The sequence below is a fragment of the Phyllobates terribilis genome, unplaced genomic scaffold, assembly GCF_046119375.1.
Source record: "Phyllobates terribilis strain yellow unplaced genomic scaffold, ASM4611937v1 Scaffold_1__5_contigs__length_1240528914, whole genome shotgun sequence".
NCBI classification, from domain to species: domain Eukaryota; kingdom Metazoa; phylum Chordata; class Amphibia; order Anura; family Dendrobatidae; genus Phyllobates; species Phyllobates terribilis.
In genome coordinates this window covers 699,808,292-699,952,470 of record NW_027362761.1, presented here as the reverse complement: position 1 = coordinate 699,952,470, position 144,179 = coordinate 699,808,292, and the positions used below count along the sequence as shown (strand labels likewise).

At 44.3% G+C, this 144,179-nt stretch overlaps 1 protein-coding gene across 1 annotated transcript; it reads right to left on the bottom strand.

The window, feature by feature from the left end:
* Positions 1 to 37,972: 37,972 nt before the first annotated feature.
* On the bottom strand, positions 37,973 to 112,229 carry R3HDM4 (R3H domain containing 4). Its single transcript, XM_073685550.1, has 8 exons — positions 112,040 to 112,229; positions 76,178 to 76,332; positions 67,197 to 67,315; positions 66,466 to 66,583; positions 58,000 to 58,085; positions 49,641 to 49,726; positions 44,082 to 44,137; positions 37,973 to 38,910 (listed from the first exon to the last, which is right to left on the bottom strand). The coding sequence occupies exons 1-8, from the start codon at positions 112,165 to 112,167 to the stop codon at positions 38,807 to 38,809; spliced, it is 852 nt and encodes a 283-aa protein (XP_073541651.1). The 5' UTR covers positions 112,168 to 112,229; the 3' UTR covers positions 37,973 to 38,806.
* Positions 112,230 to 144,179: the final 31,950 nt, after the last annotated feature.

The window sequence follows — 144,179 nt, the reverse complement described above, 5'->3', positions numbered from 1 at the left end:
CTGTATTTTATACTAAAGAAAGATCCTATTGTTTTGGGTTTTTTTACGTTATTTTTTAAGACAAATGCATTCACCGGGAAATGTCATTTTAACATTTTACAACCTTATCTGGCAATGTGGTGTGTGACACATCAGACACATCCTGTTTTATTTATGATGGAGGAACTCTGAAAGTCATAAAGCCTATTTTTATAGGGACATCAGACGGCTCTTACTATTCTTAAAAGCCCAGCAGTCGGCCCTCGCTATTGTTAGAGAGCCACCAGCCGGCTATGCTTTGTTATTCCCATTATTAACAAGTGGGTCTCCTATACTGTTATTGCGTATCCAGTGACTGCAAGGGCTGCCAAAAATTTGGACGCAACCCAATACATCTTTGAAGAGTCATAGAGGAGGGTCTCAGTAAAAAAAATGTTCCCATTATAAAAGAGCAGGTCTCCTATAGTGGTAATGCCCATGCTGTGACTGCAAGGGCTGCCAAAATTTGGGAAAAACCCCACTAAGAATTTAAAGACACATAGAGCAGGGCCACAGTAGCGACAAATTCCCATTAGAAAGGAGAGAGTCTGCTATACAGTTATAGAGTATGAAAAACCAAAGACAAGCAAAATACCCAAGTAACTGGAAGTAAATGGGTAAATCACACAGTGCAAAAATAATGATAAATAATAAAGGGTATTTAGTTAACATAATTTTGATCAAAATAATGTAAAGCTATCCCGCCACATCACGGCAACCCTTATGGGACAGTCCTAACTTTAATGTTAAAACCTTACCATTTGTCAAGTGACGTACATATGGATAAGGGCAGAGAGACTGACCCCCTAATAGAAGCATAGACCTGAGGCAGAATGAACCTTTCAGCTCAGACAAAGGGCGGCCACACCCATATATACTACCGTTCAAAAGTTTGGGGTCATTTAGAAATTTCATTATTTTTGAAAGAAAAGCACATTTTTTTTCAATGACGCTAACATTAAATGAATCAGAAATACACTCTATACATTGTTAATGTGGTAAATGACTATTCTAGCTGCAAACGTCTTGTTTTTATTGCAATATCTACATAGGTGTGTAGAGGCCCATTTCCAACAACCACCACTCCAGTGTTTTAATGGTACATTGTGTTTGCTAACTGTGTAAGAAGGCTAATGGATGTTTAGAAAACCCTTGCACATGTATGTTAGCCCAGCTGAAAATGGTTTGGCTGATTTGAGAAGCTATAAAATTGACCCTCCTTTGAGCTAGTTGAGAATCTGGAGCATTACATTTGTTTGTTCTATGAAACTCTCAAAATGGCCAGAAAAAAAGAACTTTCATGTGAAACTCGACAGTCTATTCTTGTTCTTAGAAATGAAGGCTATTCCATGCGAGAAATTGCCAAGAAACTGAAGATTTCCTACAACGGTGTGTACTACTCCCTTCTGAGGAGAGCACAAACGGGCTCTAATCAGAGTAGAAAGAGAAGTGGGAGGCCCCGCTGCACAACTGAGCAACAAGGCAAGTACATTAGAGTCTCTAGTTTGAGAAATCAACGCCTCACAGCTCCTCAACTGGCAGCTTCATTAAATAGTACACGCAAAATGCCAGTGTCAACGTCTACTGTGAAGAGGCGACTCCTGGATGATGGCCTTCAGGGCAAAGTGGCAAAGAAAAAGCTATATCTGAGAGTGGCTAATAAAAGGAAAAGATTAATATGGGCAAAAGAACACAGACATTGGACAGAGGAAGATTGGAAACATTTTTTATGGACAGGTGAATCAAAGTTTGAGGTGTTTGGATCACACTGAAGAACATTTGTGAGACACAGAACAACTGAAAAGATGCTGGAAGAGTGCCTGACGCCATCTGTCAAGCATGGTGGAGGTAATGTGATGGTCTGGGGTTGCTTTGGTGCTGGTAAAGTGGGAGATTTGTACAAGGTAAATGGGATTTTGAATAAGGAAGGCTATCACTCCATTTTTCAACGCCATGCCATACCCTGTGGACAGCGCTTAATTGGAGCCAATTTCATCCTACAACATGACAATGACCTAAAGCACACCTCCAAATTATGCATGAACTATTTAGGGAAGAAGCAGGCAGCTGGTATTCTATCTGTAATGGAGTGGCCAGTGCAGTCACCAGATCTCAAACCCATTGAGCTGTTGTGGGAGCATCTTGACCGTATGGTAAGCAAAAAGTGCCCATCAAGCCAATCCAACTTGTGGGAGGGGCTTCAGGAAGCATGGGGGGAAATTTCTCAAGATTACCTCAGCAAATTAACAGCTAGAATGCCAAAGGTCTGCAATGCTATAATTGCTGCAAAGGGAGCATTCTTTGACGAAAGCAAAGTTTGGAGAAAATTATTCTTTCAAATAAAAATCATTATTTCTAATCTTGTCAATGTCTGCACTATATTTTCTATTCATTTTGCAACTCATTTGATAAATAAAAGTAGGAGTTTTCATGGAAAACACAAAATTGTCTGGGTGACCCCAAACTTTTGAACAATTGTGTCTGTACTAAAGCACACTGAACTACAAAGAAAAAACCTAGAAGTCTGAACTGAATCATAAATTGATGTGCATGCAAAATGTAAATGCATGTTCACACAAGGCCACTAGACAAAAACCAAAGACAAGCAAAATACCCGAATAACTGGAAATAAATGGGTAAATCGCACAGTGCAAAAATAATGATAAATAATAAAGGGTATTTAGTTAACATAATTTTGATCAAAATAATGTAAAAGCTATCCCGCCACGTCACGGCAACCGTTATAGGGTATGCAGTGAGTCCAAAGGCTGACCAATTTTAGGAAAAAACCCACTAAGAATTTAAAGACACATAGAGCAGGGCCACAGTAACAAGATACGACAAATTCCCATTAGAAAGGAGAGAGTCTCCCATAGTGTTGGCCTATGCAGTGAATGCAAGGGCTGCCAAAAATTTGGAGGCACTTCAGTGCCCCTTGGAAGAGACGTGGAGGAAGGACTCATAAAAAAATGTTCCCATTAGAAAGGAGCGGGCCTACTATACTTGTAATGCCCATGCACAAGTGTATGGGCTGACAAACATTTACCCCTGGGGGGTATACATGAACATACTGTATCAAAATTTTTTTTTACGGACATCATAAACACCCTTTAAAAAAATTATGTGGGTGTTGCATCATGGACCACGGTCACCCTGGTGATATGGTGGTGGAGAATGAGGAGAAGGAGGAGGACAAGAGCAAATAGCCAAAATCGGGAAGCGTATACCCATGTGTGGGTGTGAAAAGGGGCATGGGAATACACCTCCGAAGAAAAGACACTGGATTTGAGTTTGTTACGCTGCTATCATTCTGTGGTGTTGAGAAGTCTGGCCTTATCCAGCCCTTGTTCATTTTTATAAGAGTCAGCCTGTCTGCATTTTCAGTTGACAGGCGGATGTGCTTATCAGTTATAATTCCACCAGCGGCACTAAAAACCCGCTCTGATAAAATGCTGGCGGCAGGGCAGGCCAGGACCTCCAAGGCATAGAGAGCCAGTTCATTCCATGTATCCAGCTTGAATACCCAATAATTATAAGGCACAGAGGAATCACGGAGGATGTTGGTGCGGTCGGCAAGGTACTCCCTCAGCATCTTCCCAAACTTTGCACTCCTTGTGAGAGTGCCCCGCGCCTCAGGGCCTATGCGATGGGAGGGTCTGAGAAAACTCTCCCAGAACTTTGACAGTGTTCCCCTGCCTCTGCTGGATTGAAGTTGTGTCTCTCTCGCCTGTGCTCCTTGGTTGTCCAACGAAGTGTGCCCTCTGCCGCCAGCGTTTTCAGATGGGAATTTTTTTTTAATAGTTCCGCAACAAGGGCCTTCTGGTACAGCCCCATTTTTGTAGACCTGTCCGCCTCAGGAATAAGAGATATAAAGTTCTTCTTGTAGCGTGGCTCTAGAAGTGTCACCAATCAGTAATGACTGTCACCCAAAATTTTGAGAATGCGAGGGTCATGGGAAAGGCAGCGTAACAAACTCAGCCATGCGTGCCAGACTACTAACAGGCAAGACTTGTGAGTCCTCACCAAGCGGATGACTGACCATGCTCTCCTCCTCCTCCTCCTCTCAGTCCTCTGGCCATCCACGCTGAACAGACGGTATGACAACTGTGCAGGTAGTACCGTCTGTAGTGCAAGAAACTAGCTCCTGTCCCTCCTCCTCTTCCTCATTGTCACCCAATTCACGTTGGGATGAGGTGAGGCTTGGCTGTGTGTAATCACCCTGTATGGTTCCTTGCTCCATCTCATCGTGCTCCGCCTGCAATGCATCCTCTTTGATTGTGAGCAGAGAGCCTTACAGAAGACAGAGAAGCGGGATGGTGACGCTAAATATGGCGTCATCGCCGCTCACCATCTTGGTGGAGTCCTCAAAGTTTTGGAGGATGGTACAGATGTCTGACATCCATGTCCACTCCTGAGGTCTTTTGTGTGGAGTCTGAACTGAATACCGACGGCCTTGTTGATGCTGGTACTCAACAACTGCCCTCTTCTGCTCATAAACCCTTCCCAACATCTGCAGTGTAGAGTTCCAACGCATGGGGACATCACACACCAGTCTGTGATCCGGAAGCTGCAAACGCTGCTAAAACACGGCAAGGGCGGCGGAGGCTGTAGCAGACTTTCTAAAATGAGCACACAGGCGGCATACTTTAACAAGCCGATCCGGCAGCTCCGGTTAGGATTTGAGAAACCGCTGAACCACGAGGTTAAGCACATGGGCCAGTCGTGTGTGAGCTTGCCTCGCCTCAGAGCCACCACCAGGTTCCGGCCATTGTCACACACGACCATGCCTGGCTGTAGGTTCAGCGGTGTGAGCCACAGATCTGCCTGCTCTTTCAGAGCTCTCCACAACTCTTCAGCGTTGTGTGGTTTGTCACCTAAGCATATTAGCTTCAGCACAGCCTGTTGCCACTTGGCCAAAGCAGTGCTGCAGCGCTTCCAGCTTGTGACTGATGTGGTCATTTCGGGGATGGAGGCTGAAGAGGAGGAGGAGGCTGAGGAGGATGAGATGCAGGAGCTGTAGACCGTGGGGGCAACCCTGATTGACCTAGGGCCCGCAATCCTTGGCTTCGGGAGGACGTGTACCATCCCTGCCCACAAGCACTTGTCCACGTGTCCGTGGTTAGGCGGACTTTCCCGGTAACTACGGCTAATGTTTTCGGACATGTGCTTGTGTAATGCGGGGACGGCACACCGGGAGAAACAGTGGCGGCTGGGGACCGAGTACCGAGGGACGGCCGCCACCATCAGGTTGCGGAATGCTTGCGTCTCCACAAGCTTAAAAGGCAATATTTTGAGCGCAAGCAGTCGTGAAATGTGAGAATTTAGTAGTGTGGCCTGTGGGGCGTTGGCTGCATATTTGCGCTTGCGTTCCAAGGACTGGGGTATGGACAACTGAACGCTGCGCTGAGACAAGGATATGGACGTGCTTCCTGATGCTGCTACTTGAGAGTGCGCAATGACAGGTGCAGGGCAGAAGGCATTTTCGCATGCACCATGAACAGGGGATTGGCTTGCATGCACAACAGCGGAAGAAGCAATGGTGCCACCTGCAGACACTGTTCCTGGACCCTGGGGTTAGGCCCACAAACAAAGTCGGGTGCTTTGCTGCCATGCGCCTGATCATGCTGGTGGTGGTCAGGCTGGTCGTTTTGCCACCCCTGCTGATGCTGGCCTGGCAGGTGGTGCAAATGGCCTTTTTGGGGTTATCGGCAGAGTCTTTAAAAAACAACCAGACTCGGGAAGACCTAGCAGTTGTACTGGCAACTTCCTTCGTGTTGGTGTTACGGGGAACGGTTGCCTGCCTTCTGTCTGCGGCCACCACACTGCTTCTTCCTGCCTGTTGGGGTGCTCTGCCTCCCTCCCCCTGTGTCCTCCTGCCAGGTTGGGTCAGTTACTATATCATTGACCACCTCATCTTCCACTTCCGCACCCTGGTCCTCCTCCTGACTTTCTGGCAATTGTGTCTCATCATCGTCCACCTCTTGTGACACTTTCCCACCGTCGCCTTCATGTGACCGTGGCTGCTCAAATATTTGGTCATCGCTACATGCGATCTCCTCTTGCCCTGCTTCAAGTGGACAGGGCGAGAGGCCCGAATCTATAAATGGAAAAGTGAACAGCTCTTCAGAGTGTCCAAGTGTGGGATCAGTTGTCTCTGCGTACTCGGCATGGTGGGAGGAAGGAGGATCAGGGTGAGGAATATGCGGTCCAGACTCACGGCTACTGAGACTTGACCGTGTGGAAGACAGGGTGGTGGTGATGGCTAAGTGACTGGAAGCATTATCTAGTATCCAACCAACAACCTTTTGACATTGCTCTGGGTTCAATAGTGGTGTGCTCTGGTCCCCTAGGAATTGGGCAGGAAGGTCAGGCGAGAAGATGTGGGTGTTTGTTGTGACACAATTTCAGCTTGCCCACAGCCTTGGCCTTGTCCTCGGCCTCTGCATGCACCATCACCATCACGTCCAGTTCCCCGTCCCTTGCCCATTTTAAATGGAGAACAGTATCTTCCACGCTCACTACAAATGACTGAGTTTGGAGCGAACTTATACGTGATCCGTGTGACGGAGAAAACAGAGTTTTAAATACCTGGCCTGTAGGTAAGTAGTTTGAACTGCAAACTTGTGTGAATTGCTTCACTGACACACTAAAGGAAATTTTTAATGGAGGCCAGAAATGGCAGTATTTTCTGACAACATATAAGTGATACGTTTGACGGAGAAAACACATTTTAAATAGCTGGATTTCTAGCTCTGTAATATGGAAAGGACGTGGCTGTATTCTGCAGTGCCAACAAGCAAATTGCGCAGATAAACGGTGTTCTCTGGATTGCTTTTTAAGCTAATAATGAGGATTTTGATCCAAAAAATGTATTCCTGGCCCCTGAGACCTGGACCTTCGTATAGAAATATCTAACAGTAGCAGAAGGCAGAATTGGAATGGAGCCTCTTGTGCTCTATGCACTGCAGTCTGCGATATACCCTGTCTGCCTGCCTGCATACACTTCCTGCCTGATATCTCTGCACATGGATTAGTTAGTCCTCAAAAGGACTGTTTGTTAAGATGAATATGTGTAATGTACGGTTTTTCTCCTTACACTACCTAATACGCAAGCAAATCTCTCCCTGACGCAGTAGCACCGCTACCTACTCTGCCTGATTCCGGAGTGACTGTGACGAGCACAGCGGCGCCAGGTCTGATATAGACCTGATGACGCTGTTGGGCCATCCAATCATTGTAATGCCACAACCACCATGGCTACGGCATTACAGTGAGTGGCAGGCAATCCATGCATGTTGATTGGCGCTCTAAAGAGCGCAAAACATGCAAGGAGGGGACCGAGCTCCCGCCGAGCAACCCCGGAAATACTCGGCTAGCACCGAGCATCTCGAGCAGCGAGATGCTCGGGCGAGCACCGAGCAGTAGCGAGCATGCTCGCTCATCACTATTCCACATCCATCACATATACAGATAAAGTAGTGTTCAGAAACATGAGAGTTCAGCACAAATTCTTTATAATAGTTTTTATTTCCATGCATTGGGAACATTGCACACTGTTTTCCAATTCAAAACATGAAGTGAAATGTATAGAATTTTTAACTACTTTACAGAAAAGAAAAAATGAACATTGGGCTGTTCTAAAAAATAGCAGTGTCTACATTTGTCTTTACAAACTCACAATATGTACTCTTCTTTTTGAGGATTTAACATTCCTGCGAATCACTAACCTAATATTTAGTTGTATACCCACAGTTTTTTAGAACTGCTTCACATCTATGTTGTATAGAGTCAATCAACTTCTGACACCTGTCAACTGTTATTCCAGCCCAGGATGCTTTGACTACATCCCACAATTTTTTGGCATTTGTTGGCTTTGCCTCAAATGGCATTTTTGAGGTCACCCCACAAGTGTTCTATTGGATTAAGGTCCGGGGATTGGGCTGGCCACTCCATAACCTCAATTTTGTTGGACTGGAACCAAGACTTTGCTCGTTTACTGGTGTGTTTAGAGTTGTTGTCTTGTTGAAAAGCCCATTTCAAGGGCATATCCTCTTCAGCGTAAGGCAACATGACCTCTTCAAGTATTTTAACCCCTTTACAACCCAAGGTGGTTTGCCAGGTAATGACCAGGCCAATTTTTACAATTCTGACCACTGTCACTTTATGAGGTAATTACTCTGGAATGCTTCAACGGATCCCCCTGATTCTGAGACTGTTTTTTCGTGACATATTGTACTTCATGATTGTGGTAAAATTTCTTCGATATCACTTGCGTTTATTTGTGAAAAAAATGGAAACTTGGCAAAAATTATGAAAATTTTGCAATTTTCAAAATTTGAATTTTTATGCCTATAAATCAGAGAGATATGTCACACAAAAGAGTTAATAAATAACATTTCCCACATGTCTACTTTACATCAGCACAATTTTGGAACCAAAATTTTTTTTTATTGGGGAGCTATAAGGGTTAAAAGTTGACCAGCGATTTCTCATTTTTCCAATAAAATTTACAAAACCATTTTTTAGGGACCACATCATATTTAAAGTCACTTTGAGGGGTCTTTATGACAGAAAATACCCAAAAGCGACATCATTCTAAAAACTGCACCCCTCAAGGTGCTCAAAACCACATTCAAGAACTTTATTAACCCTTTAGGTGCTTCACAGGAATTTTTGGAATGTGGAAGAAAAAAATGAACATTTAACTTTTTTCACAAAAGTTACTTAAGACCCAATTTTTTTATTTTCGCAGGGGTAACAGGAAAAAATTGACCCCAAAATTTGTTGTGCAATTTCTCCTGAGTAAGCTGATACCCCATATGTGGGGGAAAACCACCGTTTGGGCGCACGGCAGGGCTCGGAAGGGAAGGAGCGCCATTTGACTTTTTGAATGTAAAATTTGCTTGAATAATTAGCGGATGCCATGTTGCATTTGGGGAGCCCCTGATGTGCCTAAACAGTGGAAACCGCCCACAAGTGACACCATTTTGGAAACTAGACCCCTCAGGGAACTTAACTAGATGTGTGGTGAGCACCTTGAACCCCCAGAAGATTCACAGAAGTTTATAACATTGAGCCGTAAAAATAAAATTTTCACATTTTTCCCACAAAAATGTTTTTCAGCCCCCACTTTTGCATTTTCATAAGGGTAACAGGAGAAATTGCACCATGCAGTTTGTTGTGCAATTGCCCCTGAGCAAGCACATACCCCATATGTGGGGGAAAACCACTGTTTGGGCACATGGCAGGGTTCGGAAGGGAAGGAGCGCCATTTGACTTTTTATTGTAAAATTTGCTTGAATAATTAGCGGACGCCATGTTGCATTTGGGGAGCCCCTGATGTGCCTAAACAGTGGAAACCCCCCACAAATGACACCATTTTGGAAACTAGACCCCTCAGGGAACTTATCTAGATGTGTGGTGAGCACCTTGAAACCCAGGTGCTTCACAGAAGTTTATAACATTGAGCCGTGAAAATAAAAAACATTATTACAACCCTAACCCCAACTCCAGCCCTACCGTTTATTTTTTACGTCGTTCCTAGTGCAGTATAAGTGATTAGACGACCTTATTCTTCGGGTCGGTGGGACTACAGAGATACCAGAATGATATCGGGTTTTTATGATTGACAGCAGTCACACACTAAAAGACACATTTTATAAAATCTAGTTTTTGCATCGCCATATTTTGAGAGCTATAATTTTTCCATATTTTGGCCGACAGAGTCATGTGGCGGCTTGTTTTTTGCGGGATGAGTTTACGTTTTTATTGGTGCCATTTTCAGGCACGTGACATTTTTTGATCGCTTTCTATTCCAGCTTTTGGGAGGCAGAATAAACAAAAACCAACAATTCAGGAATTGTTTTTTTTATTTTTTTTATTTTTTTATTCTACTCCGCGTGTGGTAAAATTGATAAGGTAGCTTTATTCTTCGGGTCAGTACGTTTACAGCGGTACCACATTTATATCGTTTTTCTATGTTTTGGCGCTTTTACACAATAAAAGCTATTTTATAGAAAAAAATATTTTTTTGCATCGCTTTATTCTGAGAGCTATAACTTTTTGATTTTTCGGATGATGGGGCTGTATGGTGGCTTGTTTTTTGCAGGACAAGATGACGTTTTCAGTGGTACCATTTTTATTTATATTCGTCTTTTTGATCGCGTGTTATTCCATTTTTTGTTTGGTGGTATGATGATAAAGCATTGCTTTTTGCTTTCTTTTTTTTTTTTTTTTTTTTTTTACCGTGTAAACTGAAGGGGTTAACTAGTGGGACAATTTTATAGGTCAGGTCGTTCTGGACGCGGCGATACCAAATATGTGTACTTTTATTTATTTTTTATTTTTTTCCTAATAATATTTATTGATGGGTACATTATATTTTTATTTTTGGTGGATTATTTTTTTTTTCATATTTTAACAATTTTTTTTTTTCACTTTGAGAGGTTTTTTTTACTTTGTCCCACTATTCTGATTGCCTGCATAGCATAGAGATGGAGCACCATACCTGTGCCATGCAGGCAGTCAGCGCTGCACAGTGAGAAGATAGTTTGGTCAAGCACTACGCATGACCAAAAAATCTTCCTGCTGTCTGGTGACCCGGATGTTGTCATGATGACATCGGGTCGTCATGGCAACACCCGGGAAGCCACGGCAGACAGCGCTGGAGGCCAGAAGAGGAGGCGAGTATACCGATCACCTCCCCTTAGCCACCGCAACGCTGCGATCGACTTCGATCGCAGCATTGCGGAGGTTAATGTGACGTGAGCTGTGCGGGACCACTCCCTGCACATAGTACCGGGTGTCAGCTGTGACAATCAGCTGACACCCGGCGGCGATCGCGCCCGCACAGCCTGTGTGCACGCGCGATCGCGATGACGAACTAATACGGGTCAGGCTCTTAAGTCCCAGGGCACAGACGCGTATTAGTACGTCATGGTCTTTAAAGGGGTTAATATATACAAACTGGTCCATGATCCCTGGTATGCGGTAAATAGGTCTGGCACAATAGTAAGAGAAACATGCCCATATCCATTCAAATGGTAATCTTCTGTTTTCTTCCACGTCTCTCTGGTTTTGCTTTCCATTTTAAAGCATTGGAGATCATTTTAGCTGAACAGCGTTATCATTGTCTGCACTTCTTTATAAGTTTTACCCTCTCCAATCAACTTTTTAATCAAAGTGCACTGTTCTTCTGAACAATGTCTCGAACGACCCATATTTCTCAGGCTTTCAAGGAGAAATGCTTGTACAACATGTGCTGGCTTCACCCTTAAATAAGGGCCACATAATTCACACCTGTTTCTTCACAGAATGATTGACCTCACTAATTGAACTCCACACTGCTATTATTTTGAACACATCCCCTTAAAATTATTCAAATACACAGACTCAAAACCATGCAGATCATGAATGTGGAGTGTTGGTTTTCTTAGAATCTACTGCACCAACTGGTAAATTGTTTGACATGTGGTAATATAATTTATACCAAAAACAGTGATTAATCTGGTTAGTCATATTGGACTGCTATTATTTTGAACAGTACTGTATCTGTGGCTGGCGTAGGCAAGTGACAGGTATTTGGAAGTGAATGAATTGGGATTACCCATTTAAAGCCTCTTTACACTAGCTACTGATGGGGAAACCAAATCATCAAATTAGAAAAAGGCACAAAACAGGCACCTCTCTAGCACCTGTTGCCAGTAATTGTCAGTTACAAGGGATCATAATAGATACCTAGCCCCATAGGTACTGGGTGCTTATCATAGTGAAAAACAATGCAAATAGTTCATGTAAAGAGGAAGAAAGATAGCATGCATCGGTCCTTAAGATCAACGCTTTATTCATTCACATTAAAAAGTGGATGCAGGGGAGTATGTGTAGCACATGTTGGACGACGGACGTTTCACGCTAATTGCGCTTCTACGGGTCCTAAGATGTGGGGGAAGTGATGAGGGTGCAATTTAAATCATGAAACCACCCTCCAGTCAACATTATTACCATTTACAGACTTAACCAGACATTGCAAACAAAGAAATATTGCCAACAAAAATTCCATTGCAACACCTGTTAAAAATCAAACACATTACAAACATGATTATAAAAAGACTGACCTTTCTAATTTGTTGTTAAAACTGGTTAAACCTTGTGCCCGAGTGCGCATAATCCACCTGGCTTCTCTCCTGAGTAGGAGCCTATGAAGATCTCCTCCCTGCGTAGGTAAGTGGACTTTTTCCAAACCCACAAATCGTAATACCTGTGGGTCACACTCATGGGCATCCCAAATATGTTGCATTAATCTTTGTGGTCCTTTTTTAGTCTCAATAGATTTAAAGTGTTCGCAAAAAAGGACAAAGAGCAGCCGGATGGTTTTACCTATGTAATAAAAGCCTCACGGACAAAAGATTATATACACCACGTTATACGTACGGCAGGTAATGAAATCTTGGCTACATGTGTCATATCACCTATCTTTAAAGATGTAGCAGTTAGGTCAAAAGTACAGAAATTGCATTTACCACATTTGGCACTCGGGCACAAGGTTTAACCGGTTTTAACGACAAATTAGACAGGTCAGTCTTTTTATAATCATGTCAGTAATGTGTTTGATTGCTTTTTAACATGTGTTGCAATGGAATTTTTGTTGGCAATGTTTCTTGCAATGTCGGGTGAAGTCTGTAAATGGTAATGACATTGACTGGAGGGCGGTTTCAGGATTTAAATTGCACCCTTAACACTTCCCCCACATCTTAGGAACCGTAGAAGCACAATTAGCGCAAAACGGCCGTCGTCCGACATGTGCCACTCCCCTGCATCCACTTTTTAATGTGAAGGAATAAAGCGTTGATCTTAAGGACCGGTGACTGCCATCTTTCTTCCTATTTACATGAACCAAATGATCAAATTAACGGTCTTTGTGCGCGATCACATCTTTTGTATAGGGGGGAGAAAATGCCAGCTGCACAACTTGTGTAAATGAGCTGCTGAAAAGAATGTGGTGACCAGGATCACTGATTGTCATATCTATTGCCTGTCCCCATTACATTGCCTTCTGGAAAGAAGCAATGGTTGACATCCCGTATTGTTGAAAGGTGCTCAAGAAGCAAGAAGTTTATCAATCCTTCATTTCCTGCGTTCTAAACTATGCCACTTCCTGGCAATTACACCAATCCAGCTCTGACTGAGTAACAGTATACTGACCAGAGAAAGGCAAGGCCACAAGGTCAGTGGAACGCAGGAGACCAATAGAGAAGGATACAGGAGCTTTCACTTTAATACAAGAACTTTGGTGGGATAACACCTATTACTACTATTGCCATTTATTTTCTGCATCTGACCATGTTGTGTGAGTGGCGCTGTATCTTTACTATGTTTTATTTTGTGCATTTTAGACTCGTAAATGCCACATAGTAATGTTGCGCAGAAGGGATTTGTTGATATTGTACAGGTTTTTAACCATTTTGCTGCAGGAATAGGTGGCTGGGTGGGTGTCAATGGGATTGCTTGTCTACCACCCATGTAGTTCAGTGCCTACTAATCTAACACACTAGTTTATTGGCAATGCAGCTTGAAAGGAATCGGCTGGAACACTTCTTGTGTAAATAGATACACTGGAACTTAATTGATAATCTGCCAACCATGAACGAGAAATCTATACTTTTTCTTCTGTACTGTAGCTTTCTTAATAAAAAGAAAAGACCCTTCTACCATTTAAAATACCATTTCTTCTTTACATGCCACAAAACAGCCATCTGTCGTATACAAGAGCAGCCCCCCAACTGCATGTCTACGGAGTGTTGAATATGTCATTTATGAATGCAGTTTTCCGGCAATAGATGTCTTCAGTAGGACAGAGCTGAGAGTCACATATTCTGAGGCTGAAGGCAGGCAGCAAAGACACAAAGAAAGATCGCATCTAAATTACAGCTTCACATTTATCACACACCACATTAAATATATCATTCAGGTTCTTTAACCTGGTTTTCCAAATGCTAAGCGACTTAAAACTAAATTTGATAGCGCAATAAAGTGTGATGAATATCCAATAAAATGCACCAGATACTGTACACAGTGCAATTCACGCTTTTTCAGCTTTTCTCCGGGAGTGCACAGGTTTTGGTTCCCAGCTTCTTGCTTTGCAGGGGGGCAGTGAGTTCCTAAAGATTGACAGTTCGGGGAGACTGTAGTCACGCAGCAGGTCTGAGCGGACTACTCTCACATGCACCTGCTAGCAGAGGTAGCTTTGCCTTTGCAGCATTGGAGAAGCGCAGAGGCTGCTGGGTCCAGGCGCTAAAGCCTAGAGCGTGTGATCGGCGTGTGTTCCTTACCTAGGTAACCAGCCACTCAATGCAGAGCACTCAGTAACCTAGGCAACCAGCTGTACTTTATAGAATTTAGAATTCCCTTTGTCCTTGAGACCTACTGGAAGAACAACGGTGTGGTGAAAGCTCTTTAGCTAAAGAAGTCAGAAGAAGGGAAAGACAAGGAGCTGGAAGCTGGATTGATTGCGTGTGTGGACAGGCGTCTTTTATACAGATAAGGAGTTCTAACAGGTGCAGGTAATACAGGTAATGAGTGCAGAGTAGGAGGACTTCTTAAAGAAAAACCTAAGGTTTGTGAGAGCCAGAGTTCTTGCTGGTTAGTAGGTGATAAAATAATTAAATTACATTTTATTGCATTAAACAAGTATGTAAAAATCATACAATGTGATTTTTTTTTTTTTTTTTTAGATTCTGTCTCGCACACATACATACACACACAGGTGCATCACACTAAATTAGATCATCAAAAAGTGAAACGCTTATTATATAGTCATTACAAACAGAGTGATCTATTTTAAGTGTTTATTTCTGTTAATGTTGATGATTATGGCTTACAGCCAATGTAAACACAAAAGTCATTATCTCAGTAAATTAGAATACTTTTTAACAACAGCTTTAAAAAATTTTTAACTTCCGAAATGTTGGCCTACTGAAATGTATGTTCAGTAAATGCACTCAATACTTGGTCGGGGCTCCTTTTGCATCAATGCTGCATGGCATGGAGGCGATCAGCCTGTAGCACTGCTGAGGTGTTATGGAAGCCCAGGTTGCTTTGATAGCAGCCTTCAGCTCATCTGCATTGTTGGGTCTGGTGTCTCATCTTCCACTTGACAATACCCCATAGATTCTCTATGGGGTTAAGGTCAGGTGAGTTTGCTGGCCAATCAAGCACAGTGATAACATAGTAACATAGTTTGTAAAGCCGAATAAAGACTTGCGTCCATCAAGTTCGACCTGTTAGTTCTGTAATTGCTAAAGTTGATCCAGAGGAGGGCAAAAACCCCAAATGATTTAGCCAATCTTCACCTGAGGAAAAATTCCCTCCCGACTCTGAAACCAGCAGTCAGAATAAATCCCTGTATCAACCTACTATTTTATTTTATTTTTAATTATACGCTGAAATCTGCCTAGCATCTAGAAATGCATCCAGTCCCCGCTTGAACTGGTGTAGTGAATCCGACATTACCGTCTCCTCACTCAGTGAATTCCATATTCTCACTGCTCTTACCGTAAAGAACCCCTTCCTATGCTGGTGCTGAAACCTTTTCTCTTCCAGTCTTAGTGAGTGCCCTCTTGTTACCGTAATATCCCTCCTTTTGAACAAATCCCGGGCAAGATCTCTATACTGTCCCCTAACATATTTGTACACATTTATTATGTCCCCCCTCAACCTTCTCTTTTCCAGGCTGAATAGTCCTAGTTTTGCCAACCTCTCTGGGTATTGCAGTCCCTCCATTCCCCTTATTAATTTTGTTGCCCTCCTTTGTACCTTTTCAAGCTCATTTATATCCTTTCTATATATTGGGGCCCATAACTGAGCACAGTATTCCAAGTGTGGTCTGACCAGTGCTTTGTACAGTGGAAGAACAATGTTCTCATCCTTTGCAGCTATACCTCTTCTGATACATCCCATTACCCTGTTTGCCCTTACAGCAGCGGCCTGACTTTGGGCACTCCAATTTAGTTTGCTATCAATCAAGATGCCCAAGTCCTTCTCCATCTCTGAATTCCCCAATGATTTCCCATTCAGTGAGTACTGGTGACTTCCATTTTTCCTTCCCATATGTATGACCTTACATTTCTCCTCGTTAAACCTCATTTGCCATTTAATGCTCCACCTACCCAGCTTATCCAAATCCCTCTGTAGGTCTGCACTGTCCTCTTTTGTATCAATTGTTTTACATAACTTTGTGTCATCTGCAAATATTGATATTTTACTATTTATCCCGTTGACTGTCGTTAATAAAGATATTAAATAACATTGGGCCTAGTACAGACCCCTGTGGTACCCCACTAGTGACGCTTACCCAATCTGAGTATATTCCATTTATAACCACCCTCTGCCTTCTATCCTTTAGCCAGTTAGCTACCCACTTGCAGACATTTTCCCCCAGCCCCATCATTCTCATTTTGTATACCAACCTATTATGCGGCACGCTATCGAACGCTTTTGAGAAGTCGAGATACACGACATCCACTGGTTCCCCCTGATCTACTCGAGAGCTAACCTCCTCGTAGAAGTCAATCAGGTTTGTTTGGCAGGAGCGATTCCTCATGAATCCATGTTGGTTTGGGATTAAAAGATTATTAGCATCAAGATGCTCCGTAATTGCCTCTTTAATGAAGCTTTCAAAAATTTTGCCCACAACGGACGTCAGACTCACCGGCCGATAGTTTCCGGCGTCACTTTTCGCTCCCTTTTTGAATATTGGCACTACATTCGCCTGTCGCCAATCAAGTGGTACAGACCCAGTCTCAACAGAGTCCTTAAATATAAGATATAACGGTCTGTCTATCACATTACTTAGTTCCCTTAGTACCCGTGGGTGTATGCCATCAGGTCCTGGTGATTTGTTTATTTTAATGTTACTGAGGCGTTTCTGTACCTCAACTTGGGTTAGATTTGTCATACTTAGTGGAGGATTAAGCTTGTCACTTCTCATTTCTCCTGTTAGTTCTATTTCCTTTGTGAAAGTTGTCGAAAAAAAATTATTTAATAGATTAGCTTTATCCTCATCTTTCTCTATGATTTTGCCTTCCTCACTTTTTATCGGTCCAATATTATCCGATTTAATCCTTTTACTATTTATATACGTAAAGAACAGTTTGGGATTTGATCTACTTTCCCTAGCAATACGTTTCTCTGTTTCCTCCTTCGCTATTTTTATTTGTTTTTTGCAGGTTCTCGTTTTTTCCTTGTAACACATTAGTGCCTCCTTACTGTTTTCCTGTTTTAATCTCTTGAATGCCTCTTTTTTGCTATTTAACGCCCCTTTTACGTTCTTGTTCAACCATATTGGTTTCCTCTTATTTCTGGCCCTTTTATTCCCATATGGTATATATCTCTCGCACTGAGTATTCAGAATTCTTTTGAAGGTTTCCCATTTACTATTCGTATTCCTTTGATTAAGAACTTTGTCCCAGTCAATAAGTTGAAGGCTTTCTTTCAGCTGATCAAACTTCGCCCTCCTAAAGTTTAATGTTTTTGTTGTTCCCTTATTGATAACCCTACTGAAGGGCATTTTGAAGTCGATAATATTATGGTCGCTATTACCTAGGTGCCCCCCTATCTGTACCTCAGTTATTCTATCAGGCCTATTAGTCAATATTAAGTCCAACACGGCCTTCCCTCTCGTTGGTTCCTGCACTAGTTGGGAGAGATAACTATCCTTAATATTTGTCAAGAACCTTTTTCCTTTCTGAGATCTACAGGTTTCTGTTTCCCAGTCAATATCCGGGTAGTTGAAATCCCCCATTACAATCACTTCATTATGTTTTGCTACTTTGTCTATTTGTCCTAATAGCAGATTCTCATTCTCCTCTGTTATATTTGGTGGCTTATAGCAGACCCCCAGTAATATTTTATTATTATTTTTAGTTCCCTCTATCTCTACCCACATGGACTCGACCCCCTCTTCTCCCTCTCCTATATCTTCCCTTAGTCTGGGTTTTAGACATGACTTTACATATAAGCAGACTCCTCCGCCTTTCCCCTGTTTCCGGTCCCTTCTAAATAAACTATAATCTAATAAATTTACCGCCCAGTCGTAGCCATCGTCTAGCCAAGTCTCTGTTATACCTACGATGTCATACCTCTCCTCCGATATAAGCGCCTGCAGCTCATCCGCCTTATTGGTCAGGCTTCTTGCGTTGGTCAGCATGCAAGATAAAACTTTGGGGTTATTTAGCATCCTATTCTTCTCTAACGATCTAACTGTACTATCCCCACCCTCATTATATTCACTTCTCACCTTCCCCCTTGCTTGCCTCACATCCCACCTATTTCCTTGGTTCCCCCCCCCCCCCCCGTCTCTAGTTTAAAAACTCCTCCAACCTATTAGCCATCTTCTTCCCCAGCACCACTGCACCCTCCCCATTGAGGTGCAGCCCGTCCCTACGGTAGAGCCTGTAGCCGACCGCGAAGTCGGCCCAGTTCTCCATGAACCCAAACCCTTCTGCCTTGCACCAACTCTTTAGCCACTTATTCACCTCCCTAACTTCCCGTTGGCGCTCCTGTGTGGCTCGCGGGATTGGTAGTATTTCTGAGAAAACTACCTTGGAGGTCCTTGCCCTAAGCTTCCTACCTAGGTCCCTGAAATCATTTTTAAGGACCCTCCATCTACCACTCACTTTGTCATTGGTGCCGATGTGGACCATGACACCTGGGTCTTCGCCAGCCCCACCCAGTAACCTGTCAACCCGATCCGCGATGTGCCGGACTCGAGCGCCAGGGAGGCAGCACACCGTTCGGCGATCCCGGTCTTTGTGACAGATTGCCCTGTCTGTCCCCCTAATAATAGAGTCACCCACTACCAGAACCTGTCTTGCCTGCCCTACACTTCCCCCCTCCCCCTCATTACTGGAGCATACACTCCCCCGGCGGTCAGAGGATCTGTCGTGCTCCAATAATGCCGGTTCTGAACCAGCCTTCCTATACTTCTTCCCTCTATCCCTCCTAACTGTTATCCAGCTCCCTGCCTGTTCAGCCTGCACTTCCCCTCTATGCTCCACCCCCAGTATTGACCCATTGAGTGTCTGCTCGGTGAGCAGCAAACTCCGTTCCATGTTGTCGATGCTCCTCAGTATCGCTATCTGAGCACTTAGATCCAGAATTTGGGCTTCCAAGTGCAAGATATGCTCACATCTCTCGCAGCAGTATGGATCCTCGAGCGGTTGCTCACGGAATGCATACATTGCGCAAGATGTACACTGCACGGCTCCGGCCAAAATGGAAGTCATTCTAAATATGGGGATACAGTCAGTATATATATACACAAGCACAAAACACAATTATTTATATATAGGTGTATGGACGGGGATCAATTAGGGATGTGCAAGTGTATCAATTAGATATCGGCGGGGGATCAGTTAAGTATCAAGTATGGACAGGGGAATCAGATAAGTAGGTCAGGTGGATTAATTAAGCAAAAAGTAAAGAAAGAATGAAATACAGTCAGCAATTCAGTCCTAAGTCCTCCCTTCCAAACTCCCTGAATCCAAAGTCACTGAAAAACAAGTCACACACTTACTTTCGTTCGCACTTATGCTCCGGACACACGCAGCTCGTTCACACTCGCAAATTTCGTTCGCACTTACGCTCCGGACACACGCAGCTCGTTCACACTCGCAAACTAAGAGATTTAAAGAGGTTTTTTTTTTTTTTCTTCCTTTTCCAGCAATGTACCCTTCACCTCAATGCACTTCCAATGCACCTATTTTTAAACCAGGTATTGGTACTTTTGGCAGTGTGGACAGGTGCCAAGTCCTGCTGGAGAATGAAATTTCCATCTCCAAAAAGCTTGACGGCAGAGGGAAGCATGAAGTGCTCTAAAATTTCCTGGTAGATGGCTGCGCTGACATTGGTCTTGATAAAACACAGTGGACCTACACCAGCAGATGACATGGCTCCCCAAACCATCACTGATTGTGGAAACTTCCCACTAGACCTCAAGCAGCTTGGATTGTGGCCTCTCCACTCTTCCTCCAGATTCTGGGACCTTGATTTCCAAATGAAAATTGGAACTCTGGGACCTTGTGGAGTGTGCCAATGACTGCCTTCTGGACATCTGTCAGCAGTCTTCCCCATGATTGTGGAGCCTACTGAAACAGACTAAGGGACCTTTTTAATTGCTTAGGAAGCCTTTTCAGATTTAATTATTTTAATTTACTGAGATAATGACCTTTGTGTTTTCATTGGCTGTAAGCCATAATCATCAACATTAACAGAAATATACACTTGAAATAGATCACTCTGTTTGTAATGACTCTATAATATGAGTTTCACTTTTTGTATTGAAGAACTGAAATTAACTTTTTGATATTCTAAATTTGTAATATATATATATTTTAGTAAGCTAGCGGTGTTTCTGACAGTGAATTAGTGAGACAGTGACCCAGGCAAATTAAATAAAACGTCCTTTATTATCTAAATGCTGCACACAGTAAATTGCTCACCTCCGATTTGCAGCCGAGAATACTGAAAAGTTCAGTGCCACTGGCACTTGCACCCCCGTAAAGTTCTTGGGTGCTGTCATGGTTGCCCACGTCAATGGCTCTGGTCTGTTAGCTTCACACAGCCAGACATACAGTATGTCCACAGTACTTTCAGCTCAGGTGAAATCCAACACACCCAAATCTTAACTGCAGGTTTAAATGAAAAGTATGGCCATGGGCCACTTGTAAGACCCAGACTGGAGGGAGAGATCCATGCCATTACCATTCTACAAATGAAATACTTATTTTCCCCACTGTACATTCAGACGCATGCATATACATCTAATATACACACACTTAGCAGTCCCCTCTACTTCAGTTCTTCTAAACTCCCAAACGTTACAGGACATCACGGTCACATGACTGATGTCATGGAAGGTGCTTAAGCTGTCTCAGCATCAGAAATTAGGTAGATATTAATCTAATTTTTGCTGTAAACGCTGAGGGCCCCTGGGGAGTGAGGGCCCTAGGCAAATGCATGAAGTTTCCTGCCCCCAACGCTGGCCCTGCAAGCAAAGCAATACCTTGAGCCTCTGGACAATCAAAATAACTAGGAAGCAGAAGTCCTAAACCTGAGCCGAGATAGGGAGTCATAGCTCGAGCCGAAGGCCACGAATACGCGTTCATACATGCAGAGAAAATGTACAATATAAATTGACTGCCAAGGGTAAAATCGGCAGCATAAAAATTGATGTTGTGGAAACCGCACAGTGATGAAATCTGTAGAATTTTTTGTTGGTTTGGGTTCTCCATATCAGGCACAGCATACAGGAATGTACCATAATAGACCACAAACAACCCAGATTTAATCCCTTTATACACCCCCATCCCCGAGCCTGTTTGCACCTTAAAGACCAGGCCAAATTTTACAATTCTGACCAGTGTCACTTCATGAGGTAATAACTCAGGAACGCTTCAATGGATCCCACTGATTCTGAGATGGATCCCACTGTTTCTGAGATTGTTTTTTCAAGACATATTGTACTTCATCATAGTGGTAGAATTTGTTTGATAATGACTTGCATTTATTTGTGAAAAAAGCGGAAATTTGGCAGAAATTTAGAATTTTACAATTTTTCAAACTTAATTTTTATGCCCTTAAACCAGAGAGATGTGTCACACAAAATAGTTCATATATTTTCCACAAGTCTATTTTACATCAGCACAATGAGATATTTTTTGCTTTGAAGTTAGAATGGTTAAAAGTTGACCAGCAATTCCTCATGTTTCCAACAAAATTTACATAACCATTTTTTTTTTTTTTAGAGACATTATATTTGAAGTTACTTTAAGGGGCCTAGATGACAGATAATACCCCAAATCGACACCATTCTAAAGACTACACCCCTCAAAGTGCTCAAAACCACATTAAAGAAGTTCATTAACCCTTGAGGTGCTTCACAGGAATTTTTGCAATATAGAAGGAAAAAAAAAATGAACATTTAGTTTTTTTTTCACAAAAAGTATAGCATCGACAAAATTTCTTTATTTTTACAAGTGTACCAGGAGAAAATAGACCCCAAAATTTGTTGTGCAATTTCTCCTGAGCACACATATACCCCATATGTGGGAGAAAAGTACTGTTTGGGCGCACAGCAGAGCACAGAAAGGAAGGCGTGCGATTTGGCTTTTTGAATTTTTTTCCAAAATTTGCTGGAAGCAATAGTGGACGCCAAGTCCCGTTTGGAGAGCCCCTGATGTGCCCAAACAGTGCAACTCACCCACAAGTGACCCCATTTTGGAAACTAGACCAGTCAAGGAATTTATCTAGACGACATGTGGTGGACCCCCAGGTGCTTCACAGAATTTTACAATGTTTAACTGTGAAAATTAAAAAAAAAAGATATTTTCCCACAAAAATGTTGTTTTAGCCTGTTTTTTTCATTTTCACAAGGATAGCAGAAGAGAATGGACCCCAAAATTTGTTGTGAAATTTCTCCTGAGTACACAGATAGCCCATATGTGGTCGAAAACCACTTTTGAGGCACAGTGCAAAAGCTCAGAAAGGGAAGAAGCGCCATAGTGGAGTTCAAATTTTGCTGGAATGGCTTGTGGGTGCCATGTAAATTGGCAGAACCCCTGAGGTGCCAGAACATCAGAAACCCACCATATGTGACCTCATTTTACAAACTTTTCCCCCAATGAATTCATCTAGGGGTGCAGTGACCATATTGACACATGTTCCTTGCAGAATTTTATACCATTGGGCGGTGAAGAAAATGATGATTACTTACCGGTAATGAGATTTTCCAGAATCCACGACAGCAGCCAAGGAGAGAGGGATCCACCTCAAGGACAGAAAACCCTACAGGTTTAAAAGGCGGAGCCCTCTATCATGCCTCAGTGGTTTGCCAAGCATCAGAGGAACCCAGTTTGGTTAGTTTAGACAGTACATACATACATGGAATCTTCAACATTATGAACTCAAGGCGGTGCCTAGCATCGTCAAAATGTGGCTACCCGAGACGAGAAGGTATAAATATATATATATATATATATGTATATACATCACATGTATGCCTTTTTATTTTTTTTTTATATGCGATACCCTGTGATTCACATGTGCATTATCCACCATAAGGAGGGTGAGAAGGGAAGGAATAAGGGAGGGAATAAGTGAGGGTGCTGTCATGGGTTCTGGAAAATCCGATTACCGGTAAGTAATCATCATTTTTCCCAATCCCCATGACAGCACCCAAGGAGAGATTGCAAAGAAATCCCCCAGGGAGGGACCACCGCTTGTAAGACTTTCCTTCCGAAACACAGATCTCCAACAAGCAGATCCACACTGTAGTGCTTGAAAAAAGTGGAGGGTGAAGACCACGTGGCAGCCCTACAAATCTGCTCCAGGGAAGCATTTGCCCTTTCCGCCCAGGAAGCAGCGACAGCTCTCGTGGAGTGTGCTTTAATCTTACGAGAACCCCCCTGAAGTGTAAGCTAGAGCAATCCCAGTCCTGACCCATCTTGCTATGGATCCTTTGGACGCTGCCTGGCCTTTACTGGGACCCTGGAAGAGAATAAACAAGCAGGTAGATTTCCTAATCCCCCTGGTTGACTCCAAATATTGCAATAGACATATCTTGACATCTAAAGTGTGGAACTCCCTTTCCCCTTCAATTGTAGGGTTCTCGCAGAAAGATGGTAACACTATATCCTGGGATCTATGGAAAGTGGACACTACTTTTGGAAGAAAGGCAGGGTCAGGGGTAGGAATAACTATCTGACAGGAACCGAGTAAAAGGGCTGACTTATTGACAGAGCCTGAATCTCCCACACCCATCTAGCTGATGTAAGGGCCATCAGGAGGGCCGTTTTCAAGGTTACGTTTTTTAATGAACAATCTGATATGTGCTCAAAAAGGAGGTTTAGTAAGAGCTTTAAGGACCAAGTTTAAGTCCCAAGGAGCAGCTCTAGTTTGTGAAACAGATTCCGAGCGGCTGACTGCTCTAAAAAAGTTGACTATCAAGGGGTGGACTGCGACCTTTCCTCCAAAGAGGGCTCCTAAGGCCGCCGAGTGAACCTTAAGGGTGTTCTTTTTCAACCCCATTTCCAACCCTTTTGTAGAAATTCCAGGATCCAGACATACGGGACCCTAAGTCTTTTTTTTTAAAGGATTTATCCGAGAACTCCAGGAATTTTCTCCATATTATATAATATATGACAGATTTTGGTTTCTCTCGATTTAATAAGGGTGGATATTACATTTTCTGAACACCCCTTAGTTTTCAATAGCTGCCGCTCAAGCGCCAAGCCGTTAAATGAAGCTTCCTTATGTCAGGGTGATGTATGGGACCCTGGGATAGGAGGTTTGGAATTTCTGGAAGTACCCACGGTGTTGCTACTGTTAGGCGACGTAGCCAGGTGAACCACGACCTTCTGGGCCAGAAGGGTGCTATTAGAATCATCTCGGCCTCCTCTGTACACACTTTCCTGAGAACTGCTGGAATCGGTTGTAGAGGGAGAAAAGGATAGAGTAGACCTCCTGGCCATTTGTGGAGAAGGGGGTCTACCCCCAAGGGGAGGTCTTTTCAAAAATTCTTTTCAATGAATCAAACTTTCCTGTTCAATTTGTTCGCGAATAGGTCTATTTTTGGAACCCCCCAAAGATCTGCTATTTTCCAGAAGATTTCTGTGTTCAAGGACCATTCGTCCTGATCTCTTCTGTGACCGCTCAGGTAATCTGCTCTTAAGTTTTCTAACCCCTTTAAATAGTCTGCTGATATGGATTTTAGATTTCCTTCGGCTATCAATCGTCTGTGTCTCTGCCATAAGATGTCCTGACCTTGTTCCCCCCTGCTTGTTTATGTAGGCTACCTCTGTTTTTTTGTCTGAGAGTTTTCTTAGGTGTCAATCTTTGACAACTGGCAGGATTTCCCTTAAGGCAAAACCTACGGCTGCTAATTCTTTTCTGTTAGAGGCCGCATCCATCAGATCTTGTGGCCATCTCCCTTGCAGAATGCTTCTGTAGCGTCGGCGTCCCTGCCTCCTGCTAGGCAGGGACGCTGTTCCCCTCACCTCTCCGCTCCGTGCCCGGCGTCTTCCTCCCGCTCTGCTGGCAGCGCGCGCTGCTTCCCGGCCACTGTGCTTAGGGGGCGCGCGCGCTCCCCCTCTCTTAAAGGGGCCGCGCGCGCTGTCCTAAGGAGTCCCCGGCCAATGGCCGGAGGACCTCACCATATATAAGGCACCTCCTCCAAAATGGAGGTGCCCGAGCAATGTTGTTGCATAGCCTATCACTCTGCTTCAGCCCTCAGGTCCCGTTACCAGATACCTGCCAGATTCCTGCCTGATACTTATCTGCTTACATTCCTGCGGTCCGACAGTCTGCCTACCAGCCCTGCCAGTCTGTCTATGGATCTGTTTGCCCGCTCACCTGCTACCTGCCTGCTAGCCTACCTGGAGGCTCTGCCGTCACGTGCTGTGACCACCTGCCTGTCCAGAGACTCTTACCCGCTCACCTGGGAGCGTCCACCTGCTACCTGCCTGCTAGCCTACCTGGAGGCTCAGCCGTCACTTGCTGTGACCACCTGCCTGTCCAGAGTCTCTTGCCCGCTCACCTGGGAGAGTCCACCTGCTACCTGCCTGCTAGCCTACCTGGAGGCTTAGCCGTGACCACCCGCCTGTCAAGAGACTGTCCCCGTCACTTGCCGTGACCTCCTGCCCTTCTACCCAGAGACTGTCCCCGTCACTAGCCGTGACTACCTGCCCGCCTACCCTGGGAGCCACCCGCTTCCTTACAAGGACTGCCCCTTTGTATAGTTGCTCAGAGGTTCCACCTCCCAGACCCGTTACAGCTTCCTTCTGAATGGCCCCCCAACCCCAGGGACTTGACTTTTTTAAGTTTAATTAGCCACCCTAAGGAGGCCAAGATTCTTGAAACCTGTGTTACTGCCAGATTGCATTCGGGCTCCGATTTTCCATTCGAACTCAGATTTTCCCACCCTTGGATAGTCCAATAGGGAGGACCTGGAATTGCAGGTGTGTTAAATGGCCTGGGATAACGACGCCCTGGTGTCTGTCTTTTAGGAGGGTCTGTCCGGCCGTATTAAAGATGAACTCGCCGGTCGGGACATTCCTACCACTCTCGACGACTTAATAACTCTTGCCACCCGGATTGACATCCGGTTCCAGGAGCGCCCCAAAGAGGTCACCCGTGAGAGGAGGTTTCCACGTCTAGCCCCTACCTTCCAGAAACCCGTCACTTCTCCCGTTACTCCCCAGGCGCACTCACCCGAGCCTATGCAGGTCGACCAGACCAAGATGGTCAAAACCCGTCAAGAGTTACGCCGAGCCGAGGGGAGCTGCTTCTACTGTGGCAGTAAGGAGCACCGGATCCGTTCCTGCCCGGAGAGGTCGGGAAACGCCTGTGTCTAGGATCGCTCAGAGAGGTCGTCCTAGACTAGTGTAAACCCTCTCCATCTCTGTTGCCGTCGGTCTCATCTGCGGGGAGAACCGTTATTTTGAACTAGCCCAACTTGACTCTGGAGCTGCCGGAAATCTCATTTCTCAGTCCCTGGTAGAGAAATACCGCATTCCCACCAAACCTGTAGCTGTACCCTTATCTGTCGCTGCCGTGGATGGGGGCCTCTTACCACATCCCATCCAACTCATCACCGAATCCATAACCCTGCAGGTGGGAATGCTGCACTCTGAGAGCATCTTCTTTCATGTTCTGCCTGGACTCTCTCACGCCCTCTTGCTATGCCTACCTTGGCTTCAGAAACATGCACCCGTGCTTGATTGGCAGACCGGAGAAGTCCTTCACTGGGGACAGGACTGCCATAAGACTTGTTTAGTTCCCGTCCATCCTGTCCGTCCTTCTCCTACCCCAGCCAATCTACCTGGTCTTCCGGTTCCCTATTGGTCTTATGCGGACGTCTTTAATAAAAAGGAGGCAGAGACATTACCCCCTCATAGACCATACGACTGCCCAATCGACCTGATACCCGGCGCTACTCCTCCCCGTGGGCGCATTTACCCTTTGTCCGCTGCTGAGACCCGGTCCATGTCTGAATATATTGAGGAGAATCTGGCCCGGGGATTTATCCGGAAATCTACCTCCCCGGCGGGAGCAGGCTTCTTCTTCGTTAAGAAGGACGGCTCACTCCGTCCCTGTATAGACTATAGAGGCCTTAACCAGATCACGGTGAAGAATAAATACCCCCTTCCGCTCATTCCGGAATTATTTGACCGTCTGAGGGGGGCTAGAATCTTCACCAAGCTGGACCTCCGTGGGGCGTATAACCTGGTCCATATCCGTCAGGGGAATGAATGGAAGACGGCATTCAACACCCGGGACGGCCACTATGAATACCTGGTAATGCCCTTTGGTCTCTGTAACGCTCCCGCCGTCTTTCAAGAGTTGGTCAATGACATCTTCCGGGACCTTCTCTACTCCTGCGTAGTGGTGTACCTGGACGACATCTTGGTCTTCTCTCCGGATCTTGTCACTCACCGGAGGGATGTTCGTCAGGTCCTGCTCAGGCTCAGGCAGAACCACCTTTACGCTAAATATGAGAAGTGCCTCTTTGAGCAGACCTTGCTTCCGTTTTTGGGCTACATAATCTCAGACCGGCCTACGAATGGATCCTGAGAAACTGTCTGCCATCCAGAAGTGGCCCCGACCAGAGGGGTTGAAGGCTATTCAGCGGTTCCTGGGCTTCGCCAACTACTACCGCCTCTTCATACCGCACTTCTCTTCCCGGACTGCCCCAATCTCTGCGCTCACCCGTAAGGGCACTAATCCCAGAGAATGGCCGTCCGAAGCAGAGGAAGCCTTTCTTTCCTTAAAACAGGCTCTCTCTTCCGCCCCGGTGCTGCATCGTCCGGACGGCAACAAACAATTCTTCCTGGAAGTTGACGCCGCCTCCTCCTCTGGAGCCGGAGCGGTACTTACCCAAAAGTAGCCTTCCGGAAGAATGGTAACTTGCGGCTTCTTCTCCAAACTCTTCTCCTCTTCTGAGCGCAATTATTCTATAGGAGACCGAGAGTTATTGGCCATTAAGCTGGCACTGGAGGAGTGGCGTTACCTGCTCGAGGGGGCTCTTCACCCGGTAATAATTTACACGGACCACAAGAACTTGGCTTACCTCCAGAGCGCCCAGAGACTTAACCCGCGCCAAGCCCGGTGGTCCTTGTTTTTTGCCCGCTTTGATTTCGTCCTTCATTTTCGCCCGGCAGACAAAAACATCAAAGCTGACGCCTTGTCCCGATCCTTCCTGGTGTCTGATCTAGAGGAGGAACCTAAGCACATCATTGATCCCGCCAAAGTAATGCAGGTGGCCCCCGTGAATCTAAATAGTCTCCCTCCCGGTAAGACGTTCGTAACAGTACCTGATCGGAAGAAGGTCCTACACTGGGGTCACTCGTCTAAGCTAGCTGGCCACGCCGGTCAGAAAAAGACCCTCCAGCTTATTACCCGGCATTACTGGTGGCCTACCCTGCACAAGGACGTAATAGACTTTGTTTCAGCCTGTGTGTCCTGCGCCCGCAACAAGGTTTCGAGACACCTGCCAGCCGGTCGCCTCCTTCCTCTTCCAGTACCTGCTGCCCCTTGGCAGCATATAGCTATGGACTTTATAACAGATCTCCCTGTCTCTGCCGGTTGTACGGTCATTTGGGTGGTCGCTGACCGCTTTTCCAAGATGGCTCACTTCATTCCCCTGCAGGGCCTCCCGTCTGCACCCGAGCTGGCTAAAGACTTTATCCGCCACATCTTCCGTCTCCATGGCCTGCCCCTCCACATCGTGTCGGATCGTGGGGTTCAGTTCACCTCACGCTTCTGGAGAGCCACATGTAAGCTGCTTGACGTCACCCTGGACTTCTCCTCCGCTTACCACCCACAGTCCAATGGTCAAGTGGAGCGGATCAATCAGATCCTGACCAGTTACCTCCGGCACTTCGTTAATGCCCACCATTCAGACTGGGTGGATCTCCTACCATGGGCCGAATTCTCTTACAATAACCACGAGAGCGAATCTTCCTCCAAATCCCCGTTTTTTGTAGTCTTCGGTCAGCATCCTCGGATCCCATTTCCCGTCTCCACCTCGGTGGACAATCCGGCTGCGGAATCTCTCGTTAGCGAATTCTCCTCCATTTGGGAGAGTACCCGATCCGCACTCCTTCAGTCGTCCGAGCGGATGAAAAAACACGCTGACAAAAAACGCCTGGATCCTCCACAATTCCGTCCTGGAGATAAAGTCTGGCTCTCGTCCAAGTATGTCCGGCTCAAGATTCCTTCCTACAAGTTAGGGCTTCGGTTCATCGGCCCACTGGAAGTTATCAAGCAAATCAACCCGGTGGCCTATAAATTGCAACTCCCGGCCAATTTGCGGATTCCTAACTCCTTCCATGTATCTCTCCTCAAACCCGTGGTACTTAACTCTTTTTCCAAGTCTACAGGTACGCCTCCTGCTCCGGTTTCCGCTGAAAACGAGTTTGAGGTAGAGAACATTCTGGCCACCAAAAGGGTAAGAGGAAAGACCTTTTTTCTAGTAGATTGGAAGGGGTTTGGTCCTGAGGAGAGAACGTGGGAGCCCCGGGAGAACATCCATGCCCCTCTCATCCTTGATAAATTTCTGTCTGGCCTAAAAAAGGGGGGGGCCTAAAGGGGGGGGGGTACTGTAGCGTCGGCGTCCCTGCCTCCTGCTAGGCAAGGACGCTGTTCCCCTCACCTCTCCGCTCCGTGCCCGGCGTCTTCCTCCCGCTCTGCTGGCAGCGCGCGCTGCTTCCCGGCCACTGTGCTTAGGGGGCGCGCGCGCTGTCCTAAGGAGTCCCCGGCCAATGGCCAGAGGACCTCACCATATATAAGGCACCTCCTCCAAAATGGAGGTGCCCGAGCAATGTTGTTGCATAGCCTATCACTCTGCTTCAGCCCTCAGGTCCCGTTACCAGATACCTGCCAGATTCCTGCTTGATACTTGTCTATCTGCTTACATTCCTGCGGTCCGACAGTCTGCCTACCAGCCCTGCCAGTCTGTCTATGGATCTGTTTGCCCGCTCACCTGGGAGCGCTCACCTGCTACCTGCCTGCTAGCCTACCTGGAGGCTCTGCAGTCACGTGCTGTGACCACCTGCCTGTCCAGAGACTTTTGCCCGCTCACCTGGGAGCGTCCACCTGCTACCTGCCTGCTAGCCTACCTGGAGGCTCAGCCGTCACTTGCTGTGACCACCTGCCTGTCCAGAGTCTCTTGCCCGCTCACCTGGGAGAGTCCACCTGCTAGCCTATCTGGAGGCTTAGCCGTCACTTGCCGTGACCACCCGCCTGTCAAGAGACTGTCCCCGTCACTTGCCGTGACCTCCTGCCCTTCTACCCAGAGACTGTCCCCGTCACTAGCCGTGACTACCTGCCCGCCTACCCTGGGAGCCACCCGCTTCCTTACAAGGACTGCCCTTTTGTATAGTTGCTCAGAGGTTCCACCTCCCAGACCCGTTACAGCTTCCTTCTGAATGGCCCCCCAACCCCAGGGACTTGACTTTTTTAAGTTTAATTAGCCACCCTAAGGAGGCCAAGATTCTTGAAACCTGTGTTACTGCCAGATTGCATTCGGGCTCCGATTTTCCATTCGAACTCAGATTTTCCCACCCTTGGATAGTCCAATAGGGAGGACCTGGAATTGCAGGTGTGTTAAATGCCCCTTGAAGTTGACCGCCACTCTTAGGTATCTTTGATGACCTTCAAAGATGGGAACATGGTATCTTTGAGATCTATAGTGGCCATAAAACATTTTGGAAACAGGAGTTTTATTGCTGATTCAATGTTTTCCATCTTGAACCATTTTAGTACCAGAAACTTGTTGAGGTTTTTAGGTTTATGATGGTCCTGTATGATTGATCCATTTTTTTTCCTTAGGAATAGGGGGCTGTAAAACCGTTTTCCCCTCTTCCCCTTTTGGGACATAGGCTAGTGCTCCCTTTTGAATTAGAGGCGTAACCTCTTGTTCTAAGGTATTCTGAACTAACCCAGAAGGTTGGTTTTTGGTGATGATATAGGTGTCTGGAGGAGGGGAAAGGAATTCTAATTTCAACCCTTCCAGTACTGCGTCTAAAATCCAGGGACATAGGGAAATATTCGCCCAGGCAGGGAGGAAGTGCTTTAATCTTCCACCTACCTGGGACCTGGCATAGTCTCCCTGATCTATTTGGAAACCCGGACAAAAAACGATCCCCCTGGGAGGTTTTTCCTTTGCTCCTAGGTTCTTTCCATTTTGAATCTTTCTGCTTCACCCCTTCTTTTCTGAACGGGCGGAAAGGCCTCTTGAATTTTGATGTGTTTAACTGGGGGAACCCTTATCCAGGATCTTGTCGAGAGAGGAGCCGAAGAGATAATTTCCCTCGAAGGGAATACCACAAAGCCTGGACTTTGAATTGAAATCACCTATCCAGGTCTTTAGCCAGAGGCCTCTTCTGGCCCGAATTAGACAGGGCACAGGTTTGGGCTGTCAGACGAATGGCATCCACTGAGGCGTAGGCGAGAAAGTCTGCTACTTTGGCTATATTGGGTAGGCATGCTAGCAGCTCATCTATAGGGCAGTTGTTTCTGATCTGGTCTTGTAATTGAGTCAGCCATACACTTAAGGATCTCGCCGTGCACCTTGCTGCTATGTTCGGTTTGAATGCTGCGGCCCCTGTCTCCTAAGCTCTTTTCAGAAAAACTCTATTTTCCTATCAAGAGAGTCTTTCAGGAGTTCTGCATCAACAAATGGGAGGGAGGAGTTCCTGGAGACTTTGCATACCGCCACATCTATCTTGGGTGCCTTGTCCCAAATTTCTGAGTCCTCTGATCCGAAGGGGTATTTACTCTTGATCAGTTCGGGGATGTAAGCTTTTCTGTCCGTTTTTTCCCATTCCCTTTTGATTAACTGGGTAATGGTTTTATGTACTGGAAAACACTTATGTTTCTTGCTGTCTAGACCCCCAAACATTTGATCCTATACGGACCTACGCCCCTTTACGTCTTCCACTTTCATGGTGGCTCTAACTGCTTTCATTAGCCTGCTAGTATCTTCGGGCGAGAAACATGAGGGGTCCTCGTAGCTATCTGAAGACGACGATAACGATGAGGATCCTGTGTCAAAACTTTCTAGTTGGCTTTCCTCCCCTTCGTCCTCTGAAATAGCGTTCCCACTAGCTTCTCTTGCTGATGTGCCAGCCTTTAACCCTTTAAAACGATTTTTTGATTTCACTTTTAATCATGGATTGCATACTATCCATTAACCAGGGGGACTCTTCCGATGAGGTTTTGTCAATGCAATCCTTGTATAATCGTTTAGTGTAGGCGCATGTAGCCTACATTTGCATAGTGCACATTCCTTGTGCTTAGATTTGGTTCGAGTTTTCCTAGGCCTTTCCCAAGGACAAATGTGTAGAAAGAAGGTGGACACATTTATTAAGGATTTTCCAGGGCTCTCATCCCCGACTTACCCCACCTGACGCAGGACTACAGAGGTCGGATGGGCTGATTCTGTGGGTTCTCCCGGCTGAGTTGTGTCCTCCATCCTTGAAAAGCTGTGCAGCACTAAATGGAGGAAGGGGGGGAAATTTTTATCCTTTTCTGCTCCCCCACGCCCACTGTTGTCCCCCGCGCCCACAGTCTCAGGTCATGCCCCAGATGACGCCCACGCTCTGTCCCAGGGACGCACTAAAACCTAGGCAGTGCCCCCGGGACCCATCGCAGTGCCGGCTCCCAGCGATGCATTGCGCCACCGGACGTGACGCAAGACGCTAATGGGGATTTCAGGGAAGCACTTTGCCGTATTAGGCTGTGACCCCGAAACTGACGTCACGCCGGCCCAGAGATGCCTTGCGCGCGAATCCTCCACGCGCAGCTTTCCCCCTCCCCCAGAAAGGACGCGGACCCAGGCCTTCAAGGGAGCCGCCGCGGCCTTCAAGAGAGCCGCCGCAGCCTTCAGGTACTTCACTCCCCTGACAGCGCCTGGAGAGCTGTAGGGTCTCCTCAAGGACAGGAAACCACTGAGGCATGATAGAGGGCTCTGCCTTTTAAACCTGTAGTGTTTCCTGTCCTAGGGGTGGATCCCTCTCGCCTTCAGTGCTGTCGTGGGGAATGGGAAGAGAATAATTACATTTATACCACTAAAATATTGTTTTAGCCGCCAGTTTTTAAATTTTTCTAAAGGGTAATTTAGCTGATGAAGCCGTGGTGAAACACGTGTCGGGTCTCTTGGTGAGCTGACTACAGGTAGGTATTAGTGATCATTTGTGCGTATAAGCTTTGCAACTCTTCCCCTTTTTCTTGTATTCATGCTCTAATCTGGATTATACACATTATTCCTCTTAAAGGATTCACCTGGAATTGTGATACATTACTAAACCGTTGCTATACTTAAGGCCCTCTAATTAGGCTTTAGCAGTCTAGGTGAACCAACATGTGTTCTCTTATGTTCTTATGAAATCTACTGCTCAAAAAATAAAGGGAACACTCAAATAACACATCCTAGATCTGAATGAATGTAATATTCTCATTGAATACTTTGTTCTGTACAAAGTTGAGTGTGCTGACAACAAAATCACACAAAAATAATCAATGGAAATCAAATTTATTAACCAATGGAGGCCTGGATTTGGAGTCACCCCCAAAATTAAAGTGGAAAAACACACTACAGGCTGACCCAACTTTGATGTAATGTCCTTAAAACAAGTCAAAATGAGGCTCATTATTGTGTGTGGCCTCCACGTGCTGCATTTTTTTCCGCAATGATAATCCGCAGCGGAAATTTCCGCAGCATGTGCACAGCACATGCGGATTATCATTGGGGGACATGGCAGGTCTTCTACCAAGCGTTTTTTAAGCGTTTCTGCAGCGTTTTTGATGTTGCGGAAATGCTTAAAAAAAACGCATCGTGGGCAGACAGCCTTAGGCTATGTTCTCACACACACACACACACACACACACACACTTTTTCTGCAGCTAAATCTGCTTACAACTTTTCTCTGGCAGGAAAACAGCTGCATCAAAAAAAGCAGGTTTTCCTGCGTTTTTTCTTCGCTGTCCTGTGGTCTCTATTTAGGCATGTACATAATGTTATGTGAAAAAAAACAAAAACATTCTACTTTGCCATCAAAAACTCTGCAAATAAGCAGAAAAAATGCAGGTGCGTTTTTGCAGCGTTTTTTTTTTCACCACCCATTACTTCCTATGGGTGAAAAAAAACACTGCAAAAACTTGACATGCTCTATTTTCCAAATAGGCAAGCAAGGCAGAAAATACACAGCAAACAAAAAGCAACATGTGTGAACAGGAAATTCTGGTTTCTCTTAGACTTTGCTGGTAGTGCAAGACGCAGATGAAAATTTGCATAAAAATCTGCTGCAAAATACGCAGCAAAACAACGTGTGTGAACATAGCCTTAGACGGATACTGGTCTGCAGACAACAGTGAAGCATGTGTTTATTCCACCATACAGAGAGAAACATGCTTGGTATAAGTCAAACTGTGAAGCTCAATCATGAGCCCCTGTGCAGCCATGACATGCGGCTAACTGAAGTCAAACTTTAGCATATGGGGCTATAGGCCCAGCTTTGGCATAAGGCTAGTAACTGCCCAGAGGCCTAGCCCCATGCACTTACCTGTGCTGGCTCCACAACCATTAGAACAACAGGGGGAGCTGGTAATGCCGAGAGCCCATCATGGAGGGAAGCGGCGCCACACCAGGAATGCTGCACAGGCTGGCTGCTGACTGAGGGACCTCTGCCCAGAGAGGTGTCAGCCCCGGACTGCATGACAGAGGGAAGGGAAGGCCGAGACACCCCCCCGAGTCTGTAGAACAAAGCTCCACCTTGGAGCACATGCAGCTTGATGCAGAAAGACCTCCACTGAGAGGAGCGGCAAAGCCAGGAGCCACTTCCCACTCTACTGACCTGGCTGAGGGACCCCCGCCCAGTGAGGTATCAGCCTTCACAGAGGGAAGAGATCAATCCCCTCCAATCCCCGAGCTCCCAGGTAATCTTCGCACTGCTGCGCATTTCTCTCCTGCAAGGGACAGGAAAAGACACTGGAGGGTGGAGGTGGGAGAGGCCTTTTAACCCCTCTGTGATCCTGTCCCATCATAGGTCAAGGACCATCTCCTAGTGTGCTGTCATGAGGGATGTACTGGAAATTATACCCCTTTGTGAATTTATCTACAGGTGTGGTGAGGATTTTAACTCCATGGGTGTTTTCCAGAAACAAACAGCAGGGGATGTTGCTAAGTGAAAATTGCAAATCTGCTATTGTATTGCCCAGGACATTATGCCCAGCTCCTGCTTCAGGAGAAACACACCCGTAAATTTGGCATTTCTGTAGCGATAAGAACCTGCCTAACATGTAGACGCTATATGTGGTTTCAGCACACTGGGGCTCAGAAGGGAGGATGGAACTTAGATTTGGGATGGCAGAATTTGCTTAAGTTCTTTTGGGGGGCAAGGAACCATTTAGCTTTTCCAGAGCCTTTGTGCTACCAGTAACATGGAAGCCCCCTATATTTCCGATAACTGATGGAACAGAGTGGTGACTTGCTTTTTTTGTGGATGGAGTTGAAGCTTTTATTGGGTACATTTTACATAACATTTTTGATGACATTTACTCTGAACTCAATGCTGAGCACTTCTAGTGAGCTTTCCATCTAAACCTTCGATTCAGATGAAACCCCCGAGGCATCCATTCACTATAATGAGGCAGCAGAGTTACTCTGGACTCAGTCTGGGCTCTGATCAGCAGTGTCCTTTTCAGAAGAGCACAAAACTGTGGTCGACGGCACTTTTATACACGCCTAAAAAGACTAACACCCCTGGATCAAAGGCCAGACAGATTCCACAGTGCCTCCATCTGCCTCATTATAGGGAATCTTCCGCCGAGGGGGTACATCTGAATCACATATTTCAGAGATTTACACGGAAACCCCAGTGTAAGCGCTCAGCGCAGAGCGCAGGATAAATGTGCACCGAGCTTCGATCCTTGTGAGGCATAATGAACAATCAACAGCAGGCGAAGAAATTGTTATTTTTACGCCGTTCCTCATGCGGTATAAGTGATTAGATGACTATTCTTCGGGCCGGTGCGGTTACAGCGATATCAGATTTATATTTTATTTTTTTTTTACGTTTGGCTGCAGTCACACACACTTTTTTTGTTGCAAAACCTAGTTTGTGTGTCGCCATATTTTGATAGCTATAATTTTTATATATTTCCGCTGTCATGAGAGGGCTTGTTTTTTGCTGGAAAAGTTGTAGTTTTTTTATTGGTACCATTTTTTGGCACATGACATTTTTTGATTGCTTTTTATGTGTGGTAAAATTGATAAGGCAGCTTTTTTTTCAGGTCAGTACAATTACAGAGATACCACAGTTATATAATTTTTTTTTAATGTTTTGGCACTTTTACACAGTAAAAAAAACTTTATAGAAAAATTATTTTTGCATCGCTTTATTCTGAGAGCTTTAACTTTTTTTACACCGACGGAGCTGTATGACAGCTTGTTTTTTGAGGGACAAGATGACATTTTCAGAGATACCATTTTTATTGACAATTGTCTTTTTTGATCGCATTTTATTCCACTTTTTCTTAGCCAGTGTAATGATAAAAAAGGAGGCAAAAAACTGCTTTATTTTAATTTTTAGTTTACGGTGTTCACTTAAGGGGTTAACTAGCATGACATTTTTATAGGATGGGTTGTTTCGGACGAGGCATTACCAATGTGTGGATCTACCAATGTGTGTAGATATCTTTTTTTTTAATTTTTTTATTATTTTGTGCTTTTTTTTTTTAGTTTTACAATTTTTTTTTTTTTACCTTTGTCTACTCATGGAACTTGGACTTTCAGCAGTCTGATTGCAGTTATAAAGCATAGCAACGCATGAGCATTGCTATGCTTTGTAACTGTCAGTGCTGCACTGACACAAGTTAGTTGGATCATGCACTGCGCATGATCTAACTTGCTACAGTCTGGTGACCCGGATGTCGTCATGATATCGGGTCACCATGGTAAAGATCGGGTCCCTGATCCAAGGGGGCTCCCTCCCTCTGCCTTCTAAATGCTGCGATTGATATCAGGGGGGGGGTTAAACTGCCTGGAGCGGTGTGGCTGTGAGTTCCAGGTGTCAGATTCGCTGAACACCCAGCAGTGATCACACGCACACAGCTCCTGCATGCACAAAGTCACCTGGATGTATCCATTGATAGTGATATGATGCTGTATCACATCAACGCTCCATTGTGGACCAATTATAGTACAAAGCAATAAAACAAGGAAAGATCCATTTTTCTGAACCCATTTATTGCACAAACTTTACCAACATGTTTATTTAGCACCTGTCAGCTACATAGACTCTTAAGATTCAAGATAATTCAAATCCCTCATGTGAACAAGAAAACGCCTACACAAAGCTTTCTAATAGAAGGCTGGATTTGTACAGGATTAGGAAAACATGGCTTAATACCTTTAAGAAAAGGATCACAACATTTGTCCACAGGTTGTGTGTGGTAGAACAGATGAGGCCTTTTCAACCCAATGGAGTAGAGCTGCAACCATAAGGGTATGTGCCCACGATGCAGAATTGAAGCAGAAAATTTCCACAGCGTTTCTGCAGGTCATTGGCAGTAAAAGTGCTTGCGGATTTTACACGCGTTTAAGTGTTTTTACCTTGCGTTTTTCAAATGCACTGAGTAGTCAAATCCGCATGCGGAAACGCACAAATAATGGACATGCTGCGGATTTCTCTACACTGAAAATCCGCTGCGGAAAATTCCGCAACATGTGCACAGAACATGTGGATTTTCAAAGGGGACGATGGGGCACGAAATTCCGCTTGAAAAACGCATAGTGGGCACGCAGCCTAAAGCACATGTTTTTCTAATACCTGGCAAACCATTTAAAAAAGGAATTTTTAAAATTTACACTGATCCTTCCCCCACTTCTTCCTCAATCTTGAAAAAAGAAACAAGTGCTGTACTCTGCTTTCTCCGCCACATTTACAGTGAATGGAGTAGAGGTCAAGCATGCGCACCAGCGTTTCATTCGATATAGGGCTCTGCAGAACACAGATAGATGTGGACACACAGAACACAGCAATTGGACCTCCAGCAACCAAGTAGATTACACCTCATCCTATGTAGGGGTGACTTTCAATCCTGGAAATGATTGACAAGAACAGAGTCCTTAATGGGGTAAAATGTATATGCTACCACAGTGTGGTAAAACAGCAGCCTAAAATGCAGTTCCTGTAAAAGTGGATAGTGGTGCTATGCAAAGAAAAACCCCCCACAGAACTATATGGCCCCTTCACTGTGGAGTTGGGAAGTCCCAGCAATACTTCTGCCACATCCCAGTGATATGCGAGTACTTACTGGTCATTCAGATAAATTATTAAGAAGGGGCACATGTAGAGATGTAAATTTCTTAAAGACAGAAATCTCTTTAGACACTTCACTGACAACTATGACCGCTCTGTAATCATGCATGCCCTAGTCACTAAGAATTGGCTTGGCTTTTACCAGTTTCTCCACTTGCCTGTGCAGCCAGCTATACATGTACAAATACACACCTTGGAATTGCACTATCCATTGCCTATTGCACTGCAACAAATATTGATCAGCTGCAAACTAAAAGACAGGAGCTTATCTGCTATTGGCACAGCAAATTACATAAACATAACCAGCCAGAAAGAAAATGGCAAAGTAAGAACATGAGGTGAAGAGCAATGGAGAACAAATGCTGCAGTACAGACTTTCTGCTGGATAAGGCGTCTCCAAGTGATGGGTGAGGTCAGCACTTCATCTGGAGGTAGGATGAAAGCAGCAATTCTGGAGGGTAGAACTCTGGGTTCCTGTTTACCACACGCATCTGACGTTTGCCTTCAAAGTTAGAACCTACATGGAAAATAAAGAAGGAAATTTAGCAAATATACTCAACTAATTAGATTTTCATTAAAATGTTTAAAAGGGGTTCTCCAGGAATAGGATAAAATAAAACTTAAGGAATTTATAATAAAATTTCCTTTTTAAATACTTTTTAACTAGCGCTCTAGACAATAAAAAAAATATAATTGGGATTTGCTAATCACTAGAGAATTAAAATTGCCACGACCTTGTTTACCAGGGATGATTAGGCAAAAAGAGACTGCTCACACTGCTGTCCTCCCTGTCTTTCTCATCTAGTACTGGAGATACCAGGGATGATTAGGCAAGAAGAGACTGCTCACACTGCTGTCCTCCCTGTCTTTCTCAGCTAGTACTGGAGATACCAGGGATGATTAGGCAAGAAGAGACTGCTCACACTGCTGTCCTCCCTGTCTTTCTCATCTAGTACTGGAGATACCAGGGATGATTAGGCAAAAAGAGACTGCTCACACTGCTGTCCTCCCTGTCTTTCTCAGCTAGTACTGGAGATACCAGGGATGATTAGGCAAGAAGAGACTGCTCACACTGCTGTCCTCCCTGTCTTTCTCAGCTAGTACTGGAGATACCAGGGATGATTAGGCAAAAAGAGACTGCTCACACTGCTGTCCTCCCTGTCTTTCTCAGCTAGTACTGGAGATACCAGGGATGATTAGGCAAGAAGAGACTGCTCACACTGCTGTCCTCCCTGTCTTTCTCAGCTAGTACTGGAGATACCAGGGATGATTAGGCAAGAAGAGACTGCTCACACTGCTGTCCTCCCTGTCTTTCTCAGCTAGTACTGGAGATACCAGGGATGATTAGGCAAGAAGAGACTGCTCACACTGCTGTCCTCCCTGTCTTTCTCAGCTAGTACTGGAGATACCAGGGATGATTAGGCAAGAAGAGACTGCTCACACTGCTGTCCTCCCTGTCTTTCTCAGCTAGTACTGGAGATACCAGGGATGATTAGGCAAGAAGAGACTGCTCACACTGCTGTCCTCCCTGTCTTTCTCAGCTAGTACTGGAGATACCAGGGATGATTAGGCAAGAAGAGACTGCTCACACTGCTGTCCTCCCTGTCTTTCTCAGCTAGTACTGGAGATACCAGGGATGATTAGGCAAGAAGAGACTGCTCACACTGCTGTCCTCCCTGTCTTTCTCAGCTAGTACTGGAGATACCAGGGATGATTAGGCAAGAAGAGACTGCTCACACTGCTGTCCTCCCTGTCTTTCTCAGCTAGTACTGGAGATACCAGGGATGATTAGGCAAGAAGAGACTGCTCACACTGCTGTCCTCCCTGTCTTTCTCATCTAGTACTGGAGATACCAGGGATGATTAGGCAAGAAGAGACTGCTCACACTGCTGTCCTCCCTGTCTTTCTCCGCTAGTACTGGAGATACCAGGGATGATTAGGCAAGAAGAGACTGCTCACACTGCTGTCCTCCCTGTCTTTCTCAGCTAGTACTGGAGATACCAGGGATGATTAGGCAAGAAGAGACTGCTCACACTGCTGTCCTCCCTGTCTTTCTCAGCTAGTACTGGAGATACCAGGGATGATTAGGCAAGAAGAGACTGCTCACACTGCTGTCCTCCCTGTCTTTCTCAGCTAGTACTGGAGATACCAGGGATGATTAGGCAAGAAGAGACTGCTCACACTGCTGTCCTCCCTGTCTTTCTCATCTAGTACTGGAGATACCAGGGATCATTAAGCAAGAAGAGACGGCTCACATTGCGGTCCTCCAGGTCTATCTGATCTAATACTGAGGATATCAGAGAAAGAGGCTAGTAAACAGTAAAAAGAGGCCACTCAGCCTTCTGTCCATCCAGTCATTCTAAATAATTATAGCCATCTCCAAGTAACCACAGTTGAGTTTCCCACTGCACATGCTCACAGGCACCTGTCCTACTACTCTAGGACAGGTTTCTCAGTGTAACAAACAGGTTAATAAGATTCCGTAACAAGATGGCGGTGCCACGGTTCCCCCCCTTAGCGTGTCTGGGATGCAGTTACTGTCAGCTCGGCCATCCACTCTGGTACAGGGGCGTGATGAAGCGGTCAGTGTGTTGATTGGAGAGCAGAGCTGTCAATCTGGGATTGGGAGGCATTGGCTATTTCCAGGTGTTCATTATTCCAGGTTACTGCCAGGCTACTTAGATGGGCTGTTTCTCCCAGACGTACATTCAGTTTGTGTGAGGTTTGAGTCTCTGTGCCTAGTGTTCTGTGTATTGATCTTTTGTTGCCTGACCTTGTTCTGACAATCCGTCTGTTTAACCCCTTCTGCTCTGATCCGCTAGCCTCCTGGTATTCTGACCAAAGGACTGTTATCTGACTACGCCTTTGTTTCTTCCCTCTATGTCGTACCCTCCTGGCTTTGACTTCGGACTCCTTGACTATCCAGTCTCACGACTTAGCCGTGAGAAGTGACTCAGCGTCACAGGCAGACATTTTAATTCTATAGTGATTGATATTTTCTAATTGAGTAATAGGAATTTATTTATGATGATATTTCCTTAATTCCCCCTCCCCACCACTAATGTGACTGTCATGAGATGGGAGATAAAACAGCTGACACACCACCTTATACTAGAGTTGAATTACAAACAAATCGAGCATATACCTTGTAGTATGATCAAAAACGCGTAAAAGCCACCCCACCGCGACAGATATACCCAATCGGGACAGTCCTATCTAATATATCGAGGTTGGCTGACCTTTACAGTCTTTGGATCAAAATAGTGTTCACCAAGTACTGTTACCATTTACTTATTTATTTACTATAGCATATATGCTCATTTTGTTTTTGTCTTGGGTTTTGTCTGTTAAATGGTCGCAGTGTTCCTATGCATTGCACGTATACCAAATTATGCTCTGGCTCATTTCTTTGGCTGTGTGACTTTGCTAGAGTTGAATTACTATCCATCTCTTCTCTTGCACTCCACTGGGTGGCATATTTTGATGTATGCCTTGTCATCTGTCAAAGGCTTTGCTCCGATTAAGGTTGATTGTCAAACAACATGTTAATAGGATGCTTGAAGAGAATCTTTCAATGTCATGACCGAGGTGTCCTTCCTCACCGTCACTCCTGGCTCAACACTTCGCAAGATTGGGGAAATAAGAAAAAAAACCCCAGAGAAACACAATTTTGAAAAAATACTCTTGGTGAGATGTCGATACTGTGTCAGGGGCATCAAACTCATTTTCACAGAGGGCCACATGAGCATTATGGCTGCTTTCAAAAGGTCCGCTTTTAATATGTGAGTAAAAAAATAAATAAATAAATTGTAAGAGCTCATGCAGATGTAAGTGTAACAAGGTTACGACCATGGATTGCAATGCATGGACTGGCTAGGGGCTATAAAAGCTGTTCCTGGATAGTAGGGCTAAGAGTGCGGTCCCAGAACTCAGAGTCCAAGATGGACTGCTCCCTATGCCAAGTACTTAACCTCCTAAACAAAGATGGAACCTGCTCTCTTTGCTTTTGCTGGCCCCTGTGATGCAAAAAGTGATTTATTGGACAATTGCAATCCAGAATGAGAAAATGTTTCGGTCTGAATAGACAGTCATCGGTTCAAGAGAATAGTCCATATCAATGACAAGGGAGATAGCCGCTGACACCCTAGATGGAACAACAGACCAATATACCGGATTGCTCTGGAAAATCCATTCTCGTTCAGAGAGATAGCCCTGTGAAAAAGTGTCTGCGGTGTCCAATAAATCACTTTTTTTGCATTACAACTGAGAGTCAAGTTTTATAAATTGCTACCATACTACCTACTTGTGCACCTACTGACCAGAAGTGCTGTGTTCATTGTCATTCTCTGCCAAATACTTGCTACCTCCGCTCTGGTTTAATGATGGAATGGAACTTGCTCCCTTTGCTTTTGCCACACACTTTGAAAATGAGTGGATGTAGTCAACCAGCACTTAAAGATGGCATCCACTCCACGGACTGGCACTGCCCCTCTGCTAAAACGCTAGCTACATCTGATCAGATTCCAAGAAAGCACCAGTTCCATATGTTGGGTCTGCCCCTCTAAGCGCTTGCTGTGTCGACATACAATGCAGCTAGTACTTAGAGGGGGATGGTGCCAGCACAGGGGGTGCGTGCCATCTTGGATATGGAGCTCTGGCGCACACCTCCACACTGCTCTAAGAAACTCACAGGCTGTGGATGCAGAAGGACTGGCTCGGACCTTGAGGGCTACATAATGTGGCGTGGTGGCCTGATTTGACCCATGGGACTGGAGTTTGACACCCCTGCTATAATATAATATTTTTATTTATATAGCGCCAACATATTCTGCATAGCTTTACAATATAGACAATTTCCAGAAGTTATTGGCACTGTCCCCATTGGGGCTCACAATCTACATTCCCTATCAGTATGTCTTTGGAGTGTGGGAGGAAACCAGAGAACCCGGAGGAAACCCACACAAACATGGGGAGAGCATAGAAACTCCTTGCAGATGTTGACCTTGGTGGGATTTAAACCCAGGACCCCAGCACTGCAAAGCAACAGTGCTAACCACTGAGCCGCCGTGCTGCCCTTTCTTAATGAAAGGTTACTGATCTGCAATCTAGGAAATCAGAGGTCTGAGCTTGCCAACTCCAGCAGTGCGATGTTCTATCATGTGTCACTAATATGCCCCTAGATTACTACTGGGCAGACTTTTGAAAAACAGATCCCAGACTGAAAGAATCATGTGATGCAGAGATACAAGGTGGCTGAGAGCACGTGGCATGCTAGGGTTCCACAGAAACCAGAAGTACTGCCTTTATAAACTATATTCACTAGTATAGCACTATTAGGAGTATGGTACAGACATCCTTATACTGGTCAATCACAGCGACAGGTTCTGTAGTGTTAAATATGCGGATAGATGTTACAAACTACATTAGTGACAAATCTAGCAATACAGATATAGCACTAAGTGGTTTTACGCTTTCAGGTGGATACACTGGATCACCTCAGTGCCTCATTGTACATTTATGTTCATCAAAGTCCCAGCAGCCTGTATTCTTCTCAGTTCAAAAACACATTGCGAGAAAATCAATGGTGTGACTGCACTGCAACAGAAGTATAGGCTGTAGCCACTATGGAGGATAACATTACAATGGAGTATTGCAGCTCTATAATGCACAGAAAAATAGAGTTCTTACTGGCAGAAGCAAGATCCATGTACTGACAAACCGCATGCAGCAAGAGGCGATGGTAGCTAGGAAAGAACCACATAGGAAACAATAAGACTGAAGTATTCAAAAATTTCAGTTTAAAGAAGCTATACAAATCAGTTTTTATACACTCAATATATTGCAATCATATTATAGAACACTGAATACTTACAATTGCTCAGGTTTCACTATCCAAATAATTCTTCAGTTTTCCATTAGGTCTATGACAGACGCCATTAAAAACAGACTAGCTGAATCCTTCTATGCTCTATGTAGAAACAGGAAGTCTGTTTTCCCTGCATGAGTCATAAGTCACTGCAAAAGTCTATGATGGGAGGAGCAGAGCAGCTTGGTCAGGAGTTGAAGAGGGGAATGATAAATGCAGGGAAAAGCGACTTCATGTTTCTACATAGCACAGAGAAAAGAAGAATTATCTGGGTAGAAAGGCAAAATGAGCAATTGTAAGTACACAGCGCTATATAATATGATGATTGTAATATATTAGGATAAAAATTTTGCTGGGAGTGCTTCTTTAAAGAGAATCTTTCCTCAAATTTTTCATGTTGAACTGTACACGATGTAATAGTGCCTGCAGAGAAGAGCAACACTTTTTTTTTTTTTTTTTAATTTCACCTTACCCTGTTGTGGATATGGGCAATCAAATAATTTGTTCCCTAAGGAGTTAATTTTTGTTAAGTCAGTATGGGAGGACGGGCCATGTGGCTAAGTCACATTACACTATATGTCCGCAATGGAGAGAAAAGAAAAATGTATTCTGCTTTGCAGTGACCATTATATTCTGTGTCCAGTTTAACATGAAAAATTTGGGGAAAGGTCCTCTTTAATCTTACAAAATGCACATAGTTGTGCCAATGCAGGTTACTTGAAAATGACAATGTACAGGTGCTTCTCACAAAATTAGAATATCATCAAAAAGTTAATTTATTTCAGTTCAATTCAAAAAGTGAAACTCATATATTATATAGAGTGACCTATTTCAAGTGTTATTTCTGTTAATGCTGATGATTATGGCTTACAGCCAATGAAAACACAAAAGTCATTATCTCAGTAAATTAGAATACTTTATAACAACTTGAAAAATGTTTTTTAAAATCAGAAATGTTGGCCTACTGAAATGTATGTTCAGTAAATGCACTCAGTACTTGGTCGGGGCTCCTTTTGCATCAATTACTGCATCCATGCGGCGTGGCATGGAGGCGATCAGCCTGTGGCCCTGCTGAGGTGTTATGGAAGCCCAGGTTGCTTTGATAGAAGCCTTCAGCCCGTCTGCATTGTTGGCTCTGGTGTCTCTCATCTTCCTCTTGACAATACCCCATAGATTCTCTATGGGGTTAAGGTTAGGCGAGTTTGCTGGCCAATCAAGCACAGTGATACTGTTGTTTTTAAACCAGGTATTGGTACTTTTGACAGTTTGGACAGGTGCCAAGTCCTGCAGGAGAATGAAATTTCCATCTCCAATAAGCTTGTTGGCAGAGGGAAGCATGAGGTGCTCTAAATTTCCTGGTAGACGGCTGCGCTGACTTTGGTCTTGATAAAGCACAGTGGACCTACACCAGCAGATGACATGGATCCCCAAACCATGGTTGATTGTGGAAACTTCACACTAGACCTCAAGCAGCTTGGATGGTGGTCTCTCCACTCTTCCTCCAGACTCTGGGACCTTGATTTCCAAATGAAAATTGGAACTCTGGAACCTTGTGGAGTGTGCCAATGACTGCCTTCTGGACATCTATCAGCAGTCTTCCCCATGATTGTGGAGCCTACTGAAACAGACTAAGGGACCTTTTTAATTGCTTAGGAAGCCTTTTCAGATTTAATTATTTTAATTTACTGAGATAATGACCTTTGTGTTTTTTCATTGGCTGTAAGCCATAATCATCAACATTAACAGAAATATACACTTGAAATAGATCACTCTGTTTGTAATGACTCTATATAATAGGAGTTTCACTTTTTGTATTGAACTGAAATAAATTAACTTTTTGATATTCTAAATTTGGGACCTTGATTTTCAAATGAAATGCAAAATTTACTTTCATCTGAAAACACCTTGGACCAATGAGCATCAGTCCAGGTCTTTTTCTCCTTGGCCCAGGTAACACGCTTCTGGCGTTGTCTATGGGTCATGAGCCGCTTGACACAAGGAATGCGACACTTGTAGCCCATGGCCTGGATACGTCTGTGTGTGGTGGCTCTTGAAGCAATGACTCTAGCAGCAGTCCACTCCTTGTGAATCTCCCCCAAATTTTTGAACGGCCTTTTCTTAATCCTTCCATAGCTGCAATTATCCCGGTTGCTTGTGCACCTTTTTCAACCACACTTTTTCCTTCCACTCAACTTTCCATTAATATGCTTGGATACAGAACTCTGAACAGCCAGCTTCTTTAGCAATGACCTTTGCGGTTTACCCTCCTTGTGGAGTGTGTCAATGACTGCATTCTGGACATTTGTAAAGTCAGCAGTCTTCCCCATGATTGTGGAGCCTACTGGAACAGATCAAGGGACCTTTTTAAAAGCGTAGGAAGCCTTTGCAGGTGTTTTTTGTTAATTATTCTAATTTACTGAGATAATGACTTTTGGGTTTTCATTGGCTGTAAGCCATAATCAACATTAACAGAAATAAACACTTGAGATAGATCACTGTTTGTAATGACTCTATATAATATGAGTTTCACTTTTTGTATTGAAGAACTGATATAAATTAACTTTTTGATGATCTTCTAAATTTTGTGAGAAGCACCTGTAAGAATATTAAATAATCTATTGCTTTCTACCAAACTATGTAAAATATACTATTTTTACGGTTAATTTATCATTCATAAGACTTAGAAATGTATACAGAGTGTTTTCTCAGCAGTTTCCAAATAGATTAAAAGAGGCTGTCTGGTCTTAAACAGCAAGTCTGCGGTCACTATGTGACCGCAGACTTGTAAAACCTCACATCGTGTGCACTGCCTGCTGTTAGGATTCTCCGGTCAGGTAACCGCAAGTATGCATACTCCTGGCCACATTACCAATAGATGGGCGCAGCCTCACTCAATGCAAGTATATTGAGCAAGGACAGAAACCATCTAGTCAGAATGTAGCCCTGAGTTTGCATATGACAACAGTTTCCGGTGCCGACACCAGAGAATCATCCAAGCACGTAATGTGACAATTCACAAGTCTGCAGTCACAGAGTGGTGTATTTAGAGAGGGTCAATGTTATATGTACACACGTGGTCAAAATTGTTGGTACCCCTTGTTTAATGAAACAAAAACCCACAAAGATCACAGGAATAACTTGAATCTGACAAAAGTAACAAAACTAAGAAAATGAACAAATGAAAGTCAGTCATTGCTTTTCAACCCTGCTTCCACAGAATTTAAGAAAAAATTAAACTCATGAAATAGGCCTGGACAGAAGTGTTGGTACTCAGCTTAATATTTTGTTGAACAACCTTTTGAGCCAATCACTGCAATCAAACGATTCCTGTAACTGTCAATGAGACTTCTGCACCTCTCCACAGGTATTTTGGCCACTCCTCATGAGCAAACTGCTCCAGTTGTCTCGTGTTTGAAGGTTGCCTTTTCCAGACGCCATGTTTCAGCTCTTTCCAAAGATGCTCCATAGGATTTAGGTCAGGGCTCATAGAAGCCACTTCAGAATAGTCCAATGTTTTCCTCTTAGCCATTCTTGGGTGTTTTTAGGTGTGTGTTTTGGGTCATTATCCTGTTGCAAGACCCATGACCTGCGACTGAGACCAAGCTTTCTGACACTGGGCAGCACATTTCACTCTAGAATCCCTTGATAGTCTTGAGATTTCATTGTACCCTGCACAGATTAAAGACATCCTGTGCCAGATGCAACAAAGCAGCTCCAGAACATAACAGAGCCTCCTCCATGTTTCACAGTAGGGACAGTGTTCTTTTCTTGATATGCTTCATTTTTACGTCTGAACATAGAGCTGATGTGCCTTGCCAAAAAACATTTTTGTCTCATCTGTCCATAGGACATTCTCCCAGAAGCTTTGTGGCTTGTCAACATGTAGTTTGGCAAATTCCAGTCTGGCTTTTTTCATGATTTTTTTCCAACAATGGTGTTTTCCTTGGTCGTCTCCTATGAAGTCCACTTGGATCAAACAACGATGGATGATGCGATCTGACACTTCTGTTCCTTGAGCTTGAAGTTCACCTTTAATCTCTTTACAAGTTATCCTGGGCTCTTTTGTTACCATTCGTATTATCCATCTCTTGATTTGTCATCAATTTTCCTCCTGCGGCCACGTCCAGGGAGGTTGGCTACAGTCCCATGGATCTTAAATTTCTGAATAATATGTGCAACTGTAGTCACAGGAACATCAAGCTGCTTGGAGATGGTCTTATAACCTTTACGTTTAACATGCTTGTCTATAATTTTCTTTCTAAATCTCCAGAGACCACTCTTTCCTTTGCTTCCTCTGGTCCATGTTGAGTGTGGTACACACCATGTCACCAAACAGCACAGTGAGTATCTGTAGCCCTATATACAAGCCCACTGACTGATTACAAGATTGTAGACACCTGTGATGCCAATTAGTGAACACAACTTGATTTAACATGTCCCCTTTGTCACATTATTTTCAGGGGCACCATCATTTCGGTCCAGGCCTATTTCATGAGTTTAAAAAAGGGTTGTCCAGTACTTTTAAGAATATGCCAATGTGTTTTAATGATAAATAGAAGGTTCTTTATAAGTACCTACTGGTGCTGTTTCAGCCTGTGAGCGGCGCTATCGGTGGCTGCTCACAGGCAGCACGTGACCCCCCCCCCCCCCCGCTGACGACTCAGCGCTGGGGTCCCCGCGGTGGCTGCTGGGTTGTGGGCGGGGTTATTCCCCGCATCACACCCAGCATCCACTGCGCGCTTTCCCAATGAATGGGGACAGGAAGAGCGCGCGGTGGATGCCGGGTGTGACGTGTGGGGTAACCCTGCCCACATCCCAACAGCCACCGGTGGACCGGCAAAGAGGGACCCTCGGCTGAAGGCTGGACTTGTCGTGATGTCAGAGCCGGCTGCAGGTGGGGGTCACATGCTGCCTATGTGCGGCAAGTGATAGAAGCTTCTTTCTAATTACCTGCTGGTGCTGTTTCTGCCTGTGAGCAGCGCTATTTATCATTAAAACACATTGGGATATATTTTTAAAACGCACTGGACAATCCCTTTAATTTTTTAAAAAATTCTGTGGAAGCAGGGTTGAAAAACAATGTCTGACTTTCATTTTCAAAGATTTTTTATTTATTATTACTTTTGTCAGATTCAAGTTATTTTTGTGACCATTGTGGGTTTTTCCTTTCATTAAATGAGGGGTACCAACAATTTTGATCACGTGTGTACATTAAAGGGGTTGTCCGTTTTTAAACTACAAGTCTGCAATCAGTTATTTTCTATGGTTCCAATTTGCAGTACAGGATCTCTCATTCTGGATTTACATTGCAGGTTGCGGCTTAACATTGATCCATTAGTGCAGCAGAACCGACAAAGAAAAGCTGAGGGCACAGACCGTACCTGTTTTCCATCATAGCAATATACACAGATTCTGGGCTGACAGAGAAAAATGAGAGCATCTCCTCTTCTAAGACCTCCAGTGTGCCCTGTTTAGAGACAAACATTTATTCAAGGTGATCTTACAATATAACAAGCAGCAGAAATCGAATACTATGGGGTCATACTCATCTGTGTGAAAAAAGGACGAGTGCAATCCGATAAAAAAACAAAAACAAAACAGACTGCACTCTAATGTTATTCAATGATTCCCTGAACATCTGCGATTTTTTTTCTCAGCTCAGATCGGACTGAGAAAAAAATTGCAGCATACTGCAAGTGGCCGTGTATGTCGAACTGGACTCGCCAATGCAAGTCAATGGGTGCAAGAAGGGTATAAAAAAACAACAACAAAAAAACGATCGCACAGCACAGACTGGACCATGAGTGTTAAGTGTGAAGTCTGATTTATATGCACCTATCTACTAGAAAACCCGACATTTCATCAGCAGAGTACAGTAAATTCACAGTGTACCCAGTCAAAATAGAATAGATATATACATAGAATAGATAGAAAAAAAAAGAGGTCAGTGACATATATAATTAGTGCAGTGCGTGTGTAGTTTAATGTTCATGTATTTAGCTAATTCAATAAATTAAAGAAAAAAAAATGGCATGGGGTTTCCCAAAACTTTAATAACCAGCTGACAGCTCGGAGCTGATATTTATAGCCTGGGAAGGACTCACAGCTGTATACTTGGCCTCTACTGGTTATTATAAAGCCCCTCTGATCTTGGATAGGAGACACAGCGAAACAATCGTGGGGTCCCGATCGTTGCTATGATGACAGCCAGGTCACCAGGCACTAGCAGGCTAGTTTGATTATGCACAGTGCATGATCAAACTAGCTTGCGTCTGCAGGGCTGACAGGTTATAAGATACAGCAGTCATCCTGCAGTGCTATACATTATAACTGCGATCAGACTGCAGAAAGTGAAAGTCCCATAGAGGGACTAAGCAAAAAAGTGAAGAAGTGTAAAAGTTTGAAATATATTTTATAGGGTCCCACTAGTTAACCCTTTTAGTGAATACGGTTAAAAAAAAAAAGAAAAAAATTATCGAATCAAAAAACGGTGCTTTATCATCATCATACTGCCAAACAATGGAGTAAAACGTGATCAAAAAGATAGATCTATCAGCCAAAAAATAAAAAAAGTTATAGCTCCGACTGAAGCGATGCAAATTTTTATTTTTTTCTATAAAGTAGTTTTTGTGTAAAAGCACCAAAACATAAAATGATATAAATGTAGTATCGTTGTAAAAGTACTGACCAGAAGAATAAAGCTGCCTTAAAATTTTACCACACGTGGAACGGCATAAAAAAACAGTTCCTGAATTGTTGGTTTTTGTTTATTCTGCCTCCCAATAATCGGAATAGAAAGCGATCAAAAAATGTCACGCGTCTGAAAATATTACCAATAAAAACGTTAACTTGTCCCGCAAAAAACAAGCCCTTACATGACTTTGTCGGCTGAAATATGGAAAAATTATAGCTCTCCAAATATGGCGATGCAAAAACTATTCTATGCAAAAAAACAAAAAACCCGATATAAATCTGGTATCGCTGTAATCGCACAGACCCGAAGAATAAAGTCATCTAATCACTTATACTGCATGAAGAACGGCGTAAAAAATGATTAAAACCAATTCTTCACCTGCTGCTGATTTGTTCATTCTGCCTCCTAATGATCGCAGTAAGGCTCGGCCCATGTTTAGCCTGCGCTCTGAGCTGAGCGCTTACACCAGGGTGTAGATTCCCTGTAATGAAGTAAATGGAGGCATCGTGGACACCATCTGGCCTGTGATCCCACAATGTCCGTCTTTTTATTATTTTTTGTGCATAAAAGTGCCGTCGGTCACAATTTTGCAAACCTCTGAAAAAAAGGACATCACTGAACAGAGGCCAGACTGATTCCAGAGTAAGGCCGGTTTCACAAGTCCTGATATTTCCGGTACCGGAAAAAACAGTATCGGAGATATCTGTGTGCACCTGTGTGGCAACCGTGTGCCACATCAGGAGCACATGTACCGGCGCCTGCAAATCAGCGGTACAGTTAGCTCTATTCCCAAGCGCCAGGTGCTGAAATCAGTCCTTATCATTGTCCCGTGCCGGCACTGCGATCAGCGCCAGCAAGGGACAATGTTGAAAGCAGTATTCTGCTCCCGCTGTGTCCTGGTGTAAAAATAAGACTAAAATAAAAAAATCCTTATACTCACCTGTCCGAAGAGGTCCTTCGCTGTAACCCACCTGACCGCTCCCGCTGAGGAGAATGACTCGCTCCAGGGAGCGGGCCCCGAAACTGCACTCAGCGAGCAGTGTCTTGTCACTCACTGAGCTCAGTGCAGCTGCAGGGTTCGCTTGCTGGAGCTAATCATTTTCCCCAGCTCTTCTACGTGAGAGGTCAGGTAGATTACAGCGGGGTACATCTTCGGACAGGTGAGTGTAAGGAATTTTTAATTTTATTTTTTACACCAAGATATAGCAGGAGCAGAATACTATCCATCATTGTCCCCTTGCTCGTGCTGATTGCAGCACAAGCAGGGGACAATGATGAGGGCAGTATTCAGCACCCGGAGCTTGGGAACAGCACTAACTGTATGTGGAGTCCCAGGCACCGGTACGTGTCACACTAATGACACACAGATGTCATCAGTGTGGGACGTATTGTGGCCTGTGCAGGCCGAAAAAAATAAGGACATGTCAGTGTTTTGGCCATGGACACACGGTCTGTGGAAACACACTGACACACACGCAGACCCATTCAAATGAATGGGTCTGTGCACATGTGTCTCCGGTACACATGAAAAACTGTCACCACACATACCGAACACACTGACATGTGAAAGAGGCCTAACTCTGTTGCCTAATTATAGTGAACGGATTCCTCTGGGATTTCATCTGAACTATGTAGGAGCTGTGTATAAGGAGTCTACATACTATTACAGGAAAATCTGCGCTCTAGGAGGCAGATAGCGCTCCGTCCCTCCCGAGTCTCAGTGTGGCTAAGCAGTACTGTACAGCCACATATGGGGTATTTCTGCATTCAGCAAAAATTGTGTGACAAATTTTGGTGCCATTTGGTGAAAATCTAAAAATCTGGGGCTAAAACAAAGCTTTGGTGGTAAAACGTAATTATTTCTTCACGACCCAATGGTGTAAAATACTGTGAAGCACATGTAAAATGGGATCTCTTATGGGAGGGTTCTGCTGTTCTGCCAATGTGACATAGCATCGTCAATCCAGCCCAGCAAAATCTGAACTCCAATATGTCGCTTCTTCCCTTCTGAGCTTTGCACTGTGCCTCAAAAGTAGTTTTTGGCCACATATGGGATGTGTGCGCAGAAGAAATTGCACAACAAATTTTGGGGTCCACTTTCCCTGTTACCCTTGTGAAAATATTTGTTTTTTTTGGCAAAAATGACACTTGTGAAAAAAAAAATATTTTTTTTATTTTCACAAGTCCATGTTATAATTTTCTGTAAAGCACTTGGGGGTCCAAAGTGCTCTTCACACACGTAGATAAATTCATTGGTGGGGCTTAGTTTCCAAAAAGGGGGCCCTTGTTGGGCATTTCCACTGTTTAGGCACATCAGGGGCTCTGCAAATGCGACACGATGCCCGCAGACCATTCCATCAAAGTCTGCATTCAAAAAAGTCACTCCTTCCCTTCCGAGCCCCGCCATGCGCCCAAACAGTATTTTTTGCCCACATATGGGGTTATTAGCATACACAGGAAAAATTGCACAACAACTTTTGGGGTCCAATTTCTCCTGTTACCTTGTGAAAATTAAATTGGGGCTAAAAGATAATTTATGTGGAAAAAGGCAATTTTTATTTTCACGGCACTACGTTCTAAACTTTTGTGAAACACTTGGGGGTTCAAAGTGCTCACCACACATTTAGATAACTTCCTTCAGGGGTTTAATTTCCAAAATGGGGTCACTTGTGGGGGGTTTCCACTGTTTAGGCACATCAGAGGCTCTCCAAATGCAACATGGTGTCCACTAATTATTCAAGCAAATTTTACATTCAAAAAGTCAAATGGCGCCATTTCACTTGCGAGCCCTGCCGTGCACTTAAACAGTGGTTTTCCCCCACATATAGGTTATCGTCGTGCTCAGGAGAAATAGCACAACACATTTTCAGGTTCATTTTTTCCTGTTACCCTTGCAAAAAAAAAAAAAAAAGTCTAAAGTAACTTTTTTGTGAAAAAAAAAAGTCGAAAATGTTCATTTTCTTCCACATTCCAAAAATTCCCGTGAAGCACGTGAAGGGTTAATAAATTTCTTGAATGTGGTTTTGAGCACCTTGAGGGGTGCAGTTTTTAGAATGGTGTCACTTTTAGGTATTTTCTGTCATAAAGACCCCTCAGTCACTTCAAATGTGATGTGGTACCTAAAAAAATGGTTTTGTTAATTTTGTTGGAAAAATGAGAAAATCTCTGGTCAACACCCTTATAATTTCCTAACAAAATATTTTGATTCCAAAATTGTGCTGATGTAAAGCAGACATGTGGGAAACGTTATTTAAAAACTATTTTGTGTGACATATCTCTATGATTTAAGGGTCTGAAAATTCAAAGTTCGAAAATTGTGAAATTTTCGCCAAATTTCCAATTTTTTCACAAATAAACGCAAGTAATATCAAATCAATTTTGACCACTATCGTGAAGTACAATATGTCTCGAAAAAACACAATCTCAGAATCAGTTGAAGCGTTTCAGAGTTATTACCTCAAACTGAATGTGGTCAGAATTGTAAAAATTGGCCTCGTCATTAACGTGCAAACAGTCTTTGGGATAAAGGGGTTCACTGAAAGAAAAACACGAACACCAGATTTTCTCTCACGACGCTAGTGCTGAAGTCTGTGAGGTTAACGGACTTTATCTGCCATCAACTCCGCTCAACTTATTCACGTCACCGCGAGTTACTGATGTTGCGCTATAAAGCGCAGTTCAGGGTCTCCTCTGGCTGTCAGGCTCAACAGTCGCATCATGCCACCGTTCAGCAAGGGATCTAGATGTAGTAGAGATAGAATCGTGGAACAAATGGATTATCTTCTTGTCGGACAGGTGATTTTTTTTTATTTTACAATAATAAATGGGGAAAAATCAGGTTTTTTTTTTATTTCAAATAAAGGTGTCAGTGTCTTTCAATTAAAATGACTTAAATTGTAAAAAATAAAATTTCCTGAATAGACTATGGGGTTAGTAATATGGGCGTCCTATAGACGCCTCTCCATTACAAACCCCCTGGGATTGATGTCAGATGCCAATACAAAGCCGACATTAACGTCAATACCATTACCCCACTTGCCACCGCACCAGGGCAAGTGGGAAGAGCGGAGGCAAAGCGCTAGAGTTGGTACATTTTATGGATACGCCATTTCTGGGGCAGCTGAGAGCTGAGGTTCTTAGTCTGGGAGGGGGCCAATATCAATGGCCCCTTCGTAGCCTATTAATATCAGCATACAGAGGTGCCTAGCCTTTGCCGTTTATCAATTATAGAGGGACCCCACGTCTTTTTTAAGGGGGGGAGGGTACCCCATTTTAATAAATCAGTAAAGGCTAAGTATACAGCTGTGAGCTGATATTAATAGCCTGGGAAGCTCCATGTTTATTACCCTCGTCCCAGACTATAAACATCAGCCCCCAGCTGTCTGCGTTCCCTCAGCTGGTTAATAAAAATTATGGGGGACCTCACGCAATTTTTTTCATTAATTACTTAAATACATGTACAGTAAGCTACACACAAAGCATTGATTATATCTTACTCACATATTTCTATGTGTTGAAAAATATTTACTTAGAAAGCTATCTTTAAATGACAGAATTACTCTATGTAAAATTGAATGTTAAAATCACATTGCATACGGATTTAGGTGAAAAGAGGGGGGGGGAACCCATTGTACTTGCATGACACTTGTCTGACTTTTCAGGAACATCGGACCTATTTTATTAACACAGATGGGTATGAGCCCTATATCTGACATTTGTATGAACAGTGACTGCTAGTACAATGAATAAAGCTGACAAGTCTTTAATAGCAGCTATAGCAAGATCTGAAAATAAGAGGAAAAAAAAACAAACAACCACCACATGCTTTGGCGGCAGCTGGAAGAATATTTTTCCTTCCCCTTACAGAAAAATAATAATAATAATGACATTTCTCTAGTGCCAACATATTTCACAGCACTTTACATGTCAGAGTCTTCTGTCCATCAGTCCGGGGTGCGCTCTGCCGGGAGGGAATAAAGTTAATTTTTCTCCCAGCAAAGGGGATCTCATGGCCAGCACCACACGGTGTCAGAACGCCATTAACCTGCAGATTAACCCCCGTATCTGCAGGTTAATAGATTGATTTTACATGACTGGTTCCCTTTAAGTAATACATTTTGACTATGAATCTTGGATTTTCTTTAGTAAATGCGTCTTATGCTCGGCTTGAGTCAGGCTTTTAGCCAATTTTTATTAAAATATGTTACCCTTTACAGCCAATGGTAATCTGCATGCAATTATGCTTCAAAGTGTAGGGTGTTGATCTACTTTAAAAACAAATCTAAAATTTTACTCCCCCAGCCACATTTTCTCAAAAATTTGCCCTTGAATTAAAATAAATAAATAAATAAATTAATTAAAAAGGGGTAGTTTTTCTACTAGGACAACCCCTTCTCGATCTGAATGTTTGGCACCAATAAATTAAATGCCTACACTCCCCTCCGGCACCGTTCCAGCAGTGTTGGCACTCATGTTCCCAGGCTCACGTGCGGTTGTTATGACACGCCAGCTTTAGACCAATTAGCACTGGCACCACTGTTCCAGTCTTCGGAAAAAATCGATCATCAAGAGGAAGTCGGAGCAGCCACATCCCTTGTTTCCTGTTCATCTTCAAACGTATTGAACATCGGGATAGTAAAGCTGGTGATAATTGAGCGCAGGACTCATGTGTCACAATAATGTCATGGCAACGCAAGTGCTGACACCACTGGAACGGAGTCGGGAGGAGAGTATATTTTTTATTTAATCGGCGCCAAACATTCAGAATCGAGAAGGGGTTGTGGTAGTAGTGTACAACCCCTTTAGATTAATCAAGAATTAAAGGGGTTGTCTGGTCTTGAGCTACAAGTCTTGTGACTGAAAAGTATGTGATATGCATACTCGAGGCCAAAGTTCGATTAGACTGTTTCCAGCCTCGCTCAATACACTTGCACTGAGCAAGGCTGCACCCATCTAGTTAGAATGTCGCCTGGAGCTTCCATACTTGCGGTTATATGACCGCCCGCTCCTGATACCAGAGAATCCTCACAGCGCGCGCCATATGAGGATTCACAAGTCTTCAGTCACAGAGAGACTGTAGAATTGCAGCTTAAAGCGAATCGGTCATCAGGATTGTGCTAAGTAAACTACATGCAGTGTCAGGTTGGTGCCATTACACTGATTAAAGAGATTACCTGGATTGATGAAATCAGTCATGTGGTTATGTAAGCTTTGATTGCAGTTCCAGTTTGGAGATAAGATGCTCGTGCTCCGGGGCGGCCTGTGGGCGGGGGCTTTCCTTGGTGCCCTGTTCTCATATTCATCCTTATGGGCTGAAATGACAGGTCACTGATCCTTCAGTCACCTGCCTCCTACTTTAAATACTGAGCTTGCGCAGTTCATATTGTGGTCTTATTGAAAAATAATTGAACTTCAGCAAAATGGCTCCGGTGGTGGCTGTGCTTGCGCAGTTGCATCTATCTACAGCCGATAGTGGTACTTGCGCATTAGCATCTATCAGCACCATTTTGTTGGAGGAAAAAAAAAAATTGGCTGCAGCAAAATGGCGCCGGTGGAGCTTGTGCTGGAGCATCTATCAGTTGCAGATAGATGCTACTGAGCAAGCGCACCCGCCGGAGCCATTTTTGCTGTTGCCCAATTTATTTTTTTTTGGTAAGACCACAATATCAACTACGCAAGCGCAGTATTTAAAGTAGGAGGCAGGTGACTGAAGGATTAGTGACCTGTCATTTAAGCCCATAAGGATGAATATGAACAGAGAACCAAGAAAAGCCCCCAGCACAGGTCGCCCAAGAGCACGGGCTCTTCCAAATTATCTCTTCCAAAGTGCAAGCAGAGATTAAACAACCACAAGAAGGATTTCATCAACCAAGGTATCATAATCAGTGTAACTGCACCAACTGGATACTGCATGTAGTTTACTGAGCACAATCCTGATGACAGGTTCGCTTTAAGACTGGACAACCCCTTTAAGTTTAAATCTTCATTTTATCCCATTCATAGCCAACACAATTTTCACACAAGAAAAAAACAAAATCATTCTTAACCATTGGTATATGACGTCTTTTCAAGGTGCAGCGTAGTCTCCGGTTTATTCGCCGATAACACTCTTCAGGGGTATGAGCAGGATGCTCTAAAATGCAGAAGACAGACATTAATGGAGCAGATTTGTAGAAAATGAAGTTTAATTGCAGCACACATGAAAATATAGCACTGCAGCACTTTAGGTCTGGGTATCTCAAAGTGAATGTCCACTTCTCACTCCATTTTTACAAAGTGATTTTCATAGCCTAATAGCTCTAAATTCTGTCACAGATGGTTAATAGAAATGTCATTCAGAATATTAGACACCATATTGTCAAGCAATTCAGAAGCAAATCCACTGCTAGATGCAAGCCAAAACCAGTGTTTAACCTGCTGCATTTTAAATATTGCACTTCAGACCCGTGCCATTACTATGCCATTCTTAAAGTCAGACAACCTGAAGCGCTTTATAATGAATCCTCCGCTGCTGCAGCATACAATACTCATACAAAATTTGTAACAAATGCAGGTCAGGATCACAAGATCTCAGGGTCCCTTGTGCATGACCCAGCTTTTTAGGAGAGCTAGATCAGCTAGGCATGGGCAGGGCCATTTTCAACTAACTTTACAGAGGTAATCCTACAAATATTATATCATCTATCTTTAGATAGGTAATAATTGTATTATCAGGATTTGATTGCTAGAACTCCCACCAGTCAAAAGAACAGTGAATGGAGGGGTGGTGTGCATGCATGACAGCTACTTGCAGTATGTACTGCGGTAATGTGTGCACCACCACCACTCTCTCAGAGTGGAAAGGAGTGGTGGCCATGGATGAAGTCCTGCTGCATTTCAGGTAAAATATAGCATAAATAAGCTCCCACTGGCTTCTCCCCATCTAGGAGACTCTTCTCTCCCCTTGCTCGTTTTCAAGGGATATTTTCTCTGAAAAGGCACCACGGCAGGAGCAGATTACAGAAAGGACCCAGAGCTGCAGCAGATCAGAGAGCTGGAGCTGCACTCACATCTCCCACAGCTTCTCTCACCATGGATGCAGGACATCTTCAGATGGCAGCGATGCAAGAAACTGTACCAAGTAACTGCAGAGCTGCCCCCTGATGTCCTATTCCAGGGGGAGGTGATAGAAGCTCCCCCTTCAAATGGAATGTCACAGGAAATGAAGTAAAAAAAACAAGACATTTTAGGTATTAACTGGATAGGGAGAGGCGTAGTGTAGAGTATTTTATAATAAAGAAAATTACAAAAATGGATAGGGCATAAAATATTTAGAAAGGGCATTTTAGGTACGGGACCAACCCTTTAAGATCAAAATCTCAAAAAGTGACATCTTTCAGGAGCATTCAGTTAGGTAGCACATTTAACATTTCACTCAAACATCTACTACAAATTTGTGCATTAACTTTAAAAGCACCACACCAGCGGTTTATTCTATTGCAGTGCTTATTGTGTAAGGTGCCTTAGTCTGAAATCCACTGCCGTTTTCACCTTCTATCACTGCCACTCCCATTAGTCTCCATCAGTCTGTGACCTGGTGGATCGCTCCAGTGGTTGCTGGGCAAGCCGGAAGTCACTTTTCAATGCAAGTCTGAGAGAGCCTTGTTCTGACTCACAGAGTTACATTGAGCGCTAGTGACCGTTACTTCTGACTTTCAGCCTCTCAAAAGTTGTGGTCACAAGATGGCACCACAGGACCAGAGCGGCACCAATAAAGATGAAGAAGGCAGCAGGCAAGTATAAGACTAGGGTCAGAGACCTTCGTTTAGTAACACCACTCCAGCGCTGAAACAATAAACACAAAAACAAAACACAACGCACAAAGCTAGAGTGGTGCTTTAAGCCGCTCACAACACAGAACGTACATTTAAGTCACGTCCCTGACTGATGCACATTTTTCCCAGCAGATGATTGCTTGTTTAATCAGCCATCATGTGCCTTTATGAATCACAGGTGTTTGTTAACCTGTTAAATGCCGCTGTCAATCTGACAGCGGCATTTAACACACACATGCAGGGGGTGAGTCAGTCCATGTGATTGCAGGGTGCCGATGGGCTATGAAAGCCAACTTGTAGCTGGCATTCATAGGAGATTGTAATTTTCACCATTAGTCCCCTGAGGGGGACTATTAAATAGCTTTTTACTGTAAGTTTTTAGAGACCTAAAAATAAATAAAAATCACCCCCATTTTGCCCCATTAAAAATCAAAAGAAAAAACAAACAAAAAAAACAAACACCCCACATATTTGGTATCGCTGCGTTTGTAAAAGTCTGATCAAAATATAAAATTGAAGTAATCTGATCGGTAAACTGCGTAACAGCCAAAAACAGTCAAAACGCCAGAATTATGGTAAGTTTTTTTGGCTGCCACGACAATGCAATAAAAGGTGATCAAAACATCGTATCTGCCCCCAAATAGTATCAGTAAAAACGTCAGCCCAGGGCGCCAATATCCTAAAAATTTAAAGCGTTACAGGTCATGGATAATGGCGACACAAGCAAAGTCTTTTTTAAAACAAACAAAAAACACACACACCTCAACACAGATGCCAGACATCTGTAGCAGTGGTGATGAGCCTATGGCACGTGTGCCCGAGGGGGCATGCAGAGCTCTCAGTGGGCACGCGCGCCAGCTCCTCAGTCCACGCGACATCCCCCTTTCACTAGCGTCGCGGTCACTCTCCCGAGAGCGCGCGTTCAGAGGAGAGTGGCCGCGGCGCTAGTGATGCGTTAGCACGCATGCTGAGGAGGGTGAGGGGATGGCGCATGGGCCCACAGGTAGGACTGCGATACATGGAGACCAGATCAGCATTGGAACAGCAGAGGTGAGTATTTATTTATACTGTGATGGGGTCACCATTCTTTGTTGGGGGATCGAGGAAGGGGGGGGGGGGTATAGTAGGGTCGTCATACTATGCGTGTGGAAGGTACTGTGGAGGAATTCACTGTGGGGGTATCATACTGTGTTTGGGGGCACTTTTGTTTGCATCATACTTTGTTTCATTCAAGGTTTTTAATCCTTAGTTATTACATATTTAAATTAGGCCATTGGGCCATATGCTTTTTACTACTCTTACATAACATATTAATCCACTCTAATTCCAAAAGTTAATTTATATTTGATAAAGAAAAATTTCCTCACTTGTAGATTTTTTTATTTTAAAATAAAATATCAAGGTTGGCCCACGACTTTGTCCAAGCTTTTAACTTTGGCCCTCTGTGCATTTCAGTTTGACATCCCTGCTTAAAGGGTTATTCTCATCATAATAAAGTGTTACAATTGCAAAGTGGTTGTAAAAAAAAAAAACGATTTTGCAATTTTACTTTGATTAAAAATCTTCTCCATTCTCAAGAACAGACCTCTGCAATCGGTGGCTAGTATCTTAGCCTTGAAGTGCAGTGCTTACAAGGTCTTTGCTATAGACTTTATAGCGCACTAATTTAGGAGTTGTTTTTCTAAACTAAAACCTCAGTATTCAGGTTAAATTGCTGTGTTGGCACTTTGCGATAAATAACTGGGTTTTGGATTGCAGTTTGGGCACCCCCAAAAAGTAATTGCAATCTTTTGCAATTTCAACGCACTCGGAATTTTTTTTTTTCCCGCTTTTCAGTGCATCACATGATAAAATGAATGGTGTCATTCAAAGGCACAGCTCGTCCTGCAAAATACAAGCCCTCATACAGCTATGGGGATTGAAAAAAATAATGGCTCTTGGAAGAAGGGTAGGGGGAAGAGAGAAAAAAAAACCCCTTCCAACCTCTGCTTACAAGCATATTCAAATGGTACCTACAAGTCTACTGGGGAACAATTTTGAACATAATTTTTGTTGAGTTTCATTTATCTGCTGATTTAGACTAAAATAGGCATGCTAATTTCAAAACTGTGGTTAGTTTTCTTCTATCAGGCTGAGTTCACACGATGCGTTTTTCATGCGTTTCCGCGGCGTTTTTGCAGTTGCGTAAACGCCGCGGAAACGCATGAAAAACGCATGGTAGAAGGGCAGCAATGTTCCCCAATGGAAATCCGCATGTGCTGTGCCCATGATGCGGATTTTTCCGCAGCGTAAACGCTGCGGTCAAAAATCCGCAGCATGTCAATTAATTTTGCGGAAACGCTGCTCTTTTGCCGCCATTGACTTGCATTAGACCGCATGGAATCCGCATCACTGTATATGTTGATGCGCTTTTCATGCGGTCTAATGTGCGGATGGTACCCGGGTGTGGAGGAGAGGACTCTCATCCAGACCCAGGTATCATTAAAAAAAAAAGAATAAAATAAAAAATATATATATTCTCACCTTCTGACGGCCCGCGCTGCGTCCTGCCGGCTTCCCGTGCACTTCGCGGTTGAATGAAGGACCTTCGCTGACGTCAGAGTCATGTGACGGGTCACGTGACGCTGACGTCGGAAGGTCCTACAGTCTTCACTGCCGGCAGCCGGGACCGATGAAGCAGGACACCGGGGGCCATCAGATGGTAACGTATAGATTATTTTTTATTTTTTGACATCACACACTATATAAATCCATGCCGGCTGCATGGATTTATATAGTGTGAAGTTGACAAGCACTTTCCAAGTGATGCTAAAATCGCTTGGGAAGCGCTTGTCAACCCGCATGCGGAAATGAAAGCGAAGACCGCTTCATTTCCGCATGTCCCTGGCAGGAAACCGCATGTACAATCCGCATGCGTTTTTTCCTGCCAGAGAGACGCAGAAACGCTCAGGAAAAAATCCTGAGCATTTCTGCATCGTGTGCACATACCCTCACATCAGGTTTTTTCTCTACAGCTCATCTTCAAGCACACCTGTCAGCAGGATTGTGCTTAGTAAACCACACACTGTCAGGTGGGCGACATTACACTGATTAATATGATACATTGGTTGATGAAATCTGTCCTGTGGTTCTTGTGTAATCTTTAATTTTCATTCCTGAGATAATAAGATGCTTGTGCTTTGGGGAGGGCATTTATCTTGTGCTCTGCTTATGTATGCCTATCTCTGGCCTTCTGACCGGTCACTGTGCCTTCAGTGACTGCCTACTATTTTACATACTGCCTGTGTAATTTCTGTGCCAAACCTGAAATTTACATGCAGCAAAATGTCCCCGCCACCCACTCCGATAGATGCTACTGCGCAAGCGCTGCCGTTTTGCTGAAGGAAAAAGATATTTGCCTGCAGCAATATGGCACCACTGGTGGTGCTTGAGCAGTAGCGTGTATCGGCAGACTAGAGAGGCTACTGTGCATGCGCGGGCCATTTTGCTGCATGTAAATGTCAGGTTTGGCACAGAAAAAAAAAAAAAAAATTTCTCTAGCCTTAAAATAATTAGATCAGATTTGAGGTCATCTATGAAGGAGGATCTGATGGAGGAGATACTATTTCTCAGAACAAATTCATAGACTGCACAAATGTTATTCAGTACGTTTTTGTTGAACCCCACCCCTCACTTACTACATAGTGTATCAAATTGTAAACATTCAAAACATTTTTTTTTTTGTTCTAAAGTTATATTCCAATAAATATATTTCGTGTTCCATCTAAATGGCTTGATTATTGTATCAAAATAATGATTAAAAGCCTGATGTTACCATTTTACTATAGTAAATTTATCACTTAAAACATGAGCCATGTATGAGGGGGTCGGAGTTGGTGTCGGAGGTTTGGCTTACTGTCTCCACAGCCCTGGTGAAAACATTGGGATATAACAAGAAAAATAAAATAGAGTAGCCTAGTCTACCATCAGCTATACGTCCAATGCCTCATACAGCTGAAATCCCAGTGCCAGTTTTCCTTGAACTGCCCAGTTTTCATGAACAGGATTCTGGCAATGATGAGGATTTTGAAATTGGTAAGGTCTCAGTTTGTGAGGGATTTGACCAGCAGGACTTGAACTCTTTGGCATGAGATTTGGGACTATCAAAAAAGTCAAGAGAACTCCTAGCATCAAGACTGCATGAGGAAAACTTGTTTGAAAGAGGAGCAAATGTATCCTACTTTTGATCCAGAGTAAGTGCATTTCTGCAATGCTTTAGAAGGGACACTGGCTTTGTGTATTGCCATAACATACATGGGTTAATTGAGGAATTGTGAATTCCAATCTATAAATCAAATCAATGGCGACTGTTTAGCAATAGCTCAAACCAGAGCTTAAAAAGTGGGTTCTCCTCCACAATGGCAATTTGGTGCAGTCCTAAATGGCTGTTCAGTTTTTCTTTGTGAATAATACAGAGAGATAGAGAGTCATTGAGTTGTTGCAATATCACAAACACAATTGGATCATCTGTGTTGACCTTAAAATAGTATGCTTATTTCTTGGTCAGCAACACAGATACACCAAGTATCCTTGTTATCTGTGCATGTAGGACAGCAGAGCTCGAGAGAAGCATTGGGCAAAGAGGAACTGACCGCAAACATTCTACATGAGCCACTTGCTGACGGAAAGAACATTATATTGCCAACTTTTCACATGAAACTGGGCCTCATGAAGCAATTTGTTAAAGCATTGCCAACTGAAGGAGATTGTTTCAAGTACTGTATATACTCGAGTATAAGCCGACCCGAATATAAGCCGAGGCACCTAATTTTACCACAAAAAGCTGGGAAATCTTACTGACTCGAGTATAAGCCTAGGGTGGGCAATGCAGCAGCTACTGGTAAATGTCCCCATCCTGGTATGCATGGCACCCCTCATCTCCCAATCCTGGTATGCATGACCCCCCATCACTACACACACAAAAAAAATAAACAAACACTTACTCACTTTTCTTCCCTCTGCTCCAGCGCTGCGTCCTGTTCTGCCAGAAGCTGATCTCGGCATCTGAGCAGCGCATGACATCACAGAGGTGAGCTGCGGGTATATTCACGCTCCCCTCGTTGTCAAGGTCCCCGCAGTGTCCTAGAGGCGGCTCAGTGTGGCGGCGGCTGTGGCGCTGGGTCTGGAGCTCATGTACAGCTTCATGCAGAGGCGGTGGCCAGTGCGGGAGGTTCTGTTCTTCCTGGCTCCTCTCGTGTGTGGGGAGCTGCAGCTGAACCCTGGGAGCCACTGCTTACCTCACCGCACGGACTGGGAACTGTCAGCGCAGCTCAGGTGGCTCTTTGGGGCGCAGCGCTCGTTAGAGCTCTGCATCTTCACCATCACCAGCCTCCCGTAGGCCCAGGCCGTGCTGCTGTTCCATGGCTGCAGGGTGCAAGTCATCACCGACAGCGATTATATGGCTGCAGCAGGATCCCAGATCGGAGAACTGAGGAAGGCGGGTAAGATGGCGGAGAGGATGGGAGGGCTGCGGTTACTGAGGCAGTGATACATGGGGGACAGTGGTACATGGTGGGCTGCGGTGACAGTATGTGCCCGCTATTAAGGAAAATGAATATTCACTCTTCTCCACTCCCATGGGAGTGGAGAGGAGTGAATATTCATTTTCTTTAGCAGCGGGTACACGTAGCGTTAGCAGAGGCTACTGCCTGTGCACCGCTCCTCCACCACCGCAACACCCCCACCACCTTCAACAGCCGGTATACATGTACAGTAAGTATACACTCGAGTATAAGCAGAGGGGGGCTTTTTCAGCCTAAAAAAAAATGGGCTGAAAAAGTCAGCTTATACTCGAGTATATACGGTACCTCATTTTGGCATTTCCTAGTCGGTCATTTGAATAAATAAAGGTCAGTGTGTTGGATGGACCACAGGTTCAGCAGCTCAAAGATGAACATTTCATTGGGACACTATCAAAAAGAATGCTTGGTTATCAAATACTTCTTGGAAATACACAAGCAAACAAATTACACTGAAATTGTCCAGAGGTACAAAATGCTTGGTTGCAACATGAACATCAAGGTGCATTTTCTGCATAGCCATCTTGCTAACTTCCCTGAAAACCTTGGTGCAGTCAGTGAAGAGCAAGGTGAACGATTCCAGCAAGATTTGAAGGTCATGGAGGGTTCAGTATCAGGGTAGATGGGATGTTCATAGGATGGCTGACTATTGTTGGAGTATCAGGTGAGATTGAACGCTCCAGGAAAAGCTATAAGTGAAAATTTTCACCCTAACTGCTACCTACCTTTACTACTAGCACACAATATGTCTGACTGTAACAATATATCCTCTGTATGAATAAAATAGCTTTAAATATTACATGCAGGTTATTTTTTGCATTGTATGTATATTTTGTATGGTTTTGGAGAGAAACGGAGGGTATCTTGTAGCTTAAATAATTGTTGTGATAGAGAAAAACTGGGGTCACTTTCGAATTCTGAAGAGAAAAGTTAGTCAAAAACTAGTGTCTGATCTAACTCCATGAAAATTGTGCTCCCGGGTGTTATTTCTTTCTTTTTTTTTATAAAATCAGCAGTACAAGTTAAGATGAACTTCGTAAAATATCTTTAGAGAAAAGTTTTTCACCATGTAGTCACTGCTTATATGAAATCTGTCTATGAAATTGATATTTAGAAAAAAAAAAAAGGTTCACTGAAATACCTGTCCTCTCATCCTTGCATTTATTAACCTTCTCTTTAGGTTTCCTCACTTTCTGATCAAGGTACGCAAGCAGTTTCTCTTGCTCTTCCCCAGATCGGTTCATGAAATCATTCCAAATCTGTTCAGAAGAAGAGATAGTCATTGTAAAATGGAAATAACTAAGAATATTTACTTACAAATCATAACACCCCGATGCAATGCATCGCTCAAGGTTGCCCTACCATTAGACTTTACACTGAACTGTATTTCCAGCAAGCTTTGCATAAAAATAATTCAGGTGGGGAGAAACGTAGTAATTCACCTTCGCAGAGAAAATCGGCTTCCTTCTCCACTTATAAGACACTTCTTTCCCTTCCCCTGCCTCATGAACTCAACATCCACTGTGGAGAAAGCATTCAAGCCTGTCTTGTTAAGAGAAGCCAGACTGCAGATGTCATATGACAGCCCATTATCCTCTATGGAGAGGAGAGAGGAAGAGAGAGCAGCAGGGAACAGACAAAAAAAAAAAAAACACTCTCAAAACGCATGGTTCAGGACTTTCTAGCAAGCGTTTTACCTCACAGAGATTTATTCAGATCAACACAGCACAGCTCTGCTGTATAATGTCCTCATCACAATGGCCAGATATAGTGTTATTCCTCATGTACACATACAGGACAGCTTATTCGGAAAAGTTACTTGAAAGCACAGTTTAATTTGTTGACTAATGCCACATATGCTCCAATACTTACCTCAATGTATACCTCATTATTACAGGCTTCAGCAAATATGCTGGGAGACGAACATATACAAGAGTCAACCTCATCAGCAACACATTCATCCCTTTCTAGCAAGCTCAATAGATGGCGATCTGCAAGAGGAAAACAAAGATAAGTTTGTCAAATTGAGTGATCACACTTATAATCTTTATAGAAAGAGCAGCAGTGTTCCAATAATTCCCCCCCCCCCCCCCCCCCCCCCACCACTTCATTCAGGGCCCATGACCAAAGATCTCAAAATCCCTTGGCTGACATTCACATGCACCGCTCTGGTGAAAGACTCTCTGCCCTGCATTATCAGCTTATCCAAGAGGTGGACAAAATAAAAGCAAAATCAGCGCACCTCTTGGAGTACAGAACCTGCATTGATCATGCGTCCATACTAGGAGGAAATGTTAAAGACTGTTCCAACTGACAAGGACTAAAACGTCATCGTTCAGAAACCAACCCATTTCAAAACGCAAGAGGTGTTCTCAGTCATGGCAAACATTAGGATGCACAACAGCTGGGGAAACCCAATTCATGCTCTACAACTGGAAAATATGAAATGGTGTGCAAAACTATTCCAGATTCATCAAGACCGGAAATGTTCATGCTGGTCTTAATGGGATATGCTTGAGTCAGACACTCCTGAGGCGTACGCCTCCTCATGAATCAGGAGCGCCCGATGAGTAGCATGCACATCAGTGTCCGCCTTGACACAAATCCTACTCCAGTCCCTGCTAGAGTAAGATTTGTGTTGTAGCAAACGCTACCGATCATCATGAATTTGATGATTGGCGGTTGACACGTCCTTGTCCTGCCCCGTCCATACCTTGTCTGCATCCAGTTGCACCAAAATCATGCAACTTTTCAAAAGCTTATGCCAGAACACTAACGTAAAAGCTTTGATGGATAGGGCCTCATATGTCTAAAAGCAAAGTTCCCAAGATGAGTTTTTGGTGCGTCTTTAATGCTGCTCATTTTCGTTGCACCAAAAGAAAAAAAAAAAAAAAGCCACAAACCACCACCAACATTGCAGCTCCAAAGTATGCGATTTCTCCAAAATTTCATGCCATTGAATGAGCCGAGGAAAATATGCAAGCAAATACAGATGAACTTCAACATTTCATCAGCGGAAAGGCACTAGAAATTATGTAGTCCGCACATGACGTCATCATTGAAGTGTCCAGAACAAACCAGTTTTTGATTTAAAGCTTGACAAAAACAAACAAAAAAAAGATAAAAGCTGAAAACTGCAGCTGAAAGCACTATAAAACTACAGGAAGATGGGGGAAAAAAAAAAAAGATACAAGTAACCCAATTCAACAATATCCAAATACATGGAAAAGTAGTTAGAGTTTGCACTGTCACCGATAAAAACAGTGGTTGTATCCAAGAATTACACAATGCTTCCATAATTGTGATCGACTGTTACACTTGCTGGTCAAGAAAAGCCGATGACGCTATACTGACATAATAGCAAGAAATGGGTTTAAATGGGATTCATCAGCTGGATCCCACTCCTAAACTATTTATCTGCACATGTAGCTCTTTCAAAGACCAGTCCAGCAGTATCTTTGCATGGCCAGTCTGTTCCTCCATTAATGAGAAATCAGCCTTTGAATTGACATACACACGAGGCTGTACATGAATGAATAGAGCTGGAGTGACCAAGCTTTCAGCTCCGTGCTGCCTTCTCCTGCTTCACTATAGATTAGACAATGATACTCACTATAAGTCACATGTAGGTCCCGTCAAAAAGTCAGCCATAGAACCAATAGAGAACATAGAAGGAGGCATGACCTTTAAATAGCGTAAAAAGCATAATTTTATTGATACAAATCTTAAAGACATACAGATATAACACCCCATAAAAAAGACAGAATAAAAACTACCTAGTTAGCATTAAAAGGTCAACTCCAAGCTGCCAAATATGAAATAATGGAGTAATGCCCAGTGGTATCACCATTAAAATTACTCTGCTGTACTGTTTAGCACCAAATAAAGTGAATGCTATGCTGTAGACACTATTTCACCTTCCAGCACAAAATACCATAGGTAACAAGAGAAGGGGGCCACCTAAATATCACTGGGGGGAAATCCCCTATTATATCAACATGCACCCTTAATGCTAACTAGGTAGCTTGTATTTTGTCTTTTTTATGGGGTGTTATATCTGTATGCCTTAAGATTGGTATCATGCTTTTTTATGCCATTAAAGGTCATGCTGTCTTCTGCTTGACTGAGGACTCCTTTGCCTGTAGTCATACAGCATAGAGGCTGTCAGTCATGCAGGAGGAGGCAGTGTTGTCTTTGAAAGACCTACCTGTGCATATAACTAGCTTGTGGGGTGAAATCCTGCTGACAGATTCCCTTTAGTAATGGAACATTAATTCCTTTAGTTGATTCATGCAATCAGGAAAATAACGTCTAATGTAAATAGACAAAAGCAGTTTTTTCACATCACCACCTCTTAGTAAATAACGAATTCTCTCAATACCAAACGCATTGAAAGTGAAGGGACTCCTGGTGTGTTGAAATAAAGTTAGCTATATCATTATGGAGTTCACATATATGTATTTTTAGTCTTCCGGTTTGTGCAACCTACATAATGTACATGTCATAATATATCATTTTCGCTATTGCAATTAACATATTTCTTAATGGCATATGTCTGAGACCTCATAGAATTAGAGAAAGTGTTCTGTATTGCACAGCTTGCGATGAGTGGCAGCACATTAACAGATGCCTCCAGGTTTTATTGGAGATCAGACTTGGTGCCAGTACTCGCTTGGCTACAAACTGGACACTAGTAGACAACATTTTTTCCAATATTTCATGTTCAAATGGTAATGGTATACGTACTTGTTTATAATCCCTGTAATTTTATGGAATTATTTACTAAATTGAACGATTAAAGTTGGTGTGGTAGGTTGCCATTCACACAGAGATCTTCATTTTTAAAGTTAAACTATTTGAATATAGAGTTGATTTTTGTGTGTGGGTCAGGCTTAAGTAGGAGGGGTTAATGGAGGGGCAATGTCTGTGCAAACTAGAGCATGAGCCAAGGCAGACCTGAATTCCTGAGCGCCCTCTCCACCCCCAGGTTGAGTAGCTCAGCCCAATCAGTGACCAGTTGCTCCTCTCAGCCAGCACTCCACCACTGAGCAGTAACAGTGCTGTGGGGGAACTAAAAAAATAAATAAACTCTCCTACAGGAATGGTTCTTATATGATGAGGATGCCTGCTCTTGGTATGCAATACTGTATTTCAGGCAACAGGTTTTCGATAAGTGACTAAAGATGGTTGGATCATGGACCTCCCCCATCCCCTTAGTAGTAAATCTTAAAAAGCAACTTGACTAGAATGAAACTGGTGTGTGAACTAGAAGTTAATGGGGTGGTTCTTAAAGAAATTCAAACTCTGGTATGGCAGGTACACTGTATTACCAAAATAAACAGCATTATTATTATTGCGCCATTTATTCCCTGGCGCTTTACATGTGAAAAAAGGGATGTGTATAATGTGTATAATGTATATATATATATATATATATATATATATATATATATATATATATATATATATATATATATATATATATATATATATATATATATATATATATCTCAAAAACAATTGCAAAAATCTTGAACAAAAACGCAAAGGCGACTGGTACAGGAGGAGTGGGGACCCTGCCCGCGAGGGCTCATAGTCTACAAGGGATGGGTGAGGGTACAGTAGGTGAGGGTACAGCTGGTCATGCAGTGGTATGGTGGAGCGAGGGTTACTGCAGGCTGTAGGCTTGTCGGATGAGGTGGGTCTTCAGGTTCCATTTGAAGACTTCCAGGTAGACAAGAGTCTAGGGGGGGGGGATGCACAGGACAAATCTTGTATGCGATTGTGGGAAGAGGAGAGTAGAGCAGGAGATCTTGTGAGGATTGGAGGTTACGTGCGGGTATGTAGCAGGAGACTAGGTCAGAGATATATGGAGGAGACAGGTTGTGGATGGCTTTGTATGCCATGGTTAGGGTTTTGAACTGGAGTCTCTTGGTAATGGGGAGCCAGTGAAGAGATTGACAGAGAGGAGAGGCTGGGGAATAGTGGGGGGACAGGTGGATTAGTCGGGCAGCAGAGTTTAGCATAGATTGGAGGGGTGCAAGAGTGTTGGAAGGGAGGCCATGGAGCAGAAGGTTGAGGTAGTTGAGGCGGGAGATGATGAGGGCGTGCGCTAGTGTTTTTGCAGATTCATGGTTGAGGAATGCACGGACCAGGGAAATATTTTTGAGTTGGAGTCGGCAGGATGTGGAAAGGGCTTGGATATGTGGTTTGAAGGAGAGGTTAAAGTCCAGGGTTACCCCAAGGCTTGCGGGACTGGGGAGAGTGGGCAGCCGTTTACATTGATAGGTCAGATTGGAGGGGGTTGAATGAGATGGTGGAAAGATGATGAATTCTGTTTTATCCATGTTAAGCTTTAGAAATCTAGCAGAGAAGGATGAAACAGCAGATACACATTGTGGGATTCTGGTTAGTAAGGAGGTGATATCAGGTTAGTAAAAAGGTGATATCAGGACCAGAGAGGTAGCTAGGTAGATATGTGTCATCAGCATACAGGTGATACTGAAAGCCATGAGACTATGAGCTTTAGATAGAGAAGAGCAGGGGTCCTAGAACTGAACCATGGGGGACACAGACACATTGGGGGCGAGATGAGGAGGTGGTGTGAGTGGGAGACACAATGTCCGGTCTGTTAGGTATGAGGAGATCCAGGATAGGGCCAAGTCTGTGGTGCGGAGAAATGAGAGCGTCTGTAGCAAGAAACTCATTTATGTACCTGCCACTTCATAGGACAGAACCATAATACAAGTTGTTAGTAGAGAAAACTCCACCCAACAGAACATTACTAAGTTAGCTAAATAGCGTGAATACTTTGCCCCCATAGAAACGCCTCTGACCAGTTAAACATATTCCGGATTTAAAAAAATAAAAAAAATTGTGTGTCCTCAAATGAAATGAAGAAGCTTTAGTATACATTTTTACTATATATTTATTCAGATGAAAATCCAGGGCTTTTAAAGCACCAAAAGGAGGTATGCGTGTGTAAAAAGGATCTAATATCACATCCCTGTCATGTAAAGTTGTCAGACCAGTACATAGCCTTCAAAGTAGCAAGAACCTCTCTAGTACCCTTAAAGGGACTGTCAGGTCTTCTGCTAGAAGTCTGCAGTCAGTGACTGCAGACTTCTGAATCCTTACAGCGTGCGCACCACACCGCACACTGTTAGGATTCTGCAGTTTTACTGTCGAGACCGGCGGTCATGTGACCACAAATATGCTATTTGTTTATTTCTGGCAACATTCCAACTAGACAGGATCGTCCTCGCTCAATTCTTTCACAATTGAGGGAAGATTATGCTGCCTAGTCGGAATGTGGCCGTAAAGATGCATGCAGATTGCTGCATCATGTGAACGCAAGGACGCAATTATTATTGTTTATTATTATAGCACCATTTATTCCATGGCGCTTTACATGTGAAAAAGGGGTATACATCGCGAAAACAATTACAATCTTGAACAAAACGTGACTGCGACTGGTACAGGAGGAGAGAGGACCCTGCCCGCGAGGGCTCACAGTCTACAAGGGATGGGTGAGGATACAGTAGGTGAGGAGCAATACTGGAGAATCCTGACAGCATGCAGAGTGACTGCAGACTCCGCAGAAGAGCAGACAATCCCTTTAATATAACCTGGTGTTCTTTAGGCTAATGGTTGCAATAAGGAATCTAGCCACTCAACGCTGTTCATTCATGGAACCATCACCAGAGATAAGTTCATTGATCCTCCCCCCAATGAGACCAAGGGAGATCCTGTAGAATTGTTGACCAGTTTGGATGGTAGAACTATGTTAGGCCATGGTGCTGTAAGGCTGAGTTCACACGATGCGTTTTTCATGCGTTTCCGCGGCGTTTTTGCAGTTGCGTAAACGCCGCGGAAACGCATGAAAAACGCATGGTAGAAGGGCAGCAATGTTCCCCAATGGAAATCCGCATGTGCTGTGCCCATGATGCGGATTTTTCCGCAGCGTAAACGCTGCGGTCAAAAATCCGCAGCATGTCAATTAATTTTGCGGAAACGCTGCTCTTTTGCCACCATTGACTTGCATTAGACTGCATGGAATCCACATCACTGTATATGTTGATGCGCTTTTCATGCGGTCTAATGTGCGGATGGTACCCGGGTGTGGATGAGAGGACTCTCATCCAGACCCAGGTACCATTAAAAAAAAAAGAATAAAATAAAAAATATATATATTCTCACCTTCTGACGGCCCGTGCTGCGTCCTGCCGGCTTCCCGGGCACTTCGCGGTTGAATGAAGAAGGACCTTCGCTGACGTCAGAGTCATGTGACGGGTCACGTGACGCCGACGTCGGAAGGTCCTACAGTCTTCACTGCCGGCAGCCGGGACCGATGAAGCAGGACACCGGGGGCCATCAGAGGGTAAAGTATATTATTTTTTATTTTTTGACATTCACACACTATATAAATCCATGCCGGTTGCATGGATTTATATAGTGTGAAGTTGACAAGCACTTTCCAAGTGATGCTAAAATCGCTTGGGAAGCGCTTGTCAACCCGCATGCGGAAATGAAAGTGAAGACCGCTTCATTTCCGCATGTCCCTGGCAGGAAACCGCATGTACAATCCGCATGCGTTTTTTCCTGCCAGAGAGATGCAGAAACGCTCAGGAAAAAATCCTGAGCATTTCTGCATCGTGTGCACATACAATAATAAAGAATCCTTAGGGTCAAGATGAGTTAAACAGTTTTTATTTCCAAAACGTGTTGGATTAGCGTCTTTTTCAAGTGAAAAAAATAATTGCACAGCAAGTATTCAAGGGCAGGGGAGTGTAAAAAGGCTGAAAGTGTAGCTGAAACTGGAAAAAAAGCACACAAAAAAAAAAAAGGAGGCGTGAAGGGAGGATGAGAAGAGGGTATTGAGGCATAGACTGATAATTGGATTGCCTCTGTGGCATGTCTTTTCATTTGTCCCTTCTTCCCATTCCTCCTAATAGCCCAATCAGTTGCTTTACCCCCTTCTCTCTCTCTCCTTAACACTGCATGGGTTTGATCCCAGCCTTCAACCTATTCCTCTTTCTTCCTATTTTTCCTTTACAGATTCTATTTCTTTCCTTCCTAGCGTCTTCTCTCTTCTTCCTTTTTTTCTATTTCCTTTGCAATCTCATTATCAATCTACTTAATTTCCTTTCCTTCCCCTCTCGGTCACTTCACTCTTTTTTTCAAATTTTCTTGTGGGCGTTTGTCACTGTCACTCCGCCACTTTTTAAACTCGCTGCCCTTGAACACTTACTATGCAATTGTTTTTTTCACTTGAAAAGACACTAGTCCAGCGATGAAACGTGTGGTGGGGAAAAAAAAAAAAAGACGTTCAACTCATCTTGGCCCTAAGGATAATGAACCAAATGGGAAAACCCATATAATTATCCCTCTCTAAACAGGCTACACAATTTAACTTTTAATCTTTATATTAAAATGTGAATGTAGAGGGTATTAAAATATTATCCCTAATCAGCCAAAATGATAAATAGACTAAAATCTATGATGTTCTGATGGTACTGTGGGGTGTCATCACTAGAGCTGAATGGGATGAATAAATCTCAGCACGTCCCTCCAACATGTTTCACCCCACTAGGGAGTCATCAGGGGATGGGACACTAACATGTTTTAATATAAAGATTAGAAGTTACATTTTATAGCCTGTTTACAGTGGGATAATTATATGGGATTTCCGATTTGGTTCATTATTTGTACATACATTCCTCCAAGGCTCCCATTTTCCTCTTTGGTTGTAATATTGGCCCTAAGGATTCTTCATTACAGCAGCGCAGTCTGATATGGAGTTATTGTCCAAATTGGTCAACTATCCTGGAGGAGATCATCCCCCAGCCACGGGGCAGCAGCAGCTGATAATTTAAGGTGTTCATAGGAGATGTGCCTGCACACAACCTGCACCTTCCCTTTACTTTCCTTATACCCAGAAGGGCATCACCAGATGGTCCTGTGCCCTCTTGTTCCCACACAGTTTTTCGACCATATAGAAGAATTGTTGTGATAGGAAGCATCACCAACGGCACCATTTTGTTGGAGGAAAAAAAAAAAATTTGGCTGCAGCAATACAGTGGCGTCGGCCGCGCTTACGCAGTAGCATCTATCGGCAAACAAGAAATGCTACTGCGCATACGCGGGTGGCGGCACCATTTTGCTGCATGTAAATATCTTCATTTCAACCACAGAATTACATATGCAGTATTTAAAATAGGAGGCAGGTCACTGAAGGATCAGTGACCTATCCAAAATACAGAAAGTGAATATATAAGCAGAGCACCATATACAGCGCCCCCCACAGGCCGCCCCGAAGCACGAGCATATTATCTCCAAACTGAATGTAAAGATTACACAAGAACCACAGGATGGATTTCATCAAACACAGCATCATTTTAATCAGTGAAATGTCACCCACCTGACAGTGTATGTGGTTTACTGAGCACAATCCTGCTGATAGGTGCACTTTAAAGGGGTTGTCCAGGTTTGCAGTCACTATGTAACCACTATGTAAACCCTAACAGTGCAAAAACTGCACGCTTTAAGGTCTCTCCAGTGTCGGCAATGAGAACGGGCAATCATGTGGCCACGAAAATGTACACTTTTCGCCACATTCCGACCAGACTTGCGTGGCCTTGCTCAATACAAGTGAATTGAACAAAGCCGCGTATGTCTAGTTGGATTGTGGCCAGAAATGTGCATATCGCATACTTGCAGAGTGACTGATGACCTTTGTCACAAACCTGATAACCTCTTTAATGGTGCCATCACAACAAGTTTTATTAATAATGGAAAGGCTGTACAGAATTTTTTCTATTCTGCAAAAAGCCTCTTCCCATGGATTTTCTTACTGTTTTCCAGACGTTGAAGACTCTTGCGTCCTTTGGCTTTGGGAATCAGATCAGAATTACGGATTGCGCGATTTATATAGTATTGCTTGCGTTTTGCACTAGAAGTCTTCTTGGATGGAGAGCTTGGTATAGGGGATATACAATCTTCAATTAACCTGAACAAATAAACAAAAACACGAAGAATGAACAAAACTAATACCGCCCTGTAGCACATAGCTCCCATGAATAGCTGTGGAGTATGTTCAAGTTCCCATAATCAGGTACAGTAACATTTTTAATTATCAATTGTGTTTTACATGTGACTACCTTATAGCAGACTTTCCCTTGCAGTATTAGACACAGAAGGTGTACACCTTGGATGTAGCCTACAATGTCTGCATCCAAGGTCTTTATAATAAGCCAAACTGATCTAGCTCAGTGGCTAGAAGTATGTTATCCCCTTACAGACATTGGACTTATCAGTATGTCCTATTTCGCGGCGCGTTCCCACAAATGGATGTACCGGTACATAGTAACATAGTTTGTAAAGCCGAATAAAGGCTTGCGTCCATCAAGTTCGACCTGTTAGTTCTGTAATTGCTAAAGTTGATCCAGAGGAGGGCAAAAACCCCAAATGATTTGGCCAATCTTCACCTGAGGAAACATTCCCTCCTGACTCTGAAACCAGCAGTCAGAATAAATCCCTGTATCAACCTACTATTTTATTTTAGTTTTAATTATACGCTGAAATCTGCCTGGCATCTAGAAATGCATCCAGTCCCCGCTTGAACTGGTTTAGTGAATCCGACATTACCGTCTCCTCACTCAGTGAATTCCATATTCTCACTGCTCTTACCGTAAAGAACCCCTTCCTATGCTGGTGCTGAAACCTTTTCTCTTCCAGTCTTAGTGAGTGCCCTCTTGTTACCGTAATATCCCTCCTTTTGAACAAATCCCGGGCAAGATCTCTATACTGTCCCCTAACATATTTGTACACATTTATTATGTCCCCCCTCAACCTTCTCTTTTCCAGGCTGAATAGTCCTAGTTTTGCCAACCTCTCTGGGTATTGTAGTTCCTCCATTCCCTTTATTAATTTTGTTGCCCTCCTTTGTACCTTTTCAAGCTCATTTATATCCTTTCTATATATTGGGGCCCATAACTGAGCACAGTATTCCAAGTGTGGTCTGACCAGTGCTTTGTACAGTGGAAGAACAATGTTCTCCTCCTTTGTAGCTATACCTCTTCTGATACATCCCATTACCCTGTTTGCCCTTACAGCAGCGGCCTGACTTTGGGCACTCCAATTTAGTTTGCTATCAATCAAGATGCCCAAGTCCTTCTCCATCTCTGAATTCCCCAATGGTTTCCCATTCAGTGAGTACTGGTGACTTCCATTTTTCCTTCCCATATGTATGACCTTACATTTCTCCTCATTAAACCTCATTTCCCATTTAATGCTCCATATACCCAGCTTATCCAAATCCCTCTGTAGGTCTGCACTGTCCTCTTTTGTATTAATTGTTTTACATAACTTTGTGTCATCTGCAAATATTGATATTTTACTATTTATCCCGTTGACTATGTCGTTAATAAAGATATTAAATAACATTGGGCCTAGTACAGACCCCTGAGGTACCCCACTAGTGACACTTACCCAATCTGAGTATATTCCATTTACAACCACCCTCTGCCTTCTATCCTTTAGCCAGTTAGCTACCCACTTGCAGACATTTTCCCCCAGCCCCATCATTCTCATTTTGTATACCAACCTATTATGTGGCACGCTATCGAACGCTTTTGAGAAGTCGAGATACACGACATCCACTGGTTCCCCCTGATCTAATCGAGAGCTAACCTCCTCTTAGAAGTCAATCAGGTTTGTTTGGCAGGAGCGATTCCTCATGAATCCATGTTGGTTCGGGATTAAAAGATTATTAGCATCAAGATGCTCCGTAATTACCTCTTTAATGAAGCTTTCAAAAATTTTGCCCACAACGGACGTCAGACTCACCGGCCGATAGTTTCCGGCGTCACTTTTCGCTCCCTTTTTGAATATTGGCACTACATTCGCCTGTCGCCAATCAAGTGGCACAGACCCAGTCTCAACAGAGTCCTTAAATATAAGATATAACGGTCTGTCTATCACATTACTTAGTTCCCTTAGTACCCGTGGGTGTATGCCATCAGGTCCTGGTGATTTGTTTATTTTAATGTTACTGAGGCGTTTCTGTACCCCAGCTTGGGTTAGATTTGTCATACTTAGTGGAGGATTAAGCTTGTCACTTCTCATTTCTCCTGTTAGTTCTATTTCCTTTGTGAAAGTTGTCGAAAAAAAATTATTTAATAGGTTAGCTTTATCCTCATCTTTCTCTATGATTTTGCCTTCCTCACTTTTTATCGGTCCAATATTATCCGATTTAATCCTTTTACTATTTATATACGTAAAGAACAGTTTGGGATTTGATCTACTTTCCCTAGCAATACGTCTCTGTTTCCTCCTTCGCTATTTTTATTTGTTTTTTACAGGTTCTCGTTTTTTCCTTGTAACACATTAGTGCCTCCTTACTGTTTTCCTGTTTTAATCTCTTGAATGCCTCTTTTTTGCTATTTAACGCCCCTTTTACGTTCTTGTTCAACCATATTGGTTTCCTCTTATTTCTGGCCCTTTTATTCCCATACGGTATATATCTCTCGCACTGAGTATTCAGAATTCTTTTGAAGGTTTCCCATTTACTATTCGTATTCCCTTGATTAAGAGCTTTGTCCCAGTCAATAAGTTGAAGGTTTTCTATCAGCTGATCAAACTTCGCCCTCCTAAAGTTTAATGTTTTTGTTGTTCCCTTATTGATAACCCTACTGAAGGGCATTTTGAAGTCGATAATATTATGGTCGCTATTACCTAGGTGCCCCCCTATCTGTACCTCAGTTATTCTATCAGGCCTATTAGTCAATATTAAGTCCAACACGGCCGTCCCTCTCGTTGGTTCCTGTACTAGTTGGGAGAGATAATTATCCTTAATATTTGTCAAGAACCTTTTTCCTTTCTGAGATCTACAGGTTTCTGTTTCCCAGTCAATATCTGGGTAGTTGAAATCCCCCATTACAATCACTTCATTATGTTTTGCTACTTTGTCTATTTGTCCTAATAGCAGATTCTCATTCTCCTCTGTTATATTTGGTGGCTTATAGCAGACCCCCAGTAATATTTTATTATTATTTTTTGCCCCCTCTATCTCTACCCACATGGACTCGACCCCCTCTTCTCCCTCTCCTATATCTTCCCTTAGTCTGGGTTTTAGACATGACTTTACATATAAGCAGACTCCTCCGCCTTTCCCCTGTTTCCGGTCCCTTCTAAATAAACTATAATCTAATAAATTTACCGCCCAGTCGTAGCTATCGTCTAGCCAAGTCTCTGTTATACCTACGATGTCATACCTCTCCTCCGATATAAGCGCCTGCAGCTCATCCGCCTTATTGGTCAGGCTTCTTGCGTTGGTCAGCATGCAAGATAAAACTTTGGGGTTATTTAGCATCCTATTCTTCTCTAACGATCTAACTGTACTATCCCCACCCTCATTATATTCACTTCTCCCCTTCCCCCTTGCTTGCCTCACATCCCACCTATTTACTTGGTTTCCCCCCCCATCTCTAGTTTAAAAACTCCTCCAACCTATTAGCCATCTTCTTCCCCAGCACCGCTGCACCCTCCCCATTGAGGTGCAGCCCGTCCCTACGGTTGACCGCTTAGTCGGCCCAGTTCTCCATGAACCCAAACCCTTCTGCCTTGCACCAACTCTTTAGCCACTTATTCACCTCCCTAACTTCCCGTTGGCGCTCCTGTGTGGCTCGCGGGATTGGTAGCATTTCTGAGAAAACTACCTTGGAGGTCCTTGCCCCAAGCTTCCTACCTAGGTCCCTGAAATCATTTTTAAGGACCCTCCATCTACCACTCACTTTGTCATTGGTGCCGATGTGGACCATGACCGCTGGGTCTTCGCCAGCCCCACCCAGTAACCTGTCAACCCGATCCGCCGGACTCGAGCGCCAGGGAGGCAGCACACCGTTCGGCGATCCCGGTCTTTGTGACAGATTGCCCTGTCTGTCCCCCTAATAATAGAGTCACCCACTACCAGAACCTGTCTTGCCTGCCCTACACTTCCCCCCCCCCCCCCCCTCTCATTACTGGAGCATACACTCCCCCGGCGGTCAGAGGATCTGTCGTGCTCCAATAATGCCGGTTCTGAACCAGCCTTCCTATACTTCTTCCCTCTATCCCTCCTAACTGTTATCCAGCTCCCTGCACTTCCCCTCTATGCTCCACCCCCAGTACGTCCATTTGCGATAGCCGAACCCTGTCTGTCACAGCCAGGAGCGGTGCCCATACCGCCCCAGAGCTGTTTAACTCTCTAGAAGCTGCGATCAATAGTGATCGCAGCATTTAGAAGGCAGGGAGAGGGAGGGGACTCCGAAGTCAAATGACGACCTCTGCCAGCTACAGTGGCCTGCTAGATTATGCCAGGAGCAGGATCTAAAAGGCGATCTATCAGTGTAATACTGACAGGTATAATTCATTGCAATGCATTATACCAACGATCAAAGTAATAAAAGATAAAGTCCTATAAAAAGAAATTAGGTTGGGGGGGAGGGGTGAAAGTGTAAAAAGATCAAATTAAAAGAAAAAAAAACAAAACAAATACAAACAAAAAGTATATTTATGTAAAAACAAAACAACCCCCCCCAAAAAAAGTACACATATTTGGTATCAACCCAACCTATAAAATTGCAACAAACAGAGGGAATTAGGGAGAGGAAAGCATCAGGTGAGCTGACTTTCAAGTGCAGCATCAGTTCAACGGACAATTGCCTGGAAACGCCCTGGCCAGGGCTAGCGTACAGGCAGGGAAAAAGAAAAAAAAGGGGAAGATTCCAGCGAAGTCCTCTTTGTTTTCTTTTCGTATAAAACTTCACATACTTTTTTAATCGATGTACCATATTTTGCGGACTGCAAGACGCACCGCAAATTTTGGGGTGGAAAAATGGGAAAAAATATTTTTATATAAGATGGGTGTCAGTCTTATAGTCCAAATAGGTCTCTTACATGAGGGGGGGGGGGACCCAGCAGCGGCAGGAGCGGTGTGATGCTGTGTGCCCGATGTCAGTGGTGAAGCAGAGCACAGTGCACTACTTTTCCAGCGGGCATCTTCCAGAAGTCGTGGTCTACAGGAAAACGACAGCCCGAGCCGACGCATGCTCAGTATGAGATCTCAGCAGCCATTTCCCTGAGCCCCACGGCTTCAGGAAGATGGCCGCCGGAGGCAGTGCATGCGCAGTTGAGATATCGGCTGGGTTGTGCATGTGGCTGCCAGGAAAGCTCTGCCTGACCGCAGATACTGGGCCCACAGCATCACACAGCTTCTGCAGCTGCCGGCTTCCGGACAGAGAGCCTGCTTCCTTGCGATCCCGCTCAGCCTGTATTAGGACCATAAGACGCACCCCCCATTTCCCTCCAAAATATGAAGGAAAAAAAGTGTGTGTCTTATGGTCTGAAAAATACAGTACATAGGACAGGCCACAGATGTGAACAGAACCAACTTGTTTCGGCTGTTGAGCCTTAATCATGATCTATCAGTATATGCTGTGCAGGCTTTAAAGAGGGAAGCTGGAAAGACCACATGACCAAAACAGCCATTCACATCTCTGATGTGAACAGCGCAACTGCCACTAACATCTCTGCGGCATCCAGACATTTTCGTAGTGTGCACAATGGGGATGTTTCTAATTTGACCTTTTATGGTATAGAAAAAAAGTATATAAACCTATAGGGGATGGGGGATTTAAGAGAAAAATTCTAAATAGAGAATCTTTCTGGATTTTTAAATTGCAGACAAGGATACTACTTGGGCTTAATATCAGACATGATGTCATTTTGCAATATAACTAACATTCTGATGTTCTCATAATGTATTCTCTGATGACTTGTGTATTTTGTAATGTAGTGGGACAGGCCGTTTTGGTCATGTCGTCTTTCCAGCTTCCCTCTTTAAAGCCTGCACAGCATATACGGATAGACCATGATTAAGGCTCAACAGCCAAAACAATTTGGTTCTGTTCACATCTGTGGCCTGTCCTATGTACCGTACATACTTTTTTAATTTATGAAATAAATGTGAAGTTTTATACGAAAACAAAACAAATAGGACTTCACTGGGATCCCCCCCCCCCCTTTTTTGACTAATAAAAATTGTCACAATAGTTAACCCCTTCAGTGAAAAAAAAAAAAAAAAAAGTGTCAAAAAAACCCCACTATTCTTTTTCATCATGCCTGACGAACAAAAAGTAGAATAAGACAATTAAAAAGGATAATCGCTGAAAACACCATCCTGTTACGCAAAAAATATGCCACATTACAGCTCCATCGGTGGAAAAATAAAGTTATAGCTCTCAGAATATAGCGATGTAAAAACTATTTTTTTTCCTACATTTTTTTTTCCTGATTTTGTGTAAAAGCAGCAAAACATAAAAATATAAATTATATAAATGTGGTATTGCTGTATTCGTAATGAGCAGAAGAATAAAGCAGTATCATCACTTTTACCACACTTCTGGTTTTTGTTCATTCTACCTCAAATAAATTGGCATAGAAAGCAATTAAGAAAATGTTATGTACCTGAAAATGGCACAAATAAAAAGGTCCATTCATCCTGCAAAAATCAAGCCCCCACATGACTGTTGGCAGAAATAGATTAAAATTATAGCATTAAAAATTTGGTGATGCAAACTTTTTTTTTGGTAAAAAAAAAAAAAAAAAAAAAAAAAAAAAGTGTTTCATTGTGTGATAGCAGCCAAACAAAAAAAAAAAAGAATATAAACTTGGTATCGCTGTAATTGCACTGAAACGAAGAATAAAGCCATTTAATCACTTATACCGCACGAGGAACGGTGTAAAAAATAAAATCAATTCTTCGCCTGCTGTTGATTTGTTCATTCAGCCTCTCAAAGATTGCAGTAATGCTCAGCTTACTTTTATATTGTGCTCTGCGCTTAAATCAGGGTTTCCATGTAAATCTCAGAAATACATGATTCAGACAAGCACCGGCAGAAGATTCCTATAAGGCTGTGTGCCCACGTAGCGTTTTTCAAGCGTTTATGCTGCGGAACTTCCGCAGCGGAAACGCTTGTAAAACGCTAGGTAATCCACACCCCATGGTCCCCAAGGGGATTCCGCATGTTCTATGCACATGCTGCGGATTTTTCCGCAGCGTTTATGCTGCGTACAAAAATCCGCAGCATGTCATTTAATTTTGCGGAAGTGCAGCGGAACTCCCGCCATTGACTTGCATTGAAACGCATAGAAACCGCGACTGTACATTTTTACAAGCGGCTTCTATGCGTCTCTATGTGCGGATGGTACCCAGTTCTGGAGGAGAGGAGACTCTCATCCAGACCTGGGTACCATTGTACCTGTAAAAAAAGAATAAAATAACAAATAAAGTTTATATTCACCTGTCCGGCGGCTTCTCTCTGAATGCCAGCAGCGCTGAAGGACCTTCGGTGACGTCACAGTCATGTGACCGCAGGCCCTTCACCGCTCTGTCTCGCGATATGCCGGCATCCAGGAACCAGCCAGGAACGAGCGCTGCTGCACACACCGGGGCCTCGGGGGTGAGTATAGCTTTATTTGTTTTAATTTTTACGGTTCACACTATATAAATCCATGCTGTCTGCATGGATTTATACAGTGTGACCTAGTTGTCAAGCACTTTCCAAGTGATGCTATCGCCTGGAAAGCGCTTGTCAATCTGCATGCGGAAATGCATGTGAATCTGCATGTATTCTGCAGGAAAAATGCATGCACAATCTGCATGCGTTTTTTTCTGCCAGGGAGATGCAGAAATGCTGCAGAAATTTTCTGCTTCATTTCTGCATCGTGGGCACATAGCCTTATGAGGCAGATGGGGACACTAGTAGACATCTGGCCTATGATCCGGTAGAGTCTTTTTAGGCGTGCAGAAAAGTTCCATTGGCGACAGTTTTGTGCACTTCTGAAAATAAGGACAACGCTGATCAGAGGCCAGACTGAGTCCAGAGTAACTCTGCTGCCTCATTATAGTGAATGGATTCCTCAAGAGGTTTCATATGAATCACGTCATTCAGATTTAGATGGAAACCCCGATAACCCCCGTAAGTGCTCACAGTACAGCACCGGATAAATGAGATCTTAAATGTTATGTGAAATGATCCCAATAAAAGCTTCAACTCCATCCGCAAAAGAAAACAAATCCCCACTCAGGTTTGTCATCTGTTAACGGAAATATAGGGGGCTTCCACGTTCCTGGTAGTACAAAGGCTTTGGAAAAGCGCTATGGCTCCTTGCCCCCAAAAGAAATCCAGTGAATTCTGAGCTTCCAAATCCAAACGCCCCAGTGTGTTTAAACCACATTTAGTGTCCACGTGTTTGGCATTTCTGTAGCAATGAGAACCTGCTTAATTTATGGGTGCATGTCTGCAGAAGCACGAGCTGGGCATAATGTACTGTGCAGTACAATGCACTGGTCACTACACTGGCAGATTTGCAATTTTCTCAGCAACATCCACGGCTACTTGTTTCTGGAAAAAAAACTGTCAAAATGGTCACTAAACCTGTAGACAAATTCCCAAAGGGGTATAATTTCCAAAATTGGTGTGTGGTTGTGTGTGTGTGTGTGTGTGTGTGTGTGTGTGTGTGTGTGTGTGTGTGTGTGTGTGTGTGTGTGTGTGTAAATTATGCTCTTCTGGCACTTAGGGGCTCTGTATAAAGAGTCCGCAAACTATGCTACGATAATTTGTTCTCCAAGAGTCAAATTGCTCTCCGTTCCTCCAGAGTCTCGCCGTATCGCTAAGCTGTACTGTACAGCCACATATGGGGTATTGTCACATTCAGCATATATTGTGTGCCACATTTTGGTGTCATTTTTACCCATTTCAGTGTGAAAATGTAAAATCTGGGGCTAAACAATTTTGTGGTAAAAACGTAATTATTTTCTCTTCACAGCCCAATGGTATAAAATTCTGTGACACACCTGTGGTGTCAATTTGATCAATGCACCCCTAGGTGAATTCACTGAGAGGCGTAGTTTGTAAAATGGGGTCATTTATTGGAGGGGGGGGGGGGGGTTCTGCTCTTCTGGCACCTCAGGGGCTCTGCCAATGTGACATGGTATCCCCAAACCTGTACCACAAAGCTTCTTCCATTCAGAGTTTTGCACTGTGCCTTAAAAGTAGTTTTTGATCACATATGGGGCATTGCTGTACTCAGGAGAAATTGCGTAACAAATTGTGGTTCATTAAACTTGGGGCCAAAAAAAAATAAAAAAAAAAATTTTCCATTTACTCAGCCCAGTGCTACACAATTCTGTGAATCGTCTAAGGGTTAAAATTCTCACTACACTCTTAGATGAATTTAAGAAGTGTAGTTTCCAAAATGGGGTCACGTGGGGGGGGGGGGGGGGGGGGGGGTTTCTGCTGTTTTGGCATGTCAGGAGCTCTTCGATTGTGCCATGGCATCCGCAATCTATTCAAGCCAAAGATTTCAAATGGCGCTTGCCCCTTTCCAAGCCCTGCCGCGCGCCCAAACAGTTTTCCACCACATATGGGTCATCTGTGTACTCTGGAAAAGTTAGACAACAAATTGTACGGTCCATTTTCCAGTTATCTTTGTGAACATTAAAAATGTGGGCTTAAGCAACATTTTTGTGGGAAAAATTAAAATTTTCATTTTCTCCTTCCACATTGCTTTAATTCCTGTGAAGCACCTGAAGGGTTAATAAAGTTCTTGAATGTGGTGTTAAGCACTTTGAGGGGTGCAGTTTTTAGAATGGTGTCACTTTTGGGTATTTTTTTAATCACATAGGTCCCTCAAGTTTTAAAAAAAATGATGCAAATGTAAAAGCAGACATGGGGTAAATGTTATTAATTATTTTGTGTGGTATAACTTTGTTTTAACCCCTTAATGACCATTCCATTTTCAGTTTTCATTTTTTTGCTCCCCTTTTTCCCAGAGCCATAACTTTTTTATTTTTTGGTCAATATGGCCGTGTGAGGGCTTATTTTTTGCAGGACAAGTTGTAGTTTTGAACGCCACCATTGGTTTTACCATATTGTGTACTGGAAAATGGAAAAAAAAAGTGCTGTGAAATTGCAAGAAGTGTGCAATTTCAGTTTTTTTTTTTTACCACGTTCACTGAATGCTAAAACTGACCTACCATTATTATTCTCCAGGTCATTACGAGTTTGTAGACACCAAACAAGTATAGGTTCTTTATTTACGGTAAGTGGTGAAAAAAAAAAAAATCCAAAAGGTTTTTTTTTTGTTGTCCGCAAAAAGGGGCCATTTTCCGAGACCTGTAGCACCTCAATTTTTTGTGATCTGGGGCTGGGTGGGGGCTTATTTTTTTTGCACGCCGAGCTGGCGTTTTTATAGATACCATTTTAGGGTAGATTCGATGTTTTGATCGCCAGTTACTGCAATGTTGCGATGACCCAAAAAAAAAAAAAAAAGCAAAACAAAAAAAAAACACAACTTAATTCTGGCGTTTAGAATTTTTTTTTCTCATTACGGCGTTTACCGATCGGATTCTTTTTTTAAATTTTGATAGATCGGGAGATTCTGAATGTGGCGATACCAAATATGTGTATGTGGGGTTTATTTTGTTTTATTTTGAATGGGGCAAAAAGGGGGGGTGCTTTAAACTTATATTTTATTTTTTAAATATTTTTGCTTGCTTCAATAGTCACCATGGGAGACTAGAAGCAGCACTTGCCTGATCGGCTCTGCAACATACAGGCGATGATCAGATCGCTTGTATGTAGCAGATTTGCTCACTTGCTATGAGCGCCGACCACTGAGCGGCGCTCATAGCAATCTAGACATGCCAACCACATGGGTCTGCAGACCCCGGGTTGGCATGCCAACCCATTGGTGACCCGCGATCATGTGACAGGGCCACCGATGGGCGGGGTAAGTGATGCGCTTCCGGCTTCGGCTGTTGCGGGCACGTCAGCTGATTCTTACAGCTGGCATGTGCCCGGTTCAGTGCGGGCTCAGTGCCGGAGCCCACGATGAACAGGGGGTTACGACGTGGTGCGCACTATTACTGACCACGTCGGAAAGGGGTTCAACTGATATTAAATAAATTTTAATTTTTTTTTACACTTTTTGCATGCTTCAATAGTTTCCATAGGAGACTAGAAGCTGCAGTTATCTGATCCCCTCTGCTACACACAGGCAATGATCAGATCGCTTGTGTGTAGCAGAAATTGTCACTTGCTATGAGCGCCGACCGCTAGAAGGCGCTCATAGCAATCTGGCAATAAGCATAGGGGTCCCCTGCAGACCTACGTTGTCATGCCAACCCATCGGCGACCCGTGATCATGTGATTGGGTCGCCGATGGGCGTGGCCAATGATGCGCTCCCCGGAAGCGCGAGTTAAATGCCGCTGTCAGAGATTGACAGCGGCATTTAACTCATTAAAACAAGCAGGTGAATCGCAATTCCACCCGCGGCTGTTGCGGGCACATGTCAGCTGTATAGATCTGCTGACATGTACCCGGAAAGGTGTGGGCTCAGCGCCGGAGCCAGCACCAAAACAGGGGGTTATGACGTGCATCATACTAATATGGCATAAAAATTAAAAGTTTGAAAATTACACATTTTTTTAATATTTTGACACATTTTCGATATTTTTATAAATATACGCAAATCATATCGACCAAAATTTACCACTAAGATGAAGTTTAATATGTCACACAAAAAAAAACAAACTTAGAATCAGTGGGATCCGTTGAAGCGTTCCAGAGTTATTACGGTACCTTAAGGGGATCAGAATTGTAAAACTTGGCCTGGTCAGGAAAGTGAAAATAGGCTTGGGGGTGAAGATGTTAATGTGGACCTTGCACAAAACTTTCCATGTGTAGCTGGAGACAATGTAATAGGCCTTGTACAGCAGAATAAAATCTTTTTTATAAAAATCAAAGAGGGAATTACAGTAGACATTTCACAGAGGGCATGTACTTCTTCCTCATTCAGACGCCGACCAGTAATTAGAAGGCAGCAACACATTGGCGAAAAATACCCCCCACAATAGCATTGACAAACGGTCTGCTTTTCTCACTGCAGAGTATTAACATGTGCAGGCGCACAGCAGATCTGAGTGTGATAAACTGACAGCTTTCAATGCTCATGTCTGGTAGTCAGTGGGGGGCAAGCTGAGAAAAACAGTGCTGCAAAATGGTGTTTAATTAAAAAACACTTTCAATACCTCCCCTCTCAGTGTCTACAGCTCTGCCAATCATAATCAACATACATGAGAGTCCATGGATGCATTTGGGGAGACCAGGTTGGGACGATGAAGTCACTTGGCCCCATGGATATGTTTGGGGTTGCCAGGTGTGACTCTCCCGTCGCCTGGAACCCATGGAGACATTAGGAGAAGCCAGATTGGGACCAGTCATCTGGCCCCATGGAAAATCTCGGAGAGGCCGAGGTGGAACCCTCGGGTCTCCTGGTCCTGTACCTCGATGGACTACTAGCTTCCTAAGCTTGCCGCTACCTTCTCTCTGTGGGTGACTGCCAGAAGTGGGGGACCACTGGTTGAGGTAGTTGTCCCTGGAAGTCCCAAAGTCGCAGCTGTTCTATCCCAGGCGGGCGAAGCGGAAGGGTGAGGACTGTGTAATGTTGAACCATCTTGGGTATTTGCTGGGACTGTTCTGTTTATTGCCCGTTTTGTAGTTCAATAAAGTATTGGTACACTGTTTTACCCTCACCCTGTGTTGTCTGAGTAGTATTACGTCAACGGAAGACCCTGTGTCTTCACACTCAGCATGTGTTAAATGCTGCGTATGTAACCCCACCGCGTGATACGGCCAGTGACACCAACTAACAGAATAGGTACTGCCAGCAGTCCATGGTGACACTGTCCACATGACGGTATCCCTTTGCAAATCAACAAAATGTCTCAGCACTAGGATCCTAAACTTGATCTTCCCTTATCCTTTTGAAAACACCCAGAAGGGGAGGAGACGTCATACGTGAGCAGATCCCACCCACATTTACAGCAGTCGTAATGTTAGCTAGTTGTACACAAGGTTTTTTATGGCAAATTTCAGCAGCTGCTCTCCCCCTAGTGTTTAATTGGGAAAAATACATTTTTCATATTTTTCTCAAAAAAAAAAGTTTACATTTTTGTTGAACAAAAATTTTGTTGCTGGCACATTCCCTTTAACTTTGGCAATGCCAACGTGTACTCGGTACTGCTGATGAAAAGCATTTGAATTTTAGAGGAGTGTAACTAGAAGGGTTTATAACGATAATTTCTGCAGTAATGCCCCTCCCCCACATTAGCCTCTAGAGGTGAAAGTTATCAATCGCACTCAGCTCAAGCATGTCACACTACTGTGAGAACAGACTGTTAGCCAATACATGACTCAAACAGCCTGTGCCAAGCTAAAATAGGGGCATGTTCTTTCCCCAGTATGTTGTCTGCTTATGATTGGTCAGCAACATCCTTGTTTAAAACACATATACGTGAAAAGAAATGGTGCCGCTATTATTAGTGCTTTGGATCAGAGTTTTATGCATGTTGGGTCCGTGTGTCTTTTTTACCATCAGTGTGTCACTGTTTTTCAATGATGGATAAATAAAGTTACAAACCTTCCATCCCTTGCAATGCGGATGCACAACGCGATCCGTGTGCTGTATGTGTTTTTCACATACAGATATCAGAAAAATAGACATGTCTCTGGATTTTGATTGCACACACAGTCTGTGAAAACATGGACATGTGAATAGCTCTATAGACTATAATGGGTACATGAATGATGTAACGGTTAAATTAAAAAAAAAAAAAAAAAGTACGTGTGAATGAGGCAGTACATTGTGTGTATAGTTCAAACATTAAAGCACCACTCCAGCGGTTTTTAATTGCACTGCTGGAGTGGTGCTTTAAATGCAAGTCCCTTCCCCCTGTTATATACTCCCCTTCTGCCGCACCGCTCCGTCTCCTGTGAAAGTGACCTGCTGGCTGCTCCAGTGTTGCATGATGCTGCGCGGAGGTCACTAATCAATACAAGTCTATGAGAGACTCACTCTGGCCTCGTTCTGGCTGTCAGAGCTTGTGAAAGGAGCTTCTCACTTCCGGCTGTCAGAAGCTACTGTCACAAGATGGCGCCGCAGGACCAAAGTGGTGCTGAAAACGAGGAAAGACGTCCGAGGGCGAGTATATCACCGGGCAGGGGGCCTTACACTTAACCCCTTTCTGACGTGTGACCTAATAGGACATCATTGTGACTTGAGCCGTACTATTAGGTCATGATCTTTAATGCGGTCCTGCGACTAAAGTCGCGGTGATCGCATTAATTTTCTACCCTCAGGGTAGATGGCACCGGCATCCTGGGGGGTTCGCAGCCCCCCCGCACCCACGGTCGCTGTGATTGGCTGTTCAATTCTGAACAGCCAATCACAGCATTCTCACTGTTTCCGGCAATCAGATTGCCGGAAACAGTGATGTGCAGCCTAGGATCGGTGCTCCTAGGAGCACCGATCCTAGCCTGTTGCTAGGAGACCCCAGCGCGCTATGATCGGTAAGTCATCTCTGATCTCCCCTCATCCACCCTAATTCCCCTCTTCCCACTTCCCACACATCCAGCAGCTGTCGAGCTTTGATCTGTGACATCGTTCACCAATCCACACTCGTGCTCGCTATTTGCACCACATATAGTAGTCCCTTTTTTTTCAGAAAAAAAGTTCACACCAAGCACACTGACACATACACACTCTAAGTACTGACACACACGCACTACATAAATAAAAAAAAAATGTCCCGCTCATCCCAAACTCGCTGTTCAGCGGAGGAGGCATACGCTCTTCTAGCCTCCGACACTGACAGCGAGGGCGAAGATCCCACATTTCTTTATTTTTCCGACTCCTCGTCATCCTCCTCACGTGCGGACCGCCCCGCAGTCGTCCCAGGAGAGAAGACCAACCAGCACCCCCCACTACTGACCCCATATGGACCTCGCCCCCCGAAAACTATGAGCCACTGATTCCTGATTTCATGGCGGAAATCAGGAATCAAGTTGGACACCACCGGCCTCACAGAAATAGACTTTTTCAAAGTCTTTTTCTCTGAAGATTTTATAAACCTCATGGTGGGCCAAACTAATTTGTACGCTCATCAGTTTTTGGAACAAAACTCCTCTTAATCATTTTCTAACTGGTCTCCTGTAGATGCAGTAGAAATTAAGTTTTGGGGCCTGGTCCTTCATATGGGGATCCTGAAGAAGCCAGAAGCTCGGAAATACTGGACTGTTGACGTTTTGTATAACACTCCAGTGTTCCGAATAGTCATGACCCGGACACGTTTTGAGGCCATCCACAAGTTCTTGCATTACAACGATAATGCAAGGTGTCCTGCACGTGATGTCCTGCACGCGATGACCCGAACTTTGATAGTCTTTTCAAAGTTCGGCCGGTCAGCGAACACTTCAACAACAAGTTTGCTGAATTGTATGTGCCCCAAAGGGACATCTGTGTGGAGGAGTCCTTAAGTGCTTTTAAGGGGCGGCTTGGATTCCGGCAGTACCAGCCCAGTAAGAGGGCCAGGTACGGAATCAAGCTGTATAAACTTTGTGAGAGTACCTCAGGGTACACTCACAAGTTTAGAGTTTACGAAGGGAAGGACTCCTGGATTGAACCCCCTGAATGCCCCCCTGTTCGGGGAGTGAGTGGGAAAATTGTGTGGGACTTGGTGCACCCACTGCTGGATAAAGGTTATTACCTGTGGATAACTTTTATACCAGTGTCCCTCTCTTCAAGACATATCGCAGCCTGCGGTTCTGTCCGCAAAAATCAGAGAGGCCTCCCAAAGACGCTAATTGGGCAGATGCTCAGAAGGGGTGAGAGCAGAGCCCAATGTAGCGACCACCTGCTGGTGGTCAAGTACAAGAGGGATGTCCTTCTCTTGACCACCAAACATGGTGATGGCAGCACCCTCAGCACTGTACGAGGTTCCACTACACAGGTCTGCAAACTAGACTGTAGTGGGGTACAACAAGTACATGGGGGGAGTTGATCTCTCTGATCAAGTCCTCCAGCCGTACAGTGCTTTGAGAAAGGCCAAGGCATGGTATAAGAAGTTGGCGGTGCACCTTGTACAGATGGCAATGCACAACGCTTTCCTTCTGTCACAATGTGCAGGCCAGACTTCTGCGTCGTACCTTCACTTCCAGGAGACAGTTATCAAGGTCCTGATATTTGGCAGCGGTGACGGAGGGTGCCCCAGTACTTCCGGAACTGAAGGACCGAGAATTGTACCAGGCCAGCATTTCCCAGGGGAGATGCCTCAAGTCACAAAAGGGGTGCCGAGTGTGTTATAAAAGGGGAATACGCAAGGACACCACTTACCAATGCGACACCTGCCCCGACAAACCAGGCCTGTGCATGAAAGAATGCTTCAAAAAGTACCATACTTCCATGCACTACTAAATTAATTTCTGACGTATGACAACCTGATGAACACTACATTATAAAATTCAAAAATCAGCTACAACTTCCAAGAAGGGGGCACTTGCATTTCCACGGTTTAGGCCCATCAGGGGCTCTGAGAACGTGACATGACGCCCACAGACAATTCCATCAAAGTCTGCATTCCAAAGCATCACTCCTTCCCTTCCGAGCCCTGACATGCGCCCAAACAGTACTTTTCTCCAACACATGGGGTATCAGGGTACCCAGTGGAAACTGGACAACAGATTTTGAGGTCCACTTTCCCCTGTTACCCTTGTGAAAATATAAATATATATATATATATATAAATATATATATATATATATATATATATATATATATATATATATATATATATATATATATTTTTTAACATTTTTGTGGAAAAAATGTTTTTTTTATTTTAATTTTCACAAGTCAACATAATTTTCTGTGAGGCACCTGGGGGTTCAAAGTGTTCACCACACATCTAAATAAGTTCCATAAGGGGTCTAGTTTCCAAAATGGGGTCACTTGCGGGGGGGGTGGTTCCACTATTTAGGCACATCAGGGGCTCTCCAAACGCAACATGGGGTCCGCTGTCAATATCAGCAAGTTTGGCATTGAAAACGTCAAATGGCGCTCCTTCCCTTCCGAGCCCTGCCGTGCACCCAAACAATGGCTTTCCCCCACATATGAGGTATCAACGTACTCAGGAGAAATTGCACAACAACCTTTGGGGTCCAATTTCTCCTAGTACCCTCGTTAAAATAAAAATATTGCGGCTAAAATATCGTTTTTGTGGGAAAAAAAATTATTTTGGCTCTACCTCAAACTTTTGCAAAACACTTGGGGGTTCAAAGTGCTCACCACAAATTTAAATAAGTTCCCTGAGGGGTCTAGTTTTCAAAGTGGGGGTCACTTGTGGGGAGTGGGGTTCCACCGTTTAGGCACATCAACGGCTCTCCAAACGCAACATAGGGTCCGCTGTGAATTCCAGCGAGTTTTGCAATGAAAACGTCAAATGGTGCTCCTTCCCTTCCGAGCCCTGCCGTGCGCCCAAATGGCTTTCCCCCACATATGAGGTATCAGCGTACTCAGGAGAAATTGCACAACAACTTATGGGGTCCAATTTCTCCTGGTACCCTTGTGAAAATAAAAAAATTGGGGTCTAAATAAAACTTTGGAGAAAATGAATATTTTACTTTTTTTCACTATTCACGTTCAATTAATTGGTGTGAAGCACGTGAAGGGTTAATAAAGTTCTTGAATGTGGTTTTGAGCACCTTGACGGGTGAAGTTTTTAGAATGGTGTCACTTTTGGGTATTTTCTGTCATAAAGACCCCTCAAAGTCACTTCAAATATGATGTGGTCCCTAAAAAAAATGGTTTTGTGAATTTTGTTGTAAAAATGAGAAATCGCTGGTCAACTTTTAACCCTTATAACTTCCTAACAAAAAAAATATTTTGGTTTCAAAATTGTGCTGATGTAAAGTAGACATGTGGGAAATGTTATTTAATAACTATTTTGTGTGACATATCTCTCTGATTTAAGGGCATGAAAATTCAAAGTTTGAAAATTGCAAAATTTTCAAGATTGTCACCAAATTTCTGTTTTTTCACAAATAAACGCAGGTGATATCGAAGAAATTTTACAACAATCATGAAGTACAATATGTCACGAAAAAACAAACAATCTCAGAATCCGTGGGATCCGTTGAAGCGTTCCAGAGTAATTACCTCATAAAGTGACAGTGGTCAGAATTGTAAAAATTGGCCCGGTCATTAACGTGCAAACCACCCTCGGGGGTAAAGGGGTTAAAGCACCACTCCAGCGCTGGAAAGAAAAACAAAACAAAAAGCTCAAGTGGTGCAGCATTAAAATTTTCTTTAATTATTGTGTGTCGTCTAATCCAAAAGGAAGTTATTTAAATTGATGCAAAAAAAACACCACAGAATTTTTACACATGTATGCTTTGTATTTGCACTTACAAAACTTCCTTACCATAACTAGCATTACCATGGCACTCAAGTTCAATCTTAACAGCAATAAATGTGCCCTAAGGTAACACTTTCAAAAAGGAAAATTACAGTAATTTTAGCTGCATTAATGGAAGTCCGGATAAGCGTCAACAGATTTAAGATGAGGTGCACTAAAAGCCCCACATACAATTTACACAATGCAGCCATTTAAAAGGGGGCTTTTTCTAAAGTAGGATAGCATTTGTATGGCAATCCAAAAAAGTAGGCATTTGCCCTGTTAACGGTTTGGGCATATTTACGCCTTATTAAACATTGTTCAGTTATGGCACAGAAGAGTATTGAAAAGAAATTAACTCTCCAGTTGAGTAAGTTATCTTTAGTCCATTTACACAGTACAATTGCCGCAAATGAGAGAAACCGTGAAAAAACTGCCGACCACCCAAGCGGTTTGCTGGTTCCTCAGGTGAAAGGATCCTATAACAGGACTGCAGAGCAGCAGCTTAGTGCTGCAGGTTGGCAGGTCTGTATAGACTGGATCTAAAAAGCTGTAAACCCATGGTAACAGACACTGTACAAAGCCAAAAAGGAGTCTAATCCTGCAGTCACACGCCCTTCTATCTGTCCTCTGCGTGTTGGTTATCTCTCAAACACAGGTTAAAGTGCATTTATGCTGCACAAGTATGAGGATAAACAAGCTGCCAATCATCCAACAAACGAGAATAACGCTCGTTCAACAGGTGGAGTGATCTCACGCTGCCTGTCCGAGCAGGCTATTAAATAACTGCTTCTATCTGATCTAAGGTCGTGTTCGACTGCAGATTATGCAAAGGGCAGAAGACAAACAAGAAGGGAAATCTGATTGGAGGATTAGACCGTTTCCATCATGTGCTTTGAGTCCATTGTGAGAAAAGTGCCAAAGAAAGGTTTGTTGATGTCATTATTATGTCCCAATGCGTTTCTATGATAGCACAAACAAGCCCTGTATGGTTTCATTCTAAGGTCTCGCTCACATGAGCGTATGACTCGACTCAGTGCCATCTAATGTTATACTATGGGGCAGTGCCGATTGGCGATTATTTTCTCATGCTGCGACTTGCAGAGACTCACACGTATCTCACACATACAAGTCTATGGGTGAGTGAGAAACACCAGACTGCACTCGGATGTCATCCCAGTGCAGTCCGATATACGCAGAGCCATGTCATGGTGGAGATGGAGAAATTAATTTCTTCGTCACCTCCGCAGCTGTGCTGTGATTCTCTCATGCTAGAGGATCACAGAACTGGAGTCGAGGGTCATTAGCATATCACATCCAATGCGCTCGCATATGCTAATGTGACTCCGACCTTAGGGTATGTTCACACTAGGTGTTTTTTTTCAGCTTTTTATGCAAATTTTAAGCTGTTTTACAGTACCAGCAAAGACTATGAAATTTCAGAAATCTCATGCACACACCGTGGTTTTTTGTCCTCAGCATTTTGTGCTTTGCATGTTTTTTTTTTTTTTTTGCACAATAGAGCATGTCACTTCTTTCACCCATTGAAATCAATGGGTGGTGCAAAAACGCTGAAAAAATGCCTAATGTGAATGTTTTGCTGCGTTTTTAATGAAAAAAAATAAAATAAAGTACAGCAGTATGTGAAACCCATTTATTTTTGTGATTTTCCCAAGTTTACCATCTTGTCTTGGTCACCTGAGATGGCAATTGGATTAGTACAGTTCGATTAACTTAGCGATGCATACACAGTAAACAATGGCTGACCAAAATGTGAACTTGAACCATGCCTGAGCAACTAAATGGCAGACCAAAGTGTGAAAGTAAATAGTGTCCTACAAACTCAATGCACTGCTAGTGTCTTAGGTAAACTGTGTATTTTTACATGAACATATGTCTTGCATTGGTGACCTGTGTTCATGCTTCTATGGTGGAAGCAAAGCTGAACTTTGGGATGAAAAAAGCACCAAAACCTGCATTTTTGATGCGGCTTCTTTCCTGCCAAGAGATCAGGTTTTGCTGCAGAAAAAAAAAAAACACTGAAAAAACGCCTAGTGTGAACATACCCTTAGATAGTACAAACTTTGACTTAAAATGAGCTAAATTTATATTGGATTATGCCGTTGATAAATGTGCCCAATTTTAAGACAGTCTAGTCTAATTTTGCACCACCTATTAGTAGGCTTACTAGGTGTGAAAAGTGAGGATCCTGTTGCGTAATAAAAATATTTAGCAAGGCCACACCGCCTAAAACGGACAAGTCGTAAAATGTATCTAACATGGGAAAGGAGGAGAAAATCAGCTCACCTGAACAGCTTGTGGTGCTTGGAAGCAAGGAACGTGTGGCCACACGTGGTAAACAGAGAAAAAGGAGGTCCACCTTCCAAAATTTATTGTGGCAAAAGACTTCACGAAGTTAAAAGAAATTCATGGCAGACAGGAAAATCTCACATGATGAAACAGAGTGACACGTCGCTCAGTTTCATGTGAGCTTTTCCTGACTGCCATGAATTTCTTTTAACTTTGTGAAGTCTTTTGCCACAATAAATTTTGCAAGCTGAAAGTATCTAACGCCTCAAATATAGCGCAACTCATTAAATTAGTTGCCCCAGACTAGTCAGCCCTCTTTCTAGGTTAAGCCCCTGTGGGCGTGATAACAATTTGCATGAACAATGTCATTGCTGCTCATCCAAATCTCGCACATTCGCACTGCTCATTCCAGCAGTGCCACTGTGTCTCTGAAGCCAGGCGCATGCTTCCCGGCTCCAGAGACGCGCACATCCAGAAGTTTAGAAGATGGCTTCAGAGACGCTGCCGGATTGAGCAGTGCGCATACGCAAGATTTGCATGAGTGGGGATGACAGGGGTGTGATAACATGGAAAAAGGGCTAACTAGTCTGGCCAACTAACGCCCCAGCGACTAGTCAAAGCTCTCGTTAGAATAGGAAACGGGGACAATATAAAAATGCCTTTTTTTTTTAAAAAAAACCTTGTTTTCACTCAACGTTATACAGGGCTGGTTAGCCAGGAATTTGCTGATACATAGGTGAATGTTCTTAGGTTGGAGGGTATGGAGGACCTGATAGGTTCCTGTTAATGGTCTGATGGGGCCCGCTCCTTCCTCACTGCCAAATATTAGGGCCTTAAGCACTACCTCCTGGAACTGAAGGAAGGTCCCAACCTGGCCAGCACATCAGAATTGAACATTGCGATCTGTACAATGTGCACAGCCAGCTTCTTGTACCACACCTTGGTCTTTCTCATGGCACTGTATGGCTGGAGGACTTGATCAGAGAGATCAACTCCCCCCATGTACTCGTTGTATCCCAGTACACAGTCTGGTTTGATGACCTGTGTAGAGGAACCTCGTACAGTGGTAGGGGTGCTGCCATCACCATGTATGGACATCCTTCTTGTCCTTGACCACTAGTATATGTTGTCGCTACATTGGGATCTGGTCTCGCCCTTTCTGAGCAGCTCCCCAATTAGCGTCTTCGGGAGGCCTCACTGATACTTGCGGACCTGGCCCTCTTACTGGGCAGGTATTTCTGGAATTTGAGCCTCCCCTTGAAATGGATTAGGAACTGATCCACGCAGATGTCCCTTTGAGAGTGGTACACCTCAGGAAATTTGTTTAAGTGCTCAATGACCAGCCGAACTTTGAAAGGTCGGTCAAAGTTGGGGTCATCTTTGGGAGGACATTGTGCATTATCATTATAATGCAAGAATTTGTGGATGGCCTCAAAGAGTGTCTGGGGCATAGCCATGTGGAACAGTGGAGTGTTATGCAAAACGTCAACACGCCAATATTGCCGAATTTCTGGCTTCTTCACTAACCCCATATGAAGAACCAGGCCCCGAAACGTCATCATTTTTATAGCATCTACAGGGTTGCAGTTGGCAAATGATGAAGTCGGATTTTGTGAGAAAAACTGTTGGCAGTACAAATTTATCTGTGACACCATAAGATTTACAAAATCCTCAGAGAAAAAGACTTTGAAAAAGTCAATTTCTGTAAGGCCGTTAGTGTCAAATTGGATTCCTGACGTGATGTCGGGCTGGTTCAGCTTCTGTCTAGGGGCGTCTGCGTGGCGGTTTGGTATCTCTAGATGAAGGTGGGATCCTTTCCCTCACTGTCAGAAGCAAGGAAAGTGTATGCCTCCTCGGCTGAATACTGGGTTTGAGACGAGCAGGACAACATTTTTTCGTGTGTGTGTGTGTGTGTGTGTGTGTGTGTGTGTGTGTGTGTGTGTGTGTGTGTGTGTGTGTGTGTGTGTGTGTGTGTGTGTATTTTTTTTATTTAGGAGAAAATAAAAAATATAAAAGTAATAAATATCAAAATTACTGAGCGCCCGCAACAGATATTAACCCTAACTAAATTCAGTAAAAAAAATAAATACTGTAGTAGTTGACCATTACTAGTGTATTTTTGCTGTCCCTAATTTTTTGTTTTTTTTGAAAAAAAACAAAAAACTAACAACCTGCGGCCGTTCACTGATGTGCATCAGTGATCAGCACTCGATGACTGATTCTTTTTTCTGCACTGTCACTAACTCAATTCAGTAAAAAATACTGTAGTAGACGATTATTTTTACTGTCTCTTATCTGAATGATTCCCCCCCCCCCCCCCTTACAAAAAAAAAAAAAAAAAAAAAAAAAAAAAAAGGCGCAACCCGAGGCCGGTCAGTGAAGTTAGTCACCAACCAGAACCGGACGGACGCGCGCACACACACTGCAAAAAGAGGATTTAAAAAAAAGTCCGTGCCAAAAATGAGCACCGGTGCATGTCTGATCGGCAGCTGTAGGTCACACACACTGAGTTGGTGCAAACAGCTGGGGCAGAAAAAAAATAAAAAATAGAAAAAAAAAAAAAGTTGTGGAAAGCAGCGAGCACGAGTGTGGATCAGTGATTTGTGTCAGTAATAAACGCTGGGCGGCTGCAGAATGCATGCACGGATGTGGTGCAAAGTGCCAAAAAAAATAAAATCGAGCAATCAAGTACTGATCAGCACTCAGTGGCAGAAATTGAGGGGGAAGGGGTAGAGGGTGATTGGGGTGGATGAGGAGTGATCAGGCACTCTTCGTTCTTCATCTTTACAGCAGAAGTAAGAGCAGCAATTCAAATGAAGCAGCAGCAATTGTGGTGACACAGGTTTCTGTGTCACCACAAGGCCCAGAATGGCGCACAGACGAACAGTGACCGCACTGCACAAAACTGCAGCTAGAATGAGGAAGTACAGGGCGGTCCATGCCAGGTTCTACTGCGTCTGTGCGCTCTGATTGGTGCGATTGAGGTCATCATCGATTGCACCAAATCTGAGCTGGCTCAGGTGAGCCTGGCGTTGCCTGGCTGTAGTACCGATCCTAGGCTGGACATCAGTATTTCACCAACCACTGTGCTTGATATGATGAAATATGTATTTTAAGTTAGTTATTTAATAATATAAAACTTAAAGTTGAAGTGTTAGTTTAGTTTTATCAATTAAAATGCAAAGTCAGAACAAAATAAATACAAATCAAAATTTGGTGTGACCACCCTATGCCTTCAAAACAGCTTCCATTCTTCTATGTACACTTACACTTTTTGAAAAAACTCAGTAGAGAGGTTGTTCCAAATATCTTGGGAGAACTAATCACAGATATTCTATGGATGTAGGCTTCTGCAAATCCTCCGGTCTCTATTTCTCAGGAAAACACAATGTTGAGATCAAGCTTCTGATCTGTGGAGGCCATATCATCACTTTCAGGACTCTGTTCTTAACAGTCGCTGTATGTTTGGGGTTATTATCCATCAAGTAATACCATCAGAGAGGAGTCTGGCTCCAAGTTTATTCTGCAGCAGAACAAGTATCTGACTGTATACTTCAGCATTGAGGACACTAACGACCGGACAATGTTGAATACCGTAGATGCAGTGGTTGGCCAAGAAAATTTGTTCAGCAGATGAAAAACAGATCATGCTTCCCTACGAAATGGAAGAAGTGCCATCAGCTCAACACTGCCAGCATCTAGTGGGACCCAGCTACTGTACATCCATCTACTGTTTGGAGACGTCCAGGAACAAGCGGTCTTCATGGAAGAACTGTGGCCAAAAGCCATGCCTTCGACATGGAAACCAGATTAAATGACTAAACTATGACTAAATACATAGGAAATTAGGTGCTAGAAAAATGGAAGCAGGTGCTCTGGACTGGAGAGTCAAACAGTGAAATACTTGGCTGTAACAAGCAGTTTGTTCACCAAAGGGCTGGAAAACTGTACAATAATGAAAGACTGCAGGCAACAGTGAATCATAGTGGAGATTCCTTGTACGTTTGGTGCTGCATATCAGCAAATAGAGTTGGAGATTTGGAAAAGAGTAATAGTGTCCTCAATGGTAATACGGGCAAGTGTGCCTAAAGGAATTGATGCTTTGATTACAAAAGGTTGGTCACTTAAGTATTGATTGGATTTAGATTTCTCATTAGTTGATTCACTTTGTTCTTTGTTAATTGATCAAACTAAACTATGAAAACACCTCTCTCTCTCTCTGTCTATATGCGCTAAAACATTAGCAGAGTATTGTATTAGCACACATCTTACATATAGTGGGCTCAAAAGCAGAGCCTGCTTTATAAAGCAGGGGTGCCAGCTATATTACATAGCCGGCAACCAGGAGTAACTAATGCAATCAAAGCTAGCTCCAATCACAAAAGTTTAACCCAAATGCAGCTTTCAAAGAGGACAGCAGCACTTAAAGGAGTTTTCCCACAAAGAAAAGTTCATTTTAAAAACTGGCTGTGTTTGACCGTGCACGTGTACCCTAGACATAGGCAGAGCATTGAGTTTGTAGGGCACTGTTTAACTTTCCCACTTTGGTTCGCTACAGACATTGTTCAATTTCACACTTTGGTCAGCCAATGTTAACTTTGCACAGATCACTGAAATCTCATTGGGTTTACTGGTACTGTAAGGCTGTGTGCCCACGATGCGGTTTTTAAGCATTTCCGCGGCGTTATTTCCGTCGCGGAAACGCTTAAAAACCGCTTGGTACGAAGTCTATCATGTTCCCCAATGATAATCCGCATGCTGTGCACATGCTACGGAAATTTCAGCTGCAGATTATCATTGCAGAAAAATCCGCAGCACTACCATTAATTTTGTGTAATCGCCGCCATTGACTTTCATTGAGCCACTTCAATTCTGCAAATATGTAAAAATACTTGCGGATTTGAAGCGATATTGTACCACAAAACCACAGCAAATGGGAAGCGACATCACAGTGGGCGTTCCAGACATCCCATGAGCATGGCTGCTCATCTCGGATGGTATAAGAGGATTTACTTGAATGTTGGATTCATGATCAGTGTGGTAAGTGTCTGTGTGTGTGCGTGTGGTCATGTGCAGGTGTTTGCTGGCAGACACAGGCCGATGTGAGACCACTACTCCCATTGGCCAATGTCTGTCCCCTGTTCGATAGTGTCAGCAGGAGCAGCTCGATGTGAGCAGTAGTTCCCATCAGCCTGCTCCTGCTTTAAAAATGTGCCCCAAAGTTTGTGCCCCATAATTTATGTTTTATTTATTGTCCCCATAAATTTTTATTTATTGCCCCCAAAAATATATTTCATTGGTGGCCAGTGGTTAAAAAATAAATACAATTAATGTAGTTCATACATTACCTGTCCCCGCTGATCGCCACTTAAAATAAAATTAACAAAAAAAAAAAAAAAACAACACACACCTATACACCCAATTCCCCGAAGCCATCGATCTCCTGTAATAAAATAATAAACCACAACCTTATCCTTACTCCTCCATCGATTGTCCCGCGAAGATCAGAAGTTTAGAGCAGCCACATAAAATGTGACCGCTCTAAACCAGTGCCGCCGATACACTAACATGGCCGTAAAGCGTCCCCGGCAGTGTATCGCGGAAGTCACCAGAGTTCAGTTAGTGCTGCTCCGGTGATCTCCTTTACGGCTCCGGTGACTGTGAGAAATTCCCACGATACAGCAGGGTCGTAAAGGAGGTCACAGGAGCTGCGCTGGCTGAATGCACTCCGGTGACCTCAGTCAGGGGCTCACGCTGCCGGGAGCAGATGTGTTCCCTGCAGTGTGAGTTTGCAGAAGACATGGACAGCTGTCACATCTCCAGATGTGACAGCAGTTCATGTCAGATATTCGCTGGAACGTGGAAAGGTAGTTTTTTTTTTTTTTAGTAAATTAAGAATTAAATAAAATGGTGTGTTTATTTTGAATAAATTATTTTTTCTGGGTGTTTGTGTGTTATTTACTTATTTTAACTCTTTCTAGGTTAGTAATGGGGATGTCTTATAGATGCCCTTCATTACTAACCTGGGCTTCATGCCAGCTGCAGCTGACATGAACCCCAACGCCATTACCCCCTGCCACCACACCAGGACAGCGTGGAAGAGTGAGGCTAAGCGCCAGATTTGGCACACAAATTTGATGCGCCAAGTCTGGGGCGGCTGAGAGCTGATATTATAGCCTGGGAGGGGGCCTATAATCATGGCCCCTTTCCAGGCGATTAATATCAGGTGTCCGCCTAGCCTTTGCTGGCTACCATTATTAGGGGGACCCCCATGTCATTTTTTTTTTTTTTTTTTGGGGGGGGGGGGGGGGGGGGGTGGGGTCTCCCTGTATAGTAGCCAGAAAAGGCAAGGCTGCTGTTCATGTGGCATTCAGTATCTTGAAAAAAGCAAAATGGTGAAGAGGGGTTGGACTAGGAAATGACATTAGGAGTTGTTGTTTTTTTTTCCACCTATCTTGGTGTTCAAAAACGCATGTAAAATCCGCATGAACAAACGCGTTTAACATACGCATGCGTATTTTTCTGCCAAGGAGATGCAGAAATGCTCAGGAAAATTTCTGCAACGTGAGCACATAGCCTAAAACACAGCTTTTAACTTGCATTAAAAAAAAAAAAAATGCAGCAAAACCACGAAGTGTGAACATAGCCTTAAAGTGCATTTACACTGCTCAATTACTGGGAACAAGCATAACTAAGAAAGCTCGTTTCATGATAACCATGCAGTGTAAACAGTCTGCTGATCACAAGATGAACAAGCAAGATGCTTGTCACCAGGTGTTCTTTTAGTTTGCACAAAAGATTATTGCTCGAACACTAGCGACCTGTGTGACTGTGCAATCTATTGCAAGTCGTTCAGTGCTCATAAGAAGCATGGTTTAAAATGTCTAAACAGTTTATTAAAACTGCCACTGACCAAAAAGCTGGTCAGTTGTCATTTACCAATGCACTTTGCACTGGGTAAATGGACCTCTTTACCACCTTGGGTTTTTCAGTTTTTTGCTCCCCTTCTTCCTAGAACCATAACTTTTTTATGCCTCCATCAATATGGCCATGCAAAAAAAGTGCAATTCCACAATTTTTTTTCCTTCCAGGACACCGCTGAACAGAGGCCAGATGGAGTCCAGAGTAACTCTGCTGCCTCATCTCATTATAGTGAATGGATCCCTCTGGGGGTTTCATCCGAATCACGTCAATCAGAGATTTAGATGGAAACCCCGATGCAAGTGCTCAGCGTAGAGTGCAGGATAAATGTGATCCCAAATGTTAAGTAAAATGTTCCCAACAAAAGCCTCAACTCAATCCAGAAAGAAAATCCCCCACTCCGGTCCGTCATCTGTTAAAGGAAATATAGGGGGCTTCCACGTTACTGGTATAGCACAAAGGCTCTGGAAAAGCAAAATGGCTCCTCACCCTCCAAAAGAAATTCAGCAAAATAAACGCTCCCAAATCCAAATGCCACCCTCCCTTCTGAGCCCCAGTGTACCTAAACCACATTTAGAATCCACATTTTTGCTACAGAAATGCCAGTGAGAGCACCCCTAATTTATGGGTGCATATCTCCAGACGCACGCACTCGTCACCACAACGCACGTTTGCAATATTCACTCAGCAACATCCACTGCTGCTCGTTTTCTAGAAAACACCCACGGAGTCAAAATAGTTACTATCAGGGCTGTGGAGTCATGGAGTCGGTATAAAATGGACCGACTCCAACTCCTAAAATATATAATAAATTGGGTACAGTAGTTCAATGCAGTTTGTGGGGAATATTTTTCCATAAGAATTTGGGAAAGTTATGAAATGTCCTATAAATGTCTGTCCTATTCCTGATCTAAGGGTCTAGACTTTTAGCTGAGATGAATCTGTGCTACAGTAAATTTATCACTTAAACATGAGCTATGTATGAGGGAGTCGGAGGCATGGAAATTGAGGAGTCGGAGGTTTGGCTTACCGACTCCACAGCCCTGGTCACTACACCTGTAGATAAATTCACAAAGAGGTATAATTTCCAAAAGGGTGTCACTTGAAGGGGGATTCTGCTCTTCTAGCACTTAGGGGCTCTGTATATGGAGTCTGCATACTAATCTAGGAAAATCTGCGCTCCGTCCCTTCAAGTCTCGCCGTATGGCTAAGCAGTACAGTACATTCACATACGAGGCAATGTTTACATTCAGCCAAAATTTGGATGCAATTTTTACCCATTTCCCAGTGTGAAAATGTAAAATCTGGGGCTAAAACAAAATTGATGGTAAAAATGTAATTTTTTTTTTTTTTATTATTTACTGCCCAATGGTATAAAATTCTGTGACCCACCTGTGGTGTCACTGCACCCCACCTGTGGTGTCACTGCACCCCTAGTTGAATTCATTGAGGGATCTAGTTTCCAAAATGAGGTCACTTGTGGGGTTTTTCCAAAGTTTAGGCACATCAGGGGCTCTCCAAATGCGACAACGCCCTCAGACCATTCCATCAAAGTCTGCCTTCCAAAACATCACTCTTACCTTTCTGAGCCCTGACGTGTGCCCAAACATCAGTTTCCCCTACATATGGGGCATCTACATGCTCAGGAGAAATTGTACAACAAATAGCATGGTGCAATTTCTCCTGTTACCCTTGTGAAATTGTAATATTTGGTGCTAAAAACACATTTTTTGTGCGGAGAATGTTTTGGGTTTTTTTTTCCCCGGGCTCAACATTATAAAGTTCTGTGAAGCACCTGTGGATTCAAGGTGCTTACTACACATCTAGATAAGTTCCTTGAGGGGTCTAGTTTCCAGAATGGGGTCACTTTGTGGGGAGTTTCCACTGTTTAGGCACATCAGGGGCTCTCCAAACGAGACATGGCGTCCACTAAATATTCCAGCAAATTTTACATTCAGGACTTTAGCCCTGCCGTGCGCCCAAACAGTGGTTTTCCACTACAAATGGGGAATTGGCGTGCTCAGGAGAAATCGCACAACAAATTTTGGGGTCCATTTTTTTCCTGTTACCCTTAAGAAAGTAAAAAAATAAAAAATTGGGTCTAAAGTAACATTTTTGTGGGGAAGAAATAATTAATTTTATTTTTCCTTCCACATTCCATTAATTCCTGTGAAGCACCTGAAGGGTTAATAAACTTCTTGAATGTGGTTTTGAGCACCTTGAGGGGTGCAGTTTTTACAATGGTGTCACTTTTGGGTATTTTCTGTGACTCCAAAGTCGACATGTGGGAAATGTTACTTATTAACTATTTTGTGTGACATAACTCTCTGATTTAAGGGCATAAAAATTAAAGTTTGAATATTGCAAATTTTTTGCCAAATTTCTGTATTTTTTTCCCCCATAAACGCAAATCATATCAAACAAATTTTACGAGTAACATGAAGTACAATATGTCACGAAAAAAAAACAGTCTTAGACTCATTGGGATATGTTGAAGCGTTCCATAGTAATCACCTGAAAGTGAAAGTGGTTACAATTGTAAAATTTGGCCTTGTCAGGAAGGGGAATGGGATGGGGTTAATTTATGAAAGATAAAGCTAATAACACAGACACTGCTCATCCAGGATACAATGTTACAGAGCTAAGTGGCCCTATAACGCCCAAAAAGGTGTATAGAAAGAAAAAATGTCATCACTAAAAATGTCACCTCATTCTGCAAAGAATGTGGCCCGTCAAATTAAATTTTTTTCTATGTGTGGTCCATATATGCAGAGGAGTTGGAGACCCCAGCTCTAGATAGAAAACTCTTATGTTACCCATTTATTCATACATTTATAGCAGGAATAACAAAGGAACAACACAGTGTTATAACATGTTATATCTTGTGGAATACAAATATTTACTACCAGAAATGTCAAAGGCTCTTTAAAAAGCCTGTCACTGTGCCCCAGGTTACATCTCATGTCCCAGCCCAATTCTGATTCACTCCACAGGAATTCAATGAGAAGAGTTAACAATTAGCCTGGGAAGGGCTCATCAGGTAACAATGTCTTACCAATGCAGCCTGACCAGCTAGCCTACTCTGGGGAGACAACTGTATAAACTCATCAGTGCAGGCCTTCTGCTGATGAGGCCATGCTCATACATGGTCAACATGATACTATTAATGACTTATACAGCATCAGAATTATTCACCCCTTCACAACAAGTATCTTTATTACTCAGAGCAACCCTGGCTGTTCGGACCTGCAGCAAATGTGATGTATAGCCAGCAGTAGCGTAGGTACCAGGGGGTGAAGGGTTAGAGTGGGCTGTTGCACCAGCAACCGCCCGGATTGACCGCCAATCTTTACTACATCAGCGATAGAGTTAAGTTCTGCAGTCGAGCAGGGCGACATGATCTCCCTGCACTACCACTCTGTTCTGTAGACAGAAGGTTGCTTTAAAAAGGGACCGTCAGTGCAGAATGACTGTTCAAAGCAAGTACAGGAGCTCGGTGCTTCATGGCTGGGCCAATCATGTACATACGCCTTCCTACCTGCTTGTTGTCCCTCCATCTCTGCCTATATGTAGCCAGAGCTGTGAAGCAAATAAGGGGGTGATGGAAATAGATTCCTTTAAGCCTGCAGTGTACAGAACGGGAGGACGATGCAGTGGTAGATGCGCCAGCGAATGCAGAAGACACCAGAGTCCCGGCGCGGTAACGTTATCGTGCCACATCAGGACTCCGACGTCCTGTGTGCGCACCGGTGTGATGACTTCAACACTGTTGGACACGTCCGTATCCTGGATTTAGCGAGTATATGATGTTTCTTATTTTAAATAAAATTTGCAGTGTAACTGTGGGGAAGGGAATCCTCATACACTGTAGGAACCATTATACACTATGGGCACTACAGTGGGAGCTAATGTGAGAGCCAACACATTAGGGGACTACCGTGGGACCCCACCATACAGTGTGTACAGGGGAGAACTCAGGGGACAGTATTAAATTGGCACTTAAGCATTATTGTTATAGGGGCACTCCGTATTGCCCCATATGCACTTTTTGACGGTCGCATTATTACTTTCTAGGGCACGAATCTTTAGGGGGCAATTTTACCCTCTAGAGCATAGGTCCCCAACATTTTTGACCTCAAGAGCCACATACAGCCCCTGCCCCCCACACAGAGCCCCCTATTACTGGTATAATGACAGCCAAAGATATTCCACTGAAATTCCTCCAAGCCAGTATGCCAAGCGTCAGGGTTTCCCATCTTGCCCAACATTCTGATCTGCTCCTCTGTGTAGGGCTACACACCAAATTCACCATCTACAGATCTACTCTGTTAATGCACCAAGCTGGCGGACAGCCGCGAGCCACACATCATGGGCCTGTGAGCCACATGTGGTTCTCGAGCTACAGGTTGGGGACCCCTGCTCTAGAGGGCATTATTACTATGTAAGGGGCACAGTGGTGGGGATTATTATGTGGGACAGTAAGAGGAATGCTGTTATTGTGGCACACACCAGGTGCAGTAATAGGGACACGTATGGCAGTAGCATCTCAGCATCGGTATCAGTAGGATGAGGAGTTTGTGGAGGTTGGGAATAGATGGGAAAGATGTAGGAAATGTGAGAAATCAAATGTGTATTTGTTGTAATCTCTGCAGATGAGTCCTGTTTGGAAGAAGCTGTCATGTTGGTCTGGGCCAGATAGAAAAGACGGTAAAAGTTAATGACTCCATCAGAAAGAACGTCATCTGCAAGTCATCATCAATAACTGTACTGTGATCTCTTACATGTTCTGCAGGACTGATATCTCCCAATGTATGGTCACGGTATGGCAGTAATATTATAGATTTAGATAGAGATTATTTTCAGTGTCACCATAATCAAGGGCTGAGGATCCCCTATCCCCACAATTGGGGTACACCACTGTAGTTGGAATCAGGGTTTCTTCATGCGTACATGTTTCATCTCATCCTGAGCCGAATCCCTAAGCTATGCTTCTGATAACCAGACAGCAGCTTCTGCCAGACGTGAGGAATCTTAGCCCATGCCCTCATGGGCAATGGCCTCCACTGCACTAATAGTCTTGGATTTGCATATTACAACAGTCTTTAAATCCAAAGATTTTCTGGTTCGTGTCAGGTGACCGGTGGCCACTCCAGAACTTCTTCTGAAACCGAACCCTGGTGGACATTGATGTACGCTTGGGTTCATCATCCAGCTGGAAGGTCCAATGATGCCCAAGTGTCAGCTTTGTCAGAAGCCTTCTCCTAGGATTTCCTGATACTTGATTGACCATCATGCAGCTCTAAAGCCCAGTCACTGACACATTCATGCTTTTATTCAGTATACTTTTCTCCTCAAGCCTGAAAAGTTCCTTCCACTGGCTGTAGAAACAAGTGTTCGGAGGAAGGAGAACTGGTAAAATGGCGAGTCGGTCATGGGCCCAAGGCTCATATGTATGTGAGGGCTCGCCATGGCTCTCTCTGGCCTCTGACTGTCTGCAGCAGTCAAGGTGGGGAGGAGAGACAGTAGACCCAGCCATCAGTATGGGGCAGTCAGTATGCAAACATGTGGGGTTTACAACACATGGACAATCAGTGGATCAGTCGCCAGATTTCACTAAACTGTATGAACTGTCGAATAGATCTCAGACCTGATGAGGCTGCTGTACTTACACTGAAAATCCATGACATAATGGCTGTATAATTCTTTAAGAACGTTTAACCTCAATTTTTACCCGCCTATCATAGATTGGGCATAGATTGAGATCTCATAATGGATTTACAGACATTGTGACATGGATTTTCAGAGTAAGGACACCAGTCTCATCAGGTCTAAGATCCCTTTAGTAATGCATGTATGGAGAATCTGGTGACAGATTTATTACATGCGGCATTACCGAGCTGGTGAAGTTCTGGGGTCACAGCCACAGCTTTTTATTTTTCAAAAACTGACTTTTCCTTGAAACAAACGAGCATTGAGCACTGGGCGGAACGTCTCCAGTCAGTGCTATGGGCGCCATGGAAGCACACTGTCTGTCAGCTCCCTGCCAAGCCGGAACAGAGCTGCCACGCTGCACATTCCACACCCCGCCCTCCTGGCTGTGCCCAGGACTCACCGAGGACTCTCAGCCTTCGCCACAAGCTCGGTGCCCAGCATATCGCGCGCTTCTCTATCTCCTCCTCTCCATCTCCTCACACCGGAACTACGCGGGTTGCGGCAGTCACCGGCCGGGACACCGCACCCGCTCCAGGTATCAAACGCCATGACTGCACCTCCAGGACAGTCAGGACCGTGAGTACCAGTGGGCTTAGGCCCCCAAGTATATTACCCAACCGCAAACGCTAAACTACTTTGACTGCCTACCACTGTTCCCCATAGCGCAGCCAGAGCCTCCTACAGCACCTGACCGTAGGAGACCAAGTGCCTCTCCTGCTGCACCTGACCATATGAGACTAAGTGCCTCTCCATAACACTCTGCCACTCCTCTGGACCACCAACAAGCCTCGCAGCTCATCTAAGGTACTTTTCTTGCACTACATCAACCCCTCTGGATATGCCTTGCATCACTCTGTGACAACTTCCTGACTGCCTACCACTGTTCCCCTATAGCGCAACCAGAGCTTCCTGCTACACGTGACCGTATGAAACCAAGTGCCTCCCCTGCTGCACCTGATCATATGACACCGAGTGCCTCTCCATAATACTCTACTACTACTCATCTGGACCACCATTAAGCCCCTTGGCTTACCTAAGGCATGACCACTCAGTGTAAGTACTCCTTGCACTACAGTAACCCCTCTGTGTTCGCTCTGCATCAATCTGTGACCACCTCCATTGTTCACCTTTGCTCAGCCCCTCAGGATGCTAACCTCAATCACAGCCGCCACGGACAGCTCAACCAGAGCCTCCTGCTGCACCCACCCCGCTCAGACCCAGGTGACTCCCAGCAACGACACCCATCCTCTGGACCCATTACAGGTCAGTGAACTTACACACTAAAGCACGTTCTCAAAAAGGGCGGATACCCCACCTATATCGGACCCCACTCTAACAAGGTCCCCAGGCAGGACTCAGCTCACCCTGCTTATTCCTCCTCGGGACATTGGCCATGTTTGAATATGACTAATATACTGTGAAGTCTACAGGCCCTACAGGCTCCACAGACAGGATCAACGGAAAAAGTGGATCTACGGAAAAAAAGTGGGACAATCACACCCAGCAGCTGGACCTCCACCAATCCGGCAGGAGGTACGTGATCCCACACCTGATCACCAAACTATATGCACAACCCTATACTAAAAAGAATCACCTCACTACAAAAAAAAAAAAAAAAAAAAAAATTAAATCCCCCCCTCCTCCCTAGCTAAGTCCAAAAAGAAACAGCTGCCAAAAATACCCCCCCACTACGCTGAGGATTGATCATCACGTCTGACCAGGTCTCCGTACAATACCTCCATCAAGGAAAACTGGGATCATATGCCACTATTGACCCATTTCCATTGAACTACCTACTGGCTTATTGAATTATACACTGATATATTGAAATTTAGGACTTTTTATTTCATTTTATCTATTGAATATTTACAGTACACACCCAGACTTAGTGTACTTTTTACGGACTATTTTATATAAATTCTCATTTCACTTTTACAGATTTTAATAATTTGTAACCCAATAAAGGATTTTAACTAATTACCTCCTCTCCCTAATCCATTCCACTATCGCTGGCGCAAATTTAAACTCTAAATCTACAATACACTCAATCTTTACCCACCTATCATAGATTGGGCATAGATTGAGATCTCATAATGGATTTACAGACATTGTGACATGGATTTTCAGAGTAAGGACACCAGTCTCATCGGGTCTAAGATCCCTTTAGTAATGCATGTATGGAGAATCTGGTGACAGATTTATTACATGCGGCATTACCGAGCTGGTGAAGTTCTGGGGTCACAGCCACAGCTTTTTATTTTTCAAAAACTGACTTTTCCTTGAAACAAACGAGCATTGAGCACTGGGCGGAACGTCTCCAGTCAGTGCTATGGGCGCCATGGAGGCACACTGTCCGCCAGCTCCCTGCCAAGCCGGAACAGAGCTGCCACGCTGCACATTCCACACCCCGCCCTCCCGGCTGTGCCCAGGACTCACCGAGGACTCTCAGCCTCCGCCACAAGCTCGGTGCTCCGGTTATTCACCATCCTGGGCTCGGTACGGTCACAGATGTTTTTCACTCCCGGAGGAAATGACGTCACGCCTCCCTTATCAGACGCGGACATCACAGACAACAAGTTAGCTGGGCGGCTCTCCCCGTGACGTCATACGTAGGCGTGGTTCCGCTGGCTGCGCGCCTGTGAGTGCTGTGCAACCATTGCCCTCTGGCGATGTGGTCAGGGGCGTATCTCGAGGGATGAGGGCCTGCAGGGGCTTCGGTGATGACGTCACGTCACCTTGTAGTGCCGGCAGGTCTCTGAGCCTGGTCAGGGCCACGTCAGCTGTTCAGATAAACTGATGAAGCTGCTGACGTCACTCGCTGGCACCACATAGGCCATACAAGTTAGCAAACATACGACAGCCCTATATAGGTGCACAAAAGCCACCATAGCTGGTCAACCGTGTACATACATGCACGGTCAGCATAAATTACACTCCAAAAACAATATGAACACAGAGGAGAGAAAATGGAGCGATTTTAGCAGAAAATAATTCTTTATTAGTACATAATTTACAAAAAGTAAATGTATATATTGCCAAAGTCATAACATTTAACAGATGGGGAACAGAAGGGAATCAGGGGATAACAGCGCTAAAACACATGTGACTTCCCCCACATATATAAGGTGTAAAGTGGGGGCTCCTAAGGTAAGGGACAGACATCAAATCAAATGAAAAGAGGGAAGGAGGACGGGAGGTATTCATATTGGCATCATAGTGAAACAGTGGACCATATACATACTACTCCCAGTCAACAAGTAAAGAAAAGCACCTTACCAGAGGATAGGGCACAGGTTAAAAGTGCTGAGTGCAAAAGCCCATGAGGGGAACCGCCTCAACGCGCGTTTCGCCTCCAACCTTGTGGCTTTCTCAAGAGGCAGGATCATTGATGTGTGCAAGGACCTTAAATATGGTAATTTCGATGGTCATGTGACACATCACATGACCATCCTAAGTATCCGGACTTCCGCATAGGGGCGCATGCGCCGTGGGCCTTCTGTCAGGCGCGCGAGCCCGCACTGTGCAGGAGACGACAGACAGCGGGGCATGCGCGCCAGAGGGAGGTCAAACCGCACGCATGCACACAGCGTCTGTCAGTTTGATGACCGCAATGTAAGTAAGAAGATGGAAATAACCATATTGTTCATCTTATATCATTATTATAAGCTTCCATTGTTTGCTAGCCAATCACAAACATCGTTTACAGTACCTGCATATCATAAATAATAAGAACAGAGTGCACATACGCATCTCATATAAAATGACAGATAGCATATTAACATGTATAGATTAAGTTGGTTACAAACAGGAGGCAAAAAATGAAAGAATAAACCATAGTCCCAGACAAACATTGCATTCTTAAACACTGCAAGGCTTCACATTCTTCCGCCTATTGGCAGTGGGTAGTTGTCGCATTCAATGCGGTAGATGTTCATAGGACTGACAGGAGATGAAAGGCGGACATTGTCCCAGATGAACTCTATAGGGGTATGCAGCACATTAATACTAAAATAGAGAGACAATGAAAAAGTAACAATTAGCATTAAAATCAGAATAATAAAAACAAAATTAAAACCCATGGGAATAAATATACAGAAACAACAGGAGAATGGAACCAAAAACCAGTAACAGTTATAAGAACGCTGCAAAGGTTAGGGCCTCACTCAAACCACGTGGGCTAACCGTGTCCAGATTCACGATCCATCGCGCCTCCCTCTGAGCCAGGTGTTGTTTTATATTACCTCCCCGAGAGCCGAGACGCACCACTTCAATCCCTCGTATCTGTAGTGTTTTGGGATCGCAGTCATGGACTGCCTTAAAATGTCGTGGAAGCGTCTTCAGCTCCCGGACATCGGTAGCCCGCTTGGCCGCGCCAATGTCCCGCACATGCTCACGGACTCTGACGCGAAGCTCCCGGGAAGTAAGGCAGGTACTGTAAACGATGTTTGTGATTGGCTAGCAAACAATGGAAGCTTATAATAATGATATAAGATGAACAATATGGTTACTTCCATCTTCTTACTTACATTGCGGTCATCAAACTGACAGACGCTGTGCGCATGCGTGCCGTTTGACCTCCCTCTGGCGCGTGCCCCGCTGTCTGTCGTCTCCTGCACAGTGTGGGGCTCGCACGTGTGGGGGGCGTGACGGCTTGGTCACGCGCGCCTGACAGAAGGCCCACGGCGCATGCGCCCCTATGCGGAAGTCCGGATACTTAGGATGGTCATGTGATGTGTCACATGACCATCGAAATTACCATATTTAAGGTCCTTGCACACATCAATGATCCTGCCTCTTGAGAAAGCCACAAGGTTGGAGGCGAAACGCATGTCGAGGCGGTTCCCCTCATGGGCTTTTGCACTCAGCACTTTTAACCTGTGCCCTATCCTCTGGTAAGGTGCTTTTCTTTACTTGTTGACTGGGAGTAGTATGTATATGGTCCACTGTTTCACTATGATGCCAATATGAATACCTCCCGTCCTCCTTCCCTCTTTTCATTTGATTTGATGTCTGTCCCTTACCTTAGGAGCCCCCACTTTACACCTTATATATGTGGGGGAAGTCACATGTGTTTTAGCGCTGTTATCCCCTGATTCCCATCTGTTCCCCATCTGTTAAATGTTATGACTTTGGCAATATATACATTTACTTTTTGTAAATTATGTACTAATAAAGAATTATTTTCTGATAAAATCACTCCATTTTCTCTCCTCTGTGTTCATAGGCCATACAAGGTTGGTAGTAAGTGCCCCAGTGGGGCTGAAGACGCTGAAGACTTATTGTAAGGTTATGTGCGCACATTCCGGATTTGAAATTTCTGCAAGATTTCTGCCTCTTTTGGCAGGGAAAACGCGGGTTTTGATGCGTTTTTTGTACAGCTATGAATGCTTTTTGGAGCTAAATAAAGATATTTGAAAAAAGAAACGTGGGACATCACATTAACTTTTGGATTACCGTCAGACCTGGGGTGAGTATATTGGTTAATTGTAATGATGAAAGAATGTGTCTGTTTTATTTCAAATAAAGTGTTTTACTCTCAGTGTGTGTGTTTAGTTAAGGCTACGTTCCCACCATCCGGAGCCTGCTGTGGCCCCGACGCTGTGGAGAAGCCACCGGCAGCTTCCGCTCAATATGCTAATGAGCGGCACCATTTTTTTTCCCACATGCTGTGGGTCTGGAAAGACGCTCCACATGTCCGTGTCCGCGGGTGATCTGCAGGTGCACAGATGCATAGTGTACATAGGATTTCTAGAAATCCATCCACTATGCTGTAACATCTGGCCACTGCGGATTGCACGCAGCGCAAGTGTCCAATCTGCAGCGATTACTGATCATCTGCACATACCCTAACTCTTTACTTAGTGATTAAAGGGTAGTTATCTGGTAACTCGTGAAATTGACTTATAAAATAGCCTTTATTTTGAAAAAAATAAAAACATAAGACCATAGTGCAAATAAAAGCGTACAGAGGGTTACGCATTTCGGATACGTGGATCCTTACTCATAGCATAATACAATGTTGAAATGGAAAAACTTTTAAGGCATAAATGGCATCCAGCCATTTGTAGTGAACATGGAAAATATTATCCTCCATTTAGAGTTTGTAGCAGTGGGTCAGTGAAGTATTCACACGTGGTCGCTGCCAAGAATAGTAAACTACAGGACTGCTATTTAAAACCGTGGGTGTCTGTCAGACGTATCACATATAACTGCGGTACAAATCCAGACATTTCTAGTGAACGTGGAAAATATTATCCTCCATTTAGAGTTTGTAGCAGTGGGTCAGTGAAGCTATTCACACGTGGTCGCTGCCAAGAATAGTAAACTACTGGACTGCTATTTAAAACCGTGGGTGTCTGTCAGACGTATCACATATAACTGCGGTACAAGTCCAGACATTTCTAGTGAATGTGGAAAAAATTTACCCTCCATTTAGAGTTTGTAGCAGTGGGCCAGTGAAGCTATTCACATGTGGTCGCTGCGAAGAATAGTAAACTACAGGGCTACTACTACTATTTAAAACCATGGGTGTCCGTCAAAAGAGGTGGATGATGATGAGACACAATTGCCAGAAAGTCAGGAGGAGGACCAGGGTGCGGAAGTGGAAGACGAGGTGGTGGACGATGAAGTCACTGACCCAACCTGGCGAGGTGACATGCAGAGCGAGGACTGCAGCACCACAACAGGCAGGAGCAAGCAGTGTGATGGCCACAGACACAAGGCGGGCAACCGTTCTCCAGAACACCACCACAACGGTGCCAGTACAACTGTTAGGTCTTCCCGAATCTGGTTGTTTTTGAAAGACTATGCAGATAACCCCAAAAAGGCAATTTGCACCATCTGCCAGGCCAGCATCAGAAGGGTAGCAAAACTAGCAGACTGACCACCACCAGCATGATCAGGCACATGGCAGCAAAGCACCCGACTAAGTGGGCTGAATGCCAGGGCCCTAGGTCAATCAGGGTTGCCCCCACAGTCTACAACTCCTGCACCTTCTCCTCCTCCTATTCAACCTCCATCTCCGAAATGACCACATCAGTCACAAGCTGGAAGCACTGCAGCAATGCCTTGGCCAAACGGCAACACGCTGTGCTGAAGCTAATATGCTTAGGTGACAAACCGCACACCACTGAAGAGTTGTGGACAGCTCTGAAAGAGCAGGCAGATCTATGGCTGACACCGCTGAACCTACAGCCAGGCATGTGTGTGACAATGGCTGGAACCTGGTGGCGGCTCTGAAGCGAGGCGAGCTCACACGTACCATGCCTAGCCCATGTGCTTAACCTCGTGGTTCAGCTGTTTCTCAAAACCTACCCCAATCTGCAAGATCTACTTGTCAAAGTACACCGCATGTGTGCCCACTTTAGAAAGTCAGCTACAGATTCCCCCACCCTTGCTGTGCTTCAGCAGTGTTTGCAGCTTCCAGCTCACTGACTGGTGTGCGATGCCCTCACACGTTGGAACTCAACATTGCAGATGTTGGGAAGGATTTGTGAGCAGCAGAGGGCAATTTATTGACTACCAGCATCAACACGGCCGTCAGTATTCAGGTCAGACTCCTCACATAAGACCTCAGGAGTGGGCATGGATGTCAGACATCTGTGCCATCCTCCAAAATTTGAGGACTCCACCAAGATGGTGAACGGCGATGATGCCATAATTAGCGTCACCATCCCGCTTCTCTGTCTTCTGAAATGCTCACTGCTCACAAAGAGGAGGCATTGCTGGCTAATTATGGTGTCATCGCCGCTCACCATCTTGGTGGAATCCTCAAAGTTTTGGAGGATGGTACAGATGTCTGACATCCATGTCCACTCCTGAGGTCTTATGTGTGGAGTTTGACCTGAATACCAACGGCCGTGTTGATGCTGGTAGTCAACAACTGCCCTCTTCTGCTAACAAATCCTTCCCAACATCTGCAATGTACAGTTCCAACGCGTGGGGACATCGCACACCAGTCGATGAGCTGGAAGCTGCAAACGCTGCGGAAGAACAGCAAGACCAGCAGAAGCTGTAGCTGACTTTCTAAAATGGGTACACACACGGCGTATTTTGACAAGCAGATCCGGCAGATCAGGGAAGGTTTTCAGAAACTGCTGAACCACGAGGTTAAGCACATGGGCCAGGCATAGTGCATGTGTGAGCTCGCCTCGCTTCAGAGCCGCCACCAGGTTCCGGCCATGGTAACACACGACCATGCCTGGCTGTAGGTTCAGTGGTGTCAGCCACAGATATGCCTTCTCTTTCAGAGCTGTCCACAACTCTTAAGCCTTGTGCGGTTTGTCACCTAAGCATATTAGCTTCAGCACAGCCTGTTGCCGCTTGGCCGAGACAGTGCTGCAGTGCTTCCAGCTTGTGACTGATGTGGTCATTTCGGAGATGGAGGCTGAAGAAGAGGAGGTGCAGGAGCTGTAGAATGTGGGGGCAACCCTGATTGACTCAGGGCCCGCATTCCTCGGCGTCGGGAGGACGTGTTCTATCCCAAGGTCCGACTGGGTCCCAGCTTCCACTATGTTAACCCAGTGTGCCATCAGCGAGATGTACCGTCCCTGCCCACAAGCACTTGTCCGCATGTCCGTGGTTAGGTGGACTTTCCCAGTAACTGCGTTGAGGGCACGGCTAATGTTGTGGGACACGTGCTTGTGTAATACGGGGACGGCACACCGGGAGAAATAGTGGCAGCTGAGGACCAAGTACAGAGGGATGGCCATCGCCATCAGGTTGTGGAAAGCTTTGGTCTCCATGAGATTAAAAATCAACATTTAGAGCGCAAGCTTTTGCAAAATGTGTGAATTTAGTAGTGTGGCCTGTGGGGCGTTGGCTCCGTATGTGCACTTGCGTTCCAAGGACTGGAGTAGGGACAACTGAACGCTGCGCTGGGACAAGGACGTGGACGTGCTTGCTGATGGTGCTGGTTGAGAGTGTGCAACGACAGGTGCAGGGCGGGAGGCATCTTCGCATACGCCATGGACAGGGAATGGTGTGCATGCACAACAGCGGAGCAAGCAGTGGTGTCACCCGCAGACACTTTTTCTGGACTATGGGGTTCGGCCCACTTAGTCGGGTGTTTTGCTGCCATGTGCCTGGTGGTGGTCAGGCTGCTAGTTTTGCTACACCTACTGATGCTGGCCTGGTAGGTGGTGCAAATTGCCTTTTTGTGGTTATCTGCAGAGCCTTTCAAAAACAACCAGACTCGGGAAGACCTAACAGTTGTACTGGCAACTTCCGTCGTGTTTGTGTTACTGGGAACGGTTTCCCACCTTGTGTCTGCGGCCATCACACCGCTTCTTCCTGCCTGTTGTGGTGCTACGCCTCCCTCCCCCTGTGTGCTGCTGTCCTCGCTCTGCATGTCCATCTGCCAGGTTGGGTCAGTTATTATATCATCCACCACCTCATCTTCCATTTTTACACCCTGGTCCTCCTCCTGACTTTCTGGCAATTGTGTCTCATCATCATCCATGTCTTGCAACAGTAATTGCATTTTCCCACTGTTACCTTCGTGTGACCGTGCCTGCTCAAATATTTGGGCATCGCTACACGCCTTCTCCTCTTCACCCACTTGAAACTGGCTGGGCGAGAGGCCCGAATCTATAAATGGAAAAGTGAACAGCTCTTCTGAGTTTCCAAGTGTGGAATTGGTTGTCTCCAGGCACTCAGCATGGTGGGAGAAAGGAGGATCAGCGCAAGGAATATGCGGTCTAGACTCACGGCTACTGAGATTTGACCGTGTGGAAGACAGGGTGGTGGTGGTGGTGACGAAGTGATTGGAAGTATTATCTGCTATCCAGCAAACAACCTTTTGTCACTGCTCTGTGTTCAATAGTGGTGTTCTGCGGTTCTCTAGTAATTGGGATAGGAAGGTCGAGCGTCAAGATGTAGGTGTTTGTTGTGGCACAATTTCAACTTGCCCACAGCCTCGACTTTGGCCTCTGCATGCACCATCACCATCACATCCACTTCCCTGTCCCTTGCCACGCACCTTGCCCATTTTAAATGGAGGACAATAATTTCCATGTTTACTTACATCTTACGAACAACCACTGTTTTAAATAGCGGGCCTGTAGGTTACTATTCTTCACAGCGACCTTGTGTGAATAGCTTCACTGGCACACTGCAACAAAATGGAAATGGAAGCCAGAAATGTCTGATCTTGGAACGCAGTTATATGTGATACGTCTGATGGAGAGCCACGGTTTTAAATAGCAGGCCTGTAGTTTACTAATACTATTCTTCACAGCGTCCTCGTGTGAATAGCTTCACCGACACACTGCAGCAAAATGGAAATGGAGGCCAGAAATGGCTGAATTTGGAACGCAGTTATGTGATACGTCTGACGGAGAACCACGGTTTAAAAAAGCGGGCCTGTACAGTCATGGCCAAAAGTATTGAGAATGAGACAAATAGTAATTTTTCCAAAGTTTACTGCTTCATTTTTTGTAATGGCAATTTGCATATACTCCTGAATGTCAAAGAGTGATCAGCTTAACAGCAGTTACTGTACTTGCAAAGTCAATATTTGCCCAGAAAATGAACTTTAACCCCCAAAACACATTTCAACATCATTGCAGTCCTGCCTTAAAAGGAGCAGCTAACATCATTTTAGTGATTGATCCATTAACACAGGTGTGGGTGTTGATGAGGACAGGGCTGGCGATCAATCAGTCATGATTAAGTAAAAATGACATCACTGGACACTTTAAAAGGAGGCTGGTTCTTGGTATCATTGTTTCTCTTCAGTTAACCATGGTTATCTCTAAAGAAACACGTGCAGCCATCATTGCACTGCACAAAAATGGCCTAACAGGGAAGAGTATCGCAGCTACAAAGATTGCACCTCAGTCAACAATCTATCGCATCATCAAGAACTTCAAGGAGAGAGCTTCTATTGTTGTCAAAAAGGCTCCTGGGCGTCCAAGAAAGACCAGCAAGCGCCAGGACCGTATCTTAAAACTGTTTCAGCTGCGGGATCGGACTACCAGCAGTGCTGAGCTTGCTCAGGAATGGCAGCAGGCTGGTGTGAGTGCTTCTGCACGCACTGTGAGGCGGAGACTCTTTGAGCAAGGGCTGGTTTCAAGGAGGGCAGCAAAGAAGCCACTTCTCTCCAGAAAAAACATCAGGGACCGACTGATATTCTGCAAAAGGTACAGGGAGTGGACTGCTGAGGACTGGGGCAAAGTCATTTTCTCTGATGAATCCCCTTTTCGATTGTTTGGGACATCTGGAAAACAGCTTATTTGGAGAAGAAGAGGTGAGCGCTACCACCAGTCTTGTCTCATGCCAACTGTAAAGCATCCTGAAACCATTCATGTGTGGGGTTGCTTCTCAGCCAAGGGAATCGGCTCACTCACAGTCTTGCCTAAAAACACAGCCATAAATAAAGAATGGTACCAGAATGTCCTCCAAGAGCAACTTCTCCCAACCGTCCAAGAGCAGTTTGGCACCCAACAATGCCTTTTCCAGCATGATGGAGCACCTTGCCATAAAGCAAAGGTGATAACTAAATGGCTCATGGAACAAAACATAGAGATTTTGGGTCCATGGCCTGGAAACTCCCCAGATCTTAATCCCATTGAGAACTTGTGGTCAATCATCAAGAGACGGGTGGACAAATAAAAACCAACAAATTCTGGCAAAATGCAAGCATTGATTATGCAAGAATGGACTGCTATCAGTCAGGATTTGCTCCAAAAGTTGATTGAGAGCATGCCAGGGAGAATTACAGAGGTCTTGAAGAAGAAGGGGCAACACTGCAAATATTGACTTGCTGCATTAACTCATTCTGTCAATATAACCTATTGGTACTCATAATATGATTGCAATTATATTTCTGTATGTGATATAAACATCAGACAAACACTAAGAAAAACCAGAGGCCAGCAGATCATGTGAAAATATAATTTTGGTGTCATTCTCAAAACTTTTGGCCATGACTGTAGTTTAATAATACTATTCTTCACAGCGACCTCGCGTGAATAGCTTCACTGACACACTGCAGCAAAATGGAAATGGAGGTCAATATTTTTCATGTTCAGTTCAAATTTCTGGATTTTTATTGCTGTAATATGGAACAGATCTGGCTTTATTCTGCAGTGCTAACAAGCAAATGGAGCAGAAAAAATGTGTACTCTGGATTGCTTTTTAAGCAAATAATCAGGATTAAGATAAAAAAAAATTAGCTCTGGCCCCTGATACCTGGGGCTATGTCTATAAATATCTGTAGGCTATGGGTTGAACTAGATGGACTTAGTCTTCCTTCAACCTTAAAAAACTATGTAATAGCAGGATCAGTCAGAACGTGCAATGGACCCTCTTGTGCTGTATGCACTGCAGTCTGTCACATACCCTGCCTGCCTCTGGATTGCTTTTTAAGCAAGTAACCAGGATTAGGATAAGAAAAATTAGCCCTGGCCCCTGATATCTGGGGCTATGTCTACAAATATCTGTAAAAACAGCAGCAGACAGAATGTGCAATGGACCGTCTTGTGCTATATACCCTGCCTGCCTGCCTAACTACTGCTATCACCACTGAATATATGCAGGTGGATTAGTCCTCAGAAGGACTGTTAGTTCAGATTGATATATAGATATGATGTGGAATACCTATACTAACTATAAGGGCTCATACTCATCTACGAGAAAAATGGACAAGTGCAATCCGATAAAAAATTGGATTGCACTCTGACCAATGTTATTCAATGGGTTACATCTCATCTGCAATTTTTTTCCTCAGCTGAAATTGAACTAAGAAAAAAAGAGCAGCATGCTGTGATTTGCCGCGTATCTCAGACGAGACTCGCTAATGCAAGTCAATGGGTGCGAGAAAAAAATGGATGGCATACGGACCATCTGTATGCCATCCGATTTTTACAGATACATTACCATTCTGTATCATAGAACACTGTAAATGGTCCTGTAAATGATTGTAGAATAATAGTTGCAGAGAAAAAAACGCATTGCATACGGATGTCATATGGATGCCATATGGCTGCTAGGTGTGAAAAATCGCATAGCAATTGCATGGCATTCACATGACACTTGTCCGTTTTTTCAGTCCAGAAATCAAACAGTTTTTTTTCTCACATATGGGTATGAGCCCTAAACAAGCAAATCTCTCCCTGATGCAGCAGCACCTCTCCCTACTCTGCCTGATTCCATGGTAGACGGTGACGAGCATAGCAGCGCCAGGTCTGATATACACCTGATGATGCTGTGCGGCCAGCCAATCACTGTAATGCCACAACCAACATGGCTGCGGCATTACAGTGCATGGCATGCAATCCCTGCATGGTAATTGTCTCTCTAAAGAGCGCCAAACATGCAGGGTGGCGCTCACGCCCGAGCAACCCGGAAATACTCGTCGAGCTTGTCGAGCACAGTGATGCTCGGGCGAGTACCGAGTAGTGGAGAGCACGTTCGCTCATCACTACTCCCCATCTGAGTTTGGAGTTTATAATTCCTTCTTTTTCTTTCCCTATATCCTGTCACATTCTCTGGATCCCCTACCTGTGTATACATATAGACACGGACATGGATTATATAGTCTCCCATATTTCAGGTTCCCTGGCATACTGATATTCTCTAACCACTTTATATATACTGTATAGAAACTTACCTAAATTAAACATCAGCTTCAAAGAGATTCTTGAATATTCTACCAACCTCATGGTTTGCTCTTTTTGTCTAGTCAGAATGGAAATACTATTATTTTGCACCTGCCTTTTGATGTATCTGTTATGGTTAAATAACATATTAAAATTTTATTTGCTTATTGTTTCTGGTGATATGCTTGTGTTTGTGTACATATATCAATTTATTCATATTATATTATATATTTTCATGTACATGTTCATCCTTGAGGAAGGCCGAATCGTTGGAAATTTTTTTTTCTGATATACAGTACACTTGTCGGTTTAGCTCCTTCACAACCTTTGACATATCCATATGTAATTACCGACCTTGGACGTATAGATATGTCATGGCGATCCTGTGCGCGTGATCGCCACCGGGTGTCAGCTGATTCTGACAGCTGACACCCGGCACTCTAAATGCTAGAAATCTATTGCAGCATATAGAGAACCGGCAGAGGGACCTTCTTTCTTCTGCCGTTGGATCAGCGCCCATGTCAAGGCGGGGGCCCGATTGTTGCTATGGTAACCTGATGTCGTCATGGCGACATCCATGTCACCAGGACTACCAAACGTGCTGGATCATGCTCAGTGCATGATCTAGCAAGTTTGTCTGTTAGTGCAGCGCTGACAGTTTGTACAGCATAGGAATGCTCCTGCATTTCTATGCTATACAAGGGATCAGCCTGCAAAAAGTTAAAGTCTCATAGTGAGACAAAGTAAAAAAGTAAAAAAAGTGAATTAAAAATTGTAAAAATATTTAAATAAAAAAAAGATAATCAAAAATATATATATATTGTACCCATATTAAATATTTTTATGAAAAATAAATAAACAAAAAAAGTACACATATTTAGTATCGCTGCGTCCAGAATGACCTGACCCATAAAAATGTCCCACTAGATAACTCCTTTAGTGAACGCAGTAAAAAAAAAACAACAAGGCAATAAAAAAGTTTTTGTTGCATAAAAGTGCCAAAACATAAAAAAATTATATAAATGTGGTATCGCTGTAATCATACTGATGCGAAGAGTAAAGCTGCCTTATCAATTTTACCACACGCAGAATGTCATAAATCCCCCCCCAAAAAAACAAAACAATTCCAATTGCTAGTTTGTTCATTCTGCCTCCCAAAAATTGGAATAGAAAGCGATCAAAAATGTCATGTGCCTGTAAATGGTACCAATAAAAACATCAACTCGTCCCGCAAACAACGAGCCCTCACTCGACTCTGTTGGCAGAAATATGGAAAAATTATAGCTCTCAAATTATGGCGATGCGTTTTTGCAAAAAAAAAGTCTTTTTGTGTGTGACAGCCGCCAAACATAGAAACCCGCTATTAATCTGGTATCGCTGTAATCATACCGACTCGAAGAATAAAGCCGTCTAATTACTTATACCTCACGAAGAACAGCATGAAAAATAAATAAAACCAATTATTTACCTGCGCTCAGCTCTGAGCACTTACACCGGGGTTTCCATGTAAATCTCTGAAATACGTGATTCAGATGGAAACCCCGGCGGAAGATTCCCTATAATGAGGCAGATGGAGACACTGTGGATGCCGTCTGACCTGTGATCCGGTGGTGTCAGTCTTTTTAGGTGTGCATAGAAGTGCGGTTGGCCACAGTTTTGTGCACTTTTGAAAAGAAGGACAATGCTGAACAGAGGCCAGAACAGAGTAACTCTGCTGCCTCATTATAGTGAATGGATCCCTCACAGGTTTCATCTGAATCACATCACTCGCAGATTTAGATGGAAAACCTGATATAAGTGCTCAGCGTAGAGCGCAGGATAAATGTGATCCCAAATGTTATGCAAAATGCTCCCAACAAAAGCTTCAACTCAATCCACAAGAAAAGCCCCCACTCAGGTCCATCATCTGTTATCGGAAATATAGGGGGCTTCCATTTAACTGGTGTCACAGGTGTGGCAGAAGTGACAGACAGTCACCCTGGAGTTGGTTGCAGGAGATCTCTTCGTTTGGCATTACAGACACCTTCTCAGAGGCTATCTCTCTAGGACCCAGTGACTACCTTCCTCTTGATAATTAACACCCTAGCCTGGGTGGAAAATACCCACTGTCTGCTAGAGGAAGGTGCCGGTGATACTCACATTACCCTTTGTGCATTACTTCTTCCTCTTTGGAGCTATGAGGACGGGTGTTCATCTCTCTGAAGTCGACTTAAAGCTAAGCTATCTTTCCTTGTTTGTTCCCTCTTGTTGTCTTTAGTTGTCAGTGGGGATCGACTAGTGCTCACCCCCGTCCCTTCCCTAGCCAGGACCTAACGCCAGGGAAAGACAGGGCAAGGTACGCATACAGTGATTGGTGAAGAACCAATATAGGGACGTTAGTGGAGATAGGGTGATATTAGATCAGCCTAGGAGGTCTCCACTCCCCCCTTTCCCGAGTGTCTGGGTTCCCTATTCCCTTTGTGTTGCACTAAATCTTTCCCACACCTTGTGTGACAACTGGTAGAACAAAAGAAATTCAGCACAATCTGCACTCCCAAATCCAAATGCCCCCTTCCTCCTGAGTAGAGATGAGCGAATGTTTCAATATTTGACTCAGATTACGATCGCCGAATTTGCAATATTCGCCGATTTATTCGTCGAATGTTTGTCGTACGTTACCGAACGCCATAGGATTCAATGGAGGGAGAAAAAAAACGCATATACAACACCTTCAAATGGGCCCAAAAGCTGCCAAAACACATCAAATTAGGGGTAGACACCTGGAAAGTGCCATCAATTGACCCAGAGTACAAGTACTATAATTATTATTACTATTACAGCTACATTTATTCCGTGGCGCTTTACATGTCAAAAGGGGTTACCGACTGGTACAAAAGGAGATAGGACGCTGCCCGCGAGGGCGCACAAACAATCTACAATGGAACAAGGGATGGGTAAGGATACAGTAGGTCAGGGTACAGCTAGTCGTGCAGTGGTATGCTGGAGCGAGGCTTACCGCATATTGTACGCTTGTCACAAGAAGTGGGTCTTCAGCTTCCTTTTCAAGGTTTGCACAGTAGGTGAGTCTGATGTGTTGGGGTACAGAGTTACACAGTAGCGGAGATGCACGGGACAAATCTTGTATGCAATCATGACAAGAAGAGGTAAGAGGGAAGTAGAGAAGGAGATCTTGGAAGGATGGGAAGTTGCGTGCAGGTAACTAGTACAGGGAGACTAGGTCACACATGTATGGAGGAGACAGGTTTTCGATGGCTTGGTATGCCAAAGTTAGGCTTTTCAACTAGAGTCTCTGGGCAAAAGGAGCCAGCGCAGGGATTGACAGGGAGAAGCCTGGGAATAGTGGGGTGACAGATGGATTAATCGGCCAGCACAGTTTAGGATAGATTGAAGGGGTGCGAGAGTGGTAGAAGGGAGGCCACAGAGCAGATGCTTGAAGTAGTCGAAGCGAGAGATGATGAGGGTGTGCACTGGATTTGCATGGATTTATATAGTGTGACCAAGTTGACAAGCACTTTCCAAGTGATGCTAAAATCGCTTGGAAAGCGCTTGTCAACCCGCATGCGGAAATGCATGTGAAGAACACTTCACATCCGCATGTCCCTGGCAGGAAAAACGCATATACAATCCACATGCGTTTTTTCTGCCAGGGGAGATGCAGAAACGCTCAGGAAAAATCCGGAGCATTTCTGCATCGTGGGCACATAGCCTCAAGGTCACTATCCACCTTCGGAGCTTCAGTCTGTGGTGGTCCCTTGTGGACCATGTTGGTCTACTTCTTGTTGTGGTGGGAGATAATCACAGGGTAGTAGTGAATTCCGATGGACTATTGTGGTTTTCTTGTCTCCCGTTTCTAATCAGATTTTATACACTGGGCTGCCATCAGCTTTCCTCCTTATACACACATACACCTTGTCTCCCCAGTACGAATGAAGTTTTCCTGAACCGCCTTTCTCACGTACGTTCTTGACTAGCACCCAGCTTCCCGGTGCCAATTCTGCTCAATAACATTTTCGATCATAGTACTCCTTGCTCTTTCTCTGCCCTTGCGTAACCACTATGAACGCTATGTTGTATGCCTCTGCCATCCGTTCCTTCCATTTCCGAATGTACTCTGGATACGTTCTGTAAATCTCAGACACCAGAGTATCGAACATGATGTCGATTGGCAGTCTTGGCGATCGTCCATACAATAGAAAGAAGGGTGAGTAACCCATTGCATTGCTCTTTGTACACTTACCATTACTGTTATCATTACTCTCTGGGTGATAGGGCGTTGTGTGGGATCTCTGAATCCTACAGTACTTTCCTAGCTTGGCAAAGAGCTGGTTCTCAAATTCTCTTCCTTGGTCATGGTGTAACCTCGTAGGGAACCCAAACCTCAAAGCAAAATCATTGAAGATCTTCTCTGCCGCTGTTCGACCCGATTTATTGGTGGTGGCATATACTTGAGCAAATTGAGTAAAATGGTCCATCACCACCAAGATGTATTCGTAAACACCCTTGCACGTCTCGAGATGTAGAAAGTCTATTGAGACCATCTCAAACGGATACGCAGTTTGGATGTCGCCCATAGGTGCCCGAGTTGATGTGTTGGGACATTTATCTTTCAGACACCCACACTTCCTGGTCACGTACCTCTCAATATCTCTCTGCATGTACAGCCAAAAGAAATGTTCTTGGATCAAATTTGTTGTCCTTTCCATTCCCAGGTGTCCCATGTTTTCATGGAGTTCTTTGAAGACCAACCTACGGAATACTCTGGGTAGTACCAACTGCCGGTTTTAAGCTCCTTTACGATACAGGATACCGTCTTCACTGAGGTAAAGCTTCATCCATTCTTTATCTAAAACAGATACTGCTGGTGACTCATTATCTCTCTCCCGTTTACTTGGAAACCAATTTTGGTCCACATATAGTAGTATTCTGCCAATTATCTGATCTTCCCGTTGTGCTCTACGTTTTTTTCCTTTTGGTAGTTGTTGAATAGACAGGGGGTGATCTTGTTCTCTCGCTTTTATGGTGGTTTCCACCATCAACGGACACCACAATGGTGTGTCTTCCTCTTCATAAGCTTGTAATGCTTGGGTAGTGCTCTCAATTGCTTCCAAACTGACTTCCTCTGAGCATTCTTGCATTAACTCCTCAGGCTCTAGTGGCATTCTCGACAATCCGTCAGCATCTGCATTGCATTTTCCTGGCCTGTACTTGATGTTGAAATTGAAGTTAGCTGGTTCAGCGACCATCTCTGACCCGTTGCATTCAGTTTGGCTGTAATGAGGACATAGGTCAAAAGGTTGTTGTCAGTGTATACCTCAAACTCATTGCTATAGTAGAGATAATCTCTAAATCATTCACAGATAGCCCATTTCAACTCCAGGAACTCCAATTTTCAGGAATGCAGATGGTAATTCTTCTCGGCATTTGTCAGTGTTCTAGAACCGTAACCGATGACTCTCAATTTTCCATCTTGATGCTGATACAGGGCAGCTCCCAGTCCAACTTGAGAAGCGTCACAATAAAGAACAAATGGTAAGTTGAAATCAGTATATCCCAAGATGGGTAGTTTTAGCAGGTAGTCTACTAGTTCTTCCAATACCTGGTAGTCTGCTGTCCAGGGAATGGGCTGTTGGGATGAAATGGCGTTGTTTCTTTTAAGCCCGGTCCTACCCGCGTTCTTCTTTTTCTCCGTGGATGTTGTTGACTCTGTCGTCTGCCCCAAGAGGAGATATAGTGGGGCGGCAATCCTGGAGAAGTTCCGAACGTAAGTACTAGTACAAGAGGAATCCTAAGATCTGCCTCAACTCCCTGACAGTAGAGGGCCGCTTGCCTTTTAAGGCCAGTACCGGAGAGATTTCTGCTGGGTGCATGGTATAGCCTTCTCCAGACACAATTTTCCCTAGGAATCGGACTTGCCTTTTGAACAGTTCACACTTTTTCGGGGTCAATTTAACTTCATGTTGTTGATACCGCTGTAATTCAGTCCTCACGTGTTCAACATGCTCCCGAAAGGTTTTGCTGTGTACCACATTGTCATCCAAGTACGGCTGGCAGATATCGTCCCTCAATCCTTCTAATCATGTCTCCATGCTCCCCTGGAATTCTGCTGGAGCTGAACTGAGCCCAAACGGTATGCGGATCCACTTGTATAACCCCCACGGTGTGATGAATGCTGTCAAAGGTCTACTGGACTCTTCAACAAACCCTTGATGGTATGCTTTACCCTGATCGAAGACAGAGAACCAGGTACTTCCTGATAGGCTATCCAGCATATCTTGAATCTTTGGTATCGGGTGCCGATCAGATACTGACTTTCGGTTTAGTTCCCGGTAATCACAGCAGAGTCTCAACGTACCGTCCTTCTTCCTAACACAAACAATAGGAGAGGAATAAGACGACTTCAACTTTTCGACCCAACCTCTGTTGATTAGGTCTTGTAAATACTCTTTCACTTCATGGTGTAATGGTTTTGGCACAGACATGTAACTTCTGGTTATGGGGGTCGTGTCTTTCAAATTGATTTTCAACTGCAACAACGGGATACAGCCTATATCAGAGTCATCTTTGGAGAATGCATGACACTCTTCTCTCAGCATCTGTTTCGCTTTTGCTCTATCTTCAGCACACAAGTGTTCCAGGGGTACTGGGGGATCCCAGGACCCTGAGGTGGTTCGTGCAATTTCCTCCCCTGGGCAACTCCTGTTCCATGGTGGGGAGACTGAATTCACGGAAGACCCCTGGGTGGGTCTCACACTGGCTGGATATACCGTTTTAACGGTTTCAATGTGACCTAACACAGTTTTTGGATCCAGTCTAATTTCATGTTTCGTAGTATTCATCATCGGTACTGTCACTCGAGCAAACCCACCAGTAGTAATCGTAAGCACAGTCTCACCTTGAACTAGACCTTCCGGAAGTTCTGAGGAGTCTTTTGGCATGAACGGTCTTTTCTGGACTTTTCTTCCCAGTTCTACCCAGACTCCATACCTCACCCCCACCATTTGGTTTGCAGGGATGATGGTTGGGCGCCAGCCAGCCTTGACTTCTTTTAGGTCCATTGTATTCTGTGCTTTCTTTACTCTATGAATCACATTTTCCGCCACGGCTTTGGATATGGCAAGCGATGTGGCAATTGCATCCTCCACCAGCATCACTGACTTGTGTTTTGTGATGACCTCACTGATTATATTATAACCCAGGATTGGATCCTCTGCCACGTTCTGATCACTGGTCACGAGAAAAGGTGCCAAAAGCTCAATGGTGTTGCTGTTCTTTGTGGCCCTCAGTTGGAAAATCACTTCCACCCAGCCTATAAAGGGACTTCAGTCTGGTTGACGGCTTTGCCATGGAGTTCCACTGGTCCTAAGAGTTCTTTTAGTGACTGAAGGCAGGTATGTGGCAGGTAGTGCCTTCTCCATTCTTTATTTAAAAGCCTTTTGGTTTGACCAATGCACCTGCGGTATTCCAGCATTTCATAAATGATATTTTTCATCATTTGGTGGGGAGGTTTGTGGTGGTCACTCTGGATGATATTTTGGTTTATTCACCTGATTTTGAGACCCATCGGGGGCATGTTAAGCAGGTGCTCCAGATATTAAGGGATAACAAACTTTATGCCAAACTAGAAAAATGTTCAGGAGGTGCAGTTTTTGGGGTACTTGTTGTCATCTTCAGGTTTTGGATGGATCCGGAGAAGATCCGCGCAGTCCTTGACTGGGAACGTCCCGAGAACCTGAAGGCCTTACAACGTTTTCTGGGCTTTCCTAATTTTTACAGGAAATTCATACAAAATTACTGAGTGGTAGTGAAACCCCTGACTGACATGACTAAGAAGGGGTCTGATTTTTCCAACTGGTCGGAGGCTTCCCTCCAGGCTTTTTCTTCCTTAACCCCTTAAGGACCCTGGGATTTTTCGTTTTTGCGTTTTCATTTTTTGCTCCCTTTGTTCCCAGAGCCATTGCGTTTTTATTTTTTGGTCAATATGGCCTTGTGAGGGCTTATTTTTTTTGTTACTGGTTTTACCATATTGTGTATGGGAAAGGGGGAAAAAAAATTGCAATACCACAGTTGTTTCTTGTTTTTTTTTTACCACATTCACTGAATTCTAAAACTGACCTGCCATTATTATTCTCCAGGTCATTACGAGTTTGTAGATACCAAACATGTATAGGTTCTTTTTTATTTAAGTGGTGAAAAAAAAATCCAAAGTTTGCTAAAAAAAAAAATGGAGCCATTTTCCGAGACCCGTTGCGTTTCCATTTTTCGGGATCTGGAGCCAGGTGAGGGCTTATTTTTTGCGCGCCGAGCTAACGTTTTTATTGATACCATTTTGAGGTAGATCCGATGTTTTGATCGCCCGTTATTGCATTTTATTGCACTATTGTGGTGACCAAAAAAACGTAATTCTGGCGTTTAGAATTTTTTTCTCATTACGCCGTTTAGCGATCGGATTAATTCTTTTTTTATATTGATAGATCGGGCAATTCTGAACGCGGCGATACCAAATATGTGTATGTGGTTTTTTTTTTAATTATTTTATTTTGAATGGGGCGAAAGGGGGGTGATTTAAATTTTAATATATTTTTTATTTTTTTCATATTTTTAAAAACATTTTTTTCCACTTTCTGCATGCTTCTATAGTCTCCATAGGAAACTAGAAGCTGCAGTTGTCTGATCGTCTCTGTGTAGCAGAAATGCTCATGTGCTATGAGTGCCGACCACTAGGAGGCGCTCATAGCAAGTGAGACATGACAACCACAGGGGTCTGCTGCAGACCCCGGGTTGTCATGCCAACCCATCGGTGACCCGCGATCACGTGATGGGGTCACCAATGGGTGGGGCTAATGCTGCGCTTCCAGAGCGGCGATGTTAAATGCCGCTGTCAGAGATTGGTTAACAGCCGCGGTTGGATCGCGATTCCACCCGAGGCTGTTGCGGGCACATGTCAGCTGTAAGAATCAGCTAACATGTGCCCGATTCGGTGCGGGCTCAGCGCCGGAGCCCTCACTGAACCGGGGGTGATGGCCTGGGGCATACCAATACGCCCCAGGCTTTAAAAGGGTTAAAGAATCATTTTGCCACTACACCTATTCTCAGTCAACCTGATGTTTCTCCACCGTTTATTGTGGAGGTCGATGCTTCGGATGTCGGAGTTGGGGCTGTGTTGTCTCAAGGTTCGTCCCCTGGTAAATGGCGTCCATGCGCCTTCTTTTCTAAAAAATTGTCTTCGGCTGAGAGAAATTATGACGTGGGTAATAGGGAACTTTTGGCGATCAAATTGGCTTTCGAGGAATTGCGACACTGGTTGGAGGGGGCTGTCCATCCTATTACTGTTATTACTGACCATAAGAACCTGTCATATCTCCAGTCAGCTAAACGTTTCAACCCTAGGCAAGCCAGATGGTCCCTGTTTTTTACTAGGTTAAATTATGTTGTCACTTTTCGTCCAGGGGTCAAAAACGTCAAGGCTGATGCTTTGTCCCGGAGCTTCCCTGGTGGTGGTGACCATGAGAACCCTGCCCTGATATTACAGAAAGGGGTAGTTTTTTCGGCTCTTTTTCCTGAACTGGAGGGTGAGGTGCTGGAGGCTCAGGGGGACGGCTTCCCTCCTGCCCTTCAACTACAAGCAGCTACCTGTTCAATTACATCCTGATGATACCCCTTCCACCAAAAACAACGAGAGAGGAGATCCGCGGTTGCCTTACCACCTGGATGCCCAGCAAGCACAGAGTTATGATGTTCCTTGATTACTTTACGGCGCAGATCAGGTGGTACAAATAACTTTCCTGATTTGCGCGCGTTCTAAGGATTCGCACAACCGTTCGTCTAGTACTCTTCTTCCGCTACCCATCCCTAGCAGGCCATGGACACACTTGTCCATGGATTTTATTACTAACCTACCAGTTTCTGCAGGCAAAATGGTGGTTTTGATGGTAGTAGATAGGTTCAGTAAAATGGTTCACTTCGTCGCTTTACCTGCACTTCACAATGCTAAGACACTTGCTCAGGTGTTTATAAATGAGATTGTGAAGCTTCACGGGGTTCCCTCCGATGTGGTGTCTGATCGGGGGACCCAGTTTGTTTCCAAGTTCAGGAAGGCATACTGTTCTCGACTTGGGGTGCAGCTGTCCTTTTCCTCAGCCTTCCATCCTCAGTCGAATGGTCAGACCGAGCGGGTCAATCAGACATACCTCAGGTGTTTCGTCTCCGAAAATCAGGAGGATTGGGCATCCTACTTACCGCTGGCAGAATTTACCATCAATAATCATCGTCAAGAATCCACTGGCAGGTCACCGTTTTTCGGTGCATACGGTTATGATCCACAGTTTGGTACTTTCAGTGGGGGAGGAGCTTCAGGAGTTCCTGAAGAAGAACGGTTAGCTTCGTCGCTTCGGTGTGGCAGGGTGTTCTGTGTAATTTGAAGACCATGGGTAACAGGTATAAAAGTATGGTTGACAGAAAACGCTTGCCAGGTCCGGACCTGAATGTGAATGACTTTGTGTGGTTGTCTACCAAAAATATAAGATTGAAAGTTCCTTCTTGGAAGTTGGGACCTAGGTTTATTGGTCCCTACAAAATTACCGCCGTCATTAACCCAGCAGCGTTTCGTCTTGAACTTCCTCGGGCCCTTAAGGTTAACAATGTGTTCCACAGGTCCTTACTGAAAAGGTACGTAGAACCTCTTGAGCCCTCACCTCTACCACTGCCCCCAGTAATGGTTGATGGTAATTTGGAGTTTGAGATTTCAAGGATAGTAGATTTTCATCTCCAACGTCATTCTCAGCAATACTTTGTGCACTGGAAAAGCTATGGTCCAGAGGAGAGGATGTGGGTTTCAGCGTCAGAGGTGAACGCTCCCAGATTGGTTCATTCTTTTCATACCTCTTTTCCTGAGAAACCCGGTCCTGAGTGTCTGGAGGCCACTCGCAGGTGGGGGGGTACTGTAACGGGTGTGTCAGAGGTGACATACTGTCGCCCTCTAGTTTTTTGCAGGAGATCTCCACTTTTGTCAATACAGACAGCTGCCTGGATAGGAGGCTGTGTTTAGGACCCAGCGACTACCTCCTTTTAGTCTGGATGTATATATACCTGGTGTGTCTAGGTGGGGGTCGCCGGTTATACTCATTTCTACTTGGAACTTGGATGAAGCAGCATCATGTCCTCTCTGGAGTCTTGAGGACGTGTGCCCTGTTGGAGTTTCTTCTAAAGCTAAGTTGTTATTCCCCTGTGTTGTCTTCCCCTTTTGTCTTTAGAGTACTAGCGGAGGTTGACTAGTGCTCATCTCCTTCCACCCACAGCTATAGCCTTATGCCAGGGATAGTAGGGCGAGGCACGTGATCGGTGACAGCTCCGGAGGCTGTATAGGGACGTTAGGGGGAGACAGGGTGATGCTAGTCCAGATTAGGAGGTCACCTATCCCCCTTTTCCCTAGTATCTGGGCTCCCTTTCCCCTCTGTGTTGCACTCACACCTGGCGTGACTCTCTGTGTTGCACTCTAACCTGGCGTGACAGCTGTGTGCAGATTACAATTGGAAAATCATACTGTGATGGGGTCATCATTCTTTATTGGGGGATTGAGGGAGGGGGGTTACAGTAAAACGAATGTGCATATTCAGGTTTATAGAGCTGCTTTTAAATCCCAGTTGGGCACTGTATGCAACGCAGCCTGTCCTATGTAAATTACACATTTTGGTTCAGGTCAAAAGTAGTCTATAACATTAATAATTCTAGTGCATAGAACCTCTTCTGCAACTCTGTATGTCTCTCATAATTTCGGAATGCCTTGCCTGATGAATTTAAAAGAAAAAACATGTGGCATGCTCCACTGTATACATTTTCCCCATTAGAGAGCATTAAAGAGGTTTTCCAGGTCTGACATTTTAATAATATATCAAGAGAAAGGGGGATAAATAGCAGTGCTCGACAGCAGACTCTGGGCAATATGTAGGGCTGCTGTGTTCCTTCCATTTATCTTCATTAAACTTGATTTGCCACTTCTCAGCCCAAGCCTCCAAGGAAGGTGAATGAAGCAATTTTGCCATTTCCACAATTATTTCCCTGGATCAATTCAATTCTGTCTTGTTCCTTTTTAAAGTCATTTACAGTATGAAAATACATTTAATAAGACGTAAACAATGTTTGTGCTTTTGTGCTAAATATTGACAGCTCCTACAGTACTACCTTTGGTTCCCTATTTGTAGTTTCTTCAGTGTTGAGTCATGGCTAGCTGCCATACAATGTCCATTTCTCCTTTGTTCTCTATTCTATGCTAGTAACAATATACGTTTGTGCAGAAGCTGTTGTAACTTACCATCTGTTGGGAAAAAACACTTTATTCTATTTTCACTCTTCAGTCATTTTTAAAAAGTTAATAACACATATAGAATTGCATTTAAAACACCAGAATGACGTGTCAATCTTCCTTCAAGCTTATTATGTATTCTACTTGATGAATGCATAGTTATTATTATAAATCACAAAAGAGTAAAAATAGCCACATATAGGCACAAAAGTTCAAGTACAGTAATAAATGAGGTTTTCAGTAAAGCTCAAACAAAGAAACAACACCCAGAAAAACAACAAACCAAAACAATCCAGGGATTAAGTAAACCCCAGATACTGCATGTACTGTATATGTGTAGTAAACCCAAGGGTCATATATTATCCACACAAGGTAATTGAATTATTTATGTCTCATTAATAGTAATTAGAGATGAGCGAACATGTTCGGAAAATGTTCACCAATCTCAAATTCGGCATGAACATTTCACATTCGGATTCGTGTTCGGATTCCAGAGCATTTTGCTGAAAATTGGCAAAAGTCGTGCCCGAACCAGAATATCCCTGGTTTCCTACGCTGTCATCTGTGTGACAGCGCTCAAAACAGGGGCTTTGATCGGCGGTAACTGTTACTGCCGGTCACAGTGCTGCGGGATCACGCTGTCAGATGTCTGCGTGATCCCGCAGCTGTCACTGTGACCCGCAGTGAAAAGCTCACCACGGGTGAGAGGCGCTGGATGATGAGACTAATTCTCCCATCAACTGACGCCTGCTGTCACTGTTTACAAAGAGCACAAGCGCAGCTGATATAAAAAAAGAATAAAAGGGGAGACAAGGGGCGCAGAGTCTAAGTGTAGATGAATATGTGCATTTGCCACAACAATATTTGTTTTTGTGCACTCACCCTTTAGATGTCTTGTATTTTCACTCAAATGATCCGTATAGTGGATCAGCTCTTTGCAATCCTCTGGTCTGCAGCACAAATGCGGGAACTATGTCAGCCCTGGTATACGGCTTGCATGTTGGATATTGTCAGCTGCGCTTTGTAGTGGAGAGAAGATTTCCCTTTTTCGGCGCTTCCAGACAAGTGCATATTATACCTGATGAAGGCAGTTGCTGGCAGAAACGCGTTGTTTGTTCTTAATATAGTGTCCGAATAAATCTGATTTTGAGAAAAAGAATTCATCTGTAACGATCCTTATCCTCTGGAAGCGCCGAAAAAGGGAAATCTTCTCTCCACTACAAAGCGCAGCTGATGAAAGGAGTAGTTTCTCATCAGCCGGCGCCTGTGTTGAAATTAAAAAATAAAAAAGTTAAAATTAATAAATAATAATTATTTAAATAAAAATAAATAAAAAACACATTATACTCACCTACACCTAATCGCCGATGCCATTGTCACCTTTAAAAAGCAAAAATAATAAACCACCATAATCCTCGTGTATCTACCGTAAACCCGGTAATCCAGATTGTCCCACGGTGATCGGATCATTGATAAAGCAGTCACATCTCCAGATGTGATTGTTCTATCTGGCAGCCGGCGATATACTGACAGGAGCATCATCGCTCCTGCAGTGTATATCGCTGAGCTGCTGCTGAGAGAGAAGTCACAGGAGTTCATCAGCTGACTTGCTGGCAATTGTGTCTCATCATCATCATCCACCTCTTGCGACAGTAATTGCACTTTCCCACCATTGCCTTCTTGTGACCGTGGCTGCTCAAATATTTGGACATCGCTACATGCGATCTCCCCTTGCCACACTTGAAGCGAGCCGGGCGAGAGTCTATAAATGGAAAAGTGAACAACTCTTCAGAGTGTCCAAGTGTGGGATCACTTGTCTCCGGGCACTTGGCATGGTGAGAGGAAGGAGGATCAGGGTGAGGAATATGTGGTCCAGACTTATGGCTACTGAGACTGGACCGTGTGGAAGACAGAGTGGTGGTGGCAAAGTGACTGGAAGTATTATTTGCCATCCAACCAACAACCTTTTCACACTGCTCTGGCTTCAAGAGTGGTGTTCCGCAGCCCCCCTAGAAATTGGGACAGGAAGGTAGTTCGACATGATGTGGGTGTTCCTTCAGCAGGCACAGTTTCATCTGGCCCATGGCCTCAGCCTCTGCGTGCACCATCAGCATCACTTCCACTTCACCGTCCCTTGCCCTGCGCCTTGCACATTTTAAATGGAGTGTAATATTTGGCACGCTCCAAAAAAGTGGCGGCTCACGTGTCACGCTGTCTCTGTATACTGGAGATAGGGGGCCTAAGCTGACCCTAAGCTGGGGCCCTGACTAATCCCTCAACCTGGAGGTACTGTTAAAGGTACAGAGGTCCAGGCCGCCAGCGTAACCCCTACCTCCTGAGGATCCCTGCACCTAAGTAATCTAGTCCTGAGAAGGACCCCGATCACAACAAAAGAGGACAAGTAATAATATGCCCACACACAGTACTTAGACGAACGAGACAGTACAAGGGAAAAACCAAAACCACCTTGCATACAAAAACTACACAACTACAACAGAGGGAACACCAACGGGAAAGGAGATAAATGATAAAGCGAGGAAGGGAAAAAACACTCCAAATACACTTATCTCAGAAACTCCAAATACCACGATCCGCTCTGTAAGTCTGTATGAAATGCTTTCACCGACACTTTCCAAACAGACCAGCAGGCATTTGAAGGAGACTCACTACAGCAGCATTGATTGCAGCTGGGCGAGGCTGGACCTCGTCTAGCACAGAGAGAGAGAGAATTAACTCCCTCACTGCCGAAAACACAAAGCACCAAAAAGTCAGCTGCGAGAAGTCAGGCTGTGTAATCGTGACGATCTTCGTGGCGACACACCCGTGACAGTACCCCCCCTTCTACGAGGGGCCTCCGGACCCTCAGGGCCAGGTTTATCCGGGTGAGTCGTGTGGAAGGCCAGAACTAATCGGTCTGCGTTAATATCCGACGCAGGAACCCACATCCTCTCCTCAGGACCATACCCTTTCCAATGAACCAGGTACTGAAGGGACCGGCGATTAAAACGTGAATCGATGACCCTTGATACCTGGAACTCCAAGTTACCATTGACCACCACTGGAGGGGGAGGTAAAGGTGACGGTACCACCGGCACCACATACCTCTTAAGCAACGATCTGTGGAACACGTTGTGAATTTTAAACGTAGGGGGGAGGTCAAGACGGAATGCCACCGGATTAATAATAGAACTGATTCTGTACGGCCCGATGAACCTGGGACCCAGTTTCCAGGAGGGAACCTTAAGTTTAATATTCCTGGTAGACAACCATACCCGATCGTTCACACTTAGGTCCGGACCAGACACTCTCCTCCTATCAGCCATACGTTTGTATCGGTTCCCCATAGTATTCAGATTCTTCAGCACCCCTCTCCATACTGAAGCGAGTGATGAGGAAAATCGTTCCTCCTCAGGAACCCCCGAAGAGCCCCCCCTACTGAAAGTACAAAACTGGGGGTGAAAACCATATGCCCCAAAAAACGGGGACTTACCAGTGGACTCGCTCCGCCTATTATTAAGAGCAAACTCTGCCAGAGGTAAGAAAGAAGCCCAGTCCTCCTGGTTCTCTGACACAAAACACCGGAGATATGTCTCCAAGCTCTGGTTCATACGTTCCGTCTGACCATTGGTCTGAGGGTGAAAAGCCGATGAGAATGACAAATGCATCCCCCGCCGTGCACAAAACGCCTTCCAGAACTTGGACACAAACTGAGACCCCCGATCAGACACCACATCGGAGGGTACCCCGTGAAGCCTCACAATCTCCCCAATGAACACCTGCGCAAGAGTTTTAGCATTAGGGAGAGCCGGAAGAGCGATAAAATGTGCCATCTTGCTGAACCTGTCCACTACAACGAGTATGACCGTTTTACCCGAAGACGGAGGGAGGTCCGTAATAAAGTCCATAGACAGATGAGTCCAAGGACGCTCCGGGATCTTCAAAGGTAAGAGGGCCCCAGACGGACGGGTATGTGAGGTCTTAGAGCGCGCACAAACCCCACAGGACGCGACAAAAGTTACCACCTCCTTATGTAAGTTAGGCCACCAAAACCGACGCGAGAGGAGATCCACAGTTGCTTTACTCCCCGGGTGTCCTGCCAAAACTGAGTTATGGTGTGCCTCGATCACCTTTTGTCGCAACTGATCTGGAACAAACAGTCTCCCCGGAGGTCCAACAGGGGCGTCCCCCTGAGCCTCCAATACCTCCTCCTCCAGCTCAGAGCATACTGCCGAAACCACCACCCCCTCCTGAAGGATAGGAATCGGGTCGTCCGTATTCCCGGCCCCAGGGAAACTGCGAGATAAGGCATCCGCCTTTACATTTTTTGACCCAGGACGATATGTAACGACAAAATTAAACCTGGTAAAAAACAATGACCACCTAGCTTGTCTGGGATTCAGACGTTTCGCGGACTCCAGATATAGCAGGTTCTTGTGATCGGTGATGACGGTGACCGGATGGACTGCCCCCTCCAAAAAATGGCGCCACTCCTCAAAAGCTAACTTAATGGCCAAGAGTTCCCTATTGCCGACATCGTAATTCCTCTCAGCGGACGATAATTTTTTAGAGAAAAAGGCGCACGGATGCCACTTACCAGGGGACGAACCTTGTGACAATACTGCTCCCACCCCTACCTCGGAAGCGTCTACCTCTACAATGAATGGCTGTGACGCATCAGGTTGAATGAGTATGGGTGCCGAGGCAAAACATTTTTTCAAGCAGGAGAATGCTTGACAAGCCTTGTCAGACCACCTAGAAAAATCCGTCCCCTTTTTAGTCATGTCTGTGAGAGGCTTAACCATGGACGAGAAATTACGAATGAACTTCCGGTAATAATTAGCAAACCCCAGGAAACGTTGTAGTGCCTTAAGATTCTCTGGCCGATCCCACTCAAGAACTGCCCGCACTTTCCCAGGGTCCATACGAAAACCGGACGCTGAAACCAGGAAGCCTAAAAACTGGAGTTCCTGTACGGCGAACACACACTTTTCCCATTTGGCATACAGTTTATTATCCCGCAAGATCTGTAACACCTGCCTAACGTGCTCCTGATGAGACACCAGATCCGGCGAGTAAATTAAGATATCATCCAGATATATGACAACAAACTGTCCCACCAGGCGGCGAAAAATGTCATTAACAAAGTGTTGGAACACCGCCGGGGCATTAGTCAGACCGAATGGCATGACAAGGTTCTCATAATGCCCCTCCGGAGTGTTAAACGCCGTCTTCCACTCATCCCCCTCCTTCATCCTAATCAGATTGTACGCCCCCCTGAGATCCAACTTAGAGAACCATTTGGCGCCCACGATCTGATTAAAGAGATCGGGAATAAGTGGGAGTGGATACGGATCTCGGACCGTAATCCGATTAAGTTCACGGAAATCCAGGCAAGGGCGTAGGCCTCCATCTTTCTTCTTAACAAAGAAGAACCCCGCAGCCACCGGTGAAGATGAAGGTCTAATATGCCCCTTAGCCAGACTTTCTGAAATATAATCCTTCATGGCCTGCCTCTCAGGACCAGAAAGGTTATACAACCTAGCTTTAGGTAACTTGGCCTCAGGGAGCAGTTTTACAGAACAGTCATACTCGCGATGAGGAGGTAGTTCCTGACACCCTTTCTCCGAGAATACATCCTCAAAGTCCGCCAGAAATGGAGGTAAGACCCAAGGAGTAACCGCACCGATGACCGTGTTCATGCAGTTTTTATTACAGAATTTACTCCATTGGCTTATCTCTCTGGTTTGCCAATTAATAACCGGGTTATGCTTAGTTAACCAAGGAAGGCCCAACACTATAGGAGTGGGAAGACCCTCCAACACGTAGCAAGACAACAGTTCTTTATGTATCGCCCCCACTTGAAGTTTTACGTCATGCACAGCTTGCAAAAAACTTCCCTGACCGAGAGGCCTGGCATCGATCGAGAATATGGGGATGGGTTTAGCCAACTCACTCAATCGCATACCTTGAACCCGGGCAAACCGAGCATCAACCAGATTAGCCCCGGCCCCACTATCCAGAAGAACAGATATCCTCTCAGTTCTCGTACCCAACACCACCTCCGCCGGTACGAGAAACTGAGACGAACCTAGGGACGAAATACCTACTCCCAGATTGCCGTCCACCACACAACCTGGGATCAACAGTTTTCCGACGACTCTTCACTCTGCAAGGGACGGGATGGACACCCCCCAATAAAATGTCCCTTTCTCCCGCAGAAGAAACACCTTCCTGTCTTATGGCGCACCACCGGTCCCCTCCCCCGAAATGATGTCCCTCCTAATTGCATAGGCTCCTCTGGACTGACCAGGGGAACCACCATATGAGGGGACCTTGTAGGAGGTGGAGTCATCACAGGGGGTCGAGTTATCCCGCACCTCTCCCGAAGCCGTCTGTCAACGCGAATAGCCAGGGCCATAGCGGCTTCCAGTGACGCGGGAGAGTCATACTGTGCCAACACATCCTGTAATTTGTCGGATAAACCTTGACAAAACTGGCTCCTAAGAGCCGGGTCATTCCACTGGGTGTCCGTGGCCCACCTACGGAACTCCGAACAGAATTCCTCCGCCGGACGATCTCCCTGCTGGATCCTACGTAACTTAGACTCAGCAAGGGAGATCCGATCTGGGTCATCATATACGAGTCCCAGAGCAGCGAAAAACCTATCCACTGACTGGAGAGCCGGGGAGCCCGGGGGAAGAGAGAACGCCCAAGATTGTGGGTCCCCTTGTAGGAGCGAGATGACAATTCCCACCCTTTGTTCTTCACTCCCCGATGACCGAGGCCGCAGCCGAAAGTACAATTTGCATGCCTCCCGGAAAACAAAAAACTTGTCCCGCCCCCCAGTGAACCTGTCAGGGAGAGCTACTTTAGGTTCTGGTCCGGCTTGCTCCTGAGGATGCAAAACCTTGGCCCTAACGTCCGCCAGCTCCATGGACAAACTCTGCAACTGCCGAGCTAGACCGGCTACTGGATCCATGGTAGCTGGAGAAAAACTAAGTGGGTCGGTGAAAATGTCACGCTGTCTCTGTATACTGGAGGTAGGGGGCCTAAGCTGACCCTAAGCTGGGGCCCTGACTAATCCCTCAACCTGGAGGTACTGTTAAAGGTACAGAGGTCCAGGCCGCCAGCGTAACCCCTACCTCCTGAGGATCCCTGCACCTAAGTAATCTAGTCCTGAGAAGGACCCCGATCACAACAAAAGAGGACAAGTAATAATATGCCCACACACAGTACTTAGACGAACGAGACAGTACAAGGGAAAAACCAAAACCACCTTGCATACAAAAACTACACAACTACAACAGAGGGAACACCAACGGGAAAGGAGATAAATGATAAAGCGAGGAAGGGAAAAAACACTCCAAATACACTTATCTCAGAAACTCCAAATACCACGATCCGCTCTGTAAGTCTGTATGAAATGCTTTCACCGACACTTCCCAAACAGACCAGCAGGCATTTGAAGGAGACTCACTACAGCAGCATTGATTGCAGCTGGGCGAGGCTGGACCTCGTCTAGCACAGAGAGAGAGAGAATTAACTCCCTCACTGCCGAAAACACAAAGCACCAAAAAGTCAGCTGCGAGAAGTCAGGCTGTGTAATCGTGACGATCTTCGTGGCGACACACCCGTGACATCACGTCTGATGACCACGGTTTTAGGCAGTGGTCTTATAGACATGGTATTGATCAGTGACCAAGTGTAAATAGGTTGAACAACACACAACTGGCAGACTTTAACTGGAGTGTAATATCTGGCACGCTCCAAAAAATGTCATGATTATTATCGCAGTAATATCGGATCACGTCTGATGACCACGGTTTTAGGCAGAGGTGTATCCTATGTAATGGTCATCGGGTAACATTTCTATTGATGCCCCTTAAGATACTATTGATTCATAAGTCAGAGGGAACTTTTCCTTTGTCTGTGACCCTATTTAAAGTGCCTACATGTGCTAATAAAGAAGAAGTCTTATCTAGTACTCTAGTACACCATACATGTTTGTGCCATATTGATTTTCTCGAGATCTCGACAATCTACAAGGGATGGGTGAGGATACAGTAGTTCAGGGTACAGCTAGTTGTGCAGCGGTATGCTGGAGCAAGGGTTACTGCAGATTGTTCGCTTGTCACAAGAAGTGGTGTTCAGCTTCCTTTTCTAGGTTTCCATGGTAGGTAACAGTCTGATGTGTTGGGGTACAGAGTTACACAGTAGGGGAGATGCACGGGACAAATCTGCTGAGAGCCTAAATGAAGGGAAGCTTCCAGGAGCTCACAACTGAGCAGATTAACACCTCCACTGATTAATATGAAGGCGAAAGGCTTCTAATGACTGCAGGAGTGGGAGGAATCCGATGCTGCGGTCTTCTGTCTTCTCTCTGTCACGGTAAACCTGTAACACCTTGCAAGCTTCAACACAATGTTCACAAAGTAAACAGCAGCGGTGGTCGGCTTCCTAGACAACGAGCTAACTCATTTATGATGACTGAGGCCACCTTCTACTTAGCTTGCTGCTGGTACTTTTCTGTGGGAATGAGCTTGTCTCCAACCAGCCTGGAATATTTCCAGTGAATTATGGCACGCCATGGTATTAGCACTTCCCCCAGTACCGAAAGTGAAGCCATCCACAATTTCCTTCTCAGGAATTTTATTTGGTAGACTGAGTGCCTGCCCAA

Bases quoted from the DNA above. Each gene is read 5' to 3' on its own strand.
- R3HDM4 (XM_073685550.1), bottom strand. From the start codon at position 112,167: ATGTCCGCGTCTGATAAGGGAGGCGTGACGTCATTTCCTCCGGGAGTG. The intron at 58,086-66,465 runs GTATTTCAGTGA...TCTGCATTTTAG, and splicing joins ATGCAAGGATGAGAGGACAG to AGCATCCTGCTCATACCCCT. The intron at 38,911-44,081 runs GTAAGAACTCTA...TTTTCCATGTAG, and splicing joins CATGGATCTTGCTTCTGCCA to GTTCTAACTTTGAAGGCAAA.